At 43.9% G+C, this 143,448-nt stretch overlaps 1 protein-coding gene across 2 annotated transcripts; it reads left to right on the top strand.

Moving 5' to 3' along the window:
- Nucleotides 1-21,915: 21,915 nt before the first annotated feature.
- Nucleotides 21,916-117,145, top strand: LOC118221706 (noelin-2-like). Of its 2 annotated transcripts, none has more exons than XM_035407008.1 (6): nt 21,916-22,391; nt 75,859-76,008; nt 94,184-94,339; nt 101,249-101,468; nt 101,918-102,024; nt 116,133-116,807. In XM_035407008.1, exons 1-6 carry the CDS (start codon nt 22,335-22,337, stop codon nt 116,805-116,807), a joined length of 1,365 nt encoding a protein of 454 aa, XP_035262899.1. In that variant the 5' UTR covers nt 21,916-22,334. The 2 variants fall into 2 exon arrangements, with proteins under 2 accessions (XP_035262899.1, XP_035262898.1); XM_035407007.1 differs by lacking the exon at nt 21,916-22,391 and adding an exon at nt 55,201-55,344 and having other exon boundaries at nt 116,133-117,145.
- Nucleotides 117,146-143,448: the final 26,303 nt, after the last annotated feature.

The raw sequence follows: 143,448 nt of genomic DNA, 5'->3' as shown, positions 1-143,448 counted from the left end.
TGCAGGTAGGCTAACTGGAAACTATAAATTGCCCGTAGGTGTGAGCGTGTGAGTGAATGGTGTGTGAGCCCTATGATAGACTGGCAGCCACACACACACACACACTCACACAGGGGAACCAGGATGGAACTAAATGTCAGAGCAATTAGTCCCTTTCTGATATATAAACTGACTGGCTAAGGATTAAGAAGCAGGAAAGAGCAGAGAGAGAAGAAGGGAGGGCAGAAGTCAGAAAGGAGGGAGGAAAGAGTGAGAGAGAGAGAGAACAGTAAGAGAGGAGTTAAAAGGAGAGGTTGTGTGTGTGTGAGACAGAAAGAGAGTAAGGTGGTTCAGTGGTTTAGTGGTTATGCAGTATTTTAGTGGTGGCAGAGAAGGCCAGTTCTCTCTCCTGTATTTTTAATAATTCAACAAATCTGCCTGAATCAGCCCCACTGAGCCTTCCACTCCACTACTGCATATATACACCTCTACACACACACTGTGCACACACACACACACACACACACACACACACACATACACTCTCTTTCTCTCTCTCCCTCTCTCTCTCTGCAGAGAGATTCACAGTTTGGGAACAAAGGTTTAATGGAAAGAAAGGAGGAACTAATTGCAATTAGACACAAGAAGGTGAGTGTGCGGAGTGAAGGGGCGGAGTGACTCATCACAGAAAGAGAAGAGTTAATGAGAAACAGCACGTGAGGAAGGGGTTAATTATACCTAGGAAGCAGCAGGCAACAGCAGGGTTTGTGGTGGCCGTTGTACGCACAGACGCCCGACATCTGCTCATTAGCTGGGGCTCCTGCGCTCCTCCCTAGCTTCCCTCTCTTCAAAGAGTTCCAACCCTGACCTCCCCAAAATTACCACATGAAACAGGGCGCAGGTTTTTCAGGTTCCAAAAAACGCAAGCCCTCCATCACAGTTCCCCTGTCCCTTCCCCATCCTCCACCCCCTCCCCCGCTTCTTTTGATTCTAATCAAGCCCCCTGGCCTCATATTTTAATTACCTCCTCACCATGATTCTAATTAATTAATCCGTCTCTGATTTCAGTGAATTCCATGATTGACAAATGCACAATATTTTATCAACACCACCCCAAATCTTCAATTGGCCTAATGCAGGGGGTTTCCATGCCATGTTTAATAGTTGCACATCAAGTCTGTCAGCGGACGCCCTGTTGAATCCATAACAGATCCAAAGTTAAAAGCAGGACTGATCTACCTGTTGATTAAAACGTGATTACACTTTATTATGAGTATGTCGTCGCCTTCAGCCATACAAAGCAGACAGACCGGTCAAGTTCCAGCTCAGTCAGGCTCAGGCAACACAAGTCTGGTAGCGGAGAAAGGGCTGCACCAAACGGCTTGACTGATGAAGCAGGAACGGGTGGTGGACCAAGTGAGCTGGACACATAGATGCAATTTCTCAACCGTACAATTGAAATGTTCAGGAAAGGAAAACAAAATCAAATCTTGGTTTTCTTCTTCTTCTTCTTCTTCTTCTTCTTCTTGTGTTTTTTCTTCTTCTTCTTTTTTAAGATTTAATTGGTCTCCTACCAATAACCTATTGACACTACAAAATAACCATTTGATAAATAAGCACATATATATATATATAAACTGTATATACATTTATAAAGGTCTTCTTCGGCGGGCATTGGGGCGGGGCATTTTGTTGAGATCAAGTGCTAATTGTCTCCGGAATTTCCATAATGGAGCGGTGAGAAGATACCGGAAAATAAAGGCTAAGAGAGGGAATAATAATGGAGTTCGGCTGTCGCCAGGGCTTCCTCTCCTGGTCTCGTGCGTCTTCTCCTGCTGCTGCGGTTGCTGTTTCCCACAGGTAGGTGTCGGGGCTGTCCTCCAGGCCCCCCCCCCCCCCCCTTTACGCAATTTGCATTTAAATCCCACTTCCCCCTCCGTCTTGACGTGCTCCTTTTAGGCCTCGCCGTCTTTCGCTGTCATCGTCGCTACTCTCTTATCTCCCGACGGCGCAGCCCGCTGTCTGTTTTAGCGGCCGTCTGACAGGCCGCGCGCCGCTTAATGAACTGGTTCTGGTTGCCAGGAGCTCGCGGAATCGCGTTCCAGGTGGGGTCTTACCGCTTCGTCCGAGAGCGACGGGCTAAATTACGATCTCTTCAGCGGATGCTCCCTGCTCTATTAAAAGCAGACCGTGGCAAAATATCAAAATTTCCCAACCTGTTAAATTGTTACAACGCAGCGCATATACATCAGATAGACACAAATAGCCTAAGGTACTCTTTTAATGCTTAAAATATTGTTTTCAAATACTATATTAGAAATAAATAAAAACATAAATACAGCAAAAAAAATTATAGTTATAATAAGGAACACATTCAGAATGAGGGTATGAAATATGGAGATATTAATTGGTGTTAATAATAGATATAAATGGGCCCACTTCACTCCTCATTTATGGCTGATGTGTCATGACTCAAAGCACACAGACAACATTGAGTGCAGTGGTGCTTACTACCAGATACCATGAATACAAAAACACAACGTTGTGCACAAGGACATGCAAAAAGCCTGTCTGTTTGATTGACTTACTTGTCTGTATGATACTTTCACCTGTGTCTGGTTTATCATTACCAGTTTAACCCATTAAGCGATCAGTTTAACACCGAAAACCTGTCGGTCTGACGCATTTACTCCTCTATCTAGTAGCTTAACCTGTCTGACACATTATCCATCTGCGATAGCTTTACCTGTCTAGCATAGATACCATCTGTCTGACACCATTACTTGTCTGACATAGATACCCATCTGTCAGATAGCTTTACCTGTCTGACACAGATACCCATCTGTCTGATAGGTTTACCTGTCTGACACAGATACCTATTTGTCTGATAGCTTTACCTGTCTGACACAGATACCTATTTGTCTGATAGCTTTACCTGTCTGACACAGATACCCATCTGTCTGATAGCTTACCTGTCTGACACAGATACCCATCTGTCTGATAGCTTACCTGTCTGACACAGATACCCATCTGTCTGATAGCTTTACCTGTCTGACACAGATACCTATTTGTCTGATAGCTTTACCTGTCTGATACAGATACCTATTTGTCTGATATCTTTACCTGTCTGACACAGATACCCATCTGTCTGATAGCTTACCTGTCTGATACAGATACCTATTTGTCTGATAGCTTTACCTGTCTGACAGATTTAACCATCTTTAGCTTAATCTGTCTGACATGTGCATTATACACATTTTATATCTTTGCCCATCTGACACCTTATTCAGTCTGTAAATTACCTGTGCGCACTAAACGCCTTAACTGTGCCTTCCGGGTTTACAGAGAAGGTCTGAAGCGCCACTTAGACCAGGATTTTTGACATTAATATGTAGTTTTTTTTTTCTTTTATTCTCACTTTTGAAAGAGCAAAGGCAATTTTGTCTGCCACCGGAGGAGACGCTTGGCTACACTACATAATTGCTGTGTAGCAGTGGAATCAGATACGTTCCTGTTCTAATGAAGGCCCGCGGAGACTGAAAGGAGGAGGGCGAGGGAGGGAGGGAGAGAAAGAGAGAGAGAGAAAGGGAGGCAGGGATAGAGAGAGAAAGAGAAAAAAATTATACATGCCACAGTAGAGAGGCAGCATAAAATCTCTTAACACCGGTTAATTGAAATGGATTTTTCCAGAATTCATTTCTATTAGTACCACATTATTACCTGCTAATATCTCTATTGGTATTTCTATTGTTGCTATAATTAGTCAAAAAATTTCAACAAACCATTCCAATGTCCTTAAAATCAAAAACACAGGCCGAGCTAATAGGTATTGTAAAATATGCCCCATTAGAAAAGGACTTAAAAGTAGTGGAAATTGAGACGATGAGAAAGAGAGAGAAAGATAGTGTGTGTGAAGAAGAGAGAGGATGGTGTGTGTGTGAGGAAGAAAAAGGAACGTGTGTGTGTGTTTGTGGGTGTGTGTGTGTGTGCGTGGGTGTGTGTGGATGTTTGTGTGCGTGTGTGTGTGTGTGTGTGTTTGTGTTTGTGGGTATGTGGATGTTTGTATGTGGGTGTGTGCGCGTGGGTGTGTGTGTGTTATTAATTGCACTTAAGTTGGTGATAATGACTTGCTTTTCGGCATTTACCCTGACGATTCCCAGGATGAATGCGCTGATGTGTAATTATTGTGTAATTAGTGTGTGGGGTGTGAAAAACTGCCTAATGGAACTGGAGAAATCTAAATACTAAATAAATTACAGAAAAAACAGCCTAATGGGCAACTCTTTCATGATAGAGAGATTTTCTGACAAAGGGGCTTGCTATAATTTTCTCTCTCTCTATTTCTTCCTCTCCATCTCTCCTTCTCTCTCTCCCTGTCCCTGTTCATCTCTCTCTCTCTCCCTCTCCCTACCCATCTCTGTCTCTCTCCCTCTCCATCTCTCTCTCTCTCTCTTTCTCTTTCTGTGTTTCCGAGCATTAAGAACCAACAGCCACAGTGACCATCCAGAGCCAGAGACTGAGTTCTCTGGTCTAAGGCTCGGGCCTACCTTGGGTTTCAGCTGGGTTTGTCCCAATGTGTCTTCTGTCTCGACCCTCAAACCCTCTCTGCCAGTCACTGTCTATTTGTATCCAGGTCTTTTTTTTTTTTTTTTTACAGGAAGGATTTCGGATTCCTGTGAGGATTTATCCACAATAACCATTTTTGCTGTGGAGAGCCTGGTCTGTCTCCAGACTACACATGTAGTACAGTAAAGTGCCACAGGAAACAGAACATAAAATATCGCTGATGCACTGCTATTAACCTTTGTGATGCAGAGAGAAACAGCAGTGAGAGTGTTATTAATGAGCATAGGGGGTTATTAAGGGTCGTAGGTGCAGGAGGTGCGGTGTGGGTTCTTAGGGCTCCAGCAGTTTGCTGTGTTCTGTGCAGGTGACACACTCCACTGAGCTCTGATTGAGCTGCTGGAGCAGAGAGTCCAGACCTGCTCTACCTCTTCTATCTGACACTCACATGCACACACACACACACACATACACACATGTAATCAGACACACACACACACACACACACACACACACACACACACGCACACTCACACACACACATGTAATCAGACACACACACACACACACACACACACACACATGTAATCAGACACACACACACACACACACGCACACTCACATACACACATGTAATCAGACACACACACACACTCACATACACACATGTAATCAGACACACACACACACACACACTCACATACACACATGTAATCAGACACACACACACACACACACACGCACACTCACACACATGTAATCACACACACACACACACACACACACATGTAATCAGACACACACACACACACACACTCACATACACACATGTAATCAGACACACACACACACACACACGCACACTCACATACACACATGTAATCACACACACACAGACACCCGCATGCACACATGCACACACACACACTCACATACACGTGTAATCACACGCACGCACATACGCACACACTCACATGCACACGTGTAATCACACACACAGACACACACATGCATGCACACACACACACACACACACACTCATACACACACTTAGACACGCACACACGCACACCGGCTGCCCTTCAGTTGGGACAGTCAAGGACAGGACGAGCAGAAGGATCCGGAAGGGAGGAGAGGGCAGCTGTAATTAGCGCTGACTGCGGGCTCCAGGAGTGGTTCTGTGCCGCTCTAAAGTGATCGGTTCGGTGCTGAGCACTGATTAAGGCGTCGGCGAGGGTTCGGGGTGTTTGACGGAGTAATGACTCAGGCCACATGGTGCCATGACTGCCGTAATCTCTCCAATCTGCCTCATTATGCAAAGCTGTGCATTACCCCTGCCCCACTCTCCCCTCTCTCTGTTTCCATGGGGAAATGTGCATTGGGGAGCAGAGGCACGGTCACACCCCTGGTGTCCTTAAAGACACACCCACAGTGTTCCTATAGTCACACCGCTAGTGTCCCTAAAGACACACCCACAGTGTTCCTATAGTCACACCACTAGTGTCCCTAAAGACACACCCACAGTGTTCCTATAGTCACACCACTAGTGTCCCTAAAGACACACCCACAGTGTTCCTATAGTCACACCGCTAGTGTCCCTAAAGACACACCCACAGTGTTCCTATAGTCACACCCCTGGTGTCTCTAAAGACACACCCACAGTGTTCCTATAGTCACATAACTAGTGTCCCTAAAGACACACCCACAGTGTTCCTATAGTCACACCACTAGTGTCCCTAAAGACACGCCCACAGTGTTCCTATAGTCACATAACTAGTGTCCCTAAATACATGCCCACAGTGTTCCTATAGTCACACCACTAGTGCCCCTAAATACACACCCACAGTGTTCCTATAGTCACACCACTAGTGTCCCTAAAGACACGCCCACAGTGTTCCTATAGTCACACCACTAGTGTCCCTAAAGACACACCCACAGTGTTCCTATAGTCACATAACTAGTGTCCCTAAATACATGCCCACAGTGTTCCTATAGTCACACCACTAGTGCCCCTAAATACATGCCCACAGTGTTCATGCATTCATATTGCGATTGTCCCTAAAGTCACTCTCCCACAGTCCCTGTTGTTACATCGCAATGGTCCTTGAAGACACATCAGCAGTGAAACAGCAAGAAGCATCTTCAGTCTCCCTAAACCCACATGTCTGGGACCATATAGACCTGCTCTAAAACAAACCTGCAGGCACCAGACACAGAGAAAGACCCCCCCCCCCCCACCAAAACCCAAGCTGTTCTTGAGCTCAGCTATGTAATCGTTTGTTGTGTGTTGCTGTTCGTAACTGTTGCTTTGGCAACACTGTCTACATTCAAGCCAGTGAAGAATCATTAAGCCAGAAATCGGTTTTCTCTTCCTCTCTGTCTCTGTCTCTTGCTTTCTCTTTCACACACACTCTCAGTCCATCTCATTCTATTTATCTCGCTCTCTCTCTCACTCTCTCTCTCTCTCAAATTTTAAATTTCTTCACTGACTTGACAAGTACACATACTTAACTTTTAATAAAATACTTTGATCATGAGCATTGCTTCCTGTCACTCTCTCTCTCTGTTACACCATCACTTACAGGACAGTGAGAGGCACTGTGTGTTTCTCCCAAAGGGATTGTTATTTTATCCCTTTTTGTCTAATTCTATAACAATAGTTTTATTGAAAAAAAAATGTTTTTAATTATCTTTTTCTCCACCAATCTCTCTCTGTTTCTTTATCTCTTTCTCTATCAGTTTACTTCTGCTTTGATCAACCTCCCTCCATGCTTTATGTTTCTCCAACTGAAACTGGATATTTGTATTCCTTTGAATGAAATAAAATGAACCTTGCTGGAGGCTGTATTTGGGGGATGTACAGAATCAGTGACCATGGAATGAGCTTTTGGGTGGTGATTTTAAAAATGTGAACAGTGGGCGAGTCCATTATCCAGCTGATCTATTCGTGTATCTATATTTCGACCAGCCCCATCTGTAGATCATCGGGAAAGTGAAGGTATACCTTTTGAGAAAGGCATCCTACAATTGGTTGGTGCTAATTGGTTTTAGCCAGTGTTAGCTTGTATGTCTACACCTGAGTTGGCTTGAATTACCAAATTAGACTGCACTGCATTTAGACAAAATTATGATTCATAAGAGATGTAGCTACCTATTTTTTTATTAGCAAATCACATTTTTGAAAGTTTGGCACACTTACCTCTCTCAGTTTGATCAGACTCAGCCATTTGGTTATGAGCAGTCTGGTCAAACTCATAGCGCTGTAAGGTTATGAGCAGCCTGGTCAGGCTCATAGTGCTGTAAGTGTTGTAGTCTGTATTTCCCGGTCACTTGTCTCCCCAGTACTGTCTCTGTGTCTGTGTTCCCTGAGCTGCTTCACTCCCCTGTACTTGTGTGAATTCACTATTCGGGTGGTTCCGGGTTTTCGTGGTTTCCCCCCTTCTTTCCAGTCTCGCTTTACTTTCTTCCTGCTGATTTCTAGTTTTACTAATTTCTACTAATCCCTACTAACTTATAGATTGTAAAGTACTAACCTCACTAATATACTAACATGTGAATATTACTAATGGACTAACACACACTAGTTTTGGGTTTTTGATAGTTTAGATCACTATACTAATACATTAACCAGTCTCCCCTTTTCCATGCTGCGCTGTAGCTCCGCCCCTTTTCTTTCTAGCCTGCTCTAACGCTGAGTTCTGCAATTGCCTGCACCTGTCTCTTGCTCTAACTGCACCTCTCTCTCTCTGCACTTGTTTTACCTGCTTCACCCAGGCCGTGTATTATCATTGTTGTCTATGTGATTCCAGTCCACGTTTTGTCAGTCCCCTGTCATTGAATTAGTTTTCCTAATGTTCTTCACCTGGATGTTGTTTGTTACTCCTCCCTCACTCACTTAACCCCTCCTTGATTGTTATCTTCTCCAGTGTATAAATGTCAGTCTTTTCCACCTGTTCACGGTCAGAACGTTGATCATATTCATTGTGCCGATTATTTGTAAGCCTTTGTTTATTGAGATTCCTGCGACACCCCTTTGCCCGACTTCGAGTTTGCCTGCCCCTTTTGGTTTTGTTTGCTTCTGGTTCGACCTTTGCTTTTCTTTGACTTCTCTTTTGCCTGCCCCTTTGTACCTTCGCTATTTCTGATCTCCTGGTTTTTGACTTTTTGCCTGTCTTTTTACTATTTTGGAAACTCGATTCGGCACCGCCCTCTCTCTGATCACCTGGCTTCGAACTTCGGACTGATTAAAGACGACGTTTTCTTGGATTTCCCTGGTCTGCGTGTGGGTCCTTACACAGAACATCACAGTAAGGTTATGAGCAGCCTGGTCAGGTTCGTAGTGCTGTAAGGTTATGAGCAGCCTGGTCAGGCTCATAGTGCTATAAGGTTATGAGCAGCCTGGTCAGGCTCATAGTGCTATAAGGCTATGAGCAGCCTGGTCAGGCTCATAGTGCTGTAAGGCTATGAGCAGCCTGGTCAGGCTCATAGTGCTGTAAGGCTATGAGCAGCCTGGTCAGGCTCATAGTGCTGTAAGGTTATGAGCAGCCTGGTCAGGCTCATAGTGCTATAAGGCTATGAGCAGCCTGGTCAGGCTCATAGTGCTGTAAGGTTATGAGAGGCTTGGTCAGGCTCATAGTGCTGTAAGGTTATGAGCAGCTTGGTCAGGCTCATAGTGTTGTAAGGTTATGAGCAGCCTGGTCAGGGTCATAGTGCTGTAAGGTTATGAGCAGCTTGGTCAGGCTCATAGTGTTGTAAGGTTATGAGCAGCCTGGTCAGGGTCATAGTACAACATGGTTATTAACCTGAAAACTGAGGCTTTGAACAGTATACTACCAAAATGAAAATTGGCTATTTGAAAAGAGTAAAATGACATACCAAAACTCCCTACACACGAGAGCTCCCTGCAGCATCTGCAGAGAATATAAAACTATATATATTAGGGAACTATCTGTGCCCAAATAACAGGCATATTTTTTTATAGGCATTTGAACGGAAAACAATTATGAAACTCTGACTCTAGCCATTTCACTCTGTTTTCAATTTCGAGCTGCTTTACTGATATCACATTACACTGCACCGCCAAAGCCAGCCAGCAAACCAGCGACTAAAAACAGCAGCAAAACAACCACACTTATTATCACTCAGAAACAGGTGAAAGACACTCCTTCAGTCAATTCTGCCACGCCTATTATACATTACATTACAGGCATTTAGCAGACACTTTTATCCAGAGCAACTTACACAGCTTTTTACATAGCATTTACATTGCACCCATTTATGCAGCTGGATATATACTGAAACAATGCAGGTACCTTGCTCAAGGGTACAACGGCAGTGCCCTACCCGGGGAATCGAGCCTGTGACCTTTAGGTTACAAGACCAGCCCTTTACCCATTAAACTACACTGTCACCCCATCCTGGTCTCATTCTCCTCTTCTCCCTCTCTTCCCCCCTCATTTTCAACCTCTTTAATTCTACATCCCTTGCCCCATGCTCTCTCTTTCACCTCTCTCTTAGCTGCATGTTCTTTCCTCTCTCCCACTCTCTGTCTATCTCCCACTCTATCTCTGTCTCACTCCCTCTCTTTCTCACATGTGCACAAATTCTCTCCCTCCGTTCCTCTCTATTTACCTCCCTCCTTCCCTCCCTCTCTCACTCCCTCCTTCACATCTTCTATCATTTCTACCCTCTCTCCCTCTCTTTCCTCTGTTTTTCACTCTTCTTCTCTTATTCTCTCCCTCTTCCTCACTCTTTCTCTTCTATCCTTTCCTTTCTTTCTAACAGCCTGCTCCTCTCACTCAAATTCAAATTCAAATGCTTTACTGGCATGACAAGACATTTCTTATATTGCCAAAGCACGAACATATACAAAGTAATGAACATATACAAGGAACACACAAACAAATCCAGACAAACGGTGTACAGACAAATAGAGGCCTATCCTAATATGCTCACTGGTTGTCCCTTTGCTTATGGCAAGCTGTTACGTAGTTTGCGACTAGTCCAATGCATTTTCTGTGATCGCCTAATAAATAAGGTAGCTTTTGGAGGTCGTTTAAAGTTTCAAATTCTGGGCATATTTTTATTCCCTCCCTCTTTTTCACTCTTTCCTTTCCGTACTTTCCTTTCTTTCTTAAAGCCCAATCCTCTCACCCTCTCTTTCTATTTTATTCCTTCCCTCTTTCTCACTCTGTCCTCCTGTCCCTTTCTTTCCTTCTTACAGCCCCCTCCTCTTTCTCTCTCTCTCTCTCTCTCTCTCTCTCTCTTTCCCTCTCTCTCTCTTTCCCTCCAGCTCTCTCTCTCCCTCCCTCCCTCTCTCTCGTCTTTTAGGTAATTCAGCCCTATTGTGTTTGCCGTAGATTGGTTTCCCCTTTTCTTTCCTCTCCTCTTTTGACTCATTTCAGTCATGCCTTTCATCCCGGTTCCCTTTCTCCGGCGGCGGCGGCGGAGGCGCACACAAAAGGAGGGAGTGGAGGAGCGGTGGAGGAGGTGCGCCGCACGCCATTATCCCCCGCCCGCCATTACCGCAAACCTGAGCGTGATTGCTCTGCTGCTTTTCAGAGCGTTTCTTTTCTTTCGCCATTTTTCTCCCTCTTTTCGCCAGCCTGCGCTGCATTGTGGGAACATGGAGAAAGAACTATGGGGTCCGCAAACACACGGCTAAAGAACTCGTCCAGTTCAGCTTAATGCATGCTTTCATCTGGGTGCCTTAAAATGTCATACTGAGAGAAAATGTCTATATATATATAATTTTTTTTGACATGATCCTGAATCTCAGAATGTCTACAAGTCATTTCTTAAAAACACATTGTGTTGTGCTTTTTAAGACATTACATCTTGTATGCTTCTCTGTTGCCTCATAGGCAGAACAATTGTATGATATTTACATGATTGTTGTTCTATTGAAGAACTGTTCCTCAAAATGCATCCATCAATCGCTCTTTAAATTTAAGATGTACTCGTCACTAAATCTATTTCTGATACTGTCCTTCAGAGAATTTCAAATTTTATTTTGCCCAGTCATTCAAATATGGTGGACAGTGTGGGGCCGATGGATAGTGGATTCTCTGTGTGGAGTTTGCATGTTCTCTCCATGTGCACATGGATTTTCTCCAGGTACTCCTACTTCCTCCCACAGTTCAAAGACTTGCAGGCTTGGCTCTTGGACAGTCTAAATTGCAGGTATGAGTTTGTGAGTGGATGAGTGTATGTGTGAGTGGTGTGTGTGCCCTGTGATGGATTGGTGACCTGTTCAGGGTGTATACCTGCCTCTCACCCAATGCATGGTAAGATAGGCTCCAGCCCCCCCCCCCCCCCCCCCCGATTGGTTAGATGGAAGGTTAGACTCAAATGTGACATCTAATCTCTCTTGGCATTTCTTTAGAAAAAAGGTTTATTTAGTGATTTTTGGCTGTCCGTTGGTTCATTGTTTATTTTCTGACACAAACTGGGCAGCCATCTGTGGCACACACAGCCCAAACCGCAAGTGAAAAATAAGACCTGGAGATTACTTTACCGTACTTTCTGACTGCTTTACCACATGCTGAGACTACTTTACTACACTCTCAGATTACATTACCACATTCTGAGACTACTTTACCACACTTTCAGATTATTTAACCACACTCTCAGACTACTTTACCACACTCTCAGATTACATTACCACATTCTGAGACTACTTTACCACACTTTCAGATTATTTAACCACACTCTCAGACTACTTTACCACACTCTCAGATTACTTTACCACATTTTCAGATTACTTTACCACACTCTCAGACTACTTTACCAGACTCACAGATTACTTTACCTCACTCTCAGATTATTTTACCGCACTCTCAGATTACTTTAACACACTCTCAGACTACTTTACCACACTCTCAGATTACTTTACCACACTCTCAGATTATTTTACCACACTCTCAGATTACTTTACCACACTCTCAGACTACTTTACCACTCACTCAGACTTCTCTGGGGGAGGAGGGGGGTTCCAAATTCAGACCTGAACTGGACAGGACAGTACTGTCAGTCTGAGGGGGAGGGGGGGCATGTAGTAAGTGCTGGTACTCATCTTCCATATGTATTTGGATTTCGGGGGGTGGGAGGGAGAGTTTCTTACATGTACCTTGAGCATTCCAGCAGGGGGTAGGGGTTGTTCAAAACCAAATGTTCCTGGGCTACATCTCTGCTTGTTATGTTATTGTACGCATTTGAAATAAATGTATTACTTGCCTGTAAAGTACTACAAATGGAAACCTCTCAGGTTTATCTGCATGAATTTGAGGGGGAAAAAGATAAATTATAGGCCAAGAGAACACATTGGAACCATATGGTTTTTTTTTTCCTTTGATGAATATGTTTCCTGGAATATTTTTTTTTTCCATTGCGTTCAATCACCAGTCATGATTGTATTTGTGATGTCACACATTTAGGGTTAATCACTTGATCTTTGATGCTGAGGGCTGGACTGGTGATGAGGGGCTGTTGCTATGACAAATATTCTGGCTTTGATGATTAGTTTTGGTCTGCATTTTGCTTTAGGTTATTTGGGTGTGTGCCTGTGTGTGTGTGTGTGTGTGTGTATGTGAGTGAGTGTGTATTGGTTCTGAGGTGTTACTGAATGATGACAGTGCTGACTTGTGTATATTCAGTCCGTGTCTCTGGCCGTCCTCCAGAGATATGAGATATTATATATCATTCAGGCACATGAATATTTCATCTCTGCATGCAGGAGAGGCTGGAGTTTCCTCAGTGGAGGAAACACTTCCTTTATTAATCATTCACATAAATGCTGGCCTGAGTCTGGTTTGTCCGCAGGCCAGCCCCCCCCCCCCCCCCATTCTCCCCCGTGCACCCCTGAACAAGGACGTCGCACGTTGATATCGATCCCATCCCTATCTCTCACTTGCCCTCACAAACGCCCCCTCCACCCCCCCCCCCCCCCCCGCACCAGTCGGCAATGGAGTGCCGTTGGCATGGAGATCGCGGCTGCAGGTACTGGTCTTTGCACCAGCCTTCCAGAAAAATGCATCTGACAGGCCCTGGGTTTCCAGGAGGGGGGCCCGCCTACCCTCTCCTGAGGGTGGCTTGTCGCCGCAGTGACAGACCCCCCCTTCCCCCCTCCAGGTTGGGTACCGCCCACGCCTCCTGCCCCCCACCCCCCCCCCCCCCCCCCCCTTGAGGTGAGGGTTTCAGTTTCCGCTGAATGCTGAATGAATCTGGAGCCAGCTCTTATTTTTCTCCGGCTGTCTGACAGCCACGCGCACCGCAGGCCCGCTCCAATCTGTTTTGTGCGCAGCGTGATTCGGCCCCACACTGTCCTGCCCAATGGGCTGCCAGTCCAGAAACGCTGGTCCAAACAAAAACAAAAACAAACAAAAAAAAACCATAGCAGACATCTGTGGCTCAGAAATACATATTTTCCGCATTTGAAAAATCCACCAATAACTGAAAGTGTGTTGCCACGATTGAGGAAAAAATTGGGATGGAGGTTGGGGTGGGGGTGGGGGGGTGGGTGGGTGATTATGGTTTTCCACCTCGTAAAAAGTATTTAACAAAAATGTTCCCACCCCCCCCCCCCTTTCTCAAGTGCCTAGTCTGACAGAAACAGCAGCCCATGGCTCTTCAAAAATAGTGCTCATGAGAAGACGGGGCTGGGGGGCATTTTGGGGATACTTGTGACCTCTGTCGATCGGGCCGCGGGAGCCCCCCCTCGGAGCCGAAGGTACACTGCTCCAGTAGGCGACTGGTAGGTGTACCCGGCGAAATCTGGCAACGCAGCCGAACTGGGTGGGAGGAGCTGGCAGGGAGTGTCCACTGGGTGGGATCCCTCGAAAGAGGCGGCTCACTGGTCTCAGCCGGTCCTTCACGTCTGTATTCAGAGGCTTTACTGGTGCACCATGGGACGCGGCCAGTCCCAGCAGCCATGCCAGCTGTGCGTGTTTGGGAAACACCGCTGTTGAGGCACAAAATAGTAGCCTTCAGTGTGAGTACATTCTTGCGTCTTTGCTATTCGTACCTCTGAAAGTACAATTATGTACCCAAAACTATGACTGAAATGTACCTTTTAGGTCAATAGTGTGCCTTCTTTGCATTTGTTAAATGTGCAAAAGTGTGTACGGAAAGATTCTTATACCATACCACAATTTCTGAGCATGTATGATGTGGTAGAATGATGAACAGAGAACATGAGTTAATGAGTTTTATTCGTTGGCATCACACTCCGGCTCTGTTTGATAATTGCCCGCGGTTGCTATGGCTCCTTTGTCAACGCAATTTCCTCGACTCAATATCATCAATGAAATTTCATTATCTCTAAGCGACCTGCTTGAATAACCAACTCATACATTTTTTTTTTTTTTTAAACGGTCGAGGGTTAACAGGATCCGTCTCTAGTCCGCACTTTGTGATTCTTCGCTGCTTTGAAGACAAAATAACCAGCTGCCCAGGTGGCAGTTTGATCTTCAGTGTGCCATTTTCATCTTCCGAGCTGAACGTATGCGGAATGTTCTGAGGCTGGCGTGCATCGCTTCATCTCTCTCTCAGACGAGTAGCTACTGTATTTTAACGCTGGATTCACTGAATCTGCGCTCCTGCGCTCAGACTGAAAGCTCCTTTCACGCCAGCTGGGAAGGCCAGGATTTATTTGAACAAATATGTTGGCTGTACCTCAAAATTATTGCTTATATTGTCAAAAGCACAAAGTTTGTATGGATGTTTCGGGTCCCGCGTGCAGGCGAACGCTCATAAATCATCTCTGAGCTGATGACTGTGCAGTAAAGCCACTCTGCACCCTGATTTATCTCCGCGCTTGCCACAGACGAGGACAGAGAGAGGGAGGGAAGGAGTGAGAGAGAGAGAAAGGGAGGAGGGGAATGATAGAAGACGGGTGTGAGAGAAGGAAAGCAGAAAGCAGGGGGTAAGAGAGGGATGGAGTAAGAGAGAGAGGGAGGGAGCTGTGATCCTTACAGTACGATGTCACAGCTAAAGAACCGTGTGTGATTCAACATTCCGTCATTTCAGTTCAGTTATTCATCTGTCATTTCTCTCACCTGTATTGGCTAGTGCGACTGTGTGGATGGGAAAGGGACCAGTCCCATTAGATAAAGCACACGGCTATGCACGGTGACCTCAAAGGGAGACCGGCCAACCAATGAGCATTCAGATCTGAGTACATCTGGCCAATCACAACGCCTGACTCGGAAAGCACACGCTGTCTACAGCGAAGCTTTGAGTGTGAGTGCCTGAGCTGCCTGTTTGAAGGTAAATGAAAATGATGTGCTGGAAAAAAAACGTTCCACTCGTCCTGAGACACGTTTAGTGAAACTGGTGACGTGGCCCAAAAATGACAGTGTTTCAAATTGTTACATGTGTTGAAAGTTTTGTATAAACAAAAGGCAATGCTAAAAATACCAATTCAGTGTGTTCAGCATTAATGGCTGTAGGACTGAAAGCACACCACCCCCTAGTTCAAAACTACAACCATTATATTGGCACCACTTATTTTACTTACAGTATCTTACTCATTAGTCCGGTCTCCTTTGAGACTAGAATCTCTTTTTCAATAGGGTGATTGTATCAGACCTGGGTCAAACACGTATTTGTTTTGGATTCAAACACTTTTATACGCTTTACTGATCTTGTCTGGAGTATACTCTCAAAAAGTGCAAACCCGGCCTTCTGGTAATATTGGCAGGCTCAATTGCACCAGGGAAGATCAATAGAGAAAAGAGCAGTATTGGAATCCAAAACAAATACGTATTTGACCCAGGTCTGGATTGCAATAATGTGCCTTCAAGAACATGTGATGACAACTCAGTGTTATTAACCAATCATAGGTTTTATCATGCAGAAAAAACTCTTCTGATTGGGTCTCACGGATCAGTGGTTGACATAATGAGGTATCATCAGCGATTTAGGGGTCCGTGAAGCCTGCCGCTTACATTCATACAGATACCTATTGAGTCTGCCCACCAGTCAGACCCATTGTGTGAACGTCTATGAGGGGATTAAAAAAAAAAACACATCAAGAACGCAGAGAAAAATGTGGAAAAGCAGTGTAGTGAAGTAAAACGGGCACGGGAAAATGGGCTTACAGCTCAAACCCTGCTGGTCTGATTCCCAGCTGGGGTGCTGCCCTTGTACCCCTCGAGAAGGTACTTGACCTGATCTGGTCCAGTAAATCTCTGGCTGCATTAAGAGATCGCTTGTGGAAAAAAAAACGTATTCCGCGCAAGTCACTCTGGATGAGAGCGTCCGCTAAACGCACGGAGGAGATGATCTGAGACGTGACGGCACAGGGCCGAGGCGTCTGACACATAATTACCCAGTCCAGATTCTTTTCAGCGCATTCTTATTTCGCCTAATCTGGATTTATGAGCGACCGGGGACTGCCGAGCACAGAAGGCTTGACGCCGCGCGGTTTGATCGTGCCGGAAGACGCGAGCGTTGTCATCTACGAGGCGCAGAACGGAGGGGGAGGAGAGAGAGAGGGCGGACGCTTCGCTGATGAGAGGAGGTGCTAATTAAACCTGTCCTGACACACTGTGGCCATGAGCGGTGGTGTGAAGAGAGTGTGGCAGGGGGAGGGAGGGGGGGGGGGGGCATCTCATGGGGTCATACCTAAATCCACATTCTGGCTCTCTGAGTGTGGCCTTTCAATTTCCTGGTCTGGGTTAACCGCCGCCACCCCCACACCCCGCCCACCCCACCCCCCCCCCCCCCCCACCTGTGACCCAACACTGATGCGCCTTGAGCCTTCTGATAATAAATGGATGCCATGCATCACGCCCAACTGAGCATGACATTCTGGCAGTCTGGTGCTTTTTTAAGGGAATCTGGATCTTGAAATTAGTGAAATGTACTATATGAATGCAAAACATTTTTATTATGCTAATGATGATGATAATTTTTTTTAAAAATTAATTTATCAATAATAATAATAATAATTATAATAATAATAATAATAATAATATATAACCTACAGGGTCCAAGTTAAACTACAACGGTCATTTCCTGCACTTGGAACTGTACTTCCCTCTAGAGTTTCCAACACACTTCTTCCTGGTTTTAGTTATACACTTTATTGTATGTCACTCTGGATAAGAGCGTCTGCCAAATGCCTGTAATGTAATAATAATAATAATAATAATAATAATAATAATGCTCGAAAGCGATTCACACATTATTCTTTTACTTGCATCTCATCTTTTTGTTCCATAATTTTCTGCATTATTATGCTAAATTAATTCAGATGAGCAAGTGCTTGAGGTGCCCACTGTTTCACCCATTATACATGAAGATCAAGTTGTCATGGAAAGGAGCTAAGAGGTAGCAGAATACAAAGGGACATTATCTCTTGCTGATGAAAAAAGAATAAAAGAAGCATCATTTCTGGTGAAGGGTGAAGCGAGCAGCTTGGGTCAGTATTTTTCATGTTTAGAATAGACTGGCCTATGGTTTAGTATGGGGAGTGCACTGTGGAGTCTTTTGTGTCTTAGTTAACAAAGAGGAAGAATGATAATCTGTGCTGCAGATTCAAAATGACCTGAGGCAATTAGAGCAGACAGTCAAAAACCCATGTACAGACATCTCTCTCTCTCTCTCTCTCTCACACACACACACACACACATGCATACATGCACACACACACAAACACTCATACACACACCCACATTTCCTCTCGCTCACATGCACACACACGCACACACACACAAACACACACAGACATATGTCTGAGTGCAGCGTTAATGATCTGCCTCAGAGGAAAAGCTTGCCGTTCTCACTCCACACACATTCCATGACACTTCCACAGGACCAGGCTCACACACCCTCTCACACTTCTAATAGTGTGACTCACACTCCTGCCACCTTTAAGCAGCATTCACTTCCTGTGTGCTGTGTCTGATAAACAACAACTGAAGCCTTTAAGCGCTATCCACTTCCTGTGTGCTGTATCTGATAAGTGACTGGAGCATTTAAATGAGGTTCACTTCCTGTGTGCTGTATCTGATAAGTGACTGGAGCCTTTAAGTGAGGTTCACTTCCTGTGTGCTGTATCTGATAAGTGACTGGAGCATTTAAGCGAGGTTCACTTCTTGTGTGCTGTATCTGATAAGTGACTCGAGCCTTTAAAATAGGTTCACTTCCTGTGTGTTGTGTCTGATAAATGACTGGAGCATTTAAGCGAGGTTCACTTCCTGTGCGGTGTATCTGATAAATGACTGGAGCCTTTAAGTGAGGTTCACTTCCTGTGCAGTGTATCTGATAAGTGACTGGAGCATTTAAGCGAGGTTCACTTCTTGTGTGCTGTATCTGATAAGTGACTCGAGCCTTTAAAATAGGTTCACTTCCTGTGTGTTGTGTCTGATAAATGACTGGAGCATTTAAGCGAGGTTCACTTCCTGTGTGCTGTATCTGATAAATGACTGGAGCCTTTAAGTGAGGTTCACTTCCTGTGTGCTGTACGTGATAAACGACAACTGAAGCCTTTAAGTGGCATACACCTCCTGATAATTTACCACATTTTTCAGACATGTCACCCTGTAATAAATATAAACAGTAAAAAAAATATTTTATGAAGAATCACCAATTCTCCCACTTTGTGTTTCAAACAATAAAGTGATGAAAAAGATAGCAGAAATGTTACTCATTGTGAAGCCAAAGAAAAGATCTGCATATTTGCAAAAGTTAAACAAAAGCATTTCTTCCTTGCTTACCTGGTGCTGTGTGATGCATTTTAAATGTAGTCGCAAGTATGAAGTATTTGGCAGAGAGGCACTGATGCAATGGGGCCATGGTGGGAAGGGTCACAGAGGGCTCTTTCTCCCCAATGGATGCTGCCAGCTTTTCTACTTGGCATCCAAAACTGGGAAAGTATTCAGGACCTTGGACAGCGGACAGGCTCGCCATCCAGGTAATCAGCTCCTACCATACAGAAGGAAACTGGATTCCTTCAGCGCTGGGACAGCTTCAGCACCATGGACAGGGGGCAGCATCACTTTCCAGCTAATCTGCCCAGAGGGGATACAGTAAGGCCATCAGCACTGGGATGGCATCAGCACCTCGGATAGCGACAATTACACACTGCTTGGGTTGATTGGTAAGAATTCCAGGCGTCGTGTGTTCCCTCCGGCAAGCCTATTCAAATAAGCACAGCCTTCTCTGCCTGCCAACACATTATAACTACTGTCCTCCCCCCCCTTCCCCAAAGAACAGTGAATACGACAGCTGAGGGTTGTCACATCCCTCTTCTTATCCAGTCCCAGCCTGTTCCCATAACCACACTAGAGACTGTGCCACAAGTGGCTACATATTTCATTTAATAACCCTCCCGTACCGAAGGCAAGTATCAAAAGTAGGGATTGAAAATAATAAAGCGACACTTTACTGGGATTAAAAGTAACATTCAGCAGACTTTCTTATCTAGAGCGATTTACACGGCTTATGTTTTCACATGTAATCCATTTACAGCGCTGGATATGTACTGCAGAAATTCAGGTTAAGTCCCTTTTTCTCAAGGGTGCCACAGTAGCGGCCCCGTCTGGGAATGGAACCCGGGACCAATGAGTCACACGTTCAGTTCCCCAGTCACTGTACAACGCCGTAAGACAGGTCACAGAATGGGCAGCCGGGCCGTTTGCAGCACAGAAGAAAAAGACACATGCAGCTTGAGATCAACAGGGCGGCAGTGTAGCACAATGGTTCGGATCCCAGGTAAGACACTGCCGTCACGGTTCTGACGCTCCTCCTGGCCTGGTTGCTGCTCTCTCCTCTTTTTCTTTCATTTGTAGGTGAATATGGGAGGGGTCGGCTTATGAGATGATGCAGTGCACCTGCGAGAGCTACCTGTGGCTATAAGCCCCCTTTTCTTCAGAGCTGTGCTCTCTCTCTCCCGTTGAGCTTGACTCCCTCCTTTGTTAAGAACTTATACGTTCCTAACAGTATCTTTGAGCAAGGTGCTCAGTATATATCCAGCTGTATAAATGGATACTATGTAAAAAGTTTAGTTGGGTTCTTTTTATAAGAGCATCTGCTAAATGCGTGTAATGCAATGTAATAAACAAACACACAGCTCGGAGGTTGACTTTTATACAGAGCCATGATAAAGTTACACAGCGCAACCATATTCAGAGGACCTGCTGCCATGTCACGTGAGATAATTATGTGCTGAGATATGTCTGTGCTGCTGCCATATTTACACAAGAGATATGTCTGTGCTGAGATATATCTGTGCGATGCCAGTGCTGGCCCTGGGTTAGAAGACGTCCTGTTGGGTTGGCCATTGCTGTCTGTAGCGCTGAAGCACACGCTGTGAGTTGTGTCGGCGCTGTCCATGGTGCTGAAGATGTTCTGCGACTTTTGGGGGCAGTGCTGTCTGCGGCTTCGTAGCAGTTGAGGCGTGAAGGGCTGGAATTCTGAACAGTCGGCGAGTGGGAACGTCTGTTAAAATGGCTGACATCATCCCCCGAAGCTTGAAGCAGGGTGCGGCTGGGTCTCTGGGCTGGTGACCTTGGTCTTTACCTCAGCAAGTTAAATATGCTTCTGCATCTGTTGGTTCCATCAGAGTTGTGAATGATATGTGTATTTCAATGTAACAGTAAACATTATTATTATTATTATTATTATTATTATTATTATTATTATTGTTGTTGTTGTTGTTGTTGTTGTTGTTGTTGTTGTTGTAGCCATTATGTTCAACATTCACCAGGATTTATGATTCTTTTATTCTTGTTTTTTTTTTTTTAAACAAAAAACAATAGATATTGTATTCTGCTACCTCTTAGCTCCTTCTCATGACAACTTAATCTTCATGTGTAATTGGTGAAACCATGGTCATTTGAATTCATTTAGCATAATAAGTCAGAAAATTATGGAAGAAAAATAAAATCTCAGATTACACTCACATTATTTTTAATCATAATTTAAATGAAAATGTCCAGTGGCATATCTTACATTGATGATAATAATAATAATAATAATAATAATAATAATAATGAACTGTTCAAGTAAGCGTAGGAAATGAACGAGCGGAAAAATCTCGCCATCATTCTGACAATCAATCTCTCACGTCTCATGGTAATCAGGTTTTCCCTACAAACCAAAGACAGGGCACAGCAAGCACTGTGTGATTACAATGCTCCACCACACTCACAGAGAGAGAGAGAGAGAGAGAGAGAGAGAGAGAGAGAGAGAGAGAGAGAGAGAGAGAGAGAGAGAGAGAGAGAGAGAGAGAGAGAGAGAGAGAGAGCTTCTGTTCTGCTTGAGTCGCCTAGTGTATGTGCTGCCCCTAGCGCCGGCAACGGGCAAGTGCACCACCGAGACGTGCATGATCACCTTCCAACCTCTGCGATTGTCCCTCCCCCGCCCCCTCCCTTTTCTCCTTTCATCTATCGTTTAAATCCCACCTCTGGCGGTGGGTCCTCTGTGTCAACCTACGGTTTCTTGGAATAATCTTAAATTTCCCCAGATAACACTCTTCGAGTGAAGACCCTCTTGGCTCCGCGCCTCTTGGCAGCCTACGCTACGGTGGACATTCAGAGCACATGTAGCCTATCGGCGCACCGAGACATAGTCACAGTAGGCAGCGGCTGTAAATGGAATTATTGTAGTAGACCGTTGGGTTATGTCGTTCGTCGTGCACATCCGGCAGAGACTTCATAGAATCCCACTCGGATCTGCGGCTGCGGGACCGGAAAATTTGATTTAAGAAAACCCTCTCTTTACAGGGTTTTACTGACGGAAGATCCAAAGAGGCGCCGGGACAGGCTAAAGTGCTGTCATTTAGAAGAATGCATCTTTTTAGTGCCATCTTCCTCCTGCTAATGTTAGCTGTCGTCCCCTTTGAGGTAAGGCTTGCACACTCCGTTATTACAATGCTGAGACCGCGGAAAATCGCAAGGAGACCCACGCGGATTGCGTGACAACAGTCGCTGTCTATCAGAGGAGTAGAAAACACAATATGATGGCGCTCTTCTGGGGTTTGTCAATGCTAACGTTCTAACTACTCTGCAGTAGACTACGGGTTAAGAAATTATAGGCTGCATTGTATCTTGTGTGAACGTGTAATTGCGCTCGGGAGTCGCGACCTGACTCGTAATATGTGTGCCAATGCTGTCCTGCTCGCGAGAGAGCGATTGCCTAAACATGCAGATTTGATCACTCCGTGACGAGCGCGATCAGAGAGCGGGGATTCAGCAGGCATGCAGCCGCTCCGGCGCTCGTGGGAGAGAAAGTTAAAAGGGAAAGCAAGGACAACCTCCTCGAGGCTTTAGCGGAAATATGGAGCAGAGGTAAACAAGCATGTCCTCGACCTCTTGCAGTGTAGCTACTGTAGTATTAGCTACACTGTACTGTAGCCTATTGTTGATTTCGGCAAGGGGCCAAGCTGGCAGCGCGTGTATGAAACATACTGAGCGCACGTGTTACGGCTAAAACAAGCATTTGATGCAGTTAAAGAGTGCTGCTAGAGCTAAAAAAAAAAAATAAAAAAAAAACAAGCTGGAGGCACAGTTTTGAGGTTGTACTCCGCTGGGCTCTGGCCTTTTTTCAACAAAGAAAGGAATCATATTCCACTTCTAACCTGACCTGTGTGGAAATTCTTAAAACATGTTTCATGTGGCAGGAAACCATTCCATTTAGCATGAGTGACCCCCCTCCCCCCATTTGGAGAAATCGCACATAGTCCTTTCAATTATTCATTGCCTCCACCGAGTAGCGGTCTCTGTCACGTTCTCTGTTTCTCCTCTCATCACACGTCTTCGTCCGTAATTGGCCTTGAGGGACAATTTGTCGTAAGTGCTGCCAAGTGAAATATTTATGCGAGATGTCGCAAACCCATCTCTGAACGTAACGCGGGAAGCATGAAGGATTAATGAATTCCGTTTCTGCCCGTGAACTCAAACAACCAGTTGCAGCGAGTGTTTGTAGCACACGCATCTCTGGCGTGGCGTGTATTAAAAATTTACTCTCTCGAGGAGACGCCCGTGCACTTAAAACTTTCGTTGCCTGTTTGTCAAGTTGGTTGGTTTGTGGATACTCCCAGCATGGATGGAAGCACACACAGGCCTTCTCGACTCGTGCTCTCTCTCTCTCTCTCTCTCTCTCTCGCGCGCACTGTTTTGGCAGAGATGCACGCGGGCTGTAGTGAGGGCAGGTGTCTCTTCCAGGCAGGCTGGGTTTTTCAGCTGTGCTCTGGCTCTCTGCTCTTTTATTAGCAGGCTAAGGCAGCTATATTTATTTATTTTATTTTTTTTCTTCTTCTTAAAATCAAGCCACAGTCTTGCAGAACTTGTGTGGTATAGGTTTTTACCCCAGAGCCGTGTTCAAATACAGTTTGGCAGATATGACTTAAGATGCCAGGCGCCACAACCAGGGGTGCTGTGAGGGGTGGGGAGTTAAGATGATTCCTGACTGACAGGGGCCCTCAAAAAATATTAGAACACAAGGTTTTCTGGGGTGGTGGGGCCCAATGTGAGGTCTTTTCACAGTGATGCCTCTACCTTCTGTGTCATCTGTGTCAATAATAATAATAATAATAATAATGATAATGATAATAATAATAGCAGCAACAACCAAAAAACAATAATAATACATATAATGACACTACTACTACTACTACTACTAATAATAATAATAATAATAATAATGATAATAACTGTTAGAGTTGATAATAATAACAATAATAATAAAACCAAGCAATACAACAGTGTGCGTCACACCAGAGGTGCTTGGTCCCCTAATGATATGCAGATTTCTGGAGTTCATGGGAACTGGAGTCCTCTAATGCAGTGGCTCTTAATTCCGCAATTTAATGACTCACCTACCTGGAATAGCCCTGCCCTTGACCTTGGCCATGCCCCCTTTACCCCAAATAGACCAATGAGTACCAAGGGGATTAGAAGGGCCTAAAAATTCTTGTTGCTTTTAAATTAATTTCGTGAGTGTTTAATGACGTGATGGATAGACTTTTACTGTGTGAATGTTGAGCTGTGAAATGGAGCTTTCATTGATCTCTTGAGTGTTGATGGGGTGTGGTGAGGGGAATCTGTCGTCAAATCGCAGTTAATCGCATCATATCGTGATTGATCGTTATTAACTGTATCATATCATTCTAAATTGCTTCTGTATACTGTATGAATGGGTGCAATGTAAATGCTATGTAAGTTGTGTAAGTCACTCTGGATAAGGTAAAATAACCAAATGGCAGTAATATAATGTAATGCTTTGTATCGGTCAGAGTATCACTATCGTGTTGTGTTAGTTGCACCCCTAGTTTTGGCACAGTTGAGATGTGCAACACCTAAAAGGGCAGCCGGAGCTCCTGAGTATCTGTGGAAAACCGGCAGGCCCTGGCATGCGCTTGGTCACCTAGCACCGCCAAAGGGGCTAGTGTTCCAAGGGGCTATCAAACCGGCCGCGAGACCAGTCTTTTGTGTGTGTGTGTGTGTGTGTGTGTGTGTGTGTGTGTGTGTGTGCGTGTGTGTGTGTGTGTGTGTGTGTGTGTGTGTACGTGTGTGCGTGTGTGTGTGTATGTACGTGTGTGCGTGTGTGTGTGTATGTACGTGTGTGCGTGTGTGTGTGTGTGTGTGTGTATGTACGTGTGTGCGTGTGAGTGTATGTGAGTGCGTGTGTGCCAATTTCGTGTAACCAGCGCTTGTTACAGGGCTGCTCATCCCTGTTCCTGGAGATCTACCGTCCTGTAGGTTTTCATTTCAGCTCATATTTTGGCACACCTGACTACTAATTAGCAGCTCAATGTGATCTCTAGCTGTTGAATGAGGTGTGTTGATGTGTTTCAGATTAGGGAGGGCTCCGGGTTTTGCAGTTATCTAGCCAACTCAATAATCCTGCATCGTGAATCAGGGCCCTGATTGGCTACAGCAGTAGATCTCAACCCTTGTCCTGACGGGCTTCAGGTCTGCTGGTTTTCATTGGTGCTCAGAATATAATTAATCAGTTGAAGGGTTTGACTGCGCAGGTAACTCACCTCACCTGGTTTTTTGTGTCTAAATCGGTTGCTTATTTTAAGCTGAAAAGGAAAGACCCCGAAACTCTGCGGGCTCTGAGAAACACTCACACCTCACCCCTTTTCCTCTGGGCCTAATTTGCCTGCTGGCTGAAAGGAAAGGTACACAAAAGCCTGCAGACACTGTGCCCCTCCAGGACTGGAGTTAAACCTGCAGACACTGTGGCCCTCAGGACTGAAGTTAAACCTGCAGACACTGCGGCCCTCCAGGACTGGAGTTAAACCTGCAGACACTGTGGCCCTCCAGGACTGGAGTTAAACCTGCAGACACTGTGGCCCTCCAGGACTGGAGTTAAACCTGCAGACACTGTGGCCCTCCGGTACTGGAGTTAATCCTATAGACACTGCGGGCCTCCAGGAGTGGAGTTAAACCTGCAGACACTATGGCCCTCAGGACTGGAGTTAAACCTGCAGACTCTGTGGCCCTCAGGACTGGAGTTAAACCTGCAGACACTGCGGCCGTCCAGGACTGGAGTTAAACCTGCAGACACTGCGGCCCTCCAGGATTGGAGTTAAACCTGCAGATGCTGTGGCCCTCCAGTACTGGAGTTAAGCCCACAGACACTGCGTCCCTCCAGGACTGGAGTTAAACCTGCAGACACTGTGGCCCTCCAGGACTGGAGTTAAACCTGCAGACACTGTGGCCCTCCGGTACTGGAGTTAATCCTATAGACACTGCGGGCCTCCAGAAGTGGAGTTAAACCTGCAGATGCTGTGGCCTTCCAGGACTGGAGTTAAACCCACAGACACTGCGGCCCTCCAGGACTGGAGTTAACACTGCAGATGCTGTGGCCCTCCAGGCCTGGAGTTAGAGATCACTGCTCTGTTTCCTGGTGTACAGCGGGTCCTGCACAGTGGTTTCAAATCCATTTCGCACATATAGGGTTTGGAGCTGGTGTTTGCTGTCGCCATGGTTCCCCACTCATAGCTTGGATGCTTGCACCTGTGGACTGCGTGTGTGTGTGTGTGTCTGTGTGTGTGAGAGAGAGAGAGAGAATGAGAGAGATAGAGAGAGAGAGAGAGAGAGAGAGAGAGAGAGAGGGGGAGAGAGGGGGAGAGAGAGAGATAATGTGTGCTGGTAATTGAGTATTTGTGTTTGAATGTGGTGTCTGTGTGCTTGTGTGCATATGTGAGTGTGTGTGTGCGTATGTGTCAGAGAGAGAGAGAGAGAGAGAGAGAGATAATGCTTGCAGGTAATTGAGTATTCATGTTTGAAGTGTGCAGATATTTGACTATTTGTGTATGTGCGTGTGTGCGCGCGTGCGTGTATGTGCGTGTTTGCACGTAGTGCGTGTGTGCATGTGTTTATGTGCATGCGTGATACTGTGTGCAGATGACTGAGTATTTGTGCATGTGTTTTTGTGCATGTGTGCGCACACGCGCATGTGTGTGTGTCTGTGTGTGGACTGGGCGGGAAGGGGTGCTGTGTTCGTTGTGTTTTTATGAAACCAGCATAATTAGCGGCTTCGTCGTGAGCAGCTGCTGTGAGCCCTCTTGTTATTTGCGTGTGTACTGGTGCGTGGGCACTGAGCTAATGGGGAAAAATGGGCATCCGCTGCAGTCCAAACACAAGCAAGTTAGAAAGAGAGAGAGCTGTGTTTAGAGGAGAGGAGGAGAGGAGAGGAGAGGTGGAGAAGGTAGAGGGGACAGCTGCACCAGTCTGGTTAAGACTGGTTGGGCAGTTACAGTTATCTTTTAAAGGCCTTTGTGCGAAACAGTCAGCGCTTTCAACCTGTGTGAGTGAAACAGGAAGTATGCGAGTACAGGACACTAAACAGGAAGTACGTGAGCAACACTGCACTGCTATCTTTCAACCTGTGTCAGTGAACAGGAAGTATGTGAGTACGGGACATTAAACAGGAAGTAAGTGAGCAGCACAGCCATAGACATGCATATATAACTAGACAGGAAAGCACGCCCTCAGCCAACCTATGTGGTGAAGCCCCGGAAGTAAGCTGGTACTGCACGTCTTAGTTGTTGAGCACAAAACATTGAGCTCCCCGTTAAAATGAATGGGGAATATCAGCCTTTTGAAGGCAAAATAAAACTTCCCCAATGGTATTTTGAAACCCAATTAACGATTGTTACCTTACATATGAAAAGCAGATTGAAAAATATGCATTATGTAATAAAATATGGACATTTAAAAACATATTTTCCCAAGACTTCTGGGCCAAAACAACCATTGTTTCAGAAACTCCTGCACATAATGAAATTTATGATCACAAAAAATGGACCAATTAGGTTTTCTTTGGTTGTTAAATCGCCTTGGACTTCTACATTGAATTCAATGGGCAGCAAGCTCTTTTGCCTTCTACAGTTTATGAACATGCGCAGTAGAGGCCGTTTCCCTATACTTCCTTGGCTGCACTGACTGACCACTCCTACCCTCTCCAGTCCCTATGTATGCTCAATGAGTACTGCACTGCTCTCTTTCAATATGTGTGAGTGAAACAGGAAGTATATGAGCAGCACTGTACTGCTATCCATACGTCTGTGTGAGTGAAACAGGAAGAATGCGAGTGTAGGACATTAAACAGGAAGTACAGTATGTGAGTAGCACTTCACTGTTATCTTTACACATGTGTGAGTGAAACAGGACGTATGTGAGTACAGGACACTAAACAGGAAGTATGTGAGCAGCACTGTACTGCTATCTTTATGCCTATGTGTGGCTGAGACAGGAAGTCCAAAGAGTTTTAAACCACTTTAAACCTGAGGAATGGATTGTCACAAGATCAGAGCAGAAGCCCCCCCCCCCCCCCCCAAAAAAAAAAAACACACCAGCATCACAGCTGCAAAGAGAGAACAAACACACACATGGGCACACACACACATGCGCGCGTGCGCACACACACACACACACACATACACACACACAGTGTAGGCAGGATACAGTGCCCTTAAGTCAGTATGGAGTGTAAATTACTCTGTCTGCTGAGATCACAGAAAGCTTAATATTTTTACCCAGTCTGGAGCCATTCACACTTTGAATCAACAGTCTGGGCAATGAATAAGTGGAAAAGTATGGATTTTTAAAGCACTGTGTTTTCCATTACCCTGTTGTCAACACTGGCGGCTAAGGAGCATGGTTCAGGCCGATTCTTAAAAATAGCCACCTCTCCTCCTTTCAGCACCCCTTTTCATATTGGTGTTTTTTTTTCTTTTTGTAATGTGTTGTAGACCATGTCTCACTAATAGCAGACTGCAGCTCTTTCTCCTCAGTACAACAAAAGCAGCTTCCAACAACGCCCGCTAAAAACCTTCTATGCACATCACCTCAGTCTTTCAGGAGAAAAGTAGCATCCTTTGTAACCTATACCTCAATGAAGGCAGTGACTGCAGTGTGTGGTTAATGCCTTAATGGGCAGTATTGGTAATGTGTGATTAAGGCTGTAATGGGCAGTATCTGTAATGTGTGATTAATGCTGTAATGGGCAGTATCTGTATTATGTGGTTAATGTTGTAATGGGCAGTATCTGTATTATGTGGTTAATGTTGTAATGGGCAGTATCTGTATTATGTGATTAATGCTGTAATGGGCAGTATCTGTATTATGTGATTAATGCTGTAATGGGCAGTATCTGTAATGTGTGATTAATGCTGTAATGGGCAGTATCTGTAATGTGTGATTAATGCTGTAATGGGCAGTATTGGTAATGTGTGATTAAGGCTGTAATGGGCAGTATCTGTAATGTGTGATTAATGCTGTAATGGGCAGTATCTGTAATGTGTGATTAATGCTGTAATGGGCAGTATTGGTAATGTGTGATTAAGGCTGTAATGGGCAGTATCTGTAATGTGTGATTAAGGCTGTAATGGGCAGTATCTGTAATGCGTGCCATGTGGTGTAAATGTGCAGTATGTGTAATGCGTGCCATGTGGTGTAAATGTGCAGTATGTGTAATGCGTGCCATGTGGTATAAATGTGCAGTATGTGTAATACATTAGTCTAGTAAATGATCTCTGTTTAACGGGCCCAGTCCATGTTTTTTTTTTTCAGAAAAAGCACTGTCTGTCCACAAAAGGAAGTGTCTGCCTACATTCCACCCCCCAACCTCCCTGACACCACCTCCCCCAACCTCCAAACAACCAGCCCCCCCCCCCCCCCCCCACCCCCACCCCCCATTTGTTACGTCCAGTTCTTCTCAGTGGAGCTGTGTTAGAGGGCTTGAAGGCCGTGTTGGAAACTGCTCAGATTTACAGACGTGTGAATCATCCTGATGGCTCCTCGCACTCATTAACCCCAGCCTAACAGCCCATCTGCATGCAGGGAAGAAAGGCTGGCACGTCAGCCTGGCACGGCGTGGACAAACAGCAAAACCTCTCTCTCTCTCACCAGCTCCTATGGTGTTCCCAGGCTTCAAAACACCGAGTTCAGCTACCTTTAATTTTACGTGTATATGTACACTACATTCACAAAAGTATGTGGACATCTGTACATCACACCCATAGGTATTTTGTTGAACATCTCATTCCAAATTTATGGGCATTAATATGGAGTTGGACCTCTCCCCCCCTTTGCTGCTGTAACAGGCTCCACTCTTCTGGGAAGGCTTTCCAGTAGATTTTGGAACATGGCTGCAGGGGTTCTCTTCCAACATTGCACATGGTGATCTTATGCTTGTGTATGGCCATGGAAAGCCATTTCACAAAGCTCTTGAACAGTTCTGGTGCTGATGTTATTTCTGGGATTCCAGAGTTTAGTGTTGCAACCGATGATTTCCATGCGCTCCACGCTTCAGCGCTCGGCGGTCCCATTTTGAGCGCTTGTGTGGCCTGCCGCTTCACGGCTGAGCGGTTGCTCCTATGCTAGCCCTCTTCGCAATAGCAGCACTCGCACTTGACAGCTGTTGCCCTAGCAGGGCATAAATCTGATGAACTGACTTGTTGGAAAGGTGGCATCCTATGACAGTGCCGCGTTGAAAGTCACTTGAACTCTTCAGTACAGTCCATTCTACTGCCAGTGTTTGTCTATGGAGATTGCATCGGCGTATGCTTGATTTTATGCACCTAATGTCAATGGGTATGGCTGAAATAGCTGAAACCACTAATTAGAAGTTGTGTCCACGTACTTTTGCAAATGTAGTATATATATATATATATATATATATATATATATATATTGTATTTCCAAAAGTACGTGGACAACCCCTTCTAATTAGTGGTTTCAGCTATATATATATATCAAAACAGAAAAGTCAAAACTACTGTGGTGACATGTAAAACTGGGGGATAGAATATCTATGACAAAGATAAGTCCTTTTTTACTTCATCGTTTTAATCACTTTGCAATCTCGTGTAGCTACACATTTTGTGGGTGGGAGATGCTCGAAAATAAGAATCTGAGTGGAGTGGCGTGATCTTATCCTGTAGGTGCGTGGTCATTTCTGACTGAAGGTCAGGTACTTTTTTAAGGGTTGGCGCACTCTAAATTCTCAACTGCTTTTTCAGGAGCTGTCAGAGCCTCTTCTTGGCCCAGTGATCAAAACATCCGTACCAAGGACAGTTTGTCGGAAGATGTAAAATTCAGTTTGAAAAATTGCGAAATGATTCGGCCTTGCATAGTAATGACTCAGTATTCCACAGAGAGGACAAGCAGAGGAGAGTGTTTAGTTTTTGCCTTTGTTAACCCTTTAATTTGTGAGGTCAAAAATATGTGGTTAGAATGTTCTTAACCTGAACATTCTAGTGCGGATACGACAATCACTGCTGGTAATTAAAAGCAATGGATGTCTAGAAAACTGACTTGTAATTTTGAAAAAGCAAACTAACAAAAAAAACCATTCCATTATAAAAACATTCAAAGGGTTAAACCACACCTCCCCAAAGAACTGCATGTACCCACAGATTTTTTCTAAAGAGTGCAATTGCTGCAAATTTTTCTTCGTATAATTTCAGGTTTTGCATATGTTTTAGATTTGCCCAGACAGTCTTTGTGTGCTAGGAAGGAGCATTTACATAGCCCACTTATAGAAGTTTCTGAACAACAGCCTACTTTACAATGGCTGGTACAGGGGCAGTCGGGGGTTTCTGGTTAAAAGCAAGCAAATTCACTTCAAGAACTCTAAAGTGAGGTGGAAAGACTCGGGTGCGGAGTGATGAATTGTTGACTTGGGGTGGGGAGCCGGGGTTCCGCAATGTATTTCCGTTTAAAAAATATACCTATTTCACTGTCTAAGCCCACTGGAAGGATCGAACCATTCGGAACCTAAGACTGGTCCACAAAGTGTCACTCACACTGCTGTGTAGAGAGTAGAATCTCCATTCATTTCAATTCAGTTAAACTCCCTCCCGAAAAGCTCCCTCGGGGCCAATTTAAACAGGACAATAACGAGTCTGGACGAGCACATATGCTCCTGATAAGTCCAGCCCTCCGTTGTAGTGCGTTACTCTGATGCAGAACTGGGAAGTTCAGATGAGGCCTGCCATGAACACACTCCTGGCCCCCTGACCATAGAGACTGAACAGAGAGTGCTATTCGGGTGCAGCAGAGTGTGTGGCTAGGTCCCAGGACTGTACCTGCAGAGCGTCAACATGCCACCCATTGGAGAATAGAGAATAATGTCTGTGCATAGAATGACATCTGCTTTGTTTGCATGGAAACATTACTACATTTGTCTGGGAGTAGCATTTGGGATGGAAAACAGCTTGACCGTATGCAACTTTTTTTGTTGAATATAAGTAGTATGGCCTTCTGGAAGACGTAGTTGAAGAAACCGTCCTTCACATTATGCGTAGATAGGTGTATGTTGATTCCTGGTCTTAGTGTGCTTGTCTTTGAAATGTCACGACAGAGAAGAGCATCTACTAAATGAAAAGTGAAGTAAAGCAAAGTTAAGTGAGGATAGGAGAGTGAAGTCTTTTGAATCCCTTAGTGGGCGGAGTTACAGTGATCCGTCAGTTTTTGACCCATGTGTAGACCAATAAAAATATTTGGCCCTCAGCAGGAGAACAAAATGGTTGGTTCAAATCCAAAAGACACTGGTACAGTAGCATGTAGAGTAGATCCTCCCCAGTTTGGGTTCCAAGAAGCTTCCATGTGGAATAGCCTGCCAGGTCACGTAGTCAAGGCAGAAACTCTGGAGACTTGATACTGTGTTAGATACTATCTGGTCCGTAGATAGTCAGGACACGGGTTAGGATTTAGTCAGGAATATGGTGAGCATTTTGGGCTGAATCATTATCTTATGTTATGTTAGGTTAAGCTTCATTCTTTCATAACTGCAGTTGACCAATGAGCTGGAGTGTCAACCTCTCCCCAGTCGTCGCTACTGCTTCCCCCCGGCAGGAGTCGCTGTTTCTTCCATGAAGATTTACTTTTGGCAGTTGGTAAATGTGACGTTATTGAAACATGCTTTTTTTTTCCTGGGACAGCTTTTGATTATTACCTCTCAGTAGGACTCACTGTACCCTCCAGCATGCTGAAAAGCATTCAAAGGCATTCCTCTCCAAAGCGAGGCATGTGGACAATCTTTCCCAGCTTGTCTTTTTTTTGGCTATTCACTTTTACCAGGCAAGAATTTCAAACGGTTACATCACCTTCACAGCTGTCCCAGAATTCCTTTCCTTGAGAAATCGGCATGTTTGCAGGCATTTACTTCCACTAATTAATCTTGCTCAATTAGCTAATTGCCTCTGTGCTGCAACGCAAGTTCACTTAGATTAGACCGCACTTAAATGTTTCATGTACTGAGACAGAGTCTTAAGCTGTCATTTGCTAGCTTATCAAGAAAAGATAAAATGCAACACCACGCACATGGTCACTTTGGACTTATTGAGTCTTTAAGGTGTGCGATCACAGATGTGCGATTAGGCTGCTGTTAACGGAACATTCTGATTCTGATGTAACATTCAGTACTGGTTATTGAAAGCAATGGAGTTTGAGAACACAGACTTAGAACTTGCAGAAAGGCCCCTCTTCAAAGGATAAAACAAGAGTGAACAGAATCTGGCATGGAATGGAGGTGCTCCCCGGTTTCCTTGGTTAGGGCTGGTAACACAGTGCTTACCCAGCTGAACGTGCCTTCAGCATAACCAAGCCATTCACAAGTTATCAGTCAAGTTATACTGATGCCAAAGAAACATTTAATCAATAAGCCGGATGGATTGCTCGCTCTATTTATGGTAGTTCTTAAGCAGGCCAGGAGCACTGTACTAACAGGAGAAGTCGGTGTGGTCGGCTTGATGTATGGACAGGGCGTAAGTGTTGAAATGCACGTTTGTAAATAAATTAGCATTCCAGCTGAAAGTCAACAGCTTGGACGGATCACAACGATCTGGCAGCGTCAAACTTTCTGAGGTCGGGGGAAAAAAGTCAATGGCAATGCAAAACGCACAATGCCTCCCAAGCATGTGTGCTTGTGAACTGGAGCCAAAATGGCGGAGCCGTAGTCTGTTTATCAGGTGGCACAGAGGAGTAAACCGTGCAAAAAAGAGCAGAGAAACCTGTATTACATGTGAATTGCACAAATGCAAATAGATGCGTGCATGTAATTGCATGTGTGTAAAACACCGATCATTCGTATATGATCTGTAAATATGATCTTCTGTTATAGTGCTTCATCTTATGTGTCTAAGATCTGCTAGTACTTACACTAATCTGTCTGATCTAGTGCTTCTTGTGATCTGTCGATATGATCTGCTAGTTCTTATTCTCATTTGTCTATATAATCTGCTAGTTTTTACACTAATCTGTGGATATAATCTGCTAGTGCGTATTCTGTTCTGTGGATCTGTTCTGATAGTTCTTGCTCTGATTTGTTTATATAATCTGCTAGTTCTTGTTCTAATCTATGGGTATGATCTGCTAGTTCCTACTCTGATCTGTTTATATAATCTGCTATTTCTTACTCTGATCTTTTGATATGATCTGCTAGTTCTTGCTCAGATTGGTGGATATGATCTACTGATGCTTACTCTGATCTGCAGATAAGCTGTGAATGGGCCAGTGGTCATGTGTCAGTGTGTTTTATTTGCTGCTGAAGAGCAGAAGAAGGGAGGGAGGGAGAGGAGGAAAAAGAGAGAGATGAGGCTGAGAAGGTAGATGGGTACAACTTGTTCCCTGACCTCTGACCCCTCTGCTTGCGGGGCCTCTAATTGGTCGTTCTCATGTTGTACCCACTCCTCATTATTCTGGCCTGATTGGTTGGATTGGATGCTTTGAATGTGCTGGGATGTTGTTGCGGGAGAATGCAAATGTATGCTAATTTACTGTGTGATGTGAGGAAGAGATTCGCATGTTAATGACCTTCTTAATGAGTGCAGACAGTTCCTGATATATCTTACGCAGCCGCGTCGCATTCAGGAGCCCAAAGTCCTGGGTGTGTGTGTGTGTGTGTGTGTGTGTGTGTGTGTGCGTACATGCACAGTCAACCATGCAAAGGTTTCTAATAGACCTGCTATATTTCTGTTGTATAATGAATTTAAATGAACTGTCTGATTGTTTGTGTGTTACAATCAGCCCCCCCGCCCAGCCCGGCTATTTTATTTGCATGTGTAGGTTCCACCAATTCAGTCCCACCAAGGATTTGTAGGATGCTAAGAATTGTGGGTAGAACTATATAATTCCTGGAGTTAAATAGACAGAAGGGAGATAAGAAACCTGTCTTCTCAGGACATCATTGTATTCCTTTAACCCTTTGAAGAAATGTTTTTGCATCTATGATAACAAGAACAGAATTCTTCTTGTAGTCTTCTTCTTGATTGCTTGGAGATTTAGTTAAAAAAATTCTCAGGGGTCTGCAGGAGTTAATTAGAGATATTTACCAGCATCTAGGATCTAGAGTTAAAGTATATCAGCGAATTATTTGACTCCTAGTTTGGATAGGACAAGCATGTAGGGTTTATATTGCAGATTGTGTGTGATTATAGGGTAAGAATGACTGCCTTTCCCGTGCTTTGTGTGTGTGTGTGACGGGCGGGCGTTTGTGTGTTCGTATCGCGTTGTGATCTGTGTGCGGTGAGTCCTACCGGCTGACATCCCAGCTCATTGGCTGCAGCCTCAGATGGAGCTGGTCGGTCACCTCTGACCCTGCAGGGGTTGACTCGTTGTCATGGAAACGGGGTGTGGGGGGGGGGGGGGGGTGTATCCTGAGGGCACAGCTCAGCTTTAGTGAGCTTTAGTTTTTACTGAAAGTTGCTGTACCCCCCAGGCCCCCACGGGCACTCCTGGGGGCGGCCTGATCGCTGGAACTTCCTCTGACCTTCTTTAGGACATGCCATGCTGTTGTCCTTGGAATGCAACATTCCGCAATAGTTCTAATTGATTTTTCTTTTCATTCATCCTCATAATAGCTTTCATGATTGTCATACTCAGTTTCCTGGCCCTCGTCTGCAGTTTTCTTGTCTTTTGGTCTTTTAGTTTATATATTAACTCTACAAACATTTCCAAAGGATATAACCCATGCCCTGGCACTCACAGCTTTCCATTTATTAATAATAAATATAGACAGTACATATAAATATAGACAGTAAATGTAGGGTAATATGGTGAACCTGTGAAATTTGAAACAGCTGACAGTCATTTGTCTCAGTACTTTTGCTCAGTACTTTCGGATGTTTTATAAAAAAATTAAAATAAAAAATACGCATGAAATCAATACCAGCATTGTCTCAATACTTTTGCTCAGTACTTTCGGATGTTTTATAAAAAAATTAAAATAAAAAATACACATGAAATCAATGCCAGCATTGTGAATTTTTGCCTCATAGTTGTTATGTGATTTGCAATACAAGTTTTATTAGTACAGAGGACAAACAACCAGTATGACATAACTGTCGCAAAATGATTTAACTGTATAATTGTCCACACTTATAGTAATCATGACTGCATCATGAAAGCCAAACTGAAGTTCATCAGCCAAGCAGGTGCAGAAAGGAGGATCAGGAAGTGTAAGACGTGGCAAAGGCTCAGCTCAGAAGACAGAGCCAATTAGGCTGCGGACAGGCCAGACTCAGGCCAGACTCAGGCCAGACTCAGGCCAGCGTTTATGTGAATGATTAATAAGGGAAGTGTTTCCTCCACTGAGGAATCTCCAGCCTCTCCTGCATGCAGAGATGAAATATTCATGTGCCTGAATGATATATAATATCTCATATCTCTGGAGGACGGCCAGAGACACGGACTGAATATACACAAGTCAGCACTGTCATCATTCAGTAACACCTCAGAACCAATACACACACACACGCACGCACACACACGTACACACACACACACACACAGAGACATGCACACAAACACACATGCACACTCACACAAGTACACGCACACACGCTCACACACACACACACACACACACACACACACACACATACACGCACACTCACACACACACACATATGCACACACCCACGCACACGCACACACACACACACACACACATGCACACAAACACACATGCACACTCACACAAGTACATGCACACACACTCACACACACGCATGTATGTACGCACACACGCACGCACGCACACACAGACAAACACAGACACATACACACACACTCACACACACACATGCTCACACACTCAAACACACACACACATGCACACATGCACACACGCACACACACACTCGCATGCACGCACACACACACGCACGCACGCACACACAGACAAACACACACACATACACGCACACTCACACACACACGCATGCTCACACACATAAACACACACATGCATGCACGCACACACACACACACACATATACACACCAGCAACACCGGCATCCACGACAAAGAGCCAGTCCAGAGCACCTGTGTATCACCTGTCTGAACGCTGTAAGCAAGGCTGCCGCTGTGCCGTGGAAACGCTCAGGAATCAGCTTTCCACCGGAAAATACGCAGCTCCTTCCTCTCCTCAGACCCCGATTGATTGGCTGGATTCGGCACAGCGGGGCCCGGCTATCACGTCAGTGATGTCGGCCAGTCGCCGGGAGCTTGAGTGCCTTTTTTGTCATCGTTGCCAGTAATTGGTCTGGCGAGTACAGGTGTGAAACAGATCTATTAGATGGAGTGCTCGCTCTACTTTCCCGGAAAAAAGCTGCTATTCAAATGAATGGTCTGACAAACTGTTTTTTGTTTTTTGTTTTGTAATTGGTGATTGGATTGTGAAGAACTAATAATAGTAAATGCTATTCTTAATTGAATGGTACACATAATTTGAACAGCAGGTTTTTTGGAATGTCTTTTCAAAATTCAGTGCTCTAGAACATTGCTTTAAAAATGTTTTTTGCTAAGTATAGTAACCCGAATTTGGCAGAGTAACTTTGATTTGCAGCAAACCTGTGTTGGAGTCTGAAATCTGACCTCTCAGTCATTATTAAACCTGGCCCCTCAGTCACATTATTAACCTGGGTCCCTCAGTCTCGTTATTAAACCTGGCCCCGCAGTCTCATTAATGAACCTGGCCCCTCAGTCTCATTATTAAACCTGGCCCCTCAGTCTCATTAATGAACCTGGCCCCTCAGTCTCATTAATGAACCTGGCCCCTCAATCTCATTATTAAATCTGGCCCCTCAGTCTGATTATTAAACCTGGCCACTCAGTCACATTATTAACCTGGATCCCTCAGTCATTATTAAACCTGGCCCCTCAGTCTCATTAATGAACCTGGCCCCTCAGTCTTATTAAACCGGGCCCCTCAGTCATTATTAAACCGGGCCCCTCAGTCATAATTAAACCTGGCCCCTCAGTCATTATTTAACCTGGCCCTTTCTGACTCATTTGCTCAGTGAACTCCAGAGCTCTGCAGGAGGTGTCCCTTTTTGACATTTCCACCTCCCAGAATCCCGAGCGGCGGCCGAGGCTCCCTGCGGCTAGCTGCCGCCCACAGAGTAGTGCGCCGGCCTTTAATCAGGAGATCTAGAGAGAAAGAACCTAGAAGAAAAAGAAAAGGGAGCAGGTTTTATAGGTCAAACCAGGCCATAAGCCCTGCTTATCCTTTTGAACAGTAGGTTGGCTCTTTGGAATGTTTTTTTTTTCTTTCTTTTTTTTTTTTTTTTAAACTGGAAGTCAGTGTTCTAGATCTCCTTTGCTTTCAGCTACCGGTACCGATTGTGACATCAGCATTAGAATGTTCAGTTGAGAACATATTTGCGATCACTCTTTGAAGGGTTAAAGAGTTAGAGGGTTAAAGGGTATATAATACATGTGAAGTGGGGTCTGGAGACGAGACGGTGTTATTTGGCATGGCGGAGGGCCGAAGGAATGACAGGCGGGAACGTGCCCCGGCGAGCTGAATGATCGATGGCCACCGGCCTTCTGCCTTGTCCTGGGAGTGGTTTAACAGACCGTAGTCGTGGGAACGGAGAATGTGCAATTTGAGCGGGATATGAGGTAGAACGAGATTAGACAAGCAGGACCGGTGGGAATATTGAAATGGGATGGGAGCCATGTCAGGGGCCTGACCTGACAGACCCTACTGCAGGGCTTAATGAGCCGTGCAGGGCTACAGAGAGCGTGACAGGGAGGCGCCCCCTAGTGGCTCATTCAGATCAGGCACTACCGCCATTGTGCAGCGATCTGCTCTGCGCCAACCTGGGTCAGACACCTAATGTCAGAAACCCAGAGGCTGGCAAAAAAAAAAAAAAAACCTGAAAACACTCCTGGAGATTCCCGTGAAAATTTTCACTGAAATATTCTGCCGAGCCAAAGCTTCTAAACATGCTACAGAAGAGATTTCTCTTCACCAATATTGGAGGGGGGAAAAAGATTTTTTTTTCGCCGCTGACAGAAACCTGCAGCATGTTTGCCGCTGTGTAAAAGGTTAATTGCCTGACGCAGTTCTGGCCTCGCCACACGGATGTATTCCGGCGAAATCTGAGAGGAGGAGTGGTGTGCCTTCCTCTCTAATTGGCTCTGGCAGAGCTGGAGACACCCGGATCCCAGGGAGCCGTGGGCTCTGCTGGTTTGTGTTGTTGCTCTTCGCCTAATTGATCTATTAAAGCGGTGGAGTGCAGAGGTGACCCATCTCACTCCGTCTCTCGAGTCTAAATTGGTCGCTAAATATGAAAGGGGGACAGGTGGGCCCTTCGGCTTCCCGGGACTTGGTTTGAGGGCCCCCTCGACTGCAACGCTAATTTGGAACAGCCTAGTAGTAACTCCCTGCAAACATGGCCGCATTCATGTGTGTGAACACCACTGGCGATTGGGGAGAATATCTACGGCTCTCTAAGACACATGTCATCACCAGTCTGCTTCCTTTCACACTGCAGACTTTAGATTTAAAAAAAAATACATTTAAAAAGAATTGGAGATGTGGAATACCAAAAATACCGACAACAGCGTCCCATGAAGCGTTGCCATCAGTGGCGGCGCCAAGCAGAGGAGGCAGTGATGTCATCAGTGGCAGCTCTGAGGAGGCAGTGATGTCATCAGTGGGGGGTCTGAGGAGGCAGTGATGTCATCAGTGGCGGCTCTGAGGAGGCGGTGATGTCATCAGTGGCGGCTCTGAGGAGGCGGTGATGTCATCAGTGGCGGCTCTGAGGAGGCAGTGGTGGTGTAGAGAGAGGGGGCGTTTGGCTGAAAATGCGCCATTACCGCTGAATGCCTCGCGTTCTCTTGCAGGCTAGTGACGTCTGACCCATTGAAAGGAAGTAAGCAGAGATTGTATTCAGCCAGTGACCGGGCTTTCAAAGGCACCTGCATTCACTTTTCACCCTTTTCCGCAGGAACACGTCCAAGACACAATGTCGCCAAGGCAACATAACAAATAGTACCTGTGCCTGACAAAATCATTTTCATTTTCACAGAGAGAGAAAAGCTATACAGGGCTAGAAAAGAGGCACTGGCTGAACCCCTATTGTGATAATCACAGCTTCCTGTAACCCTTTCTCACCAATAGTCTTTCTCTTTTGACACAATAACATGATAAAGCTTTATTGTTTGTTTCCATGGAAATTCATCAAACAGCTGTCGTGTTTTGGGGTGAGTTCTATTTCAGCGTAGCCAATTAAGTAAATAAATTGAAATTCAGTTCATTGATGGAATAAAAAATTCTAATAGAACATTATGCACAGATTTTAGTTCATGACTTGAAATTCATGAATTGAATTTAATTCACTCAATTGAAATGGAATTGACCTCTACCCTGGCAACAGCAAGACCATACCACCTGTATTCTCTCAACATTTAAAATGATACTGAAGGAAATGCACATTACTCATTCTGTTCTTGGACATCGATATCTTTATCTGTCCAGTCATCACAACTGAAGTCTACTGAAGTCGGCCTACAATAACCCTGTGGTGACATCGCTATAACAGTGCAAGTGTGACTGTAATATAATGCTATGGTAACACTGAGAGTGCAGCTGTAGCACTTTAGTGATGTCATGATTCTAAATTGGATAGTGCAGCTGTAGGTCTTTTGTGATTCCATGATTCTAAATGGGATAGTGCAGCTGCAGGCCTTTTGTGATGTCATGATTTCAAATTGGGCTAGTGCAGCTATAGGCCCTTTGTGATGTCATGATTTCTTAAAGAACTAGTGCAGCTATGGATCTTTTGTGATGTCATGATTTCTAAATGGTCTAGTGCAGCTGTAGATCTTTTGTGATATCATTATTACTAAAAGAACTAGTGCAGCTATGGATCTTTGGTGATGTCATGATTTCTAAAAGGTCTAGTGCAGCTGTAAATCTTTTGTGATATAATTATTACTAAAATAACTAGTGCAGCTATGGATCTTTTGTGATGTCATGATTTCTAAAAGGGCTAGTCCAGCTGTAGATCTTTTGTGATATCATTATTACTAAAAGAACTAGTGCAGCTATGGATCTTTTGTGATGTCATGATTTCTAAAAGGGCTAGTGTAGCTGTAGGTCATTTGTGATATCATTATTACTAATTACTGAACTAGAGTGCGACAGTAGCCCTTTAATGATGTCGGGATTTCTTAGAGTGAACTCTCACCGTGCAGCATAATATCTAAAGTGTCGCCAGTTGTTTTGTGTATATGAGACCATCTTAACTCTTGGTCTACAGGAAGCACTGAGCGCATCAGACACTGTATCAAGTTTGGTCTCAAAGGACCACAGGTCCTCCGACTCTATGACAAATGAAAAATGATTCCATGCATCTGTGCAGAGTCAGTGCAAAATTGAATTTGAACTCATTCCCACCTGTGCCCTCTCGTCCCAGTCGCTGTCAGAGCTGAAATTAGTTTCCGCGGTTTATCTTATTAATCCCCGCTAAGAACTGCCAGCGACGAAGACAAGCTGCTATTTAAGAGTTTTATTTTCACAGTGTTTGGGCTTTCTTCTTAAATGGTTTCAGATCTCCCTGGAAACTTACGAGGGGTGTAGCCACCAAAAGTTTCCTCACATTTGAAAGTCTTATTTTTGGTCACGGTGGGAGTAACCGTTGGGAACTCAACTTTCCGACACGTAAAACAGAGAAAGAAATTTCCAGAAGAGGTGTCAGGCTTAAGCCAATAAAAATGTGTTTGTTTTAAAAATGAAAGCAATAACCTGTTTAACTGAAAGACTAACGAATGAAGAACTCAGACAAAAGGAAGATCAAAACAAGCTGTTTGCACAGGCATGTTCACCCGCGCGGATGCCCAGATGCACAGTGAAGCGGGTTAGTCCTGTCCACCTGCTCTCTTCACACAGCCCCCGGAACACACACCTGCATGCCGTTTCTCATATTAGAAATAGAACAGGAGAATTTCCACCCAAAAATGGGTGGAGCTACAATTAACAGCCAATCAATCTCATTTCAAATCAGGGAGTAGTTACACCCAGTTCGAGTGACATGCAAGGGCATTATTTATATTACAAAGCAGGCCAAATAACCCCCCACAATAATATAGCATGATAATGAGAAAAAATGATTTTATGTAGTAAAGATGAAGATTACATGCTGTGATTGGGATATACTGACCAGCAAGGCTGGGTGTTTATCACAGATTCCTTGGCTTTCCCCATTGTTTGGCATCTCCACGACTTCCTCAGTTTTTAATGCTTTCTGTGATTACTCGACAATTTTGAATTGTGACTGCCAATCTTAACATTAGCCTGCAACGTTACTATGCATTTTCACAGTGGCCTGCTGCAAAATTCTGGGAGAAATGAAGTGCGACAACATATGCAGATTCTGGAATGTGCTGGAATCAAGATGCTTGTCCTTGTCAGTTGTCGCTGTCAGATGTTTGACAGCCCCTGTCAACAGTGTTGATGCCAAGCACTCCTTTGCCCCGCTAAAGTAACATCAGTGACAACAGGCACTCATCAAAGACTCAAGCACGGGGGTATTATTGTCTCAAAAAGATAACAAATTAATAGCCTGATATCTCAAAATATTGTGGTGTAATAATATTGATGTCTTTTATGATTCATGTTTTTTTCGTAACTGCAAGAGAGAACTTATGCAGATTTACATGCCATATTAAAATGCGTGCACTTAGGCTCCTGAGGCCTGTCAACACATTTTTGTGCCCTGTAGCGGACATCTGGTAGCAGTCTCTGGTGTTCATCTGAAGAAACAAGTATTCTACTACTATCCAAATGTACACTGCACGGGACATTCAATCAAAACAAAATAAATCATATTTCTTAACAATATTTTCATTGCAGGATGTGTTTGTCATCCATGGCACTAGTATTATATCAAGAGAGAAAAAAATCTAAACATTTAAACTTTTTTTCTGCTGGGTTTCAGGAGGATATACAAGGATTCACAGTAGGTGTATAAAAAATAAAATCTTGTCTTTGGTTGATGTTTCTCTGGTCCTTCCTGACAGACGCGTACGTTCATGTGCTGTTTCTTCACTGCTATCCCAGTTCTTTTGACTCGGTCTCCCTGGCTAAAGCAGGGTTGTGCAACGAACACCATATCAACTATTTCTGGATTTCATGCAAACATCTGCTCTTAATTACTTAATTACCCCAATTACTTACTAATTGATATTTTATCTACATTTCATGATAGGTTCATGACTGACAGCTGAAGACTGTTTCTGTGTCCCACAGTTCTTACTGTGGTCTAAACTACAGTTTTAACCAGCACACAGTCCTGTGAAATCTCTTTGGTATGAATGTGTGTGAATGGTTTCAGATCTTTAGGCAAATTCAAATATTTATACAAAGGGTAAGCACAAAACACATATTTCAAATTTGTATTTAATTTATTTAGACGGCCATCTACCGACGTTATTATAAATGTATATATATTATGAAACTGTTTATTAATGCATTTTGAAATGTTAGCACATACACTTACTAAAAACTTACTAAAAAGTAATAGAGACACTTATTGACCATTTACTAGCCATCTGTAATGTATTTTCAGGCTCATCTGAGGTGAGTGTTTCCAAAGCTTTATAAATGATCTATTACTCCCAAAAAGATGGCCCGGGAAACATTTCATAGGTACTGAGCTGAAATACGCCATCTTATGATTATGAGTATTTATAAATGTATTATTATTATTATTATTATTATTATTAATAATAATAATAATAATAATAATAATAATAACTATTTACTGGCAATTTACTGGTAATTATGTGTAACTACTTTCTAGCTTATTAACAGTATATTACTAAATATTAATTAACAATAAATGGTTTGCAAGCTATTTATTGACGGCTTATAGATGCTTTATTAATGACGGATTATTATAAAGCATTACCCGCACAAGCCCTGCAGGAATGGAATTGACCACCATTGCGTGCGTGCGTGTGTGTGTGTGTGTCTGTGTGTGTCTGTGTATGTGCGGGTGCGTGTGTGTGTGTGTGTGTGTGTGTGTGTGTGTGCGTGTGTGCGTGTGTGTGTGTGTGCGTGTGCATGTGTGCGTGTGCATGTGTGCGTGTACGTGTGTGTGTGTGTGTGTGTGCGTGTGTGTGTGTGTGCATGTGTGTGCATGTGTGTGTAATGAAAAAACAGTGGTGTCAGCACACCTTGGCTGGCAGCAGGTCTCACACAGTCTGGTTTATATGTGGCCCTGCTCACTTCTCCTGTTCTATGCTGAAGGCTTTTTTTAATTATTGGAGTAGGTGTACACTTACATTGTTGCAGTTCCCTCTGGGAGCATTGCCCTTTCAAAGACAAGACTTACTACTACAAGCTCTATTTGTGTTATAGAAACTTCTGAAACAAAGACGGAATATCCAAGAGAATTTTTTAAAGCAAGTTCCCCGTCTGCAGAATGTGGAACGTGGAGCCTCAGTACTGGACTGTAACATATTCTGTGCCCTTGCTGGAGATAGGTAGTGGGGCTAGTTGAGGTTATAGGTGATGTGTCGTCGTCCGATTGCCATGAACCTCTCCCACAAACCAAGCCCTGCCGCAATATATATATATGTATATATTGTGGGCAGGGCTTGGTTTGTGGGAGAGGTTAAGGGCAATCGGAGGACGACGCTAACTGGTAAAGTTGTCACACGCATCTGTAGTGCATCAATAATTAGTTTTTAAAGTGTGCTTTCTTCCCAGTAGGGGTCTGTGACTGAGGGATTCACAACCCGAGAGAGAGGAAGTTACTAGCAAGGAAAAAGCTGTGTTGTAGTTTTGTTTATTTTTGTCTTTGTTATTTTAGTTTGTTGTGTTGGTTTATCATTTTTTACTCGGATCTCGTGAGGGTGAAAGGCAAAGTCGTTTTATGTAATTTTGTAATGATCATGCTCTCTTTCTCTCTTATAAAATAAATACCGAAACATTCTGGAAATCTTGCATCTCCCTGTGTCCATATCTGCACACACATATATTATATATAAATTTAGGCTCACAGACACTTCTTGTTCATTGTCTTAATTCCAGTCCAATGTGCTGGAGTAGAGAGCTTAAAACCACTTAAAATTGTGACACTGTCTCAATATTCTTGTAGTTAACTACATACAGTATACCTGTTATGTGCTGGAGACTTGAATGCCCCCTGCTGGTCATCCGTGCTTCTCTCTCTCACTCCCTGGGATTTGGAGCTTGGCCTTAATGAGCTGCTGATTGGCTGATTACCCTCACCTGCCCTGGCTCTACATAAGCCTCCTGCAGCTGAAGCAGAAAAGAGTTTCTGGTGGGTTTTTGAAAAAGGAAAAAAAAGAAAAAAGAAAAAAAAAAACACCTCCAGAGAAATCAAGAGCAGAGAGATGAAAAGGTAGCCCAGTACTTCCTTATCCAGCAGTTCCTCCATGGGGGTTTTTCCCTGAGATTATGGCTGATTGTGAACTTTTTACAGAGAATAAGAGGGAATAATAGCGCTTTGAATATCGGTGCAAATTTAGTACACTCATTCGTAGAAAAGGAATATTGAGGATTTGTTCAAATTCATACAGATGCATCAAAAAACCAGCAATAATAGAGTTAAGGTATCATTTGTTGTTCCAGAATATAAAGTCAATATATATAAAAAGATGAAGTGATAGCCTGTTTAGTTTTTGCAGGGAAGATGACTGCCATTTTACTGGCTTAGCAGTGGGTAGAGGCCAAGTAAGGCCACCCAGGGTGGCTGTGTGTTCTGATTCTGCTAGGACGGAGTGTGGCACAGTGGGTAAGGAACTGGGCTTGTAACCGAAAGGTCGCCGGTTCGATTCCCGCGTAAGGACACTGCCGTTGTACCCTTGAGCAAGGTACTTAACCTGCTTCAGTATATATATCCAGCTGTATAAATGGATACAATGTAAAATGCTATGTAAAAAGTTGTGTAAGTCGCTCTGGATAAGAGTGTCTGCTAAATGCCTGTAATGTAATGATTCCAGGTCAGTGCCAATGTATCTAAGGTATAGATATACATTCAGAATGTAGAGAAGACATCTTACAAACATTGAACAGAATTCAAATGATGCGGTTAATTGTTTCTTATGGATTCCAGCACATGTGAGAGTTGAAGGTGTAATGATGTTGCAGATAAATATGCTAAAAAGGCAATGGAGAGAATTTAGATTTGAGTTTAAATTTTAATGCAGCAGAAATGAATAATTTGATTAAAGTTAAATTGAGGAATAAATGACAAAACCAACAGAACAACGAAAAACAGAACTACATTTTATTAAGATTAAATAAAGTGTGGGAATGATGAGAAAGTTAGGAAGGAGTGGGAGAAGAGGAAACAATTATATCAACAAGAATGATATTTGGACATACAGGCCTAAATGATTCACTTTATCTAATGAACAAACACAACAGTGGGAGCTGTGATTACTGCCTTAAAAAAGAGACTGCTGAGTGTGTAATATTATCTTGCCCAAAGTATAATTTAGAGAGAGAATCTGGGAGATACGGTAAGGGGGTAAATTATGAATTGAGAGTTGCAAAGTGTTACAAATAAATTCAGGGGATAAATGTTATTCATTTATGTCTGAGTACTTTCAGTGTGGAGAAACATCAGCTTATGGCCTGTCTCTGCCCACTTAACAATTTTAAAAGATGTGAATTAGAGTATATTTAGTCAACAACAAAAAAAACATGGAAAAATATCAACTTCAAGAATGAAATTTTTCACGGTCCTATCAGGTTTTTGTTTTCTTAATTCTCAGAAAGTCGGTTGAATATATCTCTTTATATTTCAATTCCTGGGTTTTTAAAGGGAATTTGCACACACACACACACACACATACGCACACAAAAAAAGAGGTTTATTATTATTATTTTTATATTTATTTCTTGTAGTCAATTAATTATAAGTGCTGTAACCATGCATGTGGACATTTACAGTCACACTCCAATTCAAAAGGTAGTGTGCAGTTCAAAGCGAAGAAAAAAAAATAGCTTTAGTCCTGATATGGCCAGGCTGAGCACTCCATAGTTCCATAATTTAGTGTAGAGGTCTGCACTAAAAAAAGACAGTTCATCCTTCCTTTTAGACAAGCTTTCAGGACACACACTAAGCCTTCGTCTGAAGCTCTGAGCTGTCTTCCGGGGACATGTGTGGCTGGTAGCTCAGAGAAAACTCTGATGGTAAATGCAACAGCAGCTGTGCGGAAGAAGGAAATGAAATTATCTTTGTAAAATTGGGGAACCGAAGGCAAATTAACGCTGTCCACACGCCCCTCATTAAGTCCGGCTTCTGCCTCCTCGTTGCCAGGATGTTGGCTGCTTGTTGCTGCAACTACTTAGCCAACTGACATTTGGACAGCTGTGTTTACAGAGGACGGTGTAGTAACTGTCAGAGCGTGATTTTGCCCTGATCTTCAGCTGTGGGAAGGAGCGTTGCTGCCACCTAGGGGGATAGTGAATTACTACAGGTCTCTGCTTCCCGCTGTGGGAGTTTTAGGGAGAGTAGGTTCAACAGTGACGCAGACACGCAGCATGATGAATGTGCGCATGTGTGCGCATGTGTATGTGTGTGTGTGTGTGCGTGTGTGCGTGTGCGTGTGCAGGTGTGTGTGTGTATGTGTGCGTGTGCAGCCAGTGTGTTCCGCACATTAACTTGATCCTGCACCTGCACCACCACCACCACCACAACCTTTTTGCTATTTATTTAAAATAACTATTTGTGGTTCCCATTTTTTGAGGGCACAGTATAGCTCATTAGCTGTATCATTCACTTCTATATTACCTTTTTGTCCAGGGTGAGAATTATTTTGGTGCCGTCCGTCACTATTCTCATTCTTGTTGCTGCTGCCTCTCCTTTTATCCCACCAATCTGAACTCTTAGAATAATGTGGCTGTCAGGATGTGAGGCAGGACTCAGACGCGGAGGTTTGATCGTAAGTGATATTTATTCACTTTCTGATAGTAGGCGCAACACACCAGGGCAAAGGTCTTTCAGAACAGAGGCAGAGTCAACACCAGGAACAGGCAGAGATTCGGTACACAGGAAGTCAAAAACCAGGCAGAGTATTAGCAGGTACACACAGGTAGTTTTACAAAAGCCAGTAAGACAGAGAAACTGTTACAAACTGAAAAACAATGCTTGAACAGGCAGGGTATAAATAGACAGGGTAAACTGGGAACAGGTGTGTAACATGTGGATAGAACAATAGGGAACAGGTGAAAACAATGAGGAAGGGGAACATAGCACATGCACAGGTAATTAAACAAAGTGACTGCAGGAACCCTGCAAAACCATACATGGCCAGCAGGGGCATAACAACAAAAGTTCATGCAGGAGTCCTGACAGTGGCACTTGGAGATAAATCTTACAGGTATAACGATGATGATGATGGTTATTTATTTATTTATTTATTTATTTATTAGTGTGGTTGCCTTAGGCAATCACACTATTATTATCGCACATATTATTTATTTATTTATTTATTATTCCACCCATTTTTTGGACCGCTACTCCTCCCAGAGTTTTCGCACCACATACACGTACCATATGTCAAATTGACCGGCTTCTTTGGGAATCGATTGCTATTGCTTTGTGGAAAGTTTCGCTGCACAGTTTTTGAGAAATATGACTTTTTTTGGCCAATTTTTCCCATTGAAAATGAATGGGGCTGTGACGTCATACAAATGTGAATTATGAAGTTACAGCATTGGTCGGCTTTGCACACGTGATGCGGTCCGCTCTACGGTCTCACCAGCCAGGATAGGATATAGCTGGATGCGGAAGTGAACGCGATAAAACGGTATTCCAAATGAAAAATTACAAATGAAAACGCTGTCAGCTAGGTATATCAACAAACATATGGCTCAAATGCTTTATACCACAATTTAGATAAGATCTTGACGAAGACGTACATGCACGGATTGTGTTATTCAAACGAGGTTTCCTGGCGACTTAGCCACCAGAAAGGATATAGCTGAATGCGGAAGTGAACGCGATAAAACGGTATTCCAAATACAAAATTACAAATGAAAACGCTGTCAGCTAGGTATATCAACAAACATATGGCTTAGGCATACCCAGAAGTCCTCAATAATAATTGTATTTCACAAGATATTACGCAAATTCGTTGACGACGTTTTGTCAGGTCCAGCGTCTTTGAATGCTAGTGCTAACAAAGAGCGAATGCATTTAATGCGATGATGAGAAAACTTTCGGTTGACCTAAAAAAAACGATATTCCAAAACCAAACATAGACGTGCTGTTATACCTGGTTAGAAAGCTTATGCTTTCATCTACTGAATAAACGAATTCTCAAACAAGCCAGACGGTACTAAAAAGGGCAACAACGCCGTCAACAAAACGTGTGCAGCAGCTTCTGGTCCGGTCTTACTCCAGAAAAAGACGTCAGCTTGTAATACCACACATGTTGCTTTGGGTGTTCTCTACCTTTGTAGTACAAACTGGCTTGATCTACACATCATCGATCTAATAGGTGACAGAATAAGCTTTCTAACAATGTATAATATGTCAAATTTTACTTTGGTAATACCGTTTTATATTCCAGCGTGTTGGAAACTTTGGTCTCTTTATAACTGCATTACGCATTCAGCCAGTGAAAGCAATGCTTTCTCACCCCAACGCGTTTGCTACAGTACACAACTCCGCTTGCTTGTTGATGCACCCCTCGTTATAACAAAAGTTACTAGTACTGGCTACCAGCCGATGCTTATTCACAGAAGCTGTATGCAACTATTTTAACACATATTTCTCGCCTCATTTTCTTTCTTAGAAATTTGGGTCGGCTAACACGTAATAGGCTATCCTCTGTCTATGAGTTGGTATCTAAGGTAACAGATTAAACTCTGAATTGCAGCCCAGTTAAAAGTTTTTAGTTGAATGGTAAAAATGAGCTGAACTTAACGTAAAACCAATCAAATTAATGTCCCTAGCCTTGTCTTGCTTTTTAAAATGGTGCGGTCGTGCAGTGGCCAGCTGAACTGGCCAGCTAGCTTTATGATTCGCCGTCACTCGTCACAGCATACCGTGAGTAAATCTCTGATCTCAAGTATTGATGAGGGGTTAACTTAGCTCTGAATATGTGTGTTGCAAATAAACTCGTTGCCGTGATGTTATAGCATGTATACCATACTCTGTCTCTGCTTATACTACAGAAACTGTTCACTCCGTTCAGCACAAAGTCGACTTTGCGTTGGCGGCAACCACACTTCACAATTTCTGCAGGAATTGTCTAGTTATTATTATTATTATTATTGTAGTAGTGGTAGTAGTAGTAGTAGTAGTAGCAGCAGTAGCTATAGTAGCAGTAGTAGTAGCAGTAGTAGTAGTAGCAGTAGCTGTAGCAGTAGTAGGAGCAGTAATAGTAATAGTGGTGGTGGTAGTAGCAGTAGAAGTAGTAGCAGCAGTAGCTATAATAGCAGTAGGCAGTTGTAGTAGGCAGTAATAGTAATAGTGGTGGAGGTAGTAGCAGTAGTAGCAGCTGTAGCAGTAGCAGCAGTAGCTGTAGTAGTAGCAGTAGTAGTGTGAGTGTTTATGTTTAATTAACATATTCACACTGAAGCATGCTGCCAGTCACTGTAACCCCTGATTGGCTGTAGAGGGTGTGCCAGTGTCTCTGGGATGGGGTGGCAAACGGAGGTCCCATAGCTGGCCCCACAGCATCCTGGCAGGAGGACTGTCACTGAGCGTGTCTAATGGTCCTGCGTTTGTGTGTGTTCAACACCAGAGACACGTGGAGCTTTTTTGACCGGGGTCAGTCTGAGGTTACAGCATTACACCACATTACTGGCATTTAGCTGACGCTCTTATCCAGAGCGACTGACATGTTTTACATAGCATTTACACTGCATCCATTTATACAGCTGGATGTACTGTATACTGAAGCAATGCAGGTTCATTTTTTGCTCAAGGGTACAACAGCAGTGTCCTACCCAGGAATCGAAATGTTAGGTTACAAAACCAGTTCCTTACCCACTATACTATACACTGGCTCCCTCAACAACAAACGCTAGGAGGTCGATGTACATCGCAATCCAAATCCATACCCCACTCAGCCATTAATGTGATTTATTTAAAAACACAGGGAAATTCTAGAACACCTCACCGTCTGTGTCGTTGGAAAAGAGGAAAGTCTAACGGACGCTGCAGTATCAGGGCGACATTACTGGGAATGAGCAGAGCGGGTGTGAAGCAGAAGTACTTTATTATTAAGTGCTCCATTAATTAAAGCCTAATTTATGTGACTGGATGCTAGCAGGACACATCATACAGCGGTGTTTATGATGCGTATTGATCTAACTTTATTAGGTGAGGCGTAAACGAGACCCTGACAGGACATTAAACATTTTTAACGTGTTAAAAACTGTGAACATGTGTACCGGGTGCGAAATCACATTAGCTTTGGTCTGTGGCTCCAGGAGGTCGAGGTGAAGTACCGAGGATGTTCTGTTAACCATTATTTCTGCTTAAGAAACTCCAGTGTCATTTCCAAAGATCACTATGCTAAGGTCTACACTGGGCTGTACAGGGATAGATTCAAGCTAAGCCAGGTCTAAACTGGGCTGTACAGTGATAGATTCAGTCTAAAACAGGTCTAAATTGGGCTGTACAGGGATAGATTCAAGCTAAACCAGATGGAATCTGGGCTACCATGGAGACATTTCCAGGCTGATAATGTCAGTGATTTTTCTCTGTGTGAAAAATAGCATCTTATTGGGGAACTTGGTCTTTTATGAACTTCAGTATTTGGAGAGCACTAGAAAGAATGGATTCTACAGTATATTTGCGGTTCTGTTTTCATGCAAATATTTCATTTGCATTCGGAGATCAGTTTAATGATGGAAGCACCTCTTAACCTTCTTGCAGCAACATTATGCAGGTTAGAAAAGCTGTTCATTTTCTGAAAGCCAAAAAAGACTATCATTTGAGCCCACAATATGAGTCTGCATTATCTCTGTACCTAAGGATCATTTGAGCTGCTTCAATGTAATTAAGTAGTGTGGAAGCCATATAAATATATAGTGGGTTGGGTTATTACTCTGTAATGCTCATTGTCTCATTGTCAGTTAGATGAGGGCGTTGGGCTAACGATCTGAAATACAGCCAGTTAGATGTTGAGGATGTTGGGTTGATTATCTAAAATGCTCATTGACAGTTAGATACTCAGGGTGTTGGGTTAATAATCTTAAATACTCATTATCAGTTAGATGTTTAGGGTTTTGGGTTAATGATGTGAAGGTGTTGGGTCATTCATTGGATGGACGCAAGTCAGTAGGGCACATGCAACATGCCAGATGACATCACTCCCTGACCTCTGACCTCTGAAGTGTCACTGCTCCACGGTCGTAGTCACCAGACGTAAGACACCAGCAGATGTTTCCTCCTGAAAACTGATCTCAGATCAGTCTCACCGTGGTTCCCAGGTAATTTGAGCACAGAGTCAGAGCTGGCTGAGCTGATCCAGGACCACCTGCTCGCGGGAGCAGGGGGTGGAAGTGGGTGGCGTTAAAGTGCAGACAGTATATGCAACCTGCATTGCATATGAAACGCACATGCGAACGTGCGTAGTTGAGCTATGTGCGTGTGAGATGCTTCCCATCCCTGGTGATGCACTCATTCATCTGCACACACAAGGCCCTGCTCATCTGCCACACTGACGCTTTTCCCTCCGTTTGACTCTGACCAGGGGAGTGCTGTTTTCTCCACAGGAGTGGATGCGTGTGGATGGATCCATCCATCCATCCGTTAGCCAACCCGCTTATTCCCGGTCAGGGGTTGGGGCCTATCCCAGCACGCATTGGGCGAGGGGCAGTACAGGTCACCAGTCCACTGCAGTGTATGCTTAGATCTAAATGAGAAAGCCTCTTTAATTTCTCGTGTCTCGTATGAAGTGGTTGTAATCGGTAGTGAATGTGTATTCACTTGAGCCAAGGGCAGTGTCAGTCTGACATTTGTCTGTGATCCCAGTGAGCTGATCTGGATGAAGCATATGGGTGAAATGATTAAACTATTTTGATGGGGGAAAAGTTTTAAAACACTTTCCCGGATCCCTGAAAGTGACATTACCATTCATTGTGCACACTCGTTTTCAAAATAAAATAGATGTTCTGTCAGTTAAAACGGTCAGCGACCTGCAGGGATTTCTTTGCCGTCAAAAGAGTGAGAGTATTTCAGTTAATTACCCAAACCAGATCTTTCAGTGAGCGTCAGTCAGTTGCCAGGTATCGGATTGCCTGGCGCAGTGAATGCTGGCGGCCACACGGGGGCAGTGTTGCCTCAGCTATCTCTCAGCATTGCGACTGCTTGGCTGTGCTGTGGGTTGCTGCGGAGAAACTTGGGACGCTGTAAATCCATGGCTGTGGTGCAGGCTTGCTGCACGCACATCTACAAAACTAATCCTAATGCTTTCATACCACGGATATCCAAATGACTGAGAAACGCGTGGTCATGCAGGTGTGATTGGCTATAGTCTTTATTTCCTTTCTGTTGTTATGTAATTCAGTATCTACATCTCATTCAAATTTGTTGTGAGCAGCATCTCAATCTGTTACATGTGTCCCTCAAGTCAACAGCATCCCAGCATACTGACACTGATAACTGCCAGCACAGACTAACACTGACACTGCTAACTGCCAGCACAGACTAACACTGACACTGCTAACTGACAAGCATGGTCTTACACGGACACTGATAACTGAGTGCATGGACTACAGTGACACTGGTCACTGTCAGCACACTGATTTTGGCACTGATATCTTATTCTTCAGACACACGCTGACATCAAACAGACACACACAGACACTGAGACCCCCCCCCCCCCCCAAAGAACAGATACTGGCTCCCAGTTTGAGTATTCAGGATTCTTAACTGTACTCTGATCATTAATCCTGTGTGTGTGTGTGTGTGTGCGCACGTGTGTGTCTGCGTATGTGTGTGTGTGTGTGTGTGTGTGCGCCTGTGTGTCTGCATATGTGTGTGCATGTGTGTGTGTGTATGTGCATGTGTGTGCGTGTGTGTGTCTGCGTGTGTGTGCATGTGTGTGTGTGTATGTGCATGTGTGTGTGTGTGTGTGTGTGTGTGTGCATGTGTGTGCATGTGTGTGTGTCTATGTGCATGTGTGTGTGTGTGTGTGTGTGTGTGTGTGTGCATGTGTGTGTCTGACTGTAGGTGACCTGCAATATTGTTCGCAGCTCTCTGGCCCCATGGTGCTCTGTCTCTCCCCTGAACAACCTTATATTGAGGGTGCCTCTTTTTCACTGCCACATCACATACAGATACACACACACACACACACACACACACACACACACACACACGCACACACCCACACACACACGCCATGCTGTTAGGGTATTCATAATCCGAAATGTCACAGAGAAGGGAGGGGGGATCGAAGTGAGAGAAGGGGGGGTGGAAGACAGTGAGAGGAGGGAGTAGAATGGAGAGAGGGAGGGATGTGTTTGAAAGAGAGCAGGAGAGAGGGAGGGGCCAGAGAGAGGGAAACAGCCAATGCCGAACCGCTGTGTCTTGTGAAAGAGAGCGAGCGAGCGTGAGCGAGGTAGGGAGAGAGAGACAGAGAGAGAGAGAGAGAGAGAGGATGCTGGCCTCAGTCTCTTCCCTATAAGAGTCATTCTCTCTCAGTCTTCGGGCTGACACAGAGCGCACGGGACTTCCCTGGCGGATTACAGTCACACCTCTCCTCTCCTCTCCTCTCCTCTCTCTCGTTCACTCCGTCACTGACCCCCTCATCCCTCGGTCCTTCTCTTCGCCAGCGGAGGAGCTTTCCCCCCCCCCTCCTCCTCCATTCCCGTCCCTGTCCCGGTCGCGGGGGGTGTTTGTTCGGGGGGCCCGGCGGTCGCCCTGCGCGGTGGGGTGCAGGGGGGGCGCGTGCTGAGATGACCGTCCCGTTGCTGAAGATCGGTGCGGTGCTGAGCACCATGGCCATGGTCACGAACTGGATGTCCCAGACCCTGCCCTCTTTAGTGGGGCTCAACGGCACCACCCTGTCCAGCGGGGGCACGTCCGAAAAGATCGTGAGCGTGCGTACCACTTTCCTGCTGTATTTTTGGGGGGGGGCGGGGGTGGGGAGGGGGGGTTTGGCTTTCCGAGAGTTTTCGGTTGCTGGTTTTCTCTGTGATAGTAGCGAGTGTGCATGTAAGAGAGACAGAGAGGAGAAGGAGAGTTGGGGTCTGTACACAAATATGCTAGTTCATATATGTGCTTTGTGTGTGTGTGTGTTGGGTGATTGGGTCTGTATGCATACGTGTTTGTGTATGTGCGTGTGTGTGTGTGTGTGTGCATATGTGAGTATGTGTGTGTTTGTGTGTGCATGTGTGAGTGTGTGTGTGTATGTGTGTGCATATGTGAGTATATGTGCGTGTGTGTGTGCGTGCATATGTGAGTGGGTGTGTGTGTGATTGTGTGTGTGCGAGAAAGATAGAGACAAAGAGAGAGAGAATCTGCATGTGTGTGTGCATGCGTGTGTGTGTGAGAGAGAGAGAGCGAGAGAGAGAATCCATGTGTGTCTGTGTTTTGTTGAATATTTTATGACATGAGTCACCATTTATTTGTTCCATGCAGAAGCAGATTAACGTGGGAGGTTCAGTTCAGGTGCGTGGGCGGGTCAGTGTGGATGTACAGGTGGAGAGGAGGGCGGGAGGGGGCGTGTAGGTGGGCTCTGGCATAGGTGGCACCTGTACTTGAGTCCTCTTTATCCCTTTCCCTGACATGTCCATCATTTACCCAGACCCTGGTGTAACTCCGCCCATTTACACAGTCATATAGTCATAAAGCTGGAGTGTCCAGCCTGTCTTATCCGAAATGGGTGCAGGTTTTTGTTTTCGCCCAGCTCTAAGACATCTGATTCTACTTACCATGCTCTTGATTGAAGACCATCGTTAGTTAAATGTTGGAATTCAGTGTAATAGTGCTGAGCTGCAACAAAAACCTGCACTCACACTGCCCCTTTTTGGATAGGATTGGGCATCCCTGTTATGCATTATATGAACAGTCATTTTCAAATCTTGACTGACTCCCATCCTCTCTGATTCATTCCCATACAATGCCAACTTTTCACAGCCCATTCGCTCCAGATACGGATTCATTTAGGCACAGTTCTGATTCATTTCACTGTCACTGAATCGTTTTTCTCCAGCATCTGTTTCATCTGAGCTTCAGAGAATCGGTTCAATCCAGCATTTCATTTATTTGAAAATGACTGATCTGATTCATTACACTTTCTGATTCTTTTCAAAATCCTTTAAATCAATTTACTTCAGGCCCATGTCCGAATCAGTGCACTTGCCTACTATTGAGTAGGCTTGTTGAGTACAGTGGATGAGAAGGTTGTTAAGTAGGACTTTTTTCTAGATGTAGTGTACCTAAAATCACTTTAAAAATGAAGCGCATACTGCCCATCGTGTGCTAAAAATATGCACTGAACAGTACACAGTATACTTGTGCATTTACTTTGAGGATGCAGTCGTTAGGAGGCTGATTAGGGCACAGCCCAGTATTTGATTCATTTCAACTCCACAGTGTTGATTCAGGCATTTCCTCTATATTTGTCCAGTATAGCAAACACATTCAGAACCTTTGGTAGAATTTCTTTAATGCCAACTTAATACAGCTTGGCTTGTGTTTTCAGAATGATAAGTGCTTAACACTAGAGTGTTGAAAATAAGTGTTGTAAAAACACACATTCTGTTATTTGCGTGTTGATATTAAAACAGTGTCATGTAGTGGCATCCAATCATAATATGACCACAGACTCAGGTTGAAATAAAACAAATTGGGCGTACCTCATTTGCATAGTTAACCTGAAATTGCATTGTGTCTTAATGGTTTTCTTTTTACTCTAAAGACTAATGCTAATTCTTTATTTGATTAGCTAGGTGCCACTGCACAAGGGGATATAATCACACCGTTCCTGTTATCTGGAAATGAAATAATGAAATTTAGTTAAGCCCCTTAGGCCATGACAGTGGGACATTAGCCAAAAAAATTAGTCATTTTGGCTTAGCCAAAAACAAGCACATATCTTGTGTTGTGTTAATCCACATTGCAATGGCGATACCTATGGTGCAGTTACTGCTGACATACAGAACAATGGACAGGTTTCTCTTGATAAAGACAATCAGGCAGCCTGTAGAAATAAAGAATAAATTAAAATGTATTTTATTTAATTATGGACTATAGTGCTGACATTTGGGTGCAACATTGATTTTACTGAAAATCTCATTTTGGCCAGAGTCGGCCACAGTTGGCCATAACCGTAACACGAACTAAAGTTATTAAAAACTCGATCACTGAGGAGTGCTCAACAACTACGGACTCCATAAACCACCAAAAATGTACCAACGGAAGCCTTTAATTAATATCCAGTGGAAAATAAAGACAGAGCATTGTTTCTTTCATGTAGCCTTTAGTTCTGAGGTTTGCTGATGTCTCTGTGTGGATTATGCCTGCCTCTGTGCTCCAGATTTCCTTCTGCTTAAATAAGGCTGGTTCCAATCATGCAGCCAATGTCAGCCATTAATAAATCAGTCAATTAGACACAATTATATTTTTTTAACTCCTCTTTAGAATATTCACAAGTTCATATATATTCTCCCATCACTATTTTTTATATCTAATGAATAACAGAAAGGTTGTTTATGATACCAAAGACAAAACATTGTTAAAGCCTGTTGGCTCATTAGTGTTCAGCCAATAGGCTTCTCTCCTATGACATCACCCCCCCCCCCCCCCCCCCCCCCCCCCCCCCCCCCCCCAGGGGGCGGAGCCTGACATGTTCAATAGCTATGAAGTGCAATGTGGCCAGTGAGCTGAGCAAACATAATGGTAGTTATCAATTGTTCTTTCTTGGCAATGGCAATGTTTGAAAAAAAACAACAGTTTAAATATAGATTCTTGGCACATGTACAAAAATGACAGAGATAGAACCTTAAGCATCTCTGATGGCTCAAAAATGATGCTTCTCTTTTCGGTGTGTGGACAAAAAGGTCACTCTTGACTTGTGAATTTGTCTCCGAGGCACATTTCTGTAAGTACTGTTATGGCAGGCGCAGACTGTGGATGCGCTATCAAATGAAAAAGGGACCCTGATTTATGATTCTGAGACCAGTACGCCCAAAATTCATCGTGCAGCTTTGAGCTAAAGCGTTCCACTGAGAGCCCATCGGAATGATGTGGCACTTAGGGAAAAGGCCTATTGATTTCCTATTGAGCGTACGCGTGGATTCACTGGCACAACGAGACCACGCAAGCCCGCTGCGCTATACTCTCAGCCGCCACAGTGCGCTCGCGTTAGCTCTTCAGTTCCAGATGAAGAACTGAGAAAATTTGCTGTTGTATTGGCTTGCGAATTACATTGCAGCGTGCTTTTTCAAACTGAATTGCATCTTGTGAAATTCTGAGGGGAAGGTGGTGAGGCGACATCCATATAGAATAGAATAGAATAGAATATAATGGAATGGAATGGAATAGAATAGAATAGAATAGAATAGAATAGAATAGAATATAATAGAATAGAATTGAATTGAATTGAATTGAATGTGCTTTTTTGATCACCAGTGGGGAAATTCACTATGTCATCAGGCAGCAGACTCAATATAAAGAGAATGTAAAACAGCTAGTTAATGTTCACGCACAATACAAAATAATATGGGCGCCAGCTAAAGTTTAACATCTCTGCTGGTAAATACAAATAAAGAGCATATCCTGTAAGATGAATATATAATTAGCTCAATGAATCAGAGCTTAAAAACCATCTTACACATGGGCTGAAAAAACAGCTTTATAGTTGTTCTCTTGAAAAATATCGACCCAGGCTCATTAAAATACAGATTTGTTAGATAATCATCCAGAAACACAAGAGGGCAGAATTTAAATGGTAAAATATCTTCCAAGGGTCTCATGGTTAGCATATTGAATCAAGAGGTTTATTTTATTTGCATGTCTTAATAATAATAAATGTATTAATTTATTTATTTTTTGTTTTTGTGGTTGGGGGCAAGGGGGGGGGGGGTGTTCCAGCTTGCTATAGTTAATTTAGAGTGCTTATCAGAGCAGTTCAAACTTTTCCTTTTAGACCTGACAGCTATGACCAGTTCCTTTCTTTACTTCTCTTTATTCCGAATTTTCACTGCTTGAGCGCCTCTAAGGCAACAGGAAATACAGCACAGTGAAAATAATCATTTCCCTTTAATGTGCTGCTGGGAAGTCGAGCAATAAAGAGCCAAGAATTATAGGGTTCTGCACAGTAAAATGTTAAATGTTCAATAAACTCTGCCAGAGAATATTTCACCATGACAGAGTATGTGTGATTCTAATTGGGCTCACGTGTACCCTACCAGAGTTCCATTAAAACTAAACATTTTACTATGCATGCAATTTTATTTATTTATTGACAATACGCATGGGAATGCACTTTTATAATATCTTTTTTAAAACATTCATAAGCAGTGGTGCTGTACACAGTGTTCTATGCCGATATGGGACTTCATATCTCAAAGCTATAACATGGAGGACTCCACCAGCCCGAGCTCCCGTGAGATTGCATCACCGAAATGTCACAGATTAAAATCGTGTGCGTGTACGGAGCCATGCTGAACATGTGCTGGGTGTTCATTGAGAATTCCTCCGCTCCCTTGTAGCGCTGGTAAATGTCAGAAACCGCGAAGAGGCGCGCTGTGCGTGTCGCCCCGGTAACGCCGTTCGCTGCCTCCGTCGTGATGCTGTGCGGCATTTAGTGCCACATCCCATAGGCGTTAGCGGTTATGTAGTTCAATGTAGTCCTTATGACAGCGCTTAGTAGTGCTTACGAAGTGGCTGGATTAGCATTGTGAAGATCCATTCATAGAAAGTGTTACTGTGAAGTATGGTCACTGAGAGAAGCAGAGTTGTGAGTGTTCCTGTTGAAGAGGGCGGGGCCTTTGTGGGTGTACTTGTTGAAGAGGACGGGGTCTTTGTGGGTGTATTTGTGGAAAAGGGCAGCGCCTTTATGGGTGTACTTGTTGAAGAGGGCGGGGCCTTTGTGGGTGTACTTGTTGAAGAGGGCGGGGCCTTTGTGGGTGTACTTGTTGAAGAAGGCGGGGCCTTTGTGGGTGTATTTGTGGAAAAGGGCAGCGCCTTTATGGGTGTACTTGTTGAAGAGGGTGGGGCCTTTGTGGGTGTTCATGTTGAAGAGGGTGGGGCCTTTGTGGGTGTACTTGTTGAAGAGGGTGGGGTTTTGTAGGTGTGCACATTTAAGAGGGTGGGGCCTTTGTGGGTGTACTTGTTGAAGAGGGCGGGGCCTTTGTGGGTGTACTTGTTGAAGAGGACGGGGTCTTTGTGGGTGTATTTGTGGAAAAGGGCAGCGCCTTTATGGGTGTACTTGTTGAAGAGGGTGGGGTTTTGTAGGTGTGCACATTTAACAGGGTGGGGCCTTTGTGGGTGTACTTGTTGAAGAGGGCGGGGCCTTTGTGGGTGTATTTGTGGAAAAGGGCAGCGCCTTTATGGGTGTACTTGTTGAAGAGGGTGGGGCCTTTGTGGGTGTACTTGTTGAAGAGGGTGGGGTTTTGTAGGTGTGCATATTTAAGAGGGTGGGGCCTTTGTGGGTGTACTTGTTGAAGAGGACGGGGTATTTGTGGGTGTTCCAGATCAGGCTGGATGCAGTACAGAATATTCTAGAGAGAAGGTCAAATTCTGAGCTTGCGTGGATAATACCTGTTCTCATTCTACTTCTTCAGGAAGAAGAAGAATGTTAATATGTTAATATATGCGCTTCATTTTTTAACTAAAGCATAGTGAAAAGGCCCTAAAGGGAAGTGTAAACACATGTCGAGCGCAGCTCATAAAAAGAGATTAAGGGGATTAAAGCTGTCATAAAGGAGCTAAGTACTGTGTGTAACTGCTCGGCATGCCGTGTGTCAGAGCTGCAGTCAGCGGGGCAGTCAGAGCTGCAGCCAGCGGGGCAGTCTGTGGGGCAGTCAGAGCTGCAGTCAGCAGGGCAGTCTGTGGGGCAGTCAGAGCTGCAGTCAGCAGGGCAGTCTGTGGGGCAGTCAGAGCTGCATTCAAAAGGTCCCCAAAAAGATAAATATTCCTCATCTTGCTATCCTTGTGAGGACATTTGGTTCCCACAAAGATAGTATTACAAGTTCACAACTTACAAATTACAACACTCAAACGCACACACACACACACACACACACACACATTAACCTCATGAAAATGTGTGCACTACTGTTTAAAATCATTGAGGGCTTTCCCGGTCGATATCCCGTTAAGCCCTTGAAAGCTGCCACACAAACTCTCTATATCTGCTCTGCATGTCAGTGATTCTGTGTGACACATCAGAGACTCTCTATCTCTCTCTCTCTCTCTCTCACATAGAACACGTGGACATGTTTTTCATGCCATAGGTGGACGACCGGTGAAATTCAACTAATGTTTAAAGAACTAACTTTTTCCTTCAAAAACAGTTTGGTGAGTTCAGCAGTCACAAAAATTATCATGCCAAACTTGCCAAACAGGCTTAAGAGTAACACTTGCAGAGAACAATGGAGCAAATTAGTGTGACTCGTGTGCCATGCAGTGTTAGCTCCAAAGATCATGGTTTTTTTAAATGGATGCTAAGTGAAAAGGGGTTTAAAATAAACTATGTGTCCATGGCCAGTGCTGTGCAGCTTTAGCACAATTAACCTCCTAGTCTTTCCGTGCTGGACTGTTCCCACATTAGCAGGTGGCCATTGTTCCAGTGTCAGATTATTAAAGATCAGCTTTCAAGTCGGCTAACGATCTTTGGTTTCCAGAACGTTCCCAACGATTAAGAGCTAAACGTCCCCACAAGTATACATCTTTGTTTCTGGATGTATCTTGAATATCACAGCAGTGGTGTTAAGTCTTAACCCTGCATGCATTGGGCGAGAGGCAGGTATACACCATGTCCATCGCAGTAGCCGCATTTTACTGTTACTCGGTTACTTTCACACCCCTGTACTCAAACCGCAGCCCCCGAGGTCTGAGAACTGCTGGTTTTCCACCCGGCCTTTACCTGGGAGTCTGGTGTGAAGACTGTCTGGCCAATCAGCAGCACTAATTGTTCAGTTAATTACCTGAGTGGGGGAAAAAACCAGCGCCAGATTTGGATTTCCGGTCCAGATTTGAGTATCCGTGGCCCAGAATATCCCTGGTTGGTCGGCCTGTCGTTTGCACACACTGGGGATCTTTGAACACACACACACACACACACACATACACACACAGGGGATCTTTGAACACACACACACACACACACATACACACACAGGGGATCTTTGCACACACACACACACTGGGGATCACACACACACACACACGCACACACACACACTGGGAACTTTTGAATACACACACACACTGTGGACCTTTGAATAAGACGCGGAAACACCTTTCCTTCCCTCCGTGCTGGCACTGTGCCCACCATCTGCAGTGAGACCAGGGGATTACTCTCATGGATGGCGGATTCTTAAAGCCCCGCACAATAACAGCTGCTTGGCGGCCGGATTCCCCAAGGACCAAAACTCGCCTTGATATCTCGTACAACACAGCAGGATTTAGCAAAGAAATAAATAAATAAAAATGCAAGCTGGTTGTAGGTTTAAAACAGCACTTCCTATTGTTTAGGAGGGTTTAGGACACTGTCATGTTTTAACATGGTTTTGCATGAAGAAGAAGGCATCAGGAGTTCGACACTGCCTTGTATGGAGATGATATTATCACCACCTTGAATGATATTACAAAGAACTGGGTTTTCCACATTGGAGAGAATGCCATATGGGAAGGGTGTTAGGTCTCATGTGGATAATGTTTTAGCTTTTAGACGCTGTGATATGGAGAAGGTGTTGGGTTGTAGATGCTGTGATATGGAGGGGGTGCTGGGTTTCAGATGCTGTGATATGGAGAGGGTGTTGGGTTTTAGATGTTGTGATATGGAGAAGGTGTTGGGTTTTAGATGTTGTGATATGGAGAGGGTGTTGGGTTTTAGATGCTGTGATATGGAGAAGGTGTTGGGTTTTAGATGTTGTGATATGGAGAAGGTGTTGGGTTTTAGATGTTGTGATATGGAGAGGGTGTTGAGTTTTATATGCTGTGATATGGAGAGGGTGTTGGGTTTTGGTTGCTGTCTCACGTGAACAATGTTTTTAGCTTTTCAACACTGTGTCACAGAGAGGAGATATTAAGTTTTAGAGATGACTGCAGAGATTGCAGCCCTCTCACTGAGGTCTCCACCTCTCCTTGGAGACTTGTTTGCAATGAGTGCTCTCACATTTCACATATCTACTAAAGCACTTATAACAATATTCATTTCCATAAAACCTATTGCCTGTGACATTTTGTCTCTGACCCTGAGGTAGTGTGACAAGCAGATTGTGTTAACCGCTCAGAACTCATTTCATTTCCATGGTAACGGCCACTGCCCCTCAGCATGCATGTGCATCCTCTCTCTTTCTTGCTCTCTTCCTCTGTTTCCCTCTCTTACACTCCCTCTCTTTTACTCCTGCTCTCTTTGTGTGCGTGTGTCTCTCTCTCACTCTTTCTCTCTCTATGTGTGTGTGTGTGTGTTTTTGTGTGTGTAGCGTGTGTGTGGGTCTTTCTTGGTTTAATGGAGAAAGGTTTGTTCAAATCTACTGCAAAAACATATTGATATTAAGGTACATCTGTTTCTCTCTACCAAATGATCAATTCTTTGCGGGTCGATCAAGTAAATCCTTTCTTTCAGAACCATTTAGGGTTTTCTTATAAAAAAACAAAAAACTGATTTTGTTGAGGGGCGACTGAGCAGTTGAAAGGCATTAGCTAGCCGAAATACATCCTGGGGCTAGTTCCCCGCACACAGGTGCTGCGCTAAGTCTTAGCTTGCAGGATCACAGGCCTACTGTGGATTGGATAGCGGGATGGCGGGTTTTGACGGACGGAGCGATAAAAGGACGGAGGGTGTCACACCTGTTTGCTCGAGCTGCCAGATACCTCTAAAGCAGGCCTGACCTGTGAAGAATGAATTAAGCTCCTCTCACCCCTCTGATCAGGCATTAGAACAATGGTCAGATATCGTCCACCCCACAATCCCCTCTCATCTTCTCATTGATCTGAGAGGTGGGGGTATGGGGGGTGGGGGGTATTAAGGCTTAGGGAGAGAAAGAGAGAGAGAGGGGGGAGAGGGAGACAGAGGGGGAGTGAGAGAGAGAGAGAGAGAAGGAAAGCGGCAGAGAGAGAGGGGGAGCTAGAGACAGGGGTGAGAGACGGAGAGAGAGGGAGAGCGAGAGAGAGAAGGAGAGCAGGGCAGAGACAGAGAGAGAGGGGAGCAGGTGACAGATGGGACAGAGGGAGAGAGAGGGGAGATGTGAGAGACAGATAGGAAGATGGGAAGAGAGAGAAAGAGAGAGAGAGAAGGAGAGGGCAGGGAGGGAGGGAGTAGAGAGAGAATGGGGGGGGGGAGGGTCTAATCCAGCGTGATTATGCTACTGGTTGCCGGTGTTTGAAGTGTTGAACACCAAAGCTCAGTTCTCCCAGAAAATGAGACCCGTTCCTCCTCCTCTCCCCCCCCTCCCCCCCCCCCCCCCCCCCATAGGTTATAGAGCCTTCCGGAAAGAGACGCGGGGTGGGGGGGGTGGGGGGCAGTAGGGAGGGCATGCTGAGGGAATCGATGATTTAATAAAGGCAGGTGCGGAGGTGTGCACTCCACGGTCTGTGGGCGGCTGGTTTGCCGCTTGCGTATGGATTTTGTGTTTGCGGCCGCTATCTGTGAGTTTCGGGAGCATGGCGGGAGAATCCATACGTCTGATCAGCACTGGAGAGGAAGAATACAAATGGACCCCAGTCATACCCTACAGTTCATTTTTTGCTTTACTAAATGTGTGGAACATTCTCCTATATGCTGCTGCACAGTATCAGTATTGTTCATGGAGTCAGCAGCTAGACTGCTGTTCTTCTGCCATGTCTAAAGAAAGAAAACATCAACTAGTGAACGACCCGTGTTTCCACGGAAAGGCAGAACGTGAGGGAGCACATTTAGAAATGTTCTGTAAATATTAAGGAGTGTGGGTACATGGTGAATTGTTAGAGAATATTTGGGAGTGTGTGGGAATATTTCAGTGAAATAAATGTGGGAATATTTGTGAATGTGCAGGACTATTGGGTGTGTGTGGGAATATTTGGGAATGTGCTGGCGTATTTGGGAGTGTATGGGAATCTTTGGGAGGAAGTGGGAACATTTGTGAGTGTGTGGGATATTTGGGAGTTTGAGGGAGTATTTTGGATTGTGTTGGAAGAGGGAATATTTGGGGAACATGGGGAATATTTGGTGAAAATGTGGGAATATTTTGGAGTATGTGGAAATAATTGGGATTGTATGGGAACTGAGAATATTGGCTGAAATTTGGAAATATTTGGGTAAAATGTGGAAATATTTGGGTGAATTATGGGAATATTTGGAGGAAATGTGGGAATACTTTGTGGACATGGGGGAATATATTTTTGGGAAATGTGGGAATGTTTGTGAGTGGGTGGGGCTATTTGGGCATGTGCAAATATTTGGGGAGATGTGGAAATATTTGCGGGACATGGGGAATATTTGGTGAAGCTGTGGGAATATTTTGGAGTATGTAGGAATAATTGGGAGTGTGTGGGAACTGTGAATATTTGAGTACAATGTGAGAAATATTTAGTGTGTGGGACTATTGGGGGCATGTTAGCCTAAAACAGTAACACACCATATTACAGATAGTGATGTAATATTTTGGAGCATAGGAGAGTGTTGTGTTCTGTTGCCACTGTCAGTTTTGGAGTCTGAGAGAGAGAAAGCAGGAGGCAGCGACCTCAGACAGGATTATAAAACACGTTCATTATTCACAAGGCCTCAGGAGACACCATGTGTCTCCTAAAATATTTACATCAATCGTGGGAGAGGGAGGAAGAGGGAGGGAAAAGGGGAGAGCTGGAGAGAGACAGCCCTATAAATTATCATAGATTTTATTGTTTTTTTATTGGTATTGTATTGTTACTATTATTGTTTTTGTCTTAGCTTTGTTATTATTGTTTATATGTAATTCATATTGTTATTTTTATGCTGTTGTTCCTGAGCTTCACTATTTGCTATTACTGTTCTTTTAATTGTCATTACAATACAATTATGGGAAATATAAATGACATTTTTGTCAGTATGTTAAGTAAAATATGCAAATGAGGTATTAAAATGGTAAAAAGTCGTGCTCAGCGGGAGATGGAGAAGGATTATGAAGTCAGGATGTAGGGAGAGAGAGAGCGAGAGAGAATCGAGCAAAAACGAGGGGATCATGGGGGGGGGGGGGGCACTTCCTGCGGCCATGGCGCATTCGAGTCGCGCTGTCAGTGCAGATCAGCTGGCGAGGGAGGCGAGCGGGAAAACACCGCTCTGGAGGGGAGAGCCCGCCCACAACGCGCTAATGTCCTGTCCCGCGGAGCACAGAGCCGGAGAGAAACGACGTGACTAAGCACAGAGAGAGAGAGAGAGAGAGAGAGAGAGAGAGAGAGAGAGAGAGACAGAGAGAGAGAGAGAGAGAGAGAGAGAGAGAGAGAGAGAGAGAGGCAGGGGGAGAAAGGGAGGGAGAGAGAGAGAGAGAGAGAGAGAGAGGGAGGGAGAGAGAGGCAGGGGGAGAAAGGGAGGGAGGGAGAGGGGGAGAGGGAGGGAAGGAGGGAGGGAGAGAGAGAGGGAGAAAGAGAGGTGGCAAGCTCTGGGGGAGAGATTACTTGTGTATGGATATATGCATGCCTACATGTTACCAAGATACATATATTCATTTTATATCATTGTAACATTGTTGTGTTTGTCAACATTGATACTGTGCTTTTCCACCAAAGCTTCAGAATGAGAGAGAGAGAATAAATGAGGGAAGGAGGGGGTAGGGAGGAGAGAGAAAAAGAACAGAGATAGAAAACGGGAGGGAGAGAGCCTGAAGTGAGTTAGAAAGGAATAATGGAAATGTCCCTGCTGACTGAGCCAAACAAGGTCTTGAGTAAAGAGGCTTTTGTGAGGCCCCAGTGCACTAAGACCATGCTTTCTCATACAAATGGGAGCATAAATCTCAGACCTGAAAATACAGTTAGAGTTATTGTGACCTGTACATGCAGTTAGAGTTACTGTTACTGTGACCTGTACATGCAGTTAGAGTTACTGTTACTGTGACCTGTATATGCCGTTAGAGTTACTGTGACTGTGACCTGTACATGCCGTTAGAGTTACTGTTACTGTGACCTGTATATGCCGTTAGAGTTACTGTGACTGTGACCTGTACATGCAGTTAGAGTTACTGTGACTGTGACCTGAACATGCAGTTAGAGTTACTGTGACCTGAACATGCAGTTAGAGTTACTGTGACCTGAACATGCAGTTATAGTTACTGTGACTGTGACCTGTACATGCAGTTAGAGTTACTGTTACTGTGACCTGTATATGCCGTTAGAGTTACTGTTACTGTGACCTGTATATGCCGTTAGAGTTACTGTGACTGTGACCTGTACATGCCGTTAGAGTTACTGTGACTGTGACCTGTACATGCAGTTAGAGTTACTGTTACTGTGACCTGTACATGCAGTTAGAGTTACTGTTACTGTGACCTGTATATGCCGTTAGAGTTACTGTGACTGTGACCTGTACATGCCGTTAGAGTTACTGTGACTGTGACCTGTACATGCAGTTACATTTACTGCCACTGTGACCTGTACATGCCGTTAGAGTTACTGTGACTGTGACCTGAACATGCAGTTAGAGTTACTGTGACTGTGACCTGTACATGCAGTTAAATTTACTGCCACTGTGACCTGTACATTCCGTTAGAGTTACTGTGACTGTGACCTGAACATGCAGTTAGAGTTACTGTGACCTGAACATGCAGTTATAGTTACTGTGACTGTGACCTGTACTTGCAGTTATAGTTACTGTGACTGTGACCTGTACATGCAGTTAGAGTTAGTGTGACTGTGACCTGAAAATGCAGTTAGAGTTACTGTGACTGTGACCTGTACATGCAGTTAGAGTTACTGTGACTGTGACCTGAACATGCAGTTAGAGTTACTGTGACCTGAACATGCAGTTATAGTTACTGTGACTGTGACCTGTACATGCAGTTATAGTTACTGTTACTGTGACCTGTATATGCCGTTAGAGTTACTGTTACTGTGACCTGAAAATGCAGTTAGAGTTACTGTGACCTGAACATGCAGTTAGAGTTACTGTGACTGTGACCTGAACATGCAGTTAGAGTTACTGTTACTGTGACCTGTATATGCCGTTAGAGTTACTGTTACTGTGACCTGTATATGCCGTTAGAGTTACTGTGACTGTGACCTGTACATGCCGTTAGAGTTACTGTGACTGTGACCTGTACATGCAGTTACATTTACTGCCACTGTGACCTGTACATGCCGTTAGAGTTACTGTGACTGTGACCTGAACATGCAGTTAGAGTTACTGTGACTGTGACCTGTACATGCAGTTAAATTTACTGCCACTGTGACCTGTACATTCCGTTAGAGTTACTGTGACTGTGACCTGAACATGCAGTTAGAGTTACTGTGACCTGAACATGCAGTTAGAGTTACTGTGACCTGAACATGCAGTTATAGTTACTGTGACTGTGACCTGTACATGCAGTTATAGTTACTGTGACTGTGACCTGTACATGCAGTTAGAGTTAGTGTGACTGTGACCTGAAAATGCAGTTAGAGTTACTGTGACTGTGACCTGTACATGCAGTTAGAGTTACTGTGACTGTGACCTGAACATGCAGTTAGAGTTACTGTGACCTGAACATGCAGTTATAGTTACTGTGACTGTGACCTGTACATGCAGTTATAGTTACTGTTACTGTGACCTGTATATGCCGTTAGAGTTACTGTTACTGTGACCTGAAAATGCAGTTAGAGTTACTGTGACCTGAACATGCAGTTAGAGTTACTGTGACTGTGACCTGAACATGCAGTTAGAGTTAGTGTGACTGTGACCTGAACATGCAGTTAGAGTTAGTGTGACTGTGACCTGAAAATGCAGTTAGAGTTACTGTGACCTGGACATGCAGTTAGAGTTACTGTGACTGTGACCTGGACATGCAGTTATAGTTACTGTGACTGTGACCTGGACATGCAGTTAGAGTTACTGTGACTGTGACCTGTACATTCTGTTATAGTGACTGTGACCTGTACATTCTGTTATACTGACAGCCCTGTACATTCTGTTATAATGACTGTGACTGTGACCTGAACATGCAGTTATAGTTACTGTGACTGTGACCTGAACATGCAGTTATAGTTACTGTGACTGTGACCTGAACATGCAGTTAGAGTTAGTGTGACTGTGACCTGAAAATGCAGTTAGAGTTAGTGTGACTGTGACCTGTACATGCAGTTAGAGATACTGCAACTGTGACCTGTACTGTACATAAAACTTTATCCTATATTGTTACAGTAGAATAACTGAAATGAAGCTTGAAGATACTGAAAAAAATAAGGAACAGACATTAAACACACACTAAAGATTTCTGTCTAATTATTAACCAGTGAGGGAACCACAGATGCCTGTGTTAATCGCCATGTGTATAATCATTGAGCATTGAAAGCATCATATTGTTTCGCCACAGTTCTCTGTGGAGTCCAGTGATGTCCATGGCGCACTTGTGCACTTGTGAATGCCGGTTTTCCTTGCAACACTAACTGAATCTCCAGATTTGCAAGGAGCTGTTAATTGTTATTAAATAGACTCGTTCAACCCTCTTCTGGGAGATGATTTATCCTCTCGAGGCCCTGTTCTGTCGGAAATAGCTGAGCATACCGTGAAGAATAGATGCCCCACATTCAGATCCCAGGACTGTTAATTAGTTCTCAGGCTGCTAATTCTGTAATTTCCTATAATGTTCTACATGGAGAGAAAAAAATAAAACCTTCTGTTACAGACTGAAGAGGGGAAGTCATTATGGTCTTAAATGCTTAAGGTGTGGAACCCTGGCCAATGAAGTGAATTCTGTTGAGAACAAATGTAACAGAGCTGAACAACAGAGAGACCTTTTTTAGATTTAATAGCATGCAAGTGATACTGTACCACAGAAAAAAAACTAGTGTGGACTGGCATTAAATAGAAGACCAGGCAGTATGCAGCCAAAAATAAGTTTTGTTTTGTGCTCATATTAAGCCCGTATGCCGAAATAAGGAGTGCATTTTGACCAGAAGGCTAATGTAACTTTTGCCTGCTCCATGCCAGGCTAGTTCATATTGATATGATCAGCGACGTTCCCCTAACATTTCTTACGGTGGTGCCTCGTGAGTGACAAGAAATTTGAGGAAACTGCGACTCACGACATGGCATTCAGAGGCTGCTGTCATTTCAGCGAGCTCAAGGGTTCAAGAGAATGTCTGTTGAGCCAAAATCCCTAAGGGTGCCTTGTTGCTTGTTTTACACACTACGGGCCTGATTTACAAAGACTTTTAGCACAAGGGAAACCAATAACAGAGCCAATGATTGGTCATGGTATTTGTCTTGCACCGATCATTGGCTGTTTTATTAGTTTTGTTAGCGTATGCTAAAAGGTTCTGCTTGTTCTAAAAGCTCTTAGTAAATCAGGTCCCCGTAAAGCACATAAATATGAGAAAGCAGACAGTCATAGTTAACCCCACCCTAATGGCCTTATTGGCAGTTGAGTGACAGGGTGGGTCTGGAGGGCGGGTGATTGGCTGAGTGTCTATTGGAAGCTAATGGAGCAGGGAACGTATTGGACATGAGGGTGACGGTGTGGAACAGGAGGTGGGACGCGGTCGGCCTCCACACCGCTCAGTGCAGCTGGATCTGATCGCAGGGACACTGCAGCGACAGAGTTGTGTCAGTGTGTGCTGTGTGCAGCTAGTGCTGTGTCAGTGTGCGCTATGTCAGTGCTGCATCAGTGTGCACTGTGTCAGTGCTTTGTCAGTGTGAACGGCGTAAGTGCTGTGTCAGTGTGTGCTGTGTCAGTGCCATGTCAGTGTGTGCTGTGTCAGTTCTGTGTCAGTGTGTGCTTTGACAGTGCTGTAAGAGGTTGGGTCAGTGTGCACTGTGTCAGTGCTTTGTCAGTGTGCACTGTGTCAGTGCTGTGTCTGTGTGTTCTGTGTCAGTGCTGTATGAGGTTGGGTCAGTGCGTGCTGTGTCAGTGCTTTGTCAGTGTGCACTGTGTCAGTGCTGTGTCTGTGTGCTCTGTGTCAGTGCCGTGTCAGTGTGTGCTTTGTCAGTACTGTAAGACACTGTGTCAGTGTGTGCATTGTCAGTGCTGTAAGAGGTTGTGTTTTGTTAGTGTGTGCTTTGTCAGTGCTGTAAGAGGTTGTGTCAGTGTGTGCTTTGTCATTGCTGTAAGAGGTTGTGTCAGTGTGTGCTTTGTCAGTGCTGTAAGAGGTTGTGTCAGTATGTGCTTTGTCAGTACTGTAAGAGGTTGTGTCAGTGTGTGCTTTGTCAGTGCTGTTAGAGGTTGTGTCACATGTGTGGTTTGTCAGTACTGTAAGAGGTTGTGTCAGTATGTGCATTGTCAGTGCTGTAAGAGTTTGTGTCAGTGAGTGCTTTGTCAGTGTGCACTGTATAAGTGCTGTGTTTGTGTGCTCTGTGTCAGTGCCATGTCAGTGTGTGCTGTGTCAGTGTGTGCTTTGTCAGTACTATAAGATGCTGTGTCAGTGTTGTATCCATGCCATCAGTACCCTATCAGTGTGTATCAGACTATAGTGTCAGTGCCATGGTAGTGCATGCTGTTTCAGTGAATGCTGTCAGTACTGTTGTGTGTGCTTACAGTATTATTGCATTGTGACTTTTAGGGAGGTATGTTTATAACCACTTTAGAAGTGTAAGTGTCTTAAGGATATTTATACCACTATCCAAGCTGTCAGACTGTATTTTAGCATTACAAAGCTTCTTTTCCCAAACAGAGGCTTCAGATACTATTACGACTCACTCTATAAAACCGTCTCCTTGACTACTTAATGCTAAGAGGAATTTAGAGTTTTAGAGATGAGAGGAGAAGAAGGGTGCTTGGATGGAGTGGAGAATTAAAAGATCAAGGGTCAAACAGCAGTGTGGAACTGAATTTTTCCAGTATTGGAGGTTGAGAGTTTGGAAGAAATTAGATCACTGATTCTCTTTATTAAGGCATACATATGAGCAATACAAGTCTCATTTTTCTTACCCAAATTTTGATCAATTAAAAATTTTCAAAAACTTTTTGGAAAAATATATACTACAATTCCCCTCTTGAGGGAAGAAATGATATTATATTTACACATTTTTCCTCAATGGTTTCACCAAGCTGGGAGTTGTGAAATGCAATAATGCTTTCATTTATAATTGGGAGTCGGAGTTAAGGGCTCCTTCAGGAATGGGAGCAGGCCTGTTGTACTGCAAGGCTGATAAGACCCTTGTGTTTAGTGGCTGAGGGGAATTAGGCTGAAATCACTGATGTTTTATGGCTGCTGTTCTCACTGTTATGGCAGAAAGGGTCAATGCGTTCCGGCTTGCTACCATAAACTTCCCTATTACAGCTTCCTGTTGTCCTGCTGACGGATGCCTTGCTCATCTCTAACTGACACAATGCCGGTCTGTCCCGAACGGCAAGCTTATGTTACAATTAACATAGCGGACGAGATATCGCTCCACCCCTTTTTCTGTCCATCTCAAATGAGCTCTGTATGCCCCGAAAACTGCCACCTCTACGTCTGTCTGTCTGTCTGCCTGCCTGCCTGCCTGCCTTCCTGTCTGTCTGTCTGTCCTGTACACAGATATGTCTGTCCCTATGTCCTATGCACTATTCCCGTGCCCTATGTCCTATGCACTATTCCACTACCGTGTTCCCTATGCCCTGTGTCCAATGCCCTGTGTCCTATGCAGTACTCACAGTACAGGGATATGTTAGGAGGTGGTGTAACATCTTTGCCACTGCCATTTGCCATTATATTAATTATTCAGCGTTAGGTAGATTCTTCTGTTGAATGCTAATGTGTGAGCGCCACGCCGGTGGAGCTGAACGAGCCGCAGGTAATTGAGGCAGCGGCGCGACACGGACCCGTTGGGCATCATCGGCATGCTCCCCACAGCGCGGTTAAACCAGATTTATCTGCCAGGTCGTTTCATAAAGGTCACAAACCTGCTCTGCTCAGACACACTGAAAAGGTGAGCAAAAAAAAAAAAAAAATTGGGAGGAATAACATCAGCGTCACACGGTTGATATAGCAATCACTGATCTCGGACCAGTCTGGTGCCACTGACTTTACTGTCTGTGTCGAGCCCTTCCATTGGCTAGTCTGTAGCAGATCTACTTGTGCCAGTGGCTCTCATTTGACAAGCTGTTCGAGGTCTGCTCGAATTGGCTACTCTTATTGGTCACTCTCTGCTACAGTCCAGGTTGGCTGGTCTAACTGGATAAGCTGTACCAAGTCTTTCTACCTTTGGTTTTAGCAGGGTTGAGCTAGAACCGAGCTTTCCATATGAAACTCGAAGCCTTGTACAAAAGCTTGCAGTCCAACGTGGCTGGGCTGGCCAGCGGAGGATGGGCTCCCCCTCTATAGCTGAGTTCCTCCAGAGATTTCTTTCCATCATAATTCCATCAGAATTTCTTTTTACCTCACGTGCTATTTGTGGGTTCTGATTTTTGCTCTTTTTGCTCTGTTTCTTGCCTTTTTTCTGCTACTCTGTCCTGCATCTTTGTGACAGTTTATTGTAAAAAAGCACTACACGAATAAAATTGATCTGATTTTGATCTCTTTCTTTCTCACACTCATAATCTCACTTATACTCTTTCTCTTTCCCTCCCTTTATCTTTCTCTCTCCCTCTGTCTCTCATCTATTTTATTTTCTTCATTGTTGTGCACCACACACACATGCAGTGCACACATTATTACACACATACACATGAATCTGAATACATACCCACATTCCTCACACCTACATGTGCAGATAACTGCAGCTGGCATATGGATGAACAGGCAAACACACACATGCACACACACAGAAGAATACAGACAGGCACACACACATACGCACAGAAGAACACATGCACACACGCAAACACACATGCAAACACACACACACACACACACACACACAGGGACAGAGAGAATAGCACTAATTGGGTGATGTGCTGGCAGTAACTAATTATAGGTACAGCGCTGCAAGGCTTCTGCTCTACACTTAGGAAGGGAGAACACACACACACACTCACGCACTCACACACACAAACACTCACACTCACGGACACACACATATACTCACACACACACACAGATGCATACACAGAGCGAGACACACACGCACACACACATACTTACACATACACATACACACACACGTACACATTTAAATTTTATTTCCTCTTTATTTTACATGTGAATGCAGCAGAGCAGGATGTTTAACTGAAGCTGTTTTGATAATTATAAGTTCCACGCAGAGATTTTGAACCTGCAGCACTTGAGTTACGTTATATTGCATTACAGGCAATCAGCAGAATGTTTTTACATGGCATAGCGTTCATTTAAACAGCTGGATAATTACTGAAGGCATTCAGGTGAAGTAGGTATTCAGGTGAAGGGTACAGCGGCAACGGGTTACAAGCCCGGGTTCCTTAAACACCATAGTGCACTGCCTCCCTGTTCCTTAGGCCTTCAGACACATGACTGTCCCTGTTTGCCCTGCTGAGATCACTACTCACTCTGCCCTTGGGGCTGACCTTGTTTTGGTTTTGATGTCTGTGTGTGAATTATGCAGGATTCTAAATCCAATTCAGAATCTTGAAGAGTATGGATTTGATGGATTTCTACTGTAAACACGCACGCACACACGCGTGCACGCACATACACACACACTGCATGGACTCATAGACGCATAAAGACACACTTCACTTATACATGAATACATAAGCAAACACACATATTCACAACCGTGTACACACATGAACGATCGAGTCCAAGTCTTTGAAACATTTATGTGTGACACAAGCTGCATTGATTCTCATCTGTGGTGTTAAAATGTGGTTTGTGCAAATCAATGAGTGTGGGGTGGGGGGGGGGGGGTGGGGTGGTGGGGGGTGAAAATAATTCCTTCTGGCGGAAGAGTGAGTCACAGCATGTGGGGGTTGGCGGGGGGTGGGGGCATGAAGGAGAGAGCCCGATATCCACCCTGGAATACACCGGAAAAGCAATGATTCATCACCAATAAAAATAGGGCATTGTGAAGGAGCCTGTGCATGTGTGTTTGTGTGTGTGTGTGTGTGTGCTAGTTTGAGTGTTTACCTGTGTGCATATGTGTGTGTATTTCAGTGTGTAATTCTCACTGTGTGTTTGTATGAATACAGCATGTGTCCATGTCAGTGCTTGTCTGTGTTTGTGTGTGTGTTTGTACTTGTGTGTGTGCGAGTGTGTGAGTGTGTCCATGTGTGCGTCTTTATTGAGACTATGTATTTGCATATTGCATATGATTCTGTGTAGGAAGGTTTGGTCAGATCACTCAATGTTCAATTATCTCTCTCCCCCTCTCTCTCTCTCTCTCTCTTTCCTTCTCTCTCCAGGCACTGTATCCCAGTTCAGAGGAGGGCTGGCAGATCTATAGCTCTGCCCAGGATGTGGACGGGAAGTGCGTGTGCACTGTGGTGGCACCAGCGCAGAACATGTGTAACCGTGACGCCCGCAGCAAGCAGCTCCGCCTGCTCATGGAGAAGGTCAGTCACACCTGTCAATCACCGAGAGGGTGCCGTGTGCTTCTCTTTACAACCTGGAGGACAAATGTGAACCATAGAGTTTATAATCTTCAATGATTTACAATCATCACAGTGAGTGTATAATGTATCACCACAGTGTATGAAATTTAGTGCGCCACAGACCGTGTGTAGTGTATAGTGCACCACAGATAGTGTATAATGTATACCACTCTACAGATAGTGTATAAATGAATCACCACAGACAGCATATAGTGTAAAGTGCACCAGAGTGTATAGTATTTGGCATACCATTGACAGTGAGCATGACAACTTTAAATTTGCCAATTCAGTTTATTTTAAGCAAAAAACACAGAATATGCATTTTATCGCCTACGTATGTGTTCCTGTCATCTTCTTGAGTCATGTTCTATACATGAGACCAATGGCATGTGTTAGTGGTCAAAATGTTTTTATTTTTTTCAGTAACATTTATATTGTATAATGCATAGTGCACAGACAGTGAAGGATGTATACTATACCACAGGCAGTGTATATTGTATACTGAACCACTGACAGTGTATGATGTATACTGTACCACAGACAATGTAGGATGTATACTGAACCACAGACAGTGTTTGATGTATACCGAACCACAGACAGTGTATGATGTATACTGCACCACAGACAGTGTATGATGTATTGAGAACCACAGACACAGGACTGTCCCCAGACTAACATGACTAACTTGTTACGTGTTACTGCAAAAAATTCATGAATCATCCTATCCAGAATGCATTTCTTTAGTACTGTTCTGAGTGATTCATAAGACTGAGTCAGGATGAAAGAAAGTCAGAAGAAAAAGAAGGGTTTTATTTTTCACCGGAAGCTGAGAGCTCTTCTCCCCAGTGCCCCTGATCAAGGTGGTGGGAGAGATATGAGGATCATGCACAGTGCTCAGTCTCAGCAGGAAGTGACATCAGGGGTCAGACCGTCAGGCTGGGTTTTGCGATCTCTCGAGAGCAGAGCTCCTCGGGAGGCCGTTGGGAAGTGAGATTATTAGCCTGCATAAACTGCGAAAGCGTGAGATTAGTGTGAAAGAGGACGAGACTGGAATGAGATCTGGTGAGATCAATTTGAGAGAACGTGAGATTGTGGCGTCAACGGTGAGTTCCCGGTTGAGGGGGTGTAATTGGTGTAATTGGGGTGATGCAGTAAATTTAGGATGAACGGCGGCAGACTGCTGGGCTGATTGGGACTATGGCAGAGCTCACTGTACTGAGCGATGTATAGTTTAGCTTAGCAGAAAGCCTGTTAGTCCTGAATATATGTTTTGTGAAAGAGAGAGAGAGATTAATCTGCTAAAGAGAGAGAGTGATAGAGAAAGAGAAAGATGAGAAGAAAAGGATGAAGAAAAAAAGTTTGGAGGATGGGGAGAGAGCGATAAAAAGAGTGAGTGAGAGAGACATTGTGAGTGAGAGAGAGAAAGAGAGAGAGAGAACAAGCATTAATCAGATAAAAATGTTCTTACGCCAGCACTGGATGGCCCTGCAGAAAGAAAACAGAGTGATGAATGAGAATTGGAGAGCAGGAATGGGAGAGACCGACAAAACAGGAAAAAGGACAGAAAAAAAAGATTTATTTTGTGTCCTGTCAGCTGCTTCTGACAGCAGAGGCCAAAAGTAACAAAAAAGCACCCACAGCCCAAAAGTACCCACAGCCCAAAAGCACCCACAGCCCAAAAGTACCCACAGCCCAAAAGCACCCACAACCCAAAAGCACCCACAGCCCAAAAGCACCCATAGCCCAAAAGCACCCACAGCCCAAAAGCACCCACAGCCCAAAAGTACCCACAGCCCAAAAGCACCCACAGCCCAAAAGCACCCACAGCCCAAAAGCACCCACAGCCCAAAAGCACCCACAGCCCAAAAGTACCCACAGCCCAAAAGTACCCACAGCCCAAAAGTACCCACAACCCAAAAGTACCCACAACCCAAAAGTACCCACAACCCAAAAGCACCCACAGCCCAAAAGCACCCACAGCCCAAAAGCACCCACAGCCCAAAAGTACCCACACCACACCAACACCATATAAATACAGAACTGCATTTTGGTTATAACTCATATAACAAAGTATTTTATAGAGAGGCAGACAGACAGGGAGAGGAGAACAGAGAGAATACGAAGGAGAAGAAGAGAGGCAGATAGACAGGGAGAGAAGAAGAGAGAAAACAGGAGCAGAAGAGAGGAGAGAAGTGGAGATAGAGCGGGCAGAGAGAGACAGGGAGCAGTGAGAGGTGGAGACAGTGACAGATGATACATGCTTTTTTTCATTCAGCTGTGAACACACGTGTAACATGGGGGACTCTCAGCAATGTCACTCCTCCTGCATCTGTCATGCGTGTAGTCTCCTACGTGTGCCTGTGCTTGTGTGCTGTAAGTGTGTCCGTGCGCTATATCGCTGTGAAGCTCACAGAGCTGACTTCACCCTTTGAAAGGTGTAAGATCGGTAACACTTTATAATAAGGTCGCATGGATTGTCGCTAACTAATGTAATTCTTAACTGCTAACTACTGAAAAGTTTGTCTGCACAACTTTGTTAATGTATTTGTATTTTATTAATTAATGATAACACCTACAATAATTAGTGCCAATTCATATTGGAATTAAAAAAACAGTTCATGCAATTGCTAATCATTTTCTAATTACTGTATAAGTGCATCCTTTGTTTTGCTAATGTATACATATCATGTAACTAATATGTTAGTTAATGTACAGTATTTGTTAAGTATCAACAGTAATGAAAAGTTAATTTCATGCTTAATTAAGGCATTTGTGCATCATTAATTTACATTAACTACATTTGTTAATGCAATTTCATGTGACCTTTTTGTAAAGTATTATCATAAGATCACAAATATGTGATAAGAATGTTCTTAACTGAATATTCTAATACTGATGTCACAGTCGCTGCTGGTTATTGTAAGTAGTATTGTAATGGAGTTCTATAACACTGCACACCAAAGAGTTAGAAGCTCTTTTGTGCTTTAAAACCTGGACGGAAACCTGGACGACGCAGTCGAATGGTTTTATATCATGATTTAAATTAGGTGACCTTGTTGTAGAAGTTGAAAAACTAGTGAAAGCTCCTCTGACAATTAGGCTTAATTGCCTTCTTTTCAGTGTGAATTATGAACAGCATCAGGATAATTCCTCTCACCTCAGTGAATGGTTACAACTGAACAGTTGCTCTGCTTTGCAGTTTCCCAGATACATTATTGAATGAGCTTTATAGGTCATTTTGCCACATAGATCAAAGCTGTGTGCTTTCTCTCCGGGTGCTCACTTGTGACTCTCCTCACAGTGATTGGTTCAGAGAGTCTGCTTCACATGGATTGGTTCAGACAGTCTGTTTTCCAGGGATTGGTTCAGACAGTCTGCCTTGCAGTGATTGGCTCAAACAGTCTGCCTTGCAGTGATTGGTTCAGACAGACTGCCTCGCAGTGGTCAGCTCAGACAGTCTGTTTTGCAGGGATTGGCTCAGACAGTCTGCCTCGCAGTGGTCAGCTCAGACAGTCTTCCTTGCAGTGACTGGCTCAGACAGTCTGTTTTGCAGGGATTGGCTCAGACAGTCTGTTTTGCAGGGATTGGCTCAGACAGTCTGCCTCGCAGTGATTGGCTCAGACAGACTGCTTCACAGGGATTGGCTCAGACAGTCTGCCTTGCAGTGATTGGCTCAGACAGTCTGCCTGACAGTGATTGGCTCGGACAGTCTGCCTCGCAGGGAGTGGCTCAGACAGTCTGTCTCGCAATTATTGGCTTAGACAGTCTGCCTCGTAGTGATTGGCTCAGACAGTCTGCCTCGCAGTGATTGGCTCAGACAGTCTGTATTGCATTGACTGGCACAGTAACAGGGATCAGAATGGAGTTGTCCTGCTATCTCTGCAGATGGGCATATCAGAGGAGAGGGGCGGGCACTTTAAAGCCAGTAAAGCTTATTCAACTCAGAAGTGAAATTAACTCAAGGGGGGGAATTTGAGATTTGTACCACAGATTTATTGGCCACATCTCAAAACCTTTAAAATTTGACAAAGCGGAAAGAGAGCTTTAAAGAAGGATGACAGTTACTGTGAATATTTGGCTCTCACATCAAATGGATTTAGATGAGCTGTCATCCCACCGCTGCGATAAAATGGCTGCCAAACCCGTTTTAAACGCGAAACTGCAAACTCTCATCTACTGCGCACCAAGAAAGAGTATCTATCCTCGCTAATATCTCCTCAAAGCACTTCAAGTTCTCCATAAAAATGACATTCATTGCTGTTATTTCTTTTTATTTAATAGTGTAAACAAATATTTTCAGAACAACTTTGCAAAAACACATCTTTCAATCACAGGGGCCGTGTTCTGAAGATGCATGCAAATGTACTGGCATTCCTTAAAAGGTTCAATATTTTCGACATTTAAAATGCTCTTTTTAAAATTCTGGTTTTTTATTAATGAAAAAGGGAAGGATGAGGGTAAAAACAGGCATTGAGACCCACGCTCTGTGATGTAAATGGTACAGAAATGGTGGGTGGATCCCAGCCTTGGCCATCAAAGCGGTGTTAATCAGGAGCAATCGGGAGGAGGACTGGCAGTGCAAACCCCACCGCCCCCCCAACCCCCCCCCCCCCCCCCCCCCCACCCCCACCCCCCACCCCCAGCGCGTAAGGAAGAACACAGCCTGGCCGGCAGCAGATTAATTACTGATAAAAAGTCATTTACTGCCGAGACACTTTAGAGAGCAAAGGGAAAAGTGAGAGGGAGCAAAAGGGGAGAGAGAAGGGGAGAACGAGAGAAAGGACAGAGAGGGGGCAGAGGGAAAGACAGAGGGAGGGAGAAGGGGAGAGAGAAGGGGGAGGACAGAGGTCAAACTCAAACAAAATGACAGAGGGAGAGAGGGAGGGTAGAGGTGAGGAAAAAGGGACAACAAAGAGGGAGAAGAGAAGAGCAGGATAACGAGTTAAGGAGAGGGAGAGGGAAAAAAGAGAGACAGAGGGAAAGACACCGGGAGAGGGAGAAAGAGAAGGAGAAAAAAACAGAGTGAGGGGGAATGAAAAGCGAGTAAAAAATGAGCTGAACTGAAAGACAGATGAAGGGAAAAATAGCGGAAGAGAGATAGACCGCAAGAGAGTGAGTAGAGAAGAAGGGGGAAAGAGGGAAGGAGAAGAGGAAGGAGGGAGAAATTATGAGAGGAGGGATAGGTTAGAGTGGAGAAACAGAGAGAGAAAAAGAAGGAGAGAGAAAGAATATGATCTTGATTTACAATGCAGAAAAATTGTGTTCTTCCACCAAATATGGAATTCACTAGCTAATACATCAGCTTCTGGTGAGAGGTCTTTTTTGACTGATAGGTCCACTGCTGAATTGTATTCTTAAATGAGTTCCTGCAATGCTTTTTGAAGTTATGGATGTGCCTTGGCAACAAATATGTTTCATTGATATGCCAATACTGTTTAATGGAATTGAGTGGGAGAGTGTGTGTGTGTGTGTGTGCGTGTGTGTGAGTGTGCATGTGAAGTGAGAGAGAGGGAGAACAAGAAAGAGAAAAGACAAATCGAATGACGGCAATGGAGAGAAATGGAGGGGGAGCATGGAAAAGAGAGCGAGAGAGAGAGAGAGAGAGAGAGAGAGAGAGAGAGAGAGAGAGAGAACATGTTGCCTGTTGACTCACACATCAGAGGTGCAGAAAAATAGGGCCGCACTCCATTATATTATCCAGTGGAGTGTTATTCTCAGCCCACTAATACCAGGAATGGGCATCATTCTCATACCACTAATACCATTAAAGAGTGTTATTCTAAAACCACTAATACCAGGAAAGGGTGTCATTCTCACAGCACTAACGCCATTAAAGAGTGTTATTCTAAAACTACTAATACCAGGAAAGGGTGTCATTCCCACAGCACTAATACCATTAAAGAGTGTTATTCTAAAACTACTAATACCAGGAAAGGGTGTCATTCTCATACCACTAATACCATTAAAGAGTGTTATTCTAAAACCACTAATACCAGGAAAGGGTGTCATTCTCACAGCACTAATACCATTAAAGAGTGTTATTCTAAAACCACTAATACCAGGAAAGGGTGTCATTCCCACAGCACAAATACCATTAGTGTTATTCTAAAACTACTAATACCAGGAAAGGGTGTCATTCTCAGACCACTAATACCATTAAAGAGTGTTATTCTAAAACCACTAATACCAGGAAAGGGTGTCATTCTCACAGCACTAATACCATTAAAGAGTGTTATTCTAAAACCACTAATACCAAAAAAGAGTGTCATTCCCAAACCAGTAATACCATGAAAGAGTGTCATTCTCAGACCACTAATACTACAAATAATTGTCATTCTTCACCAAATCACACTGAAGTATGGTCATTTGCAGCTAATTTAAGTTGTTACGGTTGGTCATTCTCACCAAAAATACACTTTGATTAGACATTCTCATTCAAAGCAAAACTGTGAACTTTATAATTAAAATGTGGTTTATTAGCCCCAAAGAGAAATTGGTCCAGGCTACAAAGATAGCCAAACTGTTTCTACACAATGCTAGCTGTAACACCACCAACAGACTATTGACAAAAAAATTAGATTTTTAAAAACATTTTACAATGGCTCCATGTCAACGTTTTGGCATGCCCTTTACAATCATGTATTAATATTGCCCAGATTAGGGTTACAGTTCCGAATAAGGTTAGCATTAGGGTGATTGCAACACCTTTTTTTTAAACTAATTTATATATATATATATATATATATATATATATATATATTTATATATATATATATATATTCCCTTTTTGGTAAAATACATTTTTCATATAAATTACTTGAATACATTCTTGTAAATATTTTATTGGTTACAGTAAATTTAAATTGTTTCTCACCCATATTAATGTACAAATCACATATTTATCATGGCTCAATTTCCATTTTTTGGTAGTAAATTGCAAAAGCTGTACAGTATGTATTGATACAGCTGATGTTAGGATTGTAAATGAGCTAAGTGTTAGGGTGAAGACAGGATTTGGGTTATGTACAGGAAAAATCTTTTAATATTGGGGCTATAATTAGGGTTAGGAATTACGATAAGTGTTAGGGTTGAAAATGAAACTAAAAAAGAAAGGTTGCACGCTCTTTTGCCTCCAATGCAGTTTTTAATAACCAACATTTCAGCAGAAAGCCATCTTTGTCAGGGCTTTAACACAACAATCACCTCACACATGCATATTAGATTACTAAATCTGCATTCACCTGTGAGACAGGCAGTCAAGATCATGTGATGTAACAAGCCTGGGTCCACTCATAGAATTTAGAAAAAGAACCAAAAAGCAATTACCTTATATTACACTCTACGGAAATACTGTAGATATCCAATATGTCTGGAATCTATTCAATAAGAATTAATTCAGAAGCAATATATATTCTGCCCATGCACCTTAGTAATGGCAGGTACCACTATATAATAAACTGCAAAATTACACAATGAGATGACATTAGAAGAATCATTACATGTTCAATTTCAAAAGGCCGTCTCATAAAAACTTACAACTTTTCTTGAAACAAGAACTTTTCAGTTATTTTTGTATTATTTTTGAGTGCAGCGCTATCTATCTATATTTCACTTAGACATCGCTTAGAGTTTATAATGACTGCATCCAACAGTAATTTAAAAAAGCAAAGTCCATTGAAAACTGTATTAGAGGGTTAGGATGGAGACCAGATTTGGGGAATGTTTAAGAGCATTAGGGTCAGCACAACAATTTTTATTTTAAATAATAGCATTTTTTGCATAGACATTATAGCCCTATGCAGTAAAATGCATGGAATTAGGGTTAGTGTTTAGAATTTAAGTGTTAGGGTTGAAAAATGATTTGGGTTATGTTTGGGTGCTAGTATTATGCTTAGTTTTTTTAAATTTATTTTTGGATAACATATTTTTATTTGTAATTTTTTGAGGTCCTACTATAGTCTATGAAGTATATAGTTTTTCAGTGAAATATATCTTCCATAAAAAATGATTTCAAATGTATTTCCTTGGAAAATGTTTTTATTGCATTGAGTATATTTAAATGGTTTCACATCCATCTTAATTCTGAAATCATATATTAAAGATGACTGTTATTTCCACCTTTTGGTGGCAAGTCTTGCAATCGCATATTCACTGAAATAAGAGGAATTTTAGGCTTCAGCGTGAACTTTAATAAGTGCTAACACAAAGTCATTTATCATTTCTGAATCTTCTCTGTGTTACCCTGGTTTTTGAAATATAATTTTTACATCAGCAAATATGTTAAGACTCCTGTGTATGGATGGATCCCACGGTCTGGTATCTGTTAAGGCTCTGTTCCACTGTGTGGATGGACCCCACAGTCTGGTATCTGTTAAGGCTCTGTTCCAGTGTGTGGATGGGCCCCATGGTCTGGTATTTGTTAAGGCTCTGTTCCACTGTGTGGATGGACCCCACAGTCTGGTATCTGTTAAGGCTCTATTCCAGTGTGTTGATGGGCCCTATGGTCTGGTATCTCTTAAGGCTCTGTTCCAGTGTGTGGATGGGCCCCATGGTCTGGTATCTGTTAAGGCTGTGTTCCACTGTGTGGATGGACCCCACAGTCTGGTATCTGTTAAGGCTCTGTTCCAGTGTGTTGATGAGCCCCACAGTCTGGTATCTGTTAAGGCACTGTTCCAATGTGTGGATGGGCTGTATGGTCTGGTATCTGTTAAGGCACTGTTCCAATGTGTGGATGGGCTGTATGGTCTGGTATCTGTTAAGGCACTGTTCCAATGTGTGGATGGGCTGTATGGTCTGGTATCTGTTAAGGCACTGTTCCAATGTGTGGATGGGCCCCATGGTCAGGTATCTGTTAAGGCTCTGTTCCAGTGTGTTGATGGGCCCCATGGTCTGGTATCTGTTAAGGCTCTGTTCCAGTGTGTGGATGAGCCCCATGGTCTGGTATCTGATAAGGCTCTGTTCCAGTGTGTTGATGGGCCCTATGGTCTGGTATCTGTTACGGCTGTGTTCCAGTGTGTTGATGGGCCCCATGGTCTGGTATCTGTTAAGGCTCTGTTCCAGTGTTTTTACATGTAAAATGTTGGTTGTACAGGAAGTACCTGGAGATCAACTCTGTCTTCTCTGATCCAGTCTGAAGGCTAAACATCAGCAAGTTTTCTCACAGAAATGTCCATGTGTGAAACAGTTTACCAGGTGACTTAGCAGAAGTAGGCTTTCAGATAGGCTATAGATTAATGAGGAGCATAGTTTAGCTGAATAGCTGATTGGTTATGTATCCCCATTAACTTATGTTCATAAGGAAACATCCATTAATCCATTCCATTACCCAATCAGAAGTATCCTTTTAAGAAAAAACCAGCCATCCATTCCATTTACCCAATCAGAAATGTCTTTGTAAGGAAACATGCAGTGATCCATTCCATTTACCTAATCAGAAATGTCATTTAAGGAAACATACAGTGATCCATTCCATTACCCAGTCAGAAATGTCCATATAAGGAAACACCCAGTGATCTATTTTATTACCCAATCAGAAAAAAATAATAATAATAATCTCAAGGAAATATCCAGGGATACCCCGCAGAAGCTTCCTCATAAGGAACCTGCCAGTCAGTGCTTGTGAACTGGTATCTGGGGACATCAGTGGGAGCGCAGTCGGGGGCTTTATCTCTGACAGCGCGTGACTCTGAAGATGAATCGGCATCTGATTCGTCTGAAAGTTGAGCATCAGTATAATTGATCTGCGCTCCCTCCAGTGTTGTGCTGCTTTGAACAGGCAGAATGAGCGACTGTCTGTAAAAGCTCTGTGATGTGTGAGGATCGGAAAAAAAAAAAACCTGTTCGGTCCACCTCCGGAGTATGCAGGCGGTGTTGCACTGAAATAGTACTGCATAGGAGTAGTGTACTTAAACAGGATTTTAATGCTGTGCTGTGTAGATGTAGTGTATTTAGACAGGATTGATGCTGCATGATGCTGTCTGTGGCACTGAGGCATATTGCTATCCATGGTCCTGAAACACTGTGTTTTCTGTGGTACTGAGATATATTGCTTTCCATGGTCCTGAAACATTGTGTTTTCCATGGCACTGAGATTTATTGCTTTCCATGGTCTTGAAACAATGTGTTGTCCATGGGATTGGAACATGTTGCTGTCCATGGTCCTGAAAGATAGCACTGAAACATTGTGTTGTCCATGGACCTGAAACACAGTGCTGTCTATGGTCCTCAAACATGATGGTTTCCTTGGCACTGGAAACATACTGCTGTCTGTGACAGTGGAACATGGAGGAGTTTGCCAAGAGAGAAGACACTCAAACAGCATCTAATAGCAGACATAATGGGTCAGGAACCATATAGCTATTACAGGATCTGTGTTTGCTATATTGTTCTGTGTCAGTCTGAGTGTGTGCACTGGACAGCGTGTGCTTTGGTCTCAGAGTATAATTATGGCAGTAAAGGCACCTTGGAGTTGTGAGTGTGAGTAATAGTGGGGTAATAATCAGAGAGAGAGAGAGAGAGAGAGAGAGAGAGAGAGAGAGAGAGAGAGAGAGAGATAATTGAACATTGAGTGATCTGACCAAACCTTCCTACACAGAATCACATGCAATATGCAAATACATAGTCTCAATAAACACACACACATAGACACACACACACACTCGCACGCACACACACACACATACACACATAGACACATGTACACACATGTACGCACACACACACACAGGTGGGGAGAGAGATAATTTTTTAAAGATAGTGCCCATTCATATTAAATTTTCTCAGGTTTCTGCTTTTCTCTGATGTCAGATTTGTGCCTAATTAATAATTAATGTCTGGGCATTCAGAGAATTCACAGAGTTGGCATGAGCAGCTGTTTGTTGAGAGTGAGAGAGAGAGGGAAGGAGGCAGGGAGGGAGAGAGGGAGGTGGAATGAGGGAGTGGGAGTGGAAAGGAAAAAGATGGAACAAAAGAAAGATGGAAGGAGAATTTAAATTAATGTATGAGCAAAGAGACAGAAAGAGAGATGTTTTCTCATTTATTCATTGTTTTTTTTCCAGGGTGTGGCATGGGGTAGGTTTTTCATGCAAATGAAGCAGATAAAAGAGATGAAAAATGAAGGTAGAGAATGGCAGGAGCAATGATGTGTTAGTGTGTCAGGGAAGAAGGGCCATGGATGGAGAGATACCTGTGAAATAATGGCCAAATTTGAGTGTGTGTGTGTGTGTGTGTGTGTAACCCCAACCCCAGCCCCCACACTCTTCAGCTACTACATTACCCATGTACCCCTGGGGCTCCTCCCGATTTACCTCTCTAAGAGCCCAGCATGGATATTACACCAACTGTGGGAGAGAGGGAAAAGAGCGAGGGATGATAGGCAGACAGGAAAAAAGATGGAAAAGCTGAATAACGGTGGAGACAAGGTAGGAAGGAAGATGGTGACAGAGGGAGAAGAAAGGATGAGGAAAGGATGTGAACAAGTGCAGAAGGTTGGAGGGGAAAGGGAGAGCAGAGGAGTGAAGGGAGAGAGGGAGAGAGAAAGAGACACAAGTGAAGAAGAGGGAGTCAGGCAGGAAGGAAGCATAGAGAGAGAAGAAGGAGACTTCCCGAGGAGGAAGAAGAATGAGTCACACAAGCTGATGGCCAACCTTTCAGGATTTTAGCAAATTAATCAGTTCACATTTTTTTATTCATCAGCTGTCCAAGTAATTAATTAGTAAACTGTCTACTTTGCATTGTTATGTTTAGCTTACTGCTGCATACAAATTTTCTTTTATTTATTTATTTATTTCTTTAGTTAGTTATTTATTTATTTTTTGCTTTTAATCAGCCTTGTTATGTTTGTTGTTGAAAATGTGACAGCAATTTGGCAAAATGATGACTTTGTTATGCCAATAATTGCACTTAAACTGAAATTGAGACTGAACTGAAACAGGGAGAGGGGGGATTGCTTCTGCTTTTTGTTTTTGGTATTTGTTTTTCTGTTGCTCTGGTGTTTATGAATGTTTATCGGGCTTTAGAGTTGGTTTATAGCTGTGATGTTTATTTTCATTGGAAATGCTTTCTATATTAGCCTCTGCAAAACTCTACATTTGAAGCCATGCCAATAAAGCACATTCACCTCTGAGTTTAAGAGAGGGATAGAACAGGAGAGAGGGAGGGACAGAGGGGGAGAGGAAGAGAGAGAGAGAGGGAGAGAAAAGAGGAGGAGGAAAGGGCTACAGAAACAGATGAGTGCTTAATTCCCAGAAAAGTTCAGACAGCAAAGATCCCAATCCAGCTGCATCTACTAATCTATCTCCAACCCATCCCTCTTCCACCTACCCCACAAATCTATCTCTAACCCCTCCTCTCCTCCACCTTCTACCCCAAATCCATCTCATACCCCTACTTTAACACCCTTTTCTTCCAAATCCATCTCTAACCCCTCCCTACTCCACCTTCTCCCCCGAATCCATCTCTAACCCCTCCCTCATCCACCCTTTCCCCAAATCCATCTCTGACCCCTCCCCCTTCAGCCAGTCCTCCACATCCATTTCTAACCCCTCTCTCTACCACCTTCTCCCTAAATTCATCTCTAACCCCTCCTTCCTCCACCTTCTCCTCCAAATCCATTTCGAGCTTATCCCCTCTTACCCTCAGACATCGCACACATACTTGCATGTATATACACCCCCATATACCACACACACACACACACACACACACACACACACACTCATCCCTGCGGACGGTGTGTGTTTCTGGGTGCCTGGTCACTCCCGGAGCAGAGCTGTCAGTCAGAGTAATTGGATGCCGCTCACCTTGGTGAGGAAGGTTGCCACGGTGACAGCGAGACGTTCAGAGTGGGTGGGGGGCGCAGGCTGCTAGGGGGGTTAGAGACCCAATCAGGTCCCTGTCCTTCTAGCTGACAGAATAATCCCACCACAGCAAGCCCAAGAGCTGCCTCTTACTCCCCCTCCTGCTCACACATAAACAGTACAGAGTGCTTCCTCAGGTCATAAACAACATACACCGTCACCCACTACCACACTCACAGAATATACACCTTTAACAGAACCACTGACCTCTACCACACTCACAGACTATACACCTCTAACAGAACCACTGACCTCTACCCCACTCACAGACTATACACCTCTAACAGAACCACTGACCTCTACCACACTCACAGACTATACACCTCTAACAGAACCACTGACCTCTACCACACTCACAGACTATACACCTCTAACAGAACCACTGACCTCTATCACACTCACAGACTATACACCTCTAACAGAACCACTGACCTCTACCACACTCACAGACTATACACCTCTAACAGAACCACTGACCTCTACCCCACTCACAGACTATACACCTCTAACAGAACCACTGACCTCTACCACACTCACAGACTATACACCTCTAACAGAACCACTGACCTCTACCACACTCACAGACTATACACCTCTAACAGAACCACTGACCTCTACCACACTCACAGACTATACACCTCTAACAGAACCACTGACCTCTACCACACTCACTCAGAATTACATCATTAGTTGCACTACTGATCTAATCAGTTAAATGCAGCCAAACTAGAATTGATCTAATTAAATGACAAACTGTCCAAACCCACCCCCTCGTCCCCTTTTGCTGCGCATGAATGCGTCTGTCCAACTGAGACTAAAATTAGCGTCACTCACTCCTCCCCCCACCATCCCCCCCTCCCCCCCACACACACTCACATGCACGCACACATACATACAGACACACACACATATTTTTGTTGGCTTTCTCTATTTTAGTTATTTTATTGCCATGAAACGGATACCCTGCTTTCGTCCGTGTGGTTTTATATGCTTCAGAAAAAACTTTGCATTTGAGGCCATTATTTTTTCACCAACATGGCCGTTTTTGTGTCCGTCGTGATAAACTTATGAATAGAATGGAGGATGCTGGGAGGTTTCTCGAGCCTTTATTTTGCTCTGGGTTTGGAGGAAAGAAGCTGTAATGAGCTGAACAAATAATTGTCCTGGGCAAAGTGCTGAAAACTATTTTTGTTTACTGCTGATAGTTATTGCGTCTCCCACACTGCAAAGATGAGGGTCGTTTCCTTTCCAAATGTTTTAATGCATTAATAAATACGTATGGGGAAGGCAACAGGAGTGGTGCACACACAGAAAGATGCTTGTGCTCATTCTCTGATTTATGTGTGTGTGTGTGTGTATAATTCATAATTTCCTCTGTCCTTCATGCTAGCAAAATCTTTATTCTATTTTGAAACTTTTTTTTATCCGGAAGGTATACACACATGCATGCATACACACACACTCACAAACACACACAGCAGGATAGGCTGTCAGCTTAACACACAGGAGTCATAACACCAAAGAATGAGCCATAAAAATCAAATAATGAAAGTTATCACTTATTCATGCACACACACACACTCACACACACACGCACACAGAGGCACACTTTGAGCCAGCGCAATTTCTGGCTCTTTTGTTGGTGTTGAGACACAAATAATACTCTCCAACGCATCAGTAACAAACAGCAGGAGAAATCCTACCTCCATTTTGAAAGCTGCCTTGAACTTTAAAGATGGTCGCGCTCTCTTTACTGTGCCACTCGGTGACTTTCCAGCTGAAATAAAGAGATTTTATTTTTTTTTAAACGGGGATGAAAAGATAAGGCTTACTCATGCTCAGTTTCAGAATTAAGATACGTATTCACACAGGACAGGTTCTGGAATGTTCCAGGACTCTTCACCTGGGTTTCCTTCTGATGACTCACACAGACCCTTTGCTCTCAGGTAGTCCTCCTCCTGTCTGCCATCTGGGCCTTTTCTGTTGCCCCTAACGAGGGCAGATTGGCTGCAGGTTTCTGAGATGAGCGAGACTGTCTGGTGGAGAGAGGGAAAACAAAATGGCTACCTGGGCAACATTGGCTGGTAGCCATGACGGCACAGCTCATGACACTACATTAAACAGGGTGGTGTGTTGGGAGTATGCTCACAGACATTGAAATGTCCTTTTAGCATTTGATTAGCGCCCATGTGACAAACACCACTAGGGATGACATCATTTCTTTTCGAGAGAGGCGAAAACCAAATCCCAGACTGGGAAGATGATGTTTAATGAGGGACTGTGTTTACACAGTGGGTGGCGAGGCCCTGCGTGGGATTTGCCAACCAGTCATAACGAGAGAAACACACAGTTAGCATCGACACAGAAATAGCAGCACTGGGCATCTACGGCCGCGACACACACACACAGACATTAATTGATATGGATATAATTTTGTAACATGAGCTGAGTAAGTGTAGCTGTTTGTTATTGAATTGTTGTTGCCATATTGTGTGCAAGAGTGCCTTGCGCAAAAAACAAAAAAACAGTCATTATAAAATGTAGAGCATCTATATCAGGCATTAATATTTACTTGTGTTGCTTGCTGCATTAAACCAATGGGGTTATTCCAACCCAACTCCATATTACCAAATACTTTTTATTCTTTTCTAACGCCATGAAAAACCTCATTTATGTTGTGCTGTATTTTCTGTTTTGTCTAAGAAGTTTGTGTCTCAAACAAAGATGATTTTTTCAGGAATAGAAAACTGTTTTTAATTTCATTTGCCAGCATTATGATATAGTCACATGGGGTTTTGAACAAGCTTTATTAGTCGTTGTGTCGTGAGGCATTCGACAATACTTAGTGCTTGATGAGAACTTTAAAACTAGTGTAAAACAAAATGTATAATGCTGCCATTGGTGATGCCAGCGCATAAACTTTGAGTTAATATTTAACGCAGACAACCAGTTTTCTGAATTCAGCAATCCCTGAAATGTTTGTGCAGCAATAAAAAAGGCAATGTTTTTAAACGGACTGACTTATTGAATTCACAGGCAGAGGACAAATTTTGATTGAATCCTGGCCCCAGACTTAATGCGTTTTCCCTCGTCGAATGACAGGTATCAGCGATGCTGACGGAAAATGTTTCCCTTGCATTCAGAGCTTCTTCAACTTTTGTTCTAAATTTTACTTATGAACTGTCAAGCAAGACAGAAGTAATGGCAGTGCAATATGCCGGCATGAAAAGAAAAGCAGAGCCGTAAATTGTGTAAAGCGATTTCGCTTCGGGGGTTCCGTCAGGTTTAATGTTGTCAGTACAGCAGGTACACCTGTTTCCTTCCTGTTTTGTATGCATGCTATTCACGACGTGACAGCGGCGTTTCCTCATCTGGTTATTCGCGGTTATTTCTGCCCGAGTTTTCTTTGCAGACATTTTACTTCTTCTCCCCCCGCACGATTTTTCTTTGCACCTGTTATTTTCCACCAATATTTTGTACGCATGATCGGATCCCACTGTCTGGTCATTATTCTCTGCTTTCTACATCACGTTAGACCCGGTGTGAAACGTCTTTCAGATTAAACTGGAAAACCGACGCTGTTGCATGTGTGAGGAATAGTGAGGACCACTATGTTCATGATGAATGTGTGTGTGAGAGAGAGTGTGTGTGTAGATGTGTATGTGAATGTGTGTGTGTGTGTGTCTGTCTGTATGTGTGTGGGAGTATGAGTGTATGTGTGTTGTTTGTGTATGCGTGTGTGTGTGTGTACCACTAGTTTCCACAATAGGGTGTTTCTTTGGAGTGACTGTATAATTGGCTACCTTCCTTAATTGTCTGACAGCTACTTTGTCATTAACTGCACAAAGACTGTGACTGCGTGGAACCCACACATTCCAACTCTGTGACCATCTACACCCAAACATTCTAACTCTGTGACCATCTACACCCACACATTTTAGCACTGTGACCATCTACACCCAAACATTCTAACTCTGTGACCATCTAAGCCCAGACAGTTTAGCACTGTAACCATCTAAACACACATCTCATCTGGCCCACACGGACAAAGGTAAAGGCACTGACAGTGAATGCCTAGTTTTAACTTACGAGCATAAGACTATATAATGAAAAGAATGAGCCATCTGGACATGTCATTTACCTACAGCCCAGAGCAGGGATGGCCATTTCTTTTCAGTGTTTTTTTTTTTTTTTTTTTTGGTCCCACCTGTCGTTCTGGGTTAGTGAGCTAATTAGCTATGCACAACAATAATGGTTCACTTGTATATTAGACCACATTTCAAATTGCTATACAGAAACATTCATGAACTTGGAAAGAAACGTTGCTTGATCAGTTTATTAAGAGTAGGAATTATCATGAAATCCAGAAACTGACATTCCTCCTTGCCCAACCTTTACCTGTATAAGTACTCTGTCAAGCAGTAGACTCCCAGCGAACCCCTACCTCTTGGACATGACCTGAAACTCTTCCACGCATTGACAACTCTCTATATATATATAAAAAAACTTGCAGAATTTACCTTTAGCTAATTTGCCCCTATGCCCCCATGTTCAACCAGAAAAAGTCATTTTTTAAAATTGACTTTCCTATTCAATGCTCATCCAACCAGTTAATTCCTTTTGAGATTTTAAAAAGCTTCATCCACATCAGCTTTTGTCTCCTTTATCTGAGCCTGAATAGGGAAAGTATCTTAAGTCTGTCCCTGTAAACTTTTACATTTCATATCTGGATCTAGTTTCATTGTCCTTCCTTTTCAAGGACTTCTATAGCTTTCTTATATGAGGTGCACAGAACTGCAAACGTACTCTATATTTTGTCTGACAAATACAGTGCCACCAATATGATGCTTAGCTCTTTGTAGAGTAGGTTCTGTGGAATATTTTTTTTCAGACTTCTTGAATTCCAGTACCCTGTTCTATAACTCTACCAGTAGTGATTGTTACATCAGCATTAGAATGTTCAGTTATGAACATTCTAATGACATATTTGTCACCGTAAAGCGTTCATTCAAACTTGTTTTTTTTATCTCTGAATGTTATAACACATTGCTAAGATGCTGCTAGACCCGCTACTATTTGCGAGGCTAATTTCTCTGACTCACACAGATTATTGTATATATGAGACTGTAAGGGTCTAGTCTATATCTCTAACTGTGATAGTCGAGTGCATATTCCTGACTGTGATAGACTAGTATATGTCACTAACTGTGATAGACGTGTGTACATCTGTAACTGTGGGAGACCCAGTGCTGATTGGTTGGCTGCTCTGTGATTGACAGGTCCAGAACATAACTCAGTCCATGGAGGTGCTGGACCTGAGGACGTACAGGGACCTGCAGTACGTCCGCAACACAGAGTCCCTCATGAAGACCGTGGACAGCAGACTGAAAATGGCCTCAGACAACCCCAGATCCCTCAACCCCAAGAGCTTTCAGGTGCCCCCGCCCCCCAGCTGTCACCTGTCACCTGTGCCGAATCCCAGAATGCTCTCAGTCACTTTCCCTCGCCCATGTCTGTTCTGACTCCGCCCCTTCTCTCTGTGCTTGGAGGGTATGGCTGGGAGAAACGTTCTCTGTTGAATTGTTGCCTTGGAGATGATACCCTTGCCTATGTGATGTTCATTGTGCAGGAGGAAATGGAGTCCAGGCTAGTTACAGTTAATCTTTGCATTGGAGGCCAAGTCGTTCCAGCCAAGGTTTACCTTCGATACAGAAACAGCTATTTTACAGGCTGCGAGATCTTTATCCGGACTACCTCATCACCACTATTTAAAACTGCCTTTGAATTGGTTATCAAACAAAAAATGAGTCGTCAGGATATGGGGACCATGGCCTGGATTAAAAAAATAAATAAATGCTAAATAATAAATAACTTTTAAATAATTAAGATGTTTAGGTCTCAAGGCGTATTGATACTTGTGTTTATTTGTAAGCCAAAATTAAGGAGGACAAATGTTGACTAAATTCAGGCCCTCATGTTCCTTGCATTTGTACAGTGAATACATGCATTTGTAATAACTAAGGATCTCTAACACGAGTCTGTGCTACATCTGTGTGCCCAGTTTGTGCGGACATCTACTGCATGTAAAATGGCAATTAGGAGGAGTAAATGCTCTCTCTGGCTTTCACACGAACACAAACACACACACACACACACACACACAACCTCTCTTTGGCTTTCACACTGACTCATTGGGATGGCAGGTATGCCATCCCGCCAAGTTACGCCTTGGCGGGGGCATGTCCCATATATACACACACACAGAGACACACATGCAAAAAGAACACTTTTATATCAATCCATTTTCAAGGGGGAAAGCAATGATAGTCTTCTGAAGCCCTTTGCTGGTAGTAGCTTTGTTATGCAGCAATTGATGTGGTTTTGAGATAATTTTCCCCCAGTAATTTTTCAGTTCAGCAGTTCCATCACAGCTTACGTTCCTTTCAGTGATGGAAGATGTGATTTAAGAATGGCTGTCAAAAGTCCATTTTCAAAAGAGCCGATTATCAAAGTTTCTTTCCTCACTGTATAAGGTTCAAGGTGAGACTTCACCCTCAATTCAATTCTTGATGATAAATGTTTGTGCCTACTGATAATATGTTAAAGAAATAACCCAATTTTGACATGCTAAGCTTTTTGATGCCAGAGTTCTCCCATCCTGCAAAAAATCTCCAGGAACACAGGGACACCTCACCCAATCAATAAAGCAGTACACCAAAAGTAATACATCCAAGTAATTGTAAATTAGGAAAATAGCTCACCTTCTAACAGTGGAGGTATCAATAGACTCCAGTAACATTAAATTGGGGTTTAATTCCCTTTTGCATTATAAGAAGAAGGGGAGGCATTACATCCCACTGACATCATCACTTAAAATTGAATTGTACAGGTGAAAGACCAAAGATGCCATTTTAATACATCAGATAAAGGTCATTGTAATTATTCTGAGGGGGAGACGGAACGTACCAAATTATAGTTTGTGGTTGAAGGTTCCCCTTAACAGCAGCAGACTTAGAGTCGGGTTCTCATTATATTTTTCTGGAAATTTAACATTTTAAGCATTCAAGCAGAGGGACAAGGTTAGTCACCCTAACTAATTAAATTTGCTGCGGCTGTAGTGATAGGAGCAGGCATTTTGAGAGCCCACTTTGAAAGTGGATCAAGGCCAGCAGAAGGGAGGGTTCCAGGCAAAGGGCTCAGCTTCCTTGCTCCAAGTCTGAATTATGAGTTTGGGCCTTGAGCTGCAGCAAGGCCCGGGGTGGGAGAATTATGAGTCCAAGACTACATGGAGGAGGAGAAGGAGGAGGAGGAGGAAGAGGAGGAGGAGGAGGAGAAGGAGGGAGGGATGAGGTGTTGGGGAGTTCCAGTGTATGTGTGTGTTTATGGGATAGTGTGAATGTGTGTGTGAGTGTGTCAGAGAGAGAGAAAGAGCATGTGTGTGTCTATGTGTGTGAGAAATAGAGTGCGTCCATCCACTAACTATATGTGATTTATACGGTTGAGCCTATCCCAGCATGCATTGGGCAATGGGCAGGAATACACACTGGACAGTTTGCCAGTCCATCTCAGGGCACACAACATTCATTCACTCACACACTCATACATAGGGGCAATTTGGACTCTCCAATTAACCTGAATTTTTTTTGGACTCTGGGAGAAAACCGGAGTACCCGGAGGAAACACACGCGGACACGAGGAGAAGGTGTGTGTGTGAGAGAGAGAATGTGTGTAATGTGTGTGGGAGAGGATTTGTGTTTGTGATGATATGGGTATTTGAGAGAAAGAGAGAGAGAACAAGTGAAAGAATGAGCATGTGTGTGTGTGTGTGTGTGTGTGTGTGTGCCCGAATCTCCCCTGGTGCCAAAACTCCTCAAGGACAGCATGCAAGATGTCTGTCATTTTTTACCACCGCTCTACGTTTTTATGACAGCTTCTCCAATCACACACATATCTATTTTCATGCTCCAAGCCTCACACACCAATTCTCAATTTCACACACACAAATAAACCTTGTGAGTCACACACACACACACACACACACACCCCGATTCTCAGTCTCACATACATAAACCCTGTGAGTCACACACAAACACACACGCAGATAGTGTCGCCCATCGAGTCTCACACACACTCAGACTCACAGAGGACATCTCTCAAGCACAGGGTGTGCCATCATTAATCTTCCCCAGTCAGCTTTGGCTGTGGAAACAGCCCTGATTCATATCTCACAGAGTGAGATTGCTCACGCTGCAGCCCATGTCAAAGTGTCCCAGAGATATTACTCAGTTTCTGGGTCAGATAATCACAAACCCTCTCTCCCTCTCTCCCTCTCTCTCTCTTTTTCTCCCTCTCTCCAACACACTCTCACACAGACACACACATGAACACACATACTCTCTCTCTGTCACACACACATACACATACACACACACACGGCATGTGGGGAACTAGTGGGGACCACAGCTGTCCTTGGACTAGAATCTTCTGCTGTGTTCTAACTGTGTAAGACCCAGAATAATTATTTTCACAGGCAGGTCCCTAATAAATCTGCAAGTTCTTATGTCATTATTATGTACTGTGTGTCTCTACTGTTTATGCTTCCTCTACTAAAGAATTTGAAATTTGAAGAAACTCATTTAATTTAGCCTGGAACTGTTTGAGCACTTCAGCTGCCCTGGATGAACAGATTAAAAATAACTTTGATGAATAATTGGGTGAGATGAATGAAGCCGATCCAGTCCTGTTATACGCAGGGCTCGTACCCCAGATATTTCACACCCTCTGGGTCCAGGCTTAGAAATGACCCGGGGGGGGGGATTAAAGATATCTCATGTGTAATAATGAAGTGGGAGGGGCCAAATTAGCATAAATATGAGCATCATCATCACATGTGTATAAATACAAGGGTCATCATGTGTCAGTCGCATTGTTCTTCGCTGGAGTTTAAACCTGAAGACCACAGAACTGCATTATAGCTGGAGCAACCATCCAAATCTGTGGAATGAGGATTGGCTGTTCCAGTTGTAATTCAGCTCTGTGGTCTAGAGTTTTACACATGCAGCTACCATGCTCTGTTTCAAATGAAACCATCTAAAAGCAGAAATTATTTTATGTTTGTATTTGCAAACAAAACATACAATTTTTGTCATATGTGGATTTATAAGTGGCTGTGGTACAGTGAGAGAAATGTGACATTGAGCTGGATAACTTCAACTATAAACATAAGTCTAAAAATATTGACTGGACATCTTTGCATCCTTGCATCCTCCAGTGATGACCCTAAGAAGCAAGGAAAGGATGCATGGAGGTAAAAATGAGCGATTGGAAGGAGTCCCTGGTTTTAGTGATATTTTCATTATATGTATTTCCTCTTATTAATCATCCTGTTATGTGCCCCCCCACTGTCTGCTAATCTTGGTTTAGCTCTTTAGCTTTAGTTTTCCCAAAAAAACAGAAAACTGAACTGCTAAGACATTCCAAGTCACTGTTGCCAAAGAGCATTATAAGCCATAAATTATGAATTGGTCATTCATTAGCGGTTGACTGCAAGTCATTAGTTAGGAGACCGCTAGGGACCGTAGTGGGAGCGTAAATCACGACCGGGGCGTTCTTCACATCATACGCGGCAAGAAAAATTGATCGAAGATCATCAAAAATTAATAGTGTTTATCGATTTAGGGATGGAGGATTTGGAGCATGAAGAAGATATGGGGGTGCCCCCGAGGTTAAATTGGATTTAGCCCCCCCGCGTGGAAACCAGCTGCCTATAATGGCTCCGCTCTCTGGCACACTTCCATTGCACTCGATGGTGGCGGTGTAGCTCAGTGGTTAGGAAACTGGGCTTGTAGCCTAAAGGCTGCAGGCTTTATTCGCCGTGAGGGCGCTGCAGTTGTACTGTTGAGCGGGGTGCTTCACCTAAGTTGCTTCCGTATGCATCCGGCTTCAATAGAGGCTAAACTGCAGAAGCTGTTTAATTATCTCTGGGTAAGGTGTCTCTGCTAAATGTCAGTGATGTAATGACGCTGCACCAATAAGGCTCTGTTTTTTTTTTTTTTTGTTTTGTTTTGTTTTCGACATGCTCTTCCGATTTGTGTGTTTTTCTTGCATATTCCTTTCATTTCTGCAGTGAAATGATGACTAAAGTCAGCATGGAGTGTCAAAATAGGCATTTGAGAGAGTAAATAAATACATACATACATACATACATACATACATACATACATACATACATACATAAATAAATAAATAAATAAATAAATAAATAAATAAATAAATAAATAAATAAAATTGCCCTGTCTTATGCAAGTTACACAACTGGGTATCAGATATGTGTAGGATTTGGCACCACATGCAAAGGTGGTGTAAATGGGAACTGAAGACACTGTGATTGTTCGCAGTGACGAAGTGATTGTTGTTTATACATGAAGATGAAGATCAGATGTGTATTGTATAGGATATTTGGGGGGGGGGGGGGGGGGGGGGGATATCAGTCATCCAACATGATCGGATTTCAAAAACAAATTGAATTTAAGTGTGAAGGCCTGCCGAGTAAAGCAAGCCTACAGAATGTGCCCCAGTAGTTCCTCTGACTCCTCCTTCCTGTCTGCGAATCTACGAAAAACTGCTTCCAGTTCTCCGAGTCTTCTCAAGATTTTATCAACGTGTCTCAAGTATTTTTAGGACCCTTGGGTATATGCCACCAGTACCTGGCTTTCTTTTCCATTTTTTCTTCTGATTTTATTTAAATTTTTTTGCTTAGTTGTTTGGTTTTATTTTATTTTTGTAGTTAACTCTAACACTTCTCATGTTTGGTTTATCTCCCCTTAATTAACTGTGGGCATTGAGTGCATCTGCACTGGCTTTCTCAAAAAGCCATAAGAACTCCATATTTTAATTAATCTAATTGTCTTCAACTTTAATTGCCTTCTTCTCACCAGGATACTGGAGAAATTTTTTTTTTTTTTTTTTTTGCATGTTCAGCAATTTTCTGTTGCTAAGGCAATATTGTCTTAATCTCAAACTGCTTTTATAATGGGATAACATTAGTCTGTCCCCCGTGCTTTTCTCTCTGTCGCCTCTGAAAGTGCGCCGTTTTTAATGTGCTGTGTACCCCGCGTGCTGAGAGCAATTACTTTTACCTCAGCAGCACATTCTCATTTACCACTGCTGTGTTTAAAAGTCATTCCTCATCCGTGATTCACAGATGCTCTCATCTTCCTTAAGAAAAATTTACCGCCTTTATTCCACCCCCACCCCCCCCCCCCCATCTTTTTTTCTCTGTTTGTCTGTTTTTGCTCAATCGTTGTGGCCGCCGCTCTTTTGGCACGCCGAAGCTTGTGCTCTTCTCTTCGGCTGTCACTCGGAAGTCAGTTAGTTTATTACAAGCATTAAATCCCACACAGTACTACAGCTGAGCTAGCACCGGTGTTGGAAGTTGGAAACCAACTATTCACCAATTTATTTATGAGTAACAGACTATATTTCTACATAGTTGGTTTACTGTAGGAACTAAAATTTAATATAGAGGCTTTATCTCCAGGGGTCCAACGAGGGTGGGTCATTTTTGATCCATTACCCGTGGGGTTTAGGCAGTTGGCAATGACCTTGCCCTCTGAGGACATGAGTGCATCCAAATCATGCCAGGAGAACATGCTCCACACCACTGAGAAGCCGCCAGAACCCTTCGCTGGCGATCCAACGTCACGCGCGTTTATGCATTCGCCACCTGCATCTCAAACATCACTGCGCTCTGCTCTGCTCAACTTTGTTCTGATGATTCAGCTGCTGTTAGGTTTAAGTGCTACAGCAGGACCAAGCCACTGGGGAGCCACTTCCTGTGTTATTACAAAAATATATATGAGGTTGTTTTGTTTTTTTTTTTTGCTAACAGGGGAAGTGGAGATCAAAAGAAAGATCAAAACAAAGACAGCTGCTGCATCTCATGATTCAGTGTTCAAAATTTCCCATGTGTGTCTCAGTGCGTTTGAAATTCCTTATAGATATTTTCGGCTTCCTCTGTTTTTGTTTTCATCAGCGTCTGAGCTTTTTCTTGACATGAATGCATTTCCTGTCAGTATATTTCTTAAATTTCTTCACCGGTTTTGTGTTTGAAATTTCTTAATTTGGAAAATTTTGATATTTTGGACTGACTGCTCTCTCTCTCTCACTCCCTGTCTTTCAATTTCAGTTCAGTTCAGTGTACTTTATTGATATGAAATACACATAGCGCACATTGCCAAAGCAAACATAAACAAAATGAAGCACACGGCACAAGTTGTACAACGGTAGAAGTACAACAGTTAATATCTCTCTCTCTTTCTCTCTCTCTGATTCTGTGCTCTCAGGAGCTGAAGGACAAGGTGACTCAGCTGCTCCCCCTGCTGCCTGTGTTGGAGCAATACAAGTCAGACGCGCGCATGCTTGGGAGGCTGAAGGAGGAGGTGCGAAACCTGTCCCTGGTGCTGATGGCCATTCAGGAGGAGATGGGGGCATACGACTACGAGGAACTGAGACAAAGAGTCCTGCTGCTGGAGACCAGACTGCACTCCTGCATGCAGAAGCTGGGTATGAGAGAGGGGGTAACTGGACGGGGGCAGGAAGGGGTAACTGAATATGAGAGAGGGGATTACTGCAGAGGGCAGGGAAGAGTAACTGGGTATCAGAGGGGCCATCTGCAGGGAGGGGTAACTTGGAATGAGAGAGGGGTTATCTGCAGGCAAGGGTACCAGGGTATGAGAGAGGGGGCACCTGCACGGGGGCTGGGAGGGGTAACTGGGTATGAGAAGGGAAATGGTGAGGGTAGGTGTAGTACAGAAGGGATGAAGCAGAGATAGAGACATAGAGAAAGATAAAAGAAGGGCATGAATTAGAGGAAGGCAGCACAGTTACTTATGAATCACTAATTAGGGATGGATATTTATAGATCTGACTGCTTGGATATAATGAACCATGTGTGTGTGTGTGTGTGTCTGTGTGTGTGTGTGTGTGTGTGTGTATGTATTTGTGTGTCCCAGGCTGTGGGAAGCTGACTGGAGTGAGTAATCCTATCACCATTCGCGCATCGGGGTCAAGATTTGGCTCCTGGATGACTGACACCATGATCCCCAGCTCCGACAACAGGGTAAGCCTGCTACCTGCCACCTGTATCTACCCCCACACAGGGACCCCAAACACACTCCTGCCACCTGTATCTACCCCCACACAGGGACCCCAAACACACTCCTGCCACCTGTATCTACCCCCACACAGGGACCCCAAATACACTCCTGCCACCTGTATCTACCCCCACACAGGGACCCCAAATACACTCCTCCCACCTGTATCTACCCCCACACAGGGACCCCAAATACACTCCTGCCACCTGTATCTACCCCCACACAGGGACCCCAAATACACTCCTGCCACCTGTGTCTACCCCCACACAGGGACCCCAAATACACTCCTGCCACCTGTATCTACCCCCACACAGGGACCCCAAATACACTCCTGCCACCTGTATCTACCCCCACACAGGGACCCCAAATACACTCCTGCCACCTGTATCTACCCCCACACAGGGACCCCAAATACACTCCTGCCACCTGTATCTACCCCCACACAGGGACCCCAAATACACTCCTGCCACCTGTATCTACCCCCACACAGGGACCCCAAATACACTCCTGCCACCTGTATCTACCCCCACACAGGGACCCCAAATACACTCCTGCCACCTGTATCTACCCCCACACAGGGACCCCAAATACACTCCTGCCACCTGTATCTACCCCCACACAGGGACCCCAAAAACACTCCTGCCACCTGTATCTACCCCCACACAGGGACCCCAAAAACACTCCTGCCACCTGTATCTACCCCCACACAGGGACCCCAAAAACACTCCTGCCACCTGTATCTACCCCCACACAGGGACCCCAAAAACACCCCTGCCACCTGTATCTACCCCCACACAGGGACCCCAAATACACTCCTGCCACCTGTATCTACCCCCACACAGGGACCCCAAATACACTCCTGCCACCTGTATCTACCCCCACACAGGGACCCCAAATACACCCCTGCCACCTGTATCTACCCCCACACAGGGACCCCAAATACACCCCTGCCACCTGTATCTACCCCCACACAGGGACCCCAAATACACTCCTGCCACCTGTATCTACCCCCACACAGGGACCCCAGAAACACTCCTCCCACCTGTATCTACCCCCACACAGGGACCCCAAACACACCCCTGCCACCTGTGTCTACCCCCACACAGGGACCCCAAATACACTCCTGCCACCTGTATCTACCCCCACACAGGGACCCCAAATACACTCCTGCCACCTGTGTCTACCCCCACACAGGGACCCCAAATACACTCCTGCCACCTGTGTCTACCCCCACACAGGGACCCCAAATACACTCCTGCCACCTGTATCTACCCCCACACAGGGACCCCAAATACACTCCTGCCACCTGTATCTACCCCCACACAGGGACCCCAAATACACTCCTGCCACCTGTGTCTACCCCCACACAGGGACCCCAAATACACCCCTGCCACCTGTATCTACCCCCACACAGGGACCCCAAATACACTCCTGCCACCTGTATCTACCCCCACACTGGGACCCCAAATACACCCTTGCCACCTGTATCTACCCCCACACAGGGACCCCAAACACACCCTTGCCACTGATACCTCCCCCTACACATGTACCCCAAACACACACACCTACCTCTGATACATGTCCCCACAAAGGCACCTTACGCAGCTAGGACAAATGTAGGTGTAGGTGTGTGTACGCCACACACAGGAACATGACGCATAGCCCAAACACGTACATACACACACTTAGCACAAGTGTGGCATACACACACCTGCCACAGGTGTTACATACAAACACCTGAAGCAGGTGTGACATACACACACACAAACACACACACCTGACACAGGTGTAACATACAAACACATACACCTGACACAGGTCTGACATGCAGACAGACCTGACAGGTACTCCACTCCCGGGGACTCCCAGAGGACCTGAAACACACAAGCTCCACTGCATAGCATTCTGCATTAAGCCATTTTGAAAGTGCTTCCCCTTGTTAATTACACAGAACTAATGGAAAGAACAACTGTGCACTGACAGAGAACAAAGACAAAGTGAATCAGTAACAGTATTAAAAAACAATCATAATTCAAATGATGCTTGTGCTTGATTCACATTATGCAAATAAAGATCCCCTTCGTTTGAAACTGAGCAGTAAATGACTCAGACAGGCTGTGGTATTGGTATTATCTGTGATTCTCAGATGAAGCAGAACACTACACAGAGACTAGCAGTGGGACCAGGGGGGGGTTTGTGTTCATGAAGGTGCGGTGGCGGTGGCTAATCTGTGCCTTATGATCATGTGATTTCTGAATACTTCAAGAGGCTTTTAATCTAGGGCTGCTGGATGGCACATTTAATCATGTACGGCTCTGTTCGAGTGTGTGGATGGGCCCCACAGTCTGTTATCTATTAAGGCTCTGTTCCAATGTGTGTATGGCCCCCATGGTCTGGTATAAAATTCAGGGGCATTGTGGCTGGTAGTCCCATTTCCCAGGGAGAGGGGGATACAGTCACCCTGGATGATCGTGTTTAAGTGCTCACCTGTGACCCCTGCTGGTCAACCACGTGCCCCACGGTCTGTGCCAGCTCAACTTGGGGACTGCGCTGTTAAAAGAGGCACCTGCTTGTCGTAACGCGTTGCGCGCGCTCGTCCACACATGCAGTTGACAACAAAGGTGGCGGTTAATTTAACCTCTCGTTAATTCAAATGGACATTCCAGTCTGAGAGAAAAGGGGGTATGAAGCCATTAAAATGAGCGTTTTCTGCGATTCTAGCATGTGATGAGGCGTGTCATCGCTGAGCTTCAGGATTTTGCAAATGAAGGCTCTGCCACCCTATTTAACTTTGAGCATTTCAGGGGAAAAAAAACAGGTAACCAGTTGACTGAGAGCATAAGGGTCTAGCAGGATTATATGAAACAATGAGCTTATTGTGGCGTAATGGAGCAAGCCCAATTCCTGTTTTTGTAGTTATGGAGCAGAATTTTGTGAAATGGAAACATTTGCACACTCGAAACTTCCTTTGATCGCAGACGGGCATATTAAAGAAAGCGAAGTGCTCTGTGTTCAAAGTGGTGACAGTGAATCTGATCTTTGTTTTAGCTGAAAGCAATGCGCAACCAATGGGGACTAATTGGTGTCTGTGAACAACACAATTTGGGTTATCAGACAGTTTACAAGTGCACCCTTTGGGACATGTTCTGTATTTTTATTTATTTATTTTTGATAAATTGGAACCAAATCGTTTAGATTTTTTTTTGTTCTTTTTAAGTGAAACATGTATTTTTTTTTTTACATTTCTTAATTGAACACGGCGGTATTTTTGACGCACTCACTCGACTTTCAGCGGGAGAACAGAGTGCGATATCGCGGTGAATGCTGAAACCGTCGACTTCAGAATTAAATGAAACATCGCTGCACGTTTTCACAGGTTTGACATCTGGGACCCAGAGGCATCCTTTCTGTTTCTTAGCAACATAACATCTGCCGCCGTGCAATCTCATTAAGGCATGCTGTCAGAGTGTTGTGTGTTTGTGTGTGTGTGTGTGTGTGTGACTCTGTGTGTTTGTGTGTGTGCGTGTGTGTGTGACTCTGTGTGTGTGTGCGTGTATGCATGTTTGCATGTGTGTGTGTGTGTGTGTCTGTGCGTGTGTGTGTGTGTGTGTGTGTATGTGTGTATATTATTGTGTGTGTGCGTGTGTGGGCGTGTGTGTGTCTGTGTATGTGTGTGTGTGAGTGTATCTGTGTGTGTGTGTGTGTGTGTGTGTGTGTGTGTGTGTGTCTGTGTATGTGTGTGTGTGAGTGTGTCTGTGTGTGTGTCTGTGCCTGATAGCACTCCCTTTTGTCTCATTCAGACCTGACTCTGTGTACTACTCGCACAGTTGTATAAACTGATACTCTGGTTTTCTTATCGTATCTCCTGGTGGGCGCGGGGTGGGGAGGGCGGTGTTCGGAGGAGGAAGCGAAGGCTATGCTAGCGTTCCCCTCACGGACACTGCGGTGGTAACACCCTCACCCCAGCGCGCACTCCCCGGTGCCACGTCAGACCCTTCCGGTCGCGTACCCGGCCGGTTGCCAGGGTGACCAGGGCAGCCGGGGCCGCCGGTCTCCCGGTACAGAGACAGGAGATACCGAGGCCGCCCAGTTGACCCACATATCTGCCTCTCATTATGGTCGCCCCGGAGGTGCGTCTAAATTTCACCACTTTAACCGAGTTAGCATTGCGCGGCGCGGCAGTCACGACTGGGCGAGTGAGCGAGGGAGGGAGCAGATGGACAAGCGAGGAAGGGAGGGAGCGGATGGGCGAGCGAGCAAGGGAGGAAGGGAGAGAGCGAGTGGGTGAGTGAGCAAGGGAGGGAGGGAGAGAGGCAAAGGGGCGATTAATGAGACAGAAGGAAAAAGAATGCCAAGCTCTGTAGTCACTCACGCTCTTTCAGGGGAAGGAATCGTGATGTGGTTTTAAGGATTTTAATAGTTTCGCAGATTGCTCTCTCTCTCTGTCTCTCTCTCTATCTTTCTTTCTCGCTTACTGTGCCATGGTATCGATTATAAACAAATTAACACCCAACAAATACATGAACTAATAATTATTTGATGAAGAATAATGTTAATAAAACAACAGATGGCAATGCATCATCATTTATCTCAGGAGCTTTATACTTTGAAATATGTTCAAGGTTCATATGGCTAATAATGGCAACAGAAAAATAGAACAGGTTCATATAAAAGACAACTATTAAAAGAAGGAAATAATTGTCCCTCTATCTCTCTCTTTCACTCTTGCAAACACACGGTCACACACACACACACATGCACATAGTTTCCGTTTTCAATTTAAAATGCTTTGCAGGCAAGACATATTTAAAAATACACATTGCCAAAACAATATCACAATATGTTCCCCAGAGCTCACTGCCTCCCTCTCTCTCTCTGTATCTCTCTTTCTCTCTCTCCCTCACTGATGTTTTCACATCTCTCTGACGAGAAGGAGAGGTGTGACCCAAGAACTAGAGGCACAAATTGTAAAACAGTCAGACAGACAATACCAGCGTGGTTTGACAGCTCTATAGAGCATTCTCTATAGTAATACCCACCCTCGTCCTGTTTGTACTTCTCTCTCTCCCCCTCTCTCTCTCTCGTCTTTTCCTTCAAATTCAAATTTATAGTGCTTCACTGGCATCACAGGATAGATATCATATTGCCATTCACAGGTAAATTTGCAGCTACAGCCTATAATCAACAGAAAAGATGGAGAACAACAAAATGAAAGATTTGATTCAATAATGTAACAGTAGGTAACTAATAACACCGTGGAGGGAAAGAAACAGATATTTATTATTAATATGGCGTCACTCGCTGACATTCAGTTTGGTGCATGAGATTGCATATTGCCGTGCTGTCTACATCTTCCAGCTGTCCATTTCTCTCTCTCTCTCTCTCCTGAACACTCTCCATTTTTCTCTCTCTTTTTTCTCTCTCTCTTTCCTGAACACTCTCCATCTCTCTCTCTCCTGCACACTATCCATTTCTCTCTCTCTCTCTCCTGCACACTCTCCATTTCTCTCTCTCTCTCTCTCTCTCTCGCTCTCCTTCATTTCTCGCCTCAGTCATTCATTTACATCTGTGATAAAGGATCGGCCATCCAACCCTATGTTTTGCAGAGGCTGTTTTACATGTATATATATATTTTTTTTTTTTTTTTTTTTTTTTTTTTTTTTTTTTTTTTTTTTTTCACCAGTGCACTGGTGTTTTGGAGTCAGTGAGATGTGTCTGTCATTCTGGTCTACAGGCAGGATGGTCCTAACAGCGCTAACCGATTGTCACATACAATTTTACACTCTGCAGCATCGTCTTTTAGCCAAAGCATAAGTTTAATTTCACATGATGGACAAACACCACAGTAATAATAATAATAATAATAATAATAATAATAATATATAATTACTTGCATTTATATAGTGTTTTCTCCCACTGAACACACTTTACAGTGATGTGGGGAACTCCTCAACCACGGCAGCCATTTTGCGCCACAACGCTCACCAGTTGGAGAGGGAGAGAACAATGTTTTTTTAGCCAATTAAATTTGGGGGATGACTAGGTGGCAGGTTGAGAGAGCCAGGTTAGGAGTGTAGCCCAGACACTGCGGAACCGCCTGCTCTTTGCAATGTCACAAGAAGAAGAGACGAGCAGCATATCAATCATGTGAGCACCACCGTCAAGGCACATCGGTCGAAGATCTGTGGAGAAAAGGAGGAAGATGAACTGAGATGTCGGAGCGTATGTGCATGTTGTGATACCTCTGTGAAGCTAGGAAAGGGCAGTATCATTCTCAGCTTGCTATGCCAGTGTGAGAGAATTTAATTGAACCCAGGCAGCCGCTGGATGCCAGGGAAAGGGGTTTGAAAGGCGGGGGGTGCGGGGTGGGGGGGGGGGGGCGGTACATGAGTGAATTTAGGCGGGTAGAAGACCAGCGTTCTGCGGCATTATGGACCGGTTGCAGTGGACGGCTAAACATAGCAAGGAATTGTGAAACCGACTGTCTTGCAGAGGCGCACAAACACACACACACAAGAAAAACTACTAGTAATACTGATACACTCATCTATCTGCGTATCCTTGAAATAGCGGGCAAAGATAGGAACTGTGTCTTTTTTTGTGGAACAGAAAAGTGAGCTGGACTGATAAAATAAGCAGCACATTACAGGTGCACAGAATCCACAAGGTTGTGTTATTCATGACCTTTATTTAAGCAGGCTGTCCCACTGAGACCGGGGGTCTCTTTGCAGACTTAACTATGGCCTGATCTTAACTACTGTACTGATCTCTCTCTCTCTGTCTCTGTCTGTCTCTGACTGTCTCTCTCCACTCCCTCTGACAAGGACTTCAAACGTGTAACTACAGTTAACAATTAGTGATGGTTAAAAAAAGCTTAACATACGATTAAAGAATAAATTAAAATTAAAATGTAAATAAATAAAATTGAAATAACATCAAGTGACGGATGGTTTTAGACGTGAGGTGTTTGTGTGGATGTGTGTTTTGCTTGCTGTCCCTCTGGCTGTGACAGGCCATCATAAAGAGCTTTACCGGAGCTGTTCAGCTGTCTGTGGGTAAAGTTTCGGTCCCTCACAACTTTATTGAGTGCATTTCTGTTCTCTCTCTCTCTTTTTTGGGGGCTTTCTCACATTTTGTTGTCAGGCACGGCTCTGTCTTGATCTTTTGAAGACAGTGTGGGTGCGGCCTGACCTCCCGGTAGGGGCCATGTCTATCTCCGACTGCCTGTCTCTGTTGCTAGGCTGCCCTCTCCGAGTCTATATCTTCTCAAAATCAGGCTCGGTGTTTTTCTCCGTTGACAAGAGGTCTGTTTCGGTGTAGTGGCTTTAAAGGTCAGGTAACGGTCAGGTTTGTTTTGTGTGTTCTTTTAAAAAAAAGTTTGTTTCTCTGTCATTTCGTTTGGCTTCACATCTAGGCAGTGCTGTCTGGAGGCTGTTTGTTTTGAGCAGGGATGTACAGGGGGGATGAAAGCTGCGAGCCGCGAGAGAGGGAGGAATGAGAGATAATGAGATGGAGGGATGGAGGCAGAGAGAGAGATAGAGATGAAAGGGAGGAGGGAAGATGTTGTGGGGGTTTTAAAAAGTCTCAGACCCTTAGAGCTCGTTGACCTTTCCTTAGTTACGGCATAGTTACTGTTTTCTGGATACAGCACATCCATCCATCCATCCATTATCTATACCCGCTTATCCTGGGCAGGATCGCAGGGGGTACTGGAGCCTATCCCAGCATGCAATGGGCGAGAGGCAAGCAAACCCTGGACAGTTTGTCAATCTACATCAGGGCACACACACCATTCACTCACACACTCACACCTATGGGCAATTTAGAGTCTCCAATTTAGAGTCACCTGCATGTCACGTAGACACAGGTAAACTGCACACTGAAAGGCCCAGACCTTCACCTTTGAAGGTCCAGGACCTTCTTTCTGTGAAGAAACAGTGCTATCCACTATTTATTTATTTATTTAATTATTTATCCTGTAACCTGGTTACCAAAAAGTCAGTTTTTTCAATTTCTTCCAATTTGGTTCACTGTTCGCTGGTTTCAGAGTGGTCCGTTGTTACCGTTTTTTACAGTTTGGTTCACTGTTTCTTGGTTACAGCAGGGCTACTTCTTCTTGGTTAAGGGTCAGTCTCTGTCCCCAGCTAACAGCAGTACTGGGAGTGTGATGTGTTATAAATCTGAAAATGGGTGTGGCTACAGTGACCTGTCAGTCATTGATAGACAGTGCACTCTAAACCACAGATCTCTCCGCCCATTATTGGTTTTATGAAGCCTCATTGGCATTACTTGGCTGTGGTTTGGTCTCTCTATTTTGAGCTATGGTCTCAGTATGTATTTGCAGAGGTGGAATTTCCAGGGGTCAGAAAGTAAAACTCAGACAGCTGATTTCACTGATTCTTTCTACCTCCTGGCTGAAGAATTCCATATCAGCAAATCCAAGTGTTTGGAATAAAATTCTGGGGAGGATTTTTACTTTCTGATCCTGGATTTTCGGTGTCTTGTGGTAACAGGGTCCAGACATGGAGGGGCTCCAAACTTCTTCCGGAGACCGGCTGGGCATTCCACCCATTCCGTTTTTACTGTCCCACATCATTGCTGTAGGATTCTGACAATGGAATATTGCATTCCCACTCTGAAAAATGTGAATAAAGTCCACACATCATGTATATATGCTCCCACAAAAACTTTATTCACTGCAAGACAATGAAATGTTGTTATCCACACTAGGAAAACTCGACAGGGGTCAAGATGTTGATTTTCATTTTTTCCGGTAGAGGTAGTCACAATGTATCAACTTTATATCTGTTTTTCACCTGTTACCTCTGTCTCGCACCAGCATTTTTTTCTTTGGAGGTGTGTATAGTTGCTTTTTACATTGTTTTTAATTCAGTGCCTCTCTGTTAGAGTCTTAAAAGAGCATGTTATTAACACAGTGGACAGCTTCCCTTCATGAGGCAAAGAAAGGCTAGCGCTCACAGAACACTTTGTACATCAATTAGTCAATCAAATCAATTGAATGCTGTTTGTGCAGCGAATTCTAACGAAGGATTTTCCACAATAACGCTTCACAGTTCACCCTGGCCTAAACTCCCACAGAGCCAGCCAGAGTGCAACAAGGGCTGGGGAAAACTCCACAAACCTAGGAATAAACCCGACTAAGTGGGGGAGCAAGACCAAGACCAAGACTCTGCATTTTGGCCTTTTAGCACTTTCTAAAGTTGGCATCTCACTTTCACACCTCCAAGAACATTTTTAAGACTCGTTTGAAATGATCAGGGCTAATATTTTTTTCTAATGCGTATTTGGCTCAGTAAATATAAACTTTATTGTCATGCTCTCTCTCGTCCCCCCGTTCCTCTGTTTTTCTCCGTTTTATTTTCAGATTCTTTTGATCCAATTCCATTCGCTTTATCAGGGTGGCAAACCTTTATTTGTGTGATCAAAAGCATGAAGGTAGCTGACAAACTGATTAATAACAATATCACGGTAAGAAAAAGCTGCCTGCAGCAAATGCTCTCTCTCACTCCCTTTCTGCCGCTCTCCTCCTCCCTCCTACCCCTATCTCTTTTTTCTCAATTCCCTGCTCTCTCTCTACCTCCCTCCCTCCTTCCTTCCTTCCCTCTCTCCACTCGTCTCCAGCCTTCACCGTAAAGCACAATGGGGGGAGTGAGGCCGAGTGTGCAGACATCTTTCATATCAAACTGTCATCCTTCTTTTTTGGGTCTCAGACATTTTCTTTGAGACTCAAGTTAAAGAATTCTGAGGAAGGGGAAGGAGATGTGAGAGAATGTGTGTGTGTGTGAGAGAGAGAGGGAGAGAGAGACTGAGGGAGAGAAGAAAAAAGGTGAGCGATAGAGAAGAGAAAAGGAAACAGAAAGACAGCACCGGGGAAAGGAGGGGAGGGGAAGAAGGTGATCAAAAGAGAAACGGAAAAGTAATAAGGAGGAAGAGAATGAAAAGAATGAAAGAGGAAGGTGTTCAGGGAGGAAAGGAAAGGTAAGAAATATTTAAAACTCGACGATCAAGAGAATGAGAGACTGTTTCTGAGTAAGATAAAAGGGGAATTATTATATTAGTAATCTTCACCTGGGGAGGATAAGGAGTACATTGTATACATTTTGTGTGTGTGTGTGTGTGTGTGTGTTTGTTTGTGTGTGTGGATAAACTTAATATTTTTACTTCAATTTGTTACACCTACATTTTTTAGGTTTTCTCATTTCATTACATTACATTTATTTGGCAGACGCTTTTATGCGAAGTGACGTACAATAGTGCATTTCATGGTCATGGACAACTACAAAACACAGGTTCATATATATATAATATCATATAATAAGAAAATACTTATTTTGTACAGCTATTTCTAGCCAAGAACACAGTTTAGTTCACACAGTGAACACTATTCAGACCTAACCTCTGCAAAGCCAACTCGGCAGAAGAATAAGCTACAGTATTAGGACAAATACAAATTACCAAAAAGTGCTGGGACGGGGCATTTCTCCATTGAAAAGTTTTAGGTTTATTTGAATAATAACATTTTAGAGCAAGATAGGTCTGTAGCCTCAGTCAAACATGTTTCAATATTTATATGAAGTAGGCATCAGTGGTGGATATGTCTGCAACACCTGGTCTCGCTGTAAATGACACCCTGAAATGAAATCCCTGCTCGATGCTGATAAATGCATGCAGAGTTTGGACTGCCGGAGAACCTGGCTCTGCTAGAGCAGTGCTGTGGGAAACGGGCCCTGGCTATTAATCCAGAGTTATGGTGTTGTGCCTTACCGCAGGCCTCGTGTTATTAATGCATTGCACCATCTGTAGCTACCTGCACATAGTCGTCAGCTCTTTGGGCTGTGTCAGCCTGACCGTATATCCATTACAGAGGAAAAATCATAGAACGTGTTGTCCCATCCTCAACATTTGCTCTGGCAAAACGATAACATATTTAAAACCGGATTCAAGATATTAAAATAAAACTGATGGACCTGGTTGAAAAGAACATGAGAATGTTCAACTTATGAGAACAGATGGATTGCTGTCTTCAAGCGTCATTCCGGCCAGACTGGGTGAAACGTGTTAGTGCACAACAGACTGGGTTCATGTAGCTGTGACCATTGATTGTTTTCTCATTTGTCTGTCCATCTGTTTAACTCATGCACTCAGTATCATGCCAAGCACTGTTTGGGGTTGGCAGTGTAGTTTAACTCATTAAGGGTACAATATATGAGCTGCGGGCTCCCAATAGTTTTTTTTCTGTTTGAGAAAGAAAGAAAAACGTTGGGTCGTAACGTCACAACTCACAAGGTGTGAGATACCATTCCGAACCGATCCAACTGGTTTATGGGCAGAGGTGGGTAACCCGGCTTCAAAGAGTAAAAAGACTGACCATGTATTTGCGCCACCAACATGCACTAAACCAGCTGATTACAATAAGTTTAGTGCATGGTGGTGGAGCAAATACATGGTCAGTCTTTTTACTCTTTGAAGCCGGGTTACCCACCTCTGTTTATGGGTTCCCAATCATTTTTGACACGTCAAAAGAAAAATTCTGGCACAGTGGGCTTGAATTTGTCAGCTGTGAGAAGCCATGCAAGCCGATTCTGTGTTTTAATTCCTGTTGACCAATCAGGAGGTGGCTCTGTGTACGACATTTTTCCCACTGTGCTGTGCCTACTGTAACGTCATCAGATTTCTTTGGGAGCTCATAATATCCTATCGTCCAACCGGTTGTCACAGTCTGAACCTCATTAAGTATGAGAGGGCATCCAAAGTCCCAAAGTCGTAACCTGTGAGAAAATCATGTAATGTACACCCACCCTCAGGCATAGGTCTAATTCACATCACAAATATGTGAATTAGAATGTTCGTAACAATCACTACTGGCGATTGAAAGCAATGGAGTTCTAGAAGACTGACTTTGAATTCTGAAACAAACGTTCCAGAAAAAAAGACTCTTAGAATGGTTAATGGTTCGGGAGCTGGTTTTGTAACTGCTGGTCCAGTTCCTAGCAGGAACACTGCAGTTGTACCCTTAAGGCAGGCGTGCACAGCTTCGGTCCTGGAGGGCCAGTCTGCATGCTGGTTTTTGTTCCAACCAATTACCTCTGTTATACAGTTCTGACAGCTCTATAAACTACCCCGTTTCACTCCTGTACTCGAGCACAGTAAACTTTAGGATGCACTTGCAGTCTGCGGCTGTAGCTGGTGATTGTACTAGTGGCAGCTCAAGATATGATCGAGCTAATGAAATGATTAGGAGCAGGAGCTGTCGCAAAATCCTTGTTGTGCACCCCTGCCTTACGGGGTTTATCCAGAATTACTTCCATAAATATTTAGCAGTGTAAATGGAATGTATGTAAGCGAGCCTGGATAAAAAACATATGCTAAGTGCCTAAAAATGTATGAATGATGGAAAATGTTGATGCCAATCCTCGTTTCACCCAATTCAGTGGGTGTACTCAGAACTGGCCCTCAAGGTCAGCAGTATTGGATATTGGATACTGGATTTCTCTTTTGCCTGATACTCCAGAGTCATATAATGTCACTGATTGGCCAGAGATTACACTCACCTGGTGCATCAGGTTTAAATCAGTCCCTGAGGACTAGATTTGAGCATACCTGAAGCACAGTGAGGATGGGTTATGGGCTTTGTGCTATATTTTTGCACAAAAATATTGTGCAGAGCCATAAATGCAATCAGACCGAACATAAGATTGCACTGCACACTTTGATTGTACCTTCCTCATGTACTGTTTGAGTGCAGTCAAATTCCAAACAGTATTCAGACACAGGGTGCATGCCAGATTGACCAAATTTGAGGGAGGTTTAATCATTAATATTTTTATGCAAACTTAATCACAGACGCGTGCTGAAGGGGGGTCAGAGGCTGGATCGTTCCATGTGTAAATGATTAGGACAAAATTAAAGACGAGGCATAATTGTGTGGTTCACATTTTCCATGAATGGAAATCTGGATTCTCCAGAGGATGAGCCTCATAGCGTGTACGTAAAGCGTCTCGTATTTTTGTCCCGTCCAACTGGGTGAAGTGTAAAAATAAATAAATGAAAGGGAAGGCTGCACTTTCTTACGTCACTTTGTATAAAAGCGTCTGCTAAATAATGTAATGTAATGAAATAATAGCTCCTGTTCCTGTGGTGATTTGAACACTGAAAAAAAGTCCAAAGTCCAAAAAGCCTACTCTTCAAAGGGTTAAGATCAATTTAAACTGTAAAACACCAGACAAAAACAAGTGCTCGTCCATTTCAGTACCCAGGTCCTGGCTCTAGAAATGTGTTCAACGCTTTTATTACTCTTTTCTGTGATCTTATTTGAAAAACGCCATTTAACCCCAATCCTGCCCTCATGTAATGAAGCACAGCCTGTTCCACAAACTCAATTTCCAAGCTCTATAGAATCGTTAATATTAGAATTGGACAAAAAAAATCATCTTGAAGGACCAAGCGAGCATTGTCCAAAAGATCTGCAGTATTGAACTATGTCAGACCCCCTATATCCCCTCGACATCCAAATACTAATAGGACATGTTTGTTTTAGATTTGGTGCAGTTAAACCAGGCAGCTCAAGACTATAAGTACAAAGCCTGACTTTGAAACCACATCTCCCCAGACAACAACCATCTGGGCCAGCCTGTTCTGAGGCTGAAAGAGCAAACACTGGAGCTTCCCGAGAACGCACAGAGCCAGAACAAAGAAAAACAACAAGTTAAAAGAAGGCACACACACACACACACACTCACATAAACACACACACCATAGTACTAGTCGCAAATAAGTTGTCATAGTTCTCCATAAGGGAAATTTCCTAGAGTGACACCATAGACAGGAAGGAACCCGATTCACTGAAGCCCCAATACTGTCTGCTGTAAGAGAAGTAAAAAGTACCTCTTTCTTCTTCTCTCTCCCTCCCACTCTCTCTAACACTCACTTCTGTTCACTCTTTCTCTCTCTTTCTCCCTGTTTCCCTCTCTCAATCGCTCCATCCCTGTCTCTTTCTCCCTCTCTCTCTTCCTCTCTGTTTCTCCCTCTCTCTCGTCCCGTGACCCCCGTCCAGGTGTGGTCGATGGATGGGTACCTGAAGGGCCGCCGGGTGCTGGAGTACCGCACGATGGGCGACTTCACGAAGGGCCAGAACTTCGTGCAGCACCTGCTGCCCCACCCGTGGGCGGGGACGGGCCACGTGGTCTACAACGGCTCGCTGTACTACAACAAGTACCAGAGCAACGTGGTGGTCAAGTACCACTTCCGGTCCCGCAGCGTCCTGCTGCAGCGGAGCCTGCCCTCGGCCGGCTACAACAACACCTTCCCGTACTCCTGGGGCGGCTCGTCCGACATCGACCTGATGGCCGACGAGAACGGCCTGTGGGCCGTCTACACCACCATCCCCAACGCCGGCAACATCGTCATCAGCCGGCTGGAGCCGCAGAGCCTGGAGGTGCTGCAGACCTGGGACACGGGCTTCCCGAAACGCAGCGCCGGCGAGGCCTTCATGATCTGCGGCACGCTCTACGTCACCAACTCCCACCTGGCCGGCGCCAAGATCTACTTCGCCTACTACACAAACTCGTCCAGCTACGAGTACACGGACATCCCCTTCCACAACCAGTACTCGCACATCTCCATGCTGGACTACAACCCCCGCGAGAGGGTGCTGTACACCTGGAACAACGGGCACCAGGTGCTCTACAACGTCACCCTCTTCCACGTCATCAAGACCTCCGGAGATTAGCCTAAAAGGAAAGAGGAACGCCATTAAAAAATTATTATTATAATAAAAAAAGAAAGAAAATAAATGGACACTGTGGAGATTTTGGGGGGGGGGAAACGGGATTTTTTTTCTTGTTTTTTTTTTTGTTTTTTTTACGTTGGGAATCTTCATAGAGTGCTACATTATGATTATATGTTATTTTACAGAGATTATTAACACCCCACGATGAGGTCGGGAGAGGCAAAAAAAATCAAGATGTTAAGGTTGATCTTTTTAGTTTACTTTCTGTGGTGAGTGAGCATGGTGATTTTTATTCGTGATAAGAAATAAATGTAAAACTTTACCATTTAAAAAAACAACTCTGCTGTTTGTGTTCTTATATTGTTCTGTTTTTTTAACTTAATAATACATAAAAAAGGGAAAAAAAAGTGAGACATAAAATAAGCCCCCTCAGGGAGATTAAGGCTTCTGTCATTAATCACATGTTGAGCGATAGTGGCAAGATGTGATTATGGACGATATATACAGTGCCCAGCTGTCCATTCCAACTCACTGTTTATGATATACACCTTGCGCATATACATACATAATGTGCTGACTGAACGCTGATATAACACTTTGTACAAAATGAGGGGGAAAAAATGCCACTATTTCTCCTCTTCCCTTGGGCTCCTGGCTTTTAGAAGAGTCTTCATATAGACGCTGGTCACATTTGTGTGCATCAAGATGGAGAATGTTCATCAATGCGATTTGGGTTAATATTCAACACAAACAGAACACAGAACATCAACCTAAGCAAATAGATACAGATCATTACCCAGTGTGTTAATACAGTATAAACCTTAGCTAATGAATATATTTATTAACTGAGGTCTATGTGATTGCGGTGGGTATACATAGACTATATGCATGTGTACTATGAACCCTCATGCATTACCAATCTCAGTGCATTTAAATAAGCCTCATAGACTAATATTGGTCCAGTTCACTAGAATAGACATCATAAATTCATATGCATGTTTTCTTATTGATCCAAGTAGAACCAGTGCAGTAATAAAGATTCCAAGTAATATTATAAACCTAGTGATGGTTTCTGCGTTCATACTGTATATGATAGTGGCATGCCCAAGTTACAAACTCATTAATAAGCAGCACAAGAACATTATTACTATTGAATTTATTTTATTTTATTTGCACAAAGGTTCTGTGTGTCTGACAGTTTCTTTGGCAGTGCACAGCAGGAAGTTACAGTGAGTCAGGGGTGAAGTGTCAGTCACAGCCCATTCAACTCGGGTGAACCCAGCAGATCTGAGAACAGCCAGATGGATCCAGGTGCAGTCCGATCAGGTGAGTTTCCCGATGGTGACTGTAGGTGATGTGCGATTCTACTGATCCAGGTGCAGTCCAATCAGGTGAGTTTCCCGATGGTGACTGTAGGTGATGTGCGATTCGACTGATCCAGGTGCAGTCCGATCAGGTGAGTTTCCCGATGGTGACTGTAGGTGGTGTGATTCTACTGATCCAGGTACAATCCGACCACATGAGTTTCCTGCTGGTGACTGTAAGTGATGTGTGATTCTACTGATCCAGGTACAGTCCGACCACATGAGTTTCCTGATGTTGACTGTAGGTGATGTGTGAATCTCCTGATCCAGGTACAGTCCGACCACATGCGTTTCCTGCTGGTGACTGTAGGTGATGTGTGATTCTACTGATCCAGGTACAGTCCGACCACATGCGTTTCCTGCTGGTGACTGTAGGTGATGTGTGATTCTACTGATCCAGGTAGAGTTCGATTAGGTGAGTGTCCTGATGGAGACAGAGGGTGATGAAGGACCACTGATCCAGGTACAATCTAAAGATGTGAGTGACTGTTCATTCCTGATGTGGGTACATACCTGAAGGACAAAAGATATGAATGCCTACCATCTAGCACAGCAGGGTAGAAATAAAATTGACTGCAGTCTCATAAGACTGCAATGCCTTTTTTGTGGTTTTCATTCAATCTCTGGCCAGTTTCGACCTTAGAAACCAAGCTGTGTGGATTCTTTAGCCAATCGGTGACTTAAATCAATAGCTTAAATGTGAAAACACACCAAAAGCTGGCAGGCGCCGTCTCCCCCTGCTCTTGCACGATATCAGAGACTGTGAGCGAAGAAACTGAAGGTGTTTCAAAACCAGGGCATTTCAATTCTGCCGCAAGTCAGCCCGTTCAGTTAATGAATTTAAATTAAAGTAATGAATTGAAAAATGGCCCCATGAACTGAATTTCAACACATATCCTGAGCTGCCTGAATGAAAAATAGAGCTCATTCGAACCCTGACAGGAATTCTCAAACCCTGCTGAGGCTTTACAGAGGCCTGTGAAGTCCAAACAGTCACTGGAGAGAGGTGAGAACATCTGTTTTGGCCAATATTCAGGACAACATTCTTTTTCCCATCAATACGTACCTTTCTGTTAGAATCAAGTTCCACCGAAGGGGTGTTTTCACAATTTCTGGCCACCCATCCATTATCTATACTGCTTATTCCTGGTCAGGGTCACAGAAAGTGCTGGAGCCTATTCCCGCACGCATTGAGCAAAAGGCAGGAATACACCCTGGACAGTTTGTCAATCTATCGCAGGGCACACACACCATTTTAGTCACACATTCACAGCAGGTTACGTTAACTCTCCAATTAGCCTAGCATGCATGTCTTCGGACTGTAGGAGGAAACCGGAGTACCCGAAGGAAATCCTTGTGGACACGGGGAGAACACACACACTCCCCATCAAATAAAAGCTTGATTAGCATATAAAGATATATTTATTGGATAACAGAGAACATGTGTGGCTCCAAACATAAACAATAATGTTGATGTTCAATACGGTACTGTATTGCACTGTAGTAACACTTCCTAACAGTTGTATACTTACACTGCGGCAGGCTGTGGGTGGGGGTGTCGATAGATCTGTGATGTGTCACCCGCTTCTCAGCTTGCCACAATTCACACTGAGAACAATTGTATGCTTCCACTAAAAAAGGTAGTCTGTCAATCAACTGAAGCACCGAATGGCTGGTAATGGGCCGGTGGAAAATAGCGAAAATGAACGTTTCCCTCCTTCAGGCTACGCACCCGTTACCCTGAGGAAGGTCCTTTTATGGGCGTTTCAAGGTTAGTTTGTGTGGCCCCATTCGACTGCATCACAAAGCAGAGTGGAGCGGTACTCAGGCCGACCAACGCTTCACAAAGAAAGATGGAATTATTGCACGGTGCACGGTGGAATTATTTCAGAAAAATGGGTTCAAGCTGACAAATAAAAACAATTCTGTACCTTTAAGAACTTGAAAAATGCTTAAGCCAAAAAACTTTGGACAAATATATGCTTAGCTAATTGTAATTCTTCAGACCTTATTTTTTATGTTTTTTTTTTTTTTTTTTACTGGCATTTACTGATATAAAGTACAATTCCCTTAGTGCAGTATATTGTTCTAATGCACTGTTTGTTCATTATTAATGTACCAATGCATGGTTGAAAATCCCTAAATAAATAAATAAATAAATAAATAAATGAAAACCTCTTGAGTTCATTTGGAGATCAATAAACTGTGATGAAACAAAGAAACAATTTTTTTCGAAAAAGGACCTTTTTTTTTATTCGTAAGTAACAGTTTATTGAGCAATGGTGATCCTGGACATTGGACACATTTAGACTGAATCCAGCCCATAATTTTCTGTTGCAAAGTGTCTGTCCACTGATGGTCCAAATGGGATGAAGTTCAATATGAATGACATAGATTAGGTAGATAGGGATTAACCACTGATACAGAATGACCAGAAACCCCGGGGATTTTCATGACTAGACATGCAGGTAATCAGACCACTGGGTACAATTTAGTCAGGAAAATGATGTGCATTGTTGGGCTGGATGGCCTGTTCTTGTCATTATGTTATGTAACAGTGTGTTAAGTATTAAGTCAAGTCACTGGCTAAAAATACAGCATGCCTTACTTCATAGGCTGAAATTGGTTGCCGATTTACAGGAAATTGCAAAAACCTGCAGACATTGTAACCCTGCAGGACCAGGGATTGAGACCCCTAAATCTGTGGCACCCAACCCTGTTCCTGGTGATATACCATCCAGTAGGTTTTCATTTCAAACCTAATTTGGCTCACCTAATTCTACTAATTAGCAGCTCAATGGGATCTCTGGCTGTTGAATAAGGGGTCCTTTGTTAGGGTTGGAGTGAAAGCCTACAGAACGATAGATCTCCAGTAACAGGGTGGCCACAAGATGGCCTGCTCCTATTGTCCATCTGTCCTTCCTTTTCCTACCTACAGGGGTCCTGGGTAGCAACAGGAGGTCCAGTCATTCTGAATGTCCATAAAAACTGTATTGTGTTTGGTCAACACATTTTCAGATGATTTATCAAACTGGACTGTTTCAGCATCAACAGAAGGGGGATAGAATGCCCATTAGAGTCAACCATCTGGATAGTCCCTGATAAATATCTGTGGGTATTCTTGCTTGTGGTATCATTGTCATGAACAGTCAATTTCAGTAAAAGCGTAAATACAGACTGCCTTGTAGGTCTTCTAAATGTGTGGCTTTTGCACAGTGCTACCATTTTCCAGATCTCACGCTTGGTGTGGGGAAATTGTTCAGCCGTACTAAATTGCATTTTGCTTTTCCCCCGTGGGTATTTTGATGTTTTTAACAAGCTGTGAAAAGAATTTCCTCGCGTCCGAGGAACAGAAGATGAAAAGTGACGTCTGGAATCTGAACTCAAGGCCCATTTGTCTGACGGTGTGCCACGACAAAGATTTGAGATGTCACAGGAGGACAAGGGAGAGCCACAGCAGGGTACCCACAGAGGGGTAAGATCACAAATACGTGATTAGAACGTTCTAAACTAAACATTCTGGTGCTGATGCAACAACTACTGCTGGTGATTGAGAGCAGTGGAGTTCTAGAACATGGATTCAGACAGAACTTTGGAAAAAAAAAAAAAAACTTTACCGGGAACAAAAAAAGCGAACTGCTCTTCAAAGGGCCCGTGCGGCGCTCAGAAGCCGTTACCGCTGAGCGTTCTGCAACGAGCGCTCCACACGAGCGTTCCAGGGCAGAGCGGAGGAGACACGGAGCAGGCGAGGAGAGCAGAACACGTTAGCAGCACACAAAAAAGAAAATCACCTGGAGCGTCACAGCACTGCATGAAATGAGATTAGAAAACTGCTGGGTTTTACGGACGAAAGGCGGCGACTTTAATAAAACCTTTTTCCGGTTACACTTTGCACGGCTTCGTGCATAACGTTACGCTCCTCGTGAGGGCAGAAAATGGGACTGACGTGCAGCTCAAATGCTCTTTGATTACCCGAAGAAGACCAGACTGGAGAAAACTTTTCTCCTGTAATCCATGAGTGCAAATATCTAGAGACTTGTCTTGTTCATTGTCCGTTTGTATAGAGCACTAATGGTGCTTTTTTTTTTCTCATACCTACCACTGGCTTGGCAGCATTAAAAATAAAAATGTCCCACTGGGGGCCTGATTCTTTTTAAACCTGCTGTGTACGGGCCAAGCATATTCCAGGGACTATTTATAAAACAGAATGTGAATATGTAGGCTATTGTACAATAAAGCAGATGTTTTCTCTCTGATAGGAGTTATGCTGAGACTGCACATGCCTGATCTGGTTGATGCATCTGAATTGACTTTTTTTACAGTTCATTTTTAATTTAATGACCCAGGGCCAAAAAATATGTGTAAGTAGAGTTTGCAAGTCCAAAATTGGCACTGTGTTGGCAGCTGAAAGGTTCTGGAATTTTCACCTGATACAGGTGAACATATGGTTCATTTTTTCTGTATCGCATTGCAAAGCACTGTTTTGTTTAAACTGAGAAAAAAATTATCGCGTATTTTTAGGAAAAAATGCGAATTCTTTTTTTATTAATTTGTGATGTCCTCTTCCTGCCATGCACAGCCAGACCCAAGAAATCTGTATATAGCTTGGCCAATTTAACCTATCCGGCACTGTTTCAGCGCTCAACTCGGTCAATTTAACCAATCAGCACGACTCTCAGTGGCGTGCGTTCTCACCACTAAAAAAAAGCCATCTCCGTTTCAGCTGGGAATCTTTTGGCAATTTTGTGTGGCTTTTGAAACAGATGGATCACACTGAGTCTTTTTTTTTTCCCAAGTCAGTTTTGATCAGCTGTCAATCTGTGTGAGTGTGTCCATCTTTTTTTTCTGACACTAACTGAATTTTAAGCTTTCAAACAGCAGGCGTCTGCCATATCGATCGAGTAAATTCCACATTCAACATGAGCCGCCAGGTCGGGGGGAATATTTTAAAAGTGCGCTGGGGTGGCGGGTGAATTAAAGGCATCCAGCTGTGCGCGTTGCTTTCCTCAGCCTTCGCAGTGTGTGACGCCCAGTGAGCGAGAAAAAAAAAAAAAAAAAAAGGCTAATCTAAACCTAAACACACCGGTTCATGGATCTGGAGATGAGACTACAGTCGGGAGGAGAGTGCTAGATTTAATCAGTCGAGCTGTGAGCAGCAGGAGTCGGGGAATAGACCCAAATGTTTATCATTTATTAAATACGTTTTTTATGAGATTCTGCCGCAGAACAAATTACCCACAGGAGCAATGAAAGGCGGCCAGGAGTGCGTAATTGAATTGATTTAATTGGCTGATTCTCGTCTGATAGCTGCCAGCGGGGGTAAATGAAGAGGTGCCTTAGAATGCCGTGTTAAGGATCATCATCATGGCTGAAGCCAAAAAAAGTATAGAGAATGTACAAATTAAAATTATCAGCATGCAAAAAAAAAAAACGGAAAATCACTTCAAATCGCAGAATCTCTGTGATGACTGTAATCTGAGATGCTTGTCACAGATGCCTTTTTTTGGAGAGCGGTATTTGTATTTGCCTGAAAAGAAGATGCTAGGTGGAGTCTCTTGTAATTTCAGACAAATGCACGTTACGTGAAGATGCTGGCCAGCTGGCTGCTGTGTCCTGCTTAGTTTATTTGTGCATTTAACATTTAAACTTAAATTCCACACCGTCATATTAGTTTATATATCTTTCCCCAAAATTATATTTCTGCAAAGACCTACAAAATTCTTCTATAACAACAAATAATGTGGTTCCTTGAAACATTTTAATGTGCATTGAACTGTCACACGCACACGCATACACATGTACGTACACACTTGTTTGTTTGTGTTCATGGAAAATCTCAGAAGTTATTAATCCACAAATGAGAACAATATTTTCACAGATGATAGCAACATTTTCACAAATGAGAGCAACATTTTCACAGATCAGAGCAACATTTTCACAGATCAGAGCAACATTTTCACAGATGACAGCATGGTTCATGTAGCTGAAGCTTAGAGCTGGGCCTCAGACAAACCCACGTGACGTTTACCCGCGAAGCAATGGCAAACTCGACGCATCTGAAGAAGAAGAAAAGCTGTGAAAGGCACAGAGAGAGAGAGAGCGGGGGGGGGGTGGGAGATAATCAGACGCTGATGTGGAAATGTGTAATTAGAGCGCAGAAGTGGTTGTGGAATGTGCCGGAAACAGGCTGGAGAGGGAATGAGAGCTTGCGTCAGAGAGGAGGTCCAAGGTGAGCAGGCGTTACTCGAGTGCGAGTCTGTTTGAGGCTGCTGTTTTCATTACTGTTTCTTTGCATCGCCCTTGCTCTTCTCTCCTCTGTACATCTTCTCTCTCTCTCTCTCTCGCTCCCTCTTTTTTCTCTATCTGTTCTTCTGGCCAGCTTTCTCTATTTCTCTGAATCACTCTTTTTTTTCACTCTGTTGTTCTTGCTGTCCATATTCCTGTCTGCCACACCTGTGTCCCCCAGTTTCACAGTGTGATGATGACAATGATGATGATGATGGTGGTGGTGGCGGTGCTGCTGCCACTGTGAATGATAATGATGATGGTGGTGAGGATTATGATGATGATGATTGGATGATGAAGGTGAGGATGATGATGATAACAATGAGGATGAAGATGATAATTGGTTACATTTTTATAGTGCCTTTCATCACATTTTACAATGAAGGAGAGGGATCCACTCTAATAGCAATCACACCCCAATGTGTAGCATCCACTTAGGTGAGTCACCGCAGCCATTCTGTACCAGGACACTCACCACACATAGAGAGCTGGGTGAATTATGACATCTTCTGATGGGGGAAATACCTGGAGAAAAAAAAATTAAGAGCTTGAATATTGATATTGGTGTTATAAAGATGTAAATATAGAGATAGGCCCAAATTTGTGTGAGGTCATATGTCAGTCAGTCTCCTGTGCTTTTGTTGCATTGCACAAAGCTGAGGGTCATCAAACCCCTCTGCTCTCCAATCAATCCAGGGTGAACAGCAATTGATTCCCATTTTAGCTTTATTGGGTCTGCATCCTGATTAGTGTTCTATCCAGCACCTACGATATCAGTCCCCACAGCACCTCAATCAAGCTAATATGAGACCCAAATAGTTCTCTTTCTAGCATAAGCAACTCGGCTTATCCACTTAATCCCCTATGTATCCCAAGCAATCCCCATTGAAAGCAATCAGTCCTCACAAGAACCCAATAATCCACATTGTAGCCTCATCAGTCCCGAAATGAAAGAGATCTATATTCACTACAAACCTATCAATCCCCACAGTAGCACAAATTCATTTTAGCACAGAGCAATCAATCACTGCGGTCAAAGACCACTCTGCAGGCCTGAATATCCCTACTACCAATACCTTATCAATCCCTCCCCAATGACCTCCAGCTGACCTACACTGCACCTTAATCAATCCCAGTGGCAACCAAATCAATCCCAAACCCAATCTATTCATTCAAACTTCACTGCAAACCCAATTCTGTGAGACAGGGTGTGTGCCAGAGAACTGTAAAAGCCCACTTTGCCTCCAGAGATAGTGGCATCACATTTAGAGAGAGAGAGAGAGAGATGTAGAAAGAAAGACTTCAAGACTTCAATGGGTGTCCAAGCACCACAGGTGCTGGAACCCTATTGGTTTTGTTCTGATTTTTTAAATCATTTTTTGTTATTTTTTAAATTTATTTTTACAGCAGAAGTTGACAGTGGAGAGGGAAACAGACAGGGAGGGGATCATTGCGCTGTCGAAGGCAGGGAGGGGAACTGAAGCTCAGAACAATACAGACCCAATCGATGTGCCCTTACTGAGGCGTATAAAAACCCAAACAGACACAATCAATGGCTGTTACAGGGCTGTATGAAACACAGAACAGAGCCAATCAATGGCTGTTACAGGAGTGTATGAAACACAGAACAGACCCAATCAATGGCAGTTACAGGGGCATATGAAAACCCAAACATACCCAATCGATGTGCCCTTACAGGGGCGTATGAAACACAGAACAGACCCAATCAATGGCAGTTACAGGGGCATATGAAAACCCAAACATACCCAATCGATGTGCCCTTACAGGGGCGTATGAAACACAAAACAGACCCAATCGATGGCCATTACAGCGGTGTATGAAACACAAAACAGTCCCAAAGCATATGCAACACAGAACATCTGTTCTGATAGTACTGTGTGAATCTATTTGAGTTTAAGGGAAGAAGTTTATAAGAAGAAAGAGAAAGAAAGAGAGAAAGACAGGGAGAGAGAGAAGGAGAGAGAGCAAGGGGGGGGGGGGGTTGAGGAGAAATCGGGGGAGAGTTAAAACGTCAGTCAAAGGCACCATCATGTTTTTTTTCCTGTGACACATGCAGAGTAAAAATTTCTATCATTAATATTTCAGTCCAGTCAAGTGTTGAAACAGGACTATGAATACTCAACATGGGGAAAGAGGGGGAGAGGGACAGAGGCCCGGAACACACACACACACACACACACACACACACACACAGAGTAATGCATACATACATAAACACACACGCAAACTCTCTCACACACACATACAAACACACACACAGAAGGGGCTGTGGGTTTGAGTCTTCAGGAGGGGAGGAATGAGAAAGAGTGCAAAGTTAAAAGTGCCCCCCTCCCCCCCCGACCGGGTCAGGGGGATGGCAACTGTTGATACACAAATTGAAATGTCAGTTACCCACCATTCTGAAGGCTGCAAGAACTGATTACTCCCGCTATACTTAACCACAACAGAGACAACCAGAGAGAGAAAGAGAGAGAGAGCGAAAGGCGGAGAGAGCAAGATAGAGGCAGCAGAAGAGTAGAGGAGAGGAGTAAAGTTAGCTTTTTAGTATGTTACCTTTTTAAGGCCCTTTTTTATAAGTTAGTTACTTCAGGATAGAGAAAGAGAGGAGCTGCTATTAAAAACAAGGGGAGGGGGAGAGACGAAAAAAATTCAAGAACAGGAGCAAAGAGGAAGAGGAGAGGAAGGGAGAGGAATGGTGGTGAGGATGGGAAAAGAAAGGAGAGAAGATAGCTTAGAAGAGCAGGTTGGAGTTGGTTCAGTAACTACAGTTTTACAAATATGTAAATGTTGATACTTTGGCTTCAGATTCTTTTAATTAAGTGCTTAAAGTTCCAGTCGCATTGAGCTATGATTTGTGAGGGACAGTAAAGTTTAAAGTCCAAGTGTTTGTAGGTGTGGCTTGCTTGTTAAACACTCGTGATTGTGACACGTCACACTTCAGTGAGACAGTAAAAATCAGAGCATAAATCAACCTGTGTCTCAGGGGGATACTAGCGTGTGTGTGTGTGTGTGTGTGCGTGTGTGTGCATACTGTATGAGTGTGTGTGCATGTATGATTGTGTCTGTGACAGTGTGTGTGTGCGTGTGTGTCTGTGTGTGCATGCAAGTGAAGTGTGCCTGTATGTCTATGTGCATATTTGCTGAATATTTAACAATAGTTACTTCACAATAATTGTGTAGACTATATTTTACCATAAAGTGCTAGACTGTACAAAGCAGGTGAATAAATTAAATATTTAGAACATATCATTACTGCTGCATTAATGTTTCACTAAGGGGGGGGGGAGAGTGGGTGCATACACTTCCCACAAAGACAGCCAGACAATTCACCTGTATGCAAAAGTGTGTAATTCATTAATATTCATGAGCTGGTTCCTCATTAACATACCAGATCAAAGCCACTACAATATGGGCCCTTCACATCTCCTCAATCAGGCCAAGCTCACACACACAGCAAAATATGCTCTCCTGAAAATCACAGATGGTCCGAACATGTTCAGAGCAAACAAATGCAAGCCTGTGTCATCATCATCATCATCATAATCATCATCCTCAGCATCATTATCATCATCATCCTCATTCTTGCTATCATCATTGTCCTTATTATTGCCTTCATGAGTGTAGAGAAAATTTGAAAGTTAAACAAAGGGACATTTAACAGCAAACATAGTCACAGACACACTCACATACACATACACTCAAACACACAGACATGTACATACACACACACACACACACAGGAGCAGAGTGATGTACAGTATCACAGCATATGGGATAGTAACTCCCTTCAGAGTGAATGGGGTGTGTGAATGAAACAATGTTTCCATTCGAGCCTCATATCCCAAAACTCCCATCAGGCCCTGGGGCTGAGGCAGAACTCATTAATATGCAGACTAGGTCTGGCATTCTGCACTTTTAGTGATGTGCTGATTAAATGAATTAACCAAAAAACGAGCTTCCAGGCAGTCAATGGGACCCTCCCGTCCGCTCCTGTTAACCAGTCATTTTCAATTTGCAACCAATCAGAGTGGAGAGAACCCAGGGGACAGGACACGAGTCAGAGGGTGGAGCGGGATGACGGGCAGACAAGGGGGAGGAGCTTGTGAGAGGGAACACAGGTAAGTTTATGGAAGATTAGCATGTAGCCACCAGCTCCAAACAAAAAAAATAATAATAAGCATACAATATTATAACTAATACAATAACTATAATTATATAACAATAGGAAGAACCAGCCAATAGTTGTGTTTCCCTGGCAAATGCAGTGAAACTGTGAAACAAACTAGCTTAAAGCTGTCTGCTGTTATCATCCATCGTTATTTAGTCCAAAGGAGAAAAAACAAAAATGTCAGGAAGGAGGCAGTTTGTGCTTAAATCAAAAAGACTCGTGGGACGTGAGAAGCTATATAAGAGTGTGAGAGTGGCCTCGCAGGAGAGAGAGAGCTGAGCTGGTCAGGAACATGGCCGCAGCGAACAGCGCCGTAACACCACGAAAAACGGGGCTGAACCTCAGGTCAAATAACAGGAGGAAAAACTTGCTTTAAAAAAAAAAACATGACATACAGGAAATCATGAAACTGAGGAGAGCAGGGTTGTCAAAAAAAACAAAAGAACAGACCTGAGTTCAGAACGGCACAACATGATGTGAGGCTCGCTCTCATTCTGCATGCTCCTTTTGGGAAAAAAAAAAAAAAAAGAAGAAGTAAGATGAAAGCTGAATGGTTGAGTGCACTCTTTGAACCGAAAAGAAGCTGAAAAAAGAGGTTTGGATTGACAGTGTCGTGGCGAATAAATCAAGCCGCACGGACAGATACCGGACACTGCCAGATTCAAGCAAACCGCAGAGCTGAGTTTAAACCGGTACATGGGAGCGTCAGTCAGTGTGGTCTCCAGGAGACAACTGCAGCAAACACTGGTACACTAGAAGCAGCTAAGGATAATAAGACTGGCAATGCTGGGGCATCAATACCATCTGTAGTATGTTTCTGATTTGGTCATTACAAGGGTGTTATTCATCGGGGGGGGGGGGCGGCGGGGTGAGGATGGGGGGATGGGGGGTAGAGATAACCCCTCCAATATTACAAAACAGGCCTAATACCCCCATCCCCCCTTCAGAAATATGGCATGATGATGAGAAATTATAGTTCACTGGTCACTGGACAATGTTATGATTAGAATATTTAAACACTGATCAGCAGCCTGAAGTATTTTCCGACATAGAATTCACCAGAAATTATTTCACAGCTGTTCTTTTTTAAAAAAATACTTCAATAGGGTTTTAAAACCAAATAAGGTTTAACCTAACCCCACTAGAAGGTTGCAATTCTCAGGCTCAGAGCATTACTAATGGCACAGTGGCTGTGTCCTGCTGATGATTTGAACCCGCAGCTCCTGGGCTCCAGCTCATCCTTAATTGAAGTATTGTGTAGAAGAGCTTCAAGGCACTACAGTCAAATCTCGAGCATCAAACTGACACTGCCAGGGTGGAACCAATGTCTTTCAATGGTTCCATAATTGCTTAGGCAATTACAGTTTCTCATTTTGATTTCTTCTGAGGCTGACATTACAGGCCAATTTTGTTTGAAACCACACGCCACTTATCGGCCTGACAGAAAGCATGAACATATTTCTTTACTTTTGAGGATTACGTCAGAGGCTGCAAGATCGCGGGAGCCCTGAGCACCTGTTCGTCTGGAGTCAACCAATATTCTCCCTTAACTTTGACTCCGTACTTAATGAAAGTCTTTATTATATTATTCATATAGCTCAACAAACACTGCAAGTAACTTGCCACTCTCTTTGTGAAGGAAGTACTGTAGATAGCATTTGCATTTATAAGTTAGTTAAGGATAGCTGTTGATTGCATCCAGGTCATTGTCAATCAGTCTACTGGAACCATGGGAGGCTGTAGCGATCTGCATTAAATAATTAATGTGATCATATCAGATCAAATTCACTTCAGATCAAATCACAGCAGGGCGCTTTCACAGACCATTTGTCACGATACGATTCATGGAAGACCCCATACAGACAGTAAGTCGATTTTTTTAGTAATATTTTTTTTACATAGGAAGCCACACTATGGTTTGCGTGTGTGTGCATGTGCGAGTGTATTTGCATGTGTGTGTGTGTGTGTGTGTGTGTGTGTGTGCGCGTGTGTCGTGTGTGGTTAAACACTGAATGTATAATCAGAACACCTTTCCTCTGTCAAAGAAAAAAAAAGGCGAATCAAGTATGAGACACATCAATCAGTGACATCATTGCTTGGGGGAAAATAACAACAGACATGAGGCAAGGATTAAGAAAGCAAGGCGAGTTACTGAGAAATACATACCTGGGAATGGAAGAGAGACAGGAGAGAGAGAGAGAAAAAAAGAGAGAAAGAGAGAGAAAGTGTGAGATCCAGTGGAAAGGGAGAGAGAGAGAGAGAAGAGAGATGTAAAAAGAGAGGGAGAGACATGGAGCCTTCATTAGGGGTCCAAGCACTGCAAGTGCTATAACACTATTGTTTTTTGTTTTACAGCAGGAGCTGAGAGTGGAGAGGGCGACAGACAGGGTGGGGATCACAGCACAGTCGGTGGCGGGGAGGGGAACTGAAGCTCCAGCAGGGCACTGGGTGAATTAGCGTACGGCCCTAAAAACAGAGCCACACATCCCACCTTCCTTACCTTCATTTTCCCAGTGATTCATCTACACTAGTGGGGAAGGAGAGAGAGAGAGAAAAAAAAACAATCATCCAATTGAACAACGAAAAATATCAGAAAAGTATAAAGTGTCAACAAGCACATCCTAGCTGCAGATATGAGAGAGAGAATAAGAGATAGAGAGAGAGATAGAGGGAGAGGGAGAGGTAAGACAGAAAGACAACAATAAAATGGAGGGAGAGTGGAGAGAGAAGTGCACATGCCCATCCAGTGGAGAAGAGGGCAGATTTGGGGAGGAATGAGATGGACAGAGAGAAAACATGATGGTGAGAGGAAGGAAGAGAAAGAGAAAAAGGAGGAGATGGGGACAGGGGAGGGAGACAGGAACGGGAGAAAGAGGGAGAAAAATAGGGAGGGGGAGGCGAGCAATAGAAAGAAGGAAAAGGAGAAGAACAGGTGGAGAGGAGAGAAAGAAAGTACCATATTGGTTGGGGGACTGGGCTTTTAACTGAATGGCTGTGTGTTCGAATTTGAGTCACAATGCTGCTGTTGTACCGTAGAGCAAAGTGCTTAACCTGAATTGCTTCAGCAAGAAAAATCTTGCTGTGAAAATGGATTGCATGAAAAGAAATTTTAAAAAAAGAAACTAAAATTGCTTCTGGTAAATGCTGAAATGTACTGCAGAGTAATGATGGTGAAAGAGGAGAAAGGAAAGGCAAGGAAGAGGACTTACAGGACTTACTTGCTTCTGCAGAAAGGCCAGGCCAATGAAGTCCTGCTTCCCAGCAGAAACGGCGCTGGACTGCAGCGACGATTTCTCCAAGGAGAAGAGAAAGAGGGAAAATAACGGAAAGCAATTTGGTGAAGAGCGCTGTTGCTGCTGCTGTCCTGTGATTTTCTCTGTAATTATTGTGAGCGCAGCGCCCACGGCGAGCTGTGAGCGCAGGGCCGCTGACGGCAGTGCGGCGTGTGTTTGTGGAGTCACTTCGGCCCACGATCGGCCCGACCGCTTCGCTCGCCTCGTCCGAGCCGTCGAGATCTTCTGCCGTAATCCCTCAAGAGCAGAAGAGGGGCGATTAGCATCCAGTTCACAAAAAATGATGCTTCACTTCGATCTCCAGAAAATGGAATCCTCGGAAACTGCAAATAACACATATTTACTCCATTGGTAAAAGGCCAGTGTATAAAAAAAAAATTTATTTTTCAGTAAATCTTTTGTTCCTGAGAATTCCATTTCCTGGACATACAAGTTTTTTTTCTAGTTTTTTTTTTTGTGTGGTGCTGAAAGAATGTTTAAACACTGCTGTGGCCCATCCATTCACACAAGGCTGTGGTTTATTTATAAAAGAGTTTAAAACCAGGTTTGAAACATTGACAGCAAGCTTTTATGTTCAGAGAACTGACACTTACACAGAAATATTTATTTTTATGATTTATAGTTCATGTTTGCCTATTAGAATGGTATTTCTTCTTTACTCTCTCCTTTTCTTCCTTTCTAATATTTGGCTGTAATTTTGCAGTTTTGTGCTTGATCTGATTTCCTGTGTGAAAATGAAATAAAGCATCTAAATGAGTGGTATGGGCCAGGTTTCAATTTAAAAAACACAAAATACAGGATGTGAAAAAAACAAGAACAAAGACGGACACACAAGAATCTGAGAATGGAATTCTGCTTGCACCAATGACCTGGTGACTCATAAGGACCTTGTGGGTCATTAACGCTTTGAGGTGTATGATCACAAATTATGTGATTAGAATGTTCTCAGCCAAACATTCAAGTGCTGATGTCACAATCGCTACTGGTGACTGAAAGTTCTAGAACACTGACTTCAACATTTTAAAAGCCTACTCTTCTAAGGGTTAAAGCAGAGTGAACCTGGACAAGATCAGCAACCTGAACGTGAGTGGAACAGGAGGATCTCTTGGTGCCTGAACACGATAGTCAGCAGCAAATATTTTTGCGGTGGCAATAAGAGAGACCCTCATTCTCAGTGCACATTAATGTTTCTGGTCCATGCTTAGGCCTGAGCCCTGAGGATATCTGAACTTTGCGGCAGGATGACTTATTACACTCTAAAGTTCAATGAACAGATATTATCGTTTCAAAATCACCACCTGGGAGTCGTTTAACTACTAGTAGTTCAACTGCGTTTTGCAGCAGTTTGCTGGTAGTTCAGCAACATTCAAATGTGCGTAATGGTTGTAGCTGTTAATCACATTTTGAGGTGAAGTTAACTACAGGAACTATCAACTAGTTTTGGCCGTAATTTTTTTTTTCAAGCCCCTTTGTCCAAATAACACCTTCTCTCTCTCATTTCCCTCGAATCCTGATTGTTGAGACGTACTCCTCTCCACTATAGTTGTCAGCGATCAACCACACATGGCTGGTTCTCCCCACTAAGTTGTATAGTGATTCTCCATGTGTCGAAGAAGTAGACATTGGTAACATACGCGCCATGCCAGCAGAACACAAGTCATTTTAGTTTCGCAAGCAGCATTTTTCTTTAGGGTAGCTTGGCTGTAGCTGAGCTATTTTTAGTGGGAAGTAATTGGCAGTTTGTGCAACTATGCTTCCACAGTAGATTCCCCAACACTGTTAAAAATAATGTTCAAACAAAGTTGTACTTTAAAACATGGCTATCACTGCCCTAGTTTTTTTTTTTTTTTTAACTAACCAGGGGTGAACTCTGCTCACAAAGAGGCAGCATTTTTGTTATTATAAAAAGTCCCGCACAGAGACATAAACCATCATTGTTTTCCAGACAGTGCGAGAGACCACACAGGCGTTCCACAGCCCAGGGGGGCTCTGTTGATAACAGCCGTATCCATGGCGAACTGCATTTAATGAGTGATAAACAAGCACCAGCGTCTGAGCGTCTGGCAGCCGGCCTCTCCTCCCGGCCGCGGCACACGCGCTTCCGAGAACGCCGCTGGCGTCGGCGGCGTCCAGGGGAAGCGTGGCGTAGCGCCAGCGCCCGCGCAGCACACGCGCGGGATTTCCGCTGAGAGCGGGGCGAGCGCGTCTGTCTCTCGGAAGAGAGCCGCCGGAGGCGGGGGCTGGAAAAAAAGGGGCGAGTCGGCGATGCGTTTGTGGCGAGTCGCGCGCCTGTGGAGAAACCTGCGGCGGCTTCTCGTCGCGCGGACAGAGCGCTTCTCCACAGGTTCCGTCGCGCGATTTGAGTGGGGTTCCGTACACCTGGCCTGACGCATAATGACATCAAGCCTGGAAATAGCCAGGTGCAGGTGTGTAGGGACTGCAGATAAGGGTGCAGCTTTGAATAGAGACACTGCACCCCAAACCCCACCCCACCGTACCCAAAACTCCACTGCACCCCAAACCCCACTGTACCCCCAAACCCCACCTCACTATACCCCAACTCCACTGCACCCCAATCCCTTCTGCACCCCAAACCCCACCCTACTGTATCTCAAACCCCACCCCACTGTACCCTAAACTCCACTGCACCCCAAATCCAACCCCACAGTACCCCAATCTCCACTGCACCCCAAACCCCACCCCACCGTACCCCAAACTCTACTGCACCCCAAACCCCACTGCACCCCAAACCCAACCCCACCGTACCCCAATTTCCACTGCATTCCAAACCCCACTGTACCCCCAAACCCCACCTCACTATACCCCAACTCCACTGCACCCCAATCCCTTCTGCACCCCAAACCCCACCCTACTGTATCTCAAACCCCACCCCTGCTGTACCCCAAACCCAACCTCTTTGCACCCCCTTCATTTCCATCCTGTTTCTCAGTCCCTGCGGTTCCCAGAGTCCGTCACGCGGTGGGCGCGCTGGCGTGGGTCAGCGCCCCCGCTTACGTCAGCGTTACATCCGCTCCACCGCGCGGTGCTCGCCGCAGCCGCCCGAACCGCAGCGAGAAGTAAGCGCGCAATCCGTTTTTATTAAAAATGTATATTTCACCGTCTGGCTTCTCCGCCCGGGCGAGAGCGGGTCTTAATAACCGGGGAGGCGGCGCTAATGCAGTCCGAGCTGCGGCGCGGCTCCAGTGCCGCGAGCGCGCGTGAGCGCCCGCCACGGAGGGGCAGGACCGCGGCTCGACTGCAGACCCGGCGCGCCGCAGCGGGAACCAGCGCAGTCCGCTGTCATTAAAAATGTACATCATCGTTCGGATCTTCTCCCGTAACTTAAGTCCTCATTAGCAGCCCGTGTGAAATCCGAGGCTTCTGATTGGCGTTCCCTCTCTAATTAGGCTGCGCACCTGCGGTGAAGTGCTGTATGCCGCCAGCATGTAGCAAGCATTCCACTGATGAAGGCGACGCGCCGGGACATTCTGTATCATGGAGCCGCATCTTAACTGACTGTGAATCTTTTTTCATGCATCATGGATGCGTTGCGCATTTATGTGCTTTGTACTTTATGTATTTTAAATCCAGAGACATTAGTTCAGGGGCAGTGCTGCGCAGGTCCTAATGGATATGACGATCAGACATTCTGCTGTTAATGCCTGACGCAACACGGACAACAACAACCAAAATAATTGCAATAAATATTGATATTTTCTCCCAATTTGTAAGACCAATAACGTTTGTAAGCCCAAGCCTTTGCTGAAATGTGCATTCACACTGCATCAGTCTGCAATGCGCATTCACACTGCAACATTCTGCAATGTGCATTCACACTGCAACATTCTGCAATGTGCATTCACACTGCAACATTCTGCAATGTGCATTCACACTTCAACATTCTGCAATGTGCATTCACACTGCATCAGTCTGCAATGTGCATTCACACTGCATCAGTCTGCAATGTGCATTCACACTGCATCAGTCTGCAATGTGCATTCACACTGCAACATTCTGCAATGTGCAATCACACTGTATCAGTCTGCAATGTGCATTCACACTGTATCAGTCTGCAATGTGCATTCATACTGCCTCTGTTTGGAATGTGCATTCATGCTGCATCAGTTTGGAATGTTCATTCATGCTGCGTCAGTTTGGAATGTGCATTCATGCACGTGCATTCATGCTGCATCAGTTGCAATGTGCTAGCAATGTGAATTCATACTGTGCATTTACATTGTATCATTCTGCAATGCACATTCAAGCTACATCATTCCACAGTTTGTATTAACACTGCATTGGTTCTGGAGAGTGCAGGCAGAAATTCTTCTCCACTAGAGGGCCAGCTGGCACCTGCAGCTTGTTGGTCTGCAGTCCATCAGCTCATTGTGCTGGAACAGTGCGTTTCATGTACAGCTGCCTCTGGGTGACAGCAAGCTCCAGGACTACCAGAGAGGGGGTCACTTCTGTGTGCCTCTTTGAGTGACCAAATATCTGACTACATGCCACGCCATGGGCTGCCAGGACGAGCAGGCCCTGGCACAGTCCGAATAGCAGACCAGACGGCAGGGTCCATCCGCACACCGAACAACAACTTTTTCAGGACAGGCCACCTGGCATCTCTTCCAGCACCTCATTTGAATATTCGAGCAATTACATTCTCGAAGAGGGGGAGAGCTGGATCAATAGGAAGAGATTCTGTGCAAGCTTTTACCTCGCAGGACAGAAATAGAATTCATTTATATGCATGTGGCGCATAGCCAGATGGCATGGGGCAGATTTGTAACTGTCAAATATAACAAAAGACAAGGTTAAAAGTTTTATAATTATTAGTCCCATTTGCCCTGGACCAAGCACAAATATATTGTTACATGAGCCACACCCGGATGTGGACCTTTATGTGGAATTTATATTTCAGCTACAAAAAAAAGAAACCACTCTGTTGTCAGGGGAAAGCCCGGTTCACTTCCAGATCTGATTAAAATCAGTGTGCCTCTGTTTGTGAAAAATGTGAACTGAAGGCAGACCAATGTTTTGCGGACATTAAAAGCGCACTGGAACCTTTGTGGGGGGATGTCTTTAATTACTGTTTGGGAGCTACAGCTTGGAGCCAAGAAATTACATGTTTTTATTATTTTTTTAAACAATATCACAGAATAAATGATGCATTTCTAATTTGATTGTTTACCATTTTGTTTATTATTATTATTATTATTATTATTATTATTATTATTATTAAGCTTCAAACATGAATTAGCCCAAAAGCATTATATGCAAAATATTACAGGAAGATAAAACATTGAAAGATGATGATGATGATAATGATGATGATGATCATTTGAAATTTCCTTCAGCTGAGACAGGTGAAATTCATATTCACGAGACAGGTAGGATAAGGTTTTGGGACAGGCGTGGCTGAGCCCTCTTACCCTAGTACACTGAGAAATGCGGCCGCATAAGATTTGCACAGGATTTTTTTCAATAAGGCATCCCAGAATTCAAGGGTTGCAACTTGGGACACAGACAACAGACTCAACTTCAAGACCAGATTAATCTTTCCGGAAAAATCTCCATTATTTCTGATCCCTGAAGGGCTCCAGAGGAGATTCCCACTGACTCAAACTCAGAACACATTTCTGTGCATGTTCAAGACAGTGGGAGAAATTCTCTGAACCAAACAATCAAATCACTCAAAACCCCTGCTGCTTTTTCATCACGTTCATGACAGCGTGGATCCAGTCCCTCAGATCGCTCAGAATCATGGTTCGTTTTAGAGAGCACGTGGAAAATTGTGCATGCTGTCAGCTTTGTCAATATAAAGACTGGGCGGCTGCTATCGGTGGTTACCCATTCTGTATTATTTAGGAGCCCATGGTTCAGACAAGATGTTTGTTGCAGTCTTACCACGTCATGTGCTCAATTGTTCTGCCTCCCACCTCACATCTCCCAGCATGCAATCACCATCGACAATGCCGTTACCATGACAATTAAGAGTACACCTTGAATCCTAAATCAAACAGTGACACAAACAACAGCTGTGCAGTTCCAGCTATATGGTAGGTTTTAGCAGACATGAATAATGGATAACTGTTCAAAAATTGAATTTGCTTGCTTGCTTGTCGGATGCGCAATCAAATAGCAGTAACTGCTCTTAAAATACGAGTTAAATATTATTCATTCTTTGATATGAGTCTTTCTGTTATGACATATTGACCCTTTTCACCACACCTGTCCATACTAGCTTGCTTTAATTTCTTTCTAAAGTGCAAAACTTTATCATGAAATGAGACAGGAATACAAATGGAGAAGGCATGGAGAAGAGATTCTGGGCCTGACGTTCTGACAGAGGGTCAGAATGATAGTGACTGTAGAAGCAAACTCGTCAACAGAACTGTCGCCATTTGGAAATCTCAAGATATGCTGTCACACGTCTGCTTTGAGGGTCCCGACACCAGGTTCAGTGTTAAACCTTGGTTTTACCACTGATCCTGTGTAAATGTGGCATTGCAAAGACCAGGCTGTGTTTTTTACACACAGTCATATGGGGACCTGTGTTACTCTTCAAATATTACACACAGTCACGCGGGGACCTGTGGTAGTCTTTGTATTTTACACACAGTCAGATGGGAACCTGTGTTAGTCTTTGTATTTTACATACTGTCAGACTGGAACCTGTCATATTCGTTGTATTTTATACACATCTGCACTGGTACCTGTGTTAGTCTTCACATTTTACACATAATCACACTCTGACCTCTGATGGTCTTTGTCATTTACACACAGCCGTATGTTAGTCTTCGCATTTAAGTAAAATCAACATGGTGAAGGTTTTGGGTTTCCTTTCAAAGTGGTATAAAGTTATGAGTCATACAAAAGCCAATATTAGCCCATAGGAGTAAGATGCCTGTCTCTTATTTTCAGTTATGAGCAAAAAAAAAAACAGTGATTAGTGCTCTTTACAGACAGTCCATTAATAAACAGCAATGGCTATAGGTACTTGCACTCAGCTTGATTTGTAGCAATGTTTCTGCTGATCTGGTCTGCAGACAGAGATGGTCTTCAGGCAGAGCCTTCAGATTTCAATCACAACTGCACTGAGACTATTGATAGCCTTCAGATCTCAATCACAACTGCACTGAGACTCCTGATAGCCTTCAGATCATAATCACAGCTGCACTGAGACTCCTGATAGTCTTCAGATTTCAATCACAACTGCATAGAGACTCCTGATAGCCTTCAGAGCACAATCACAACTGCACTGACACTCCTGATAGCCTTCAGATCACAATCACAACTGCACTGACACTCCTGATAGCCTTCAGAGCACAATCACAGCTGCACTGAGACTCCTGATAGCCTTCAGATTTTGCTCAAAGCTGTCCTGAATCCCACATTAGCCCTCAGGTTTGGCCTTAGTGCAGCATTTAGCAGGTCAGTTAGAAGCTAAACTCCTGTTTGTTGCAGGGAAGCCGCTGTGTTATCTCGGCGACCTTACTGAGAGAGGTTAACGTGTGCCTGTGAGAGGTCAGCCATTTTTAGGCTAATTGCACAGAACAGCAGTGGGTCTAGGGCGAGAAATCACACGCTGTCTGTCTCCACCCTCCCACCTGAACCCTGGAGTTTACTGAGAAACTTTTAAATAAAGATACTGAAAGAACCGAGAGATGAGAGGCAGAGAAACAGGAGTGAAAGAGAGAGAATGGGGAAGAGAGGGAGAGGACAGGCAATGTGAGAGAATAAGAAAGAGGGGAATAGAGAGGAGAGAGTAAGGGAAAGGGGTTGGGGTGGGAGAGAAAGAGGGAGGAGTTAGGAGAGGAGCGAAAAGAGAGAGAGGAAAAGAGTTGTAGAAGTTAGGTGAACACAAAGAGAAAGAAGAGAGGGAGGAGGACAGAGGAAAAGAGAAAAGAAGAAAGAGGATGGAGGTGAGAAGAGATGGGATAGGAAAAAAAGGTGATGAGAGGATGGGGAGAGAGAAGGATAAGAAGAGCGGAAAGGAAAGGACAGAAGAAAAGAGGAGAAAGAGGAAGAAGAGATAAAGAGAAGGGGGGTCAGGAGAGGAGAAGGAGGAGGAGAGAGAAAGAGAGAGGAGAGTCGTGTCTCTGTTTAGGCCACAGTGCCCAGCTTGGTGCTTCTGGGCCAGAGGGCCGGTAGACTGGATAAATGTGGAGTAAAAGACACCCATAAATAAACAAGCAAAAAAACAACACTGGTAAACACATACATAAATTAGCATAAAATCGCATGCATAAACAAACGCAGCAGCTTTATAAATAAACACAGGGCCTCAATGCAGCCCCCGTTCATTAGCCTGACGCCGTCGTACTCCATTCCCGCTATCAGACACCCGGGAGAGATGCCTAATAAAATAAACATTAGCTAACTCAGCAATGCCTTCAGACTGTTAGCTCACACACTGATATAGGCTGGGGAACACAGGTCTGGGGCAATAAATTTCACTCATCTGAAAATGGTGACCGTCAGCTGATCCCTTTTCAAAATCGCCGCAGAACATCTTGAAGAAGACGTTTTGCGAAAAACAACCCAGACCCTATGTACCCTAAACCGGAGTGCCACTTTTATTCACATGATGAGGATGTATGTTGAGGACATGGGCCTCGTTTATAAAATGGTCTTCCGATCAAATTGATCAAATCTTAAATAGTGGCTTATGAGGAAAACCTTGACGAAGTAGTTATTTATCAAGTTCCGCTTTGACGTGTACATGATTGTATGTCTACACAAAATTTACATGAGATGCAACTTAATTCCCTGCTGGTCACGTGGAGGTACTGCATGTTTGAGGGCTGCATGGGAATCCCTAAAGCATACTGTGTTAGCGTAGCGGGTGTAGCTTGGCTAGTTCGCTAGTGAAGCACAGCAAAGGTGCGGTAAAGCGAAGGTCTCTTAGCAGGTTACCGTGACAACACTCCCTGATAACGCAACCCTGAAATAAAAAAATAACAACATTGTCCCAACACCTTTAGCTAGGTGCGATTTTGCCTTTAAGCTGACTGGTAACGTTTGCCTAAGAAATCTTTGGATGAGGCCCAGGTTCAAATCCCACCTCAGACTCACGCAAATCTCTAACTCCTTCCTTATTTTTGCACGTTAAAAATAACATTTCATTGGTAAATATGATTAAGAATGGAAAAAATGTTGTCTCTGTTATTTTTATAAATCAAGTCTAAGCACAACCTGGGGAATGAACTAAAGATTACATTCAAGTTTAAATCCAAGAACATTTTTTATAAATGAGACTTCACAACTTTTGAAGAAGAGTTTCAAAGACTATTTTAGACATTATCGACAAAGCAATTCCGTTTGATCCAATTGTTCAGCAGAAATGGTGGCGAAAAGGTTAATTGTATGAAGACGAATTCCACCTCATACTTAGATAAAATGGTTGGCATTCTTATAAGACAGATATTGAGTTATCAACCCATATACTGTAATATAGTGAGTCAGAAAACAAACATTAGAAATGCAGAGAAAAGCCAAACATAAGATTGCTGACCTACTTTGGATTACTTTTTTAGTTCAATTTTACAGAGACACTGTCACAAAATTCTTTATAGAAAAACACGAAATAGGAAAAATGAGGAAAGCCAGAGCATCGACCCCAAAAAAAATCTAACAAGTGAAAAAAAAACTCCCCAACGGAAGGAACAAATATAGATGGCAACAACTTGATATTGCGTATTATTTTCACTTTTTGTTGTACCTTCTTTTTTTAATCATGACCGATACATATAAAATAATTGCTTTTTGACCGGAACCGAGTCTGAGGGGAATAAGACTTGCCAGGGTGGAGAAGGGAAGGATGGGGGTAGGAGGGGTTAGGAAAACAAGAAAAATACATTTTAAAAAGTTGAAGGTTAAAAACCTTGGTGTGGTGGTGTGGCGAAAACCGCCGTCATCTCACGGCGAGAAGGAGCGGAGTTCAAACCCCGGCTGAGGGCTGCTGCGAGTGGAGTTAGCATGTTCTCCCCGTGTCCGCATGGGTTTCCTCCCACAGTCCAAAGACATGCAGGTCAGACTAACTGGAGAGTCTAAATCGTCCTTGGGGGTATGAGTGTGTGAGTGATATGGTGGTGTGGGTGTCCTGTGAGGGATCGGTGACCTGTCAAGGGTGTATTACTGCCTCTCATGCAGTGTATGCAGAGATTGCCTGCAGCCCCACTGCTACCTAGACAAGGACAAAGTGGTTTAGAAAATGGATGGATGGCTGGAAAAAGAAAACCTTCTAATACAGTGCCGGTCTGTCTCGGGTCCCCTCTGCTTTCAGTTTGCTTTCCTACTTCTCATTTTCCACAAGAGGTTTAGTCTGACCGACCGGCTGTCCTCACCTTCAGCTACTACGTCTACGATTTTAGCCAATTAAACCTGATCCTCTTTCCAGTGGAATCATTCACCACGTACAACGCTAAACGAAACCGTTAATTGACCTGACATTATAAAGTCCAGAGTTTGCGAATGCGAGCGGCTATTTCTGACATAGCATGAGCTCTAACGGATAAATCGCCCCTTTAAAAGTGTCTTAATTGCACGCAATTTACACCGCGTTACAATCCAAGGGTTGCAAATGTGGCTCTGAGGGAAGATGTTCAGCGCACATGAAAGGACCAGGACCGAGCGAGAGAAACCGCCACTGCATTTAACGGCAAAAAGCAGACTTGCTAATTAGGTAAAACTACTTCACATATTTAATAGTCGCATTTGCATTTTTTACCTTCGGCGGAATATTTAGTCCCAACTAACCTTACCAGATACTCACATACACACGCACACACATATACACAAATGCTCACGCATACACATGCACACATACACACACACACACACACAAACACACACACATATGCGCACACACATATATACGCAAATGTTCACGCACACACGTACACACACACACACATGAAATAAAAATTACATATTCAACAGTGACGAGCCGTGTTGTGATCTAAGCAGCTACAAGAACATCATTTTCAGTAGGTCATTTGGTTAAAATAAGCTACATTTACTTAGCCGGTGGCTGAATAACGGACTCGTTGTCATTCATTACACATGCAGGAAGTCTGGCTTTCGGCTGTACGTAATCATGTTTTCCAGGTTCAGCTACTAACCCTGGATCTATATGGATCATACTGCAGAAAATGACACATAATGATAGTATTCGGTTTCATGTTTGAAGTTCTCGCTCTTTCCTCCGAAATTCTAGCTTTTAAGCCCATTTTTGCCCCCTTTGTCTCATTATTTTGTTCCCTACGTGGGGTTCTCGTTTCCCAGTATCTCTGCCTGAGCCATCACCCCATTCTCTGTCAGCATGTGCGTCTGCTCCTCGTCAGGTTGTTACTGAAGCACACAACACTCTTCAGGGCTGCCTGCAGACTCAACACCTTTAACCCTTCTTGAAGAGTTGTTTTTTTGGAATGTTCTAGACAGTCAGTGTTCAGTAGACTGCTTTCAGTCACCGGTGGTGATTGTTACACCAGCATTAGAATGTTCGGTTA

Source organism: Anguilla anguilla, chromosome 2, assembly GCF_013347855.1.
Source record: "Anguilla anguilla isolate fAngAng1 chromosome 2, fAngAng1.pri, whole genome shotgun sequence".
In the NCBI taxonomy this organism is placed as follows: Eukaryota; Metazoa; Chordata; class Actinopteri; order Anguilliformes; family Anguillidae; genus Anguilla; species Anguilla anguilla.
This window is presented reverse-complemented; position numbering and strand designations above follow the sequence as displayed.

Excerpts from the sequence above, each read along its gene's own strand:
- LOC118221706 (XM_035407007.1), top strand. The coding sequence starts at position 55,201 with ATGACCGTCCCGTTGCTGAAGATCGGTGCGGTGCTGAGCACCATGGCC. Across the intron at positions 101,469-101,917 it reads CTCCTGCATGCAGAAGCTGG|GCTGTGGGAAGCTGACTGGA; the intron begins GTATGAGAGAGG and ends TGTGTGTCCCAG. Across the intron at positions 102,025-116,132 it reads TCCCCAGCTCCGACAACAGG|GTGTGGTCGATGGATGGGTA; the intron begins GTAAGCCTGCTA and ends ACCCCCGTCCAG.